This window comes from Monodon monoceros, unplaced genomic scaffold, assembly GCF_005190385.1.
Source record: "Monodon monoceros isolate NGI ecotype Baffin Bay Population unplaced genomic scaffold, NGI_Narwhal_1 Super_Scaffold_3, whole genome shotgun sequence".
Taxonomy (NCBI): domain Eukaryota; kingdom Metazoa; phylum Chordata; class Mammalia; order Artiodactyla; family Monodontidae; genus Monodon; species Monodon monoceros.
The window spans coordinates 40,653,120-40,783,319 of NW_021703780.1; the positions used below are offsets into that span (position 1 = coordinate 40,653,120).

The following is a 130,200-nucleotide window of genomic DNA, read 5'->3' on the forward strand; positions in this document are numbered from 1 at the left end:
ACACACACACACACACACACACACACACACACACACACACACACACACACCTCTGCTCTTCCTTTGGTATGTGAAGATAAAATAAGAACTTTCAGAGAATAGTCCCATCCATTTTATTTCCTACATAGTTTTCAAATCTACCCACGTCTTTTCATTATGGAACTTTTCATAGTTCCATTCCAAACCACTATGCTCTGTTGCTGGGACCCACCACCGCCGATGCTTTCTAAAGTGTCACTCTGCATTCATTCTCAATGCCCCGCTAACCCAGTGTGACTCTTCCCACTGCAATTTCTTCCAAGTAGGCATGTCTCCTATCTTCCCACCAGACCACAGTACTGGAATTCTTAGTGTAGCAGTTCCTGGAGCCAGATTGCTGGGTTCAAATCCCAGTTCCAGCACTCACTGGCTGTGTTGCGATTTTGGGCAAATTCCTTCACTCTCTGCCTCAGGTCTTCAACTGTTACATGGAGATAATTACCTCAGGGACTTTCCTGGTGGCGCAGTGGTTAAGAATCCGCTTGCCAATGCAGGGGACACGGGTTTGATCCCCGGTCCGGGAAGATCCCACATGCGGTGAAGCAACTAAGCCCGCCCACCTAGAGCTGGTGCTCCGTACAAGAGAAGCCACCGCAATGAGAAGCCGGCCCACCGCAACGAAGAGTAGCCCCCGCTCACTGCAACTAGAGAAAGCCTGTGCGCAGCAACGAAGACCCAATGCAGCCAAAAATAAAAAATAATTAAAAGACTTACCTCAAAGGACCATAATGAGGACCAAATGAGTTTACAGTTTGTTTTTAGTACACTGCTTGGTACACAGTAAGTGCTCAATAGATGAGAGCTATTATTAAAAGTCTTCAGGATGAAAATTCAAATTCTTACTGTGGCCTAAGTGACCTCCTTGATCTAGCTTTTCCCAACTTTCTGGCTTTATCTGGAAGCACGCATCCTTTTCTGTTGCCTCAGCACCACCTGCTCTCAGACAGTTACCATCACTGTTTTTTTTTCTTTTTCAGTCAAATTTTATTAAAAAAAAAAAAGCAGCAGATAAACATTACAATTCAAGAACCTAATCTAGATATGCACTTGACGATGAAGCACATCTGAGTATGGAGTGAAAAATGTTTTTTCCAAAAAACCATCAAACGTATCATCTCCAAATACCCAAATAATAAATCACTTCTGCAGGCCGTCTATTGAGTGGAATCATAAACAAAGAACAGAAGATTTATTGCTGTGAAAACAAATCTGTAGTACAGTAGTATGAATCTTGGGTATTAAACATAATCAGTTGAATCAAGTTAGAAGTTGAAAATCTAATAAGAAATTTGTGTGTGAGAGAAAGTCTATAAGCCAGCTGACCCAAGAGCAACTGAGATATAAAACTTGTTCAGTGAAACCAGACATTATTTTAAATCTCCATTTTTTGAAGGCAATTAAAAATTACAATTCCAACAGCCCACAAACCAAATTTAAAAAACAACTGTAGAAAGCAATTAAAACTACGTTCAAGGAGCCACTTTTTCAGCTCAATTTCAGCACCCCAAGGGAAAAAAAAGCATCCATGACTATCACAGATGAAACAGAATGAAATGTCATTGGAATCAGTTATTTTCCCCCACTGAGGTATAAAATCTATATAGAAATTTGATACTATACTATAACAAATTGTACTTCTCATAGTTCTGTTTTAATTTCCTTTAAACCCTGTTTAATATAGTTTTTTAAATTGTTGTAAAAATGTTTTCATGATTCTGAATCTGGTTCCAGTTCTTTTTCATTTATTTTTATATCAATATTTAATATACTGGCTACCAGTTCTAATCAGAACAAAAAATCTTGGACATCTCTTCATTATAACGGCACATTCAGCAGAAATGACTGATGTGCAAGCAAACCATAAAAGGTGCTGCTCTCTGGAAAGCACATTTCTTAGATTGTTTCAGTCTGAATACTCTTTACAATGATTCTTGATGAAAGACTCTTAATCTTGTAAACATCAGTGTGCACAATCTTGCTACTACGTAGTTTCACGTCCTTGGACAGGAAGGCCGGTTCACAGCTAGTGAAAGAGAGAGCAGTTTAAGTTTTAATGGCTGATAAACCTTACATCCTGCAGGAGGAAAGCACGTTTCCTTTTTTGCTACTTGAGAATGTGGCAGAAATGTATGCTGAGGTAGCCCAGTCAATCCTTATTTTTTTCTTTTTTTGTAAATTTGGTCTCAGAATATTTCTGGAAGGGTTACATTTCAAAGAAGCCACTGCTGGGACCGGCTTCCATTGCAGTCTCTAATGCAGGGCACCTGGCTGTCCTCTTCTGTGGCTTTATCCAGGCACTGATTACTGTTCACATGCTGCAGGGTTAGTTTCACCGGATCATACTCCCAAAGTTGGTTGCCTTTTAGGTGGTGGCATGTGAGCATTGTGACTGGGCCATTAAGTTTGGAGACATCCAAGCAAAGGTCATCTGTTCTAATTTCTTTGTTGGCAGTGTAAGAGAAAACCTGATTACCTCCCATACCGTGACAGCTAAAAATTCCAACTTTTTCATTCTCTTTTCTAGCCATGTTATCTAGACACTGATTTGTTTCCACATTTCGTATCTCTCCCAAAGAGAAATAGTGACGTGGAATCTGAGAATCGGGATAAATATTCTCTAGGTACCAAGAGAAAGGTCTGCTTTGGAGTTTGTGTCTTAGACCAAGTCTTGATGATATATCTCCATAATCTACCTTTGTAACACCTGGAGAAATTATATAGAAGAAATTCTTGAATTCATCCATCCACACTTCTGCAAGTCGTCTGTTATTTTTATTGATAATCTGCCCTGTGCCTCCTGGAAACGTGTAGGGTGTAGCTTTCCGAAACACATGTCCAACATGTGAGCAAGTAACAATCTCCAAAGTTCCTCCACACTGCCAAATCCTAAAGGAAATTTCTAGGTTTTCTCCTCCCCAAATATCCATTCCAGCATCATATGTTCCAATTTCCTGAAAGTAATCTCTGTCTATTGAAAAAAGGCCTCCTGCCATTGTAGGTGTTCTCACAGGAAGAGTTCCATCACCTTTCCTTCTGTCCATTTCTCTTTGGGGAACAGGATACCAGCGAAAGTTGAGCTTCCAGTCGAATCCACCATAGGTCCTGCCATGTACTCAAAAGTATCATCACTGATCACATCAATGATAGGACAGACCACTGTCTTCCTGTCACGTTTGATCCTGGCTAAGAGAGGCTCCAGCCACCCCACTGTACATTCACAGTGAGCATCTAAAAAGGTGATCACTTGGCCTTTAGACACTGCAGCTCCTTTTAACCTAGCTCTGATCAATCCAGAACGTTGCTCCATTCGAATTACGTGAACTGTACTTTTAATTTTTTCACATAACTCTCTAGAGGTCTTTTCAAAAAGTCTCTTTCGGGCTTCCTTGGTGGTGCAGTGGTTGAGAGTCCGCCTGCCGATGCAGGGGAAACGGGTTTGTGCCCCAGTTCGGGAAGATCCCACATGCCGCGGAGCGGCTGGGCCCGTGAGCCATGGCCGCTGAGCCTGCGTGTCCAGAGCCTGTGCTCCACAACGGGAGAGGCCACAACAGTGAGAGGCCCGAGTACCGAAAAAAAAAAAAAAAGTCTCTTTCACTGGCATCATCTACTAGAACAATTTCTTCTAGCATGTGTCTTGGTGAGCGATTAATGACACTATGGACAGTTCGCAGAAGTGTGCTCCAAGCCTCATTATGGAAAACAATCACCACACTTGTGGTAGGAAGATTATCTGCATACACCTTTGTTTTACACCCTTCTAACCTAACATCTGGTAAAGATCTGTTGAGTGCAATCATCTCACCTGGCATTAAATTGAACTGATTGATTTTAAACATCTTTCATCTTTTCTTGATCCTCTTTAGAAACGACGACTGGTTTCCCCATTTCTCCAGGACCTTCATGAGGCTTTTGTACTGGCTCTAGAACATCCCCAGCAGGAAGTCCTCTCTCTTTTTTTTCATCACATTTGTTGCATTCACTGAAGTAAAGCAGCAGGAACATATCCAAGAGTACCCAAATCAAGGAGGTGGCTAGGACGACCTTGCAATATGCAAATTTTCTCATGGCACTTTAAATCAAATGCAAAATTAAAAAATATATATATATAAATATACAAAGATCATGAAAATTATTCCAATCCAGTTTCATCAGAAATCACGTTCATAACCCCAAAGTGGTTTTTCAAATGAATTCATATCCCAAATCCTCATGTCCCACATCTCCTCGGTCCGCGCGCGGCGGCGGGCGCTCCTCGGGGCCGGCCCGGGCGGTCGCGGTGCGGTCCCGCGGGCCGCAGCGCGGGCGCTCCTCTCGGGCCGCCGTCCGCCGCGCCTTTCTTTTTTTTGTCATGCTGCACGGCTTGCAGGATCTCAGTTCCCTGACCAGTTATTGAACCAGGCCACGGCAGTGGAAGGCCGGAATCCTAACCGCTAGACCACCAGGGAACGATCACTTTCTTCTGCTGGCAGTGCTCACTCCCGCCCTCCCTGACGCAAACACTACTCATCCTTCCCAGATATATCTGAACAGTTCTCAGAAATCTCTCAGATCAGAACCCTCCTAAATTCTTTACAGATCTTTGCATATTGCACTGCTAAAACTTATAATTTTTATTAAAAACTGTGATCTGTTGTCTAATGTCACCCCTTTTCCTGCTCCCAGAATGTAAACTATGGGGACAGCAAGACCTGCTTGTGGGATTCTGCAGAGTTTGAACTAGGGTGACGATCCAGGATAGGGGAAAGAAGCAAAGACGGAGATCATGGAATCATCATATATCAGTTCCATCTACCATTCCCAGTCCCCTTCATGGCTCTCTGGGAGTCCTTTTCTCTTTGATCAGCGAGTCCTCCCCTGTGTTATTCTTGGCAAGCCTCAGAGAGTAACTCCAACCAGCTTTGGTTCTTGTCCTGGGAGCCCCTCAGGGAAGCAGGGCTTTTCAGTCAGGATAGTGCTGAGAGAATCCAAGAGCAAGGCTGGCCGGGCTTGGACTGGGGTGCACACATTTGGGTGCAATTAGAAAGAATCATCTGGAAGACTGTCATGCCTTCATCTTAGAGCAAATCAGCCCAGTAACTGCACCACGAGCTAACTGCACTGATAAAGCAAGATTCAAAGACAAGGCAAGGGCCTTGTCTTTATCTTCACTGCCACACCTCCTGACTGAGCAGTTTGACGTCTAGATCAATGGTGTTTATTGAAAAATAAGACAATCAAAGGAACTCTGAATAAATGATTACTATGGAAACATTAAAGGGGAGCAAATGGCAAGAGGTAGCAAAAAAAAAGAGGCAGTGGAACCCATACTTACAAGAGCTGGAAAGAGCATGGGAGGTAATACTGCCCACGGTAGGATTCCATAATTGTTCCTTCTGGTTGTGCTGGGGACTGCGCTTGTTACTTTGGAAGACAATAATTCCAACCAAAATGGGGATCAGACTCCTGAAACTATTACAGTGCCTCAAGGAGAGGATGGGATAGAGCTAAGGTTTTGACCAGTAAATTCGACTAAAGGAAAAAGTAAATCAAAGGGCTAAATGGCAACCTCAAGGGTCAGGAACCAGGGAAAGAACTCTTCACCAACAGACTTACCATCAGGAAATCCATGAACGTTTGTAAGCTGTCTAGTGAGGTGGTAAAGAGGGAGGTGTAAACCAGGTCCAGAGCCACTCTTGCCCAGTCTCAGCCTGCTCTGCAGTCAAGGGAATAAGCCAGGCCACCTACTTTTACAGCACTTAGACTGTTCTGGATTCAGTCTATAGGGAATATTAAATTGCCTCCACAGGTACAATGTCAGAAACTCACCTTTTGAAAGTTGAAGTCTTTATTTTCCCAAACCACAATTTTAAAATACTTAAATGACGTGAACAGAAGGGGATGCAGCCACAGTCTTCCAAGATTGTATGCCTGGTCTCCTCCCCAAACTAATCTCACACCTTAAATGCCCATTTAAATGAGATATAGTGTTAGATTGACACACATCTATTTGAAATCAACATTTATCCCTTTGGACTTAAATCCTATCCCACACCCACAACTCTTAACTACTACTGAACTTTCCAAATCCTTTCCATCACTTTTTTCTAGATGAACAGAGCTCAAAGGGAGTTGAAGAGTTCACTCACTGAGATCTACAATTAAGTGGGCTGAAAAGCCCAATCAGGGGGCTCCTCCCCTTTAAAAAACTAAGGGCCTTGCAAAATGGTAACAAGTGATTCCCAGCCCTGCTTGGGTATTACCATCTCTTTGAGCTTTAGCGTTGCCTGGGCCTCAACTTAAGAATTCAGGGAATTCCCTGATAGTCCAGTGGTTAGGACTCTGCACTTCCACTGCAAGTCTGGGTTCAAGCCCTGGTTGGGAAACTATTATCACACAAGTCGCGGGGTATGGCCAAAAAAGGATTCAGACAGAAACCCGTTACAAGCTTTTAGCAGCTCTGGAGTCCAAGTATGCAACAAGGGTTGAGTCACTGCTAGAGCCCAATTTATTGCTACCTCCAAAATCATCACTACCATCTCCACCATATTCCACTTTCCACCTGTTTCCAGCAACATTACAGCAGAATAAACCATTAGGTTTACATTCCCAGCCTTCCATTTAAAAATTCAGGTTTTCTACTACGGCACATTATTTTAAACCGTCCCCTTTTGTAGGGTGTAAAGCCCCCCAAATTCCAGAAACCAGACATCTCATACTTCTCAACTATAGAGCCCTTCTGTCTATACAGCACGAGAAGGGGTTGGACTTGTGGAAATTTTTTTTTTTTTTTTGCGGTACGCGGGCCTCTCACTGCCGTGGCCTCTCCCGCTGCGGAGCACAAGCTCTGGACGCGCAGGCTCACGGGCCCAGCTGCTCCGCGGCCATGTGTGATCTTCCCGGACCGGGGCACGAACCTGTGTCCCCTGCGTCGGCAGACGGACCCTCAACCACTGCACCACCAGGGAAGCCCTGGAAATGAGTTCTTGTGATTTCATTTTGGTAAGGATCACTGGAATTCTCTGAACTGGCATTGTATTAACCAACTTTGCAAAGCTATGTACATGTGCAACTTGAGGCCAAAGCAGCAAATTATAAAAGTAGGCACAACTGCCTTTTTAAGGCAGATGCCCAATGCAAGAAGTACTTATTGTTGGCTACCTCCCATCCCTTTCACATCTTGCTAAGTGTCCAGGAAACAACCCACATATCCGGCACGAGAGGAAAACTTGAGCCTATTCCAAATCTTGAGTTTGAAACTCTTGGTTAAGATATGAATGAGCCAGAGAATTTTGTTTTCTTCATCTAAAACCAGAGCAAATTGCAAACTTTAAGGTTATTTTGGGGGATTCACTTTACAAAGGGAAGATGCACTTCTATCACTACAGCAACAGCCTACTGGCTTACTTAAAACAGGATGGTCCTTTTTCCTCATCTCAGAGTACTTTCTTCAAAATCTCAATTGTATCACATTCATTTTGAAGCACTAGAAAAAGAAATGTCATTAAAGTAATAAACTCAAAACTTGAATAATATTTTCTTTATTTACAAGTTAGAATCAACAGACAAAGAAAAGACAATCCAGGGGACCAAATGGGGAGATGACTGAAACCCCCAGGAGCCCCAAATGGAGAAGGAAAAGGGAAAACTGAGTAGAAAAAAAAAGTCAACGTAAAAAAAGAACACCTTCCTCCCTCCCCACGGAGGCTGAGGGGACCATGGCCCCACCCTGCCTCGGCCTTACCTAGCTTAAAATAAATTAGAACAAACAACCTCAAAACAGGGCCCTTACAAATGAACAGGGCAGCTACGGCCTCAGGTAACCCTGTATCAGGGCCTTTGCCCATTCCCACCCTTTATACCCCTGCCCCACCACAGTCATTTTGAATAGGGGCTCTATGCCTAAGAGGTCACTCTCCATGGGGCTGGGAACGCAGTTGTATTTTGTCCATTTATGTCCCTCCTTCAGTAATTGTCCCTGCATTCCTCCCCCCTGCAGAGCCAGCTCTCCTACAGTCGGGGGAGGGGGTGAGATGAGGAAGTGTCACAGCAAAGGGAGAGTAGGGGTGGGGCAGGGTGGTCTAGGGGTCCGGTCCTGCGGAGCCTCCTGCCCCATCTGGCCTGGCCCCTTAGCCTGAGTCTGAATCACTGGTGTCTGAAGAAGAGGAAGATGAAGAAGAGGAGCTGGAATCTGAGCTGGAGCTGGAAGCACTGAGGCGGGACACTGCTACCTGCTGTGCCGATGACGTCTCTGTTTTTTCACTCGCTGCAGAACAAAGTTGAAGTTTAAAGATTATTTCAGTCTGATTTCCATTTTTCAAGAGTCAAGAGGGCAGGATGTAGTGAATTCACAGTGGCTTACTGAACACTCACCTTTCTTGGGGGGCTTTTTGGTAGAATTGAGCTGCCCACTAACATCTTGTAACCGCTTTTCTAGTTCCCGCTTCTTCTCCAAGGCCAGCTCCTCCTTTGTCTTTCCCACAGGTTTCTTAATAGCTAGAAAAAGAAATATACCAGGAATAAGATAGCCAGAAGCACCCTAGTTTCTCTGTCCCCTATTGTTGCCAAATTCCTTTCTTGAACATTGGGAAGCAACCAATCCAACCCTTATCATCCCAGGAGCTGATGATCTCAAGTCCATCAAGCGTATGCCTAACTATCCTTCTCTCACTGTCCTCAGAACTTCGCGAGGATTTGCTGAGTTAACTGGTGGGCCTCATTTCATACTCACTATAGGGCTTCCGAGGTTTCTTTCGTAGGCAGGAAAGGACATAGCGTTCAAGCTCTCTAAGTGTGGATGGCTTGAGCGTTTCAAAATCAATCTCAATTTCTTCTGGGTTTGAGTCACGTAAAGAGGGCTCCCTGGCTTGAATTATGTGTACAACTCGACCCAGTTTCTCCCCGGGCAACTTGTTGATGTCCAGGCTCAACTGCCGCTTCTCGTCGTAACTCATGGGCCTGCTTTCTTCCTCTTCCTCTGAATCATAGCCTGCAGGCAGGGCAGGTGGGGCTGTCTTTGTGGCCTTTTTGGGGAGTCTACGGGCAAAAGAAAATTGTCAATTGTGGGACATTCTCACTATTCAACCCAGTGACCTGGATTTCATGCCTGAAAAACTGTTTTCCATTAAGGCAAATGAGTGGGCTACTAGACACTGTATCAGGGGAGCAGAGCTTCTATACATGCCAAACACTTTTATTAATCTCGGACTTTGAGAACTAAATATAAGTACACTGGCACAGGTCCACTTTTTTTTGCTCCCTAAAGCACTAACCCACCCCCGATCACAGAAGAAAACACGAAAAACCACAGATTCACTGGTTTAGAGAAGGGGTAGGCAGACTACACTGTCAGAGTTAAGCAGCTTTGAGAGATTACAGTCTTCAAAAGTCTACTTCATCACCTGGCCACTTGCAGAAAAAATTCGCTGGACCCTGATTTAGAGAAACCTTTGCAAGGAGTGGGAGAAATCATCCTCCCCGGAGAGATTAGAGACATAACTGAGCTGTCTCTGCTTCCATGTTAGATAGTACTCACTTGGTGCTACTTCCTCCAGAAGGTCCAAAGCCAGGAGGGCCTAGGGTAGCAGCGCTGCCAGCCCCACTGCCACTCGCTTTCTTGGACTTCTTGGGCTGAGATGGGCGAGGTGCCCGAGGCCCTTTGTCATCTTCCTCAACCCCAGCTCGGCCTCGATGCTTCTCTGCCTTCCGTTTCTTCTTTTTCTCTTTTTTTTCTCTCTTTCGCTTGGGCTTGGATATCGGGCCTTGGGACAGGGCAGCCAGTTGTTCATGTACTGCTCGAAGCTAAAGAGGAAAAAGAATCATGTGAAATGGAAAAAATAAATAGGTAAAGCGATAAAGACTGAAACAAAATAAATTTAGGGCCAAGACAATGCACAAACCTCACCCAGTAAACTGAACAGTGACAAATTAAAATAATACCTGTTCCTGTAGTTCAGCCAAGCGATGAGCCCTTTCTTCCTCAGAGTCAGAGCTTTCACTCTCTTCTTCCTCCTCTTCGTCCTCCTCATCTTCCTCCTCCTCCTCCTCAGAAGAGCTCTCACTGCTACTTTCCTCGCTGGAGGACTCTGAAGATGATTTGGCCAAGCCAGGGGGCAAGGCAGTAGAGACTGGTAAAGGCCCTGGTTCCAGTGGTTCATCTGGCATCTTGGCATAACGGAACTCAAATACATCCTAGAAAGAGACAACAGACTCAAAACCATGCTAGTGGATATGCCCTGATCATACCCAGCCATATGGCAGCTCCAATTTACAACTGTAGAGACTGGGAGAGCCCCATGTTGAGGCTGTGCACCACAGCAAAATTGCTCTCCCCAGACCCATTTATTCTTCCAACTCCGACCTTGACACTCACCTGTAACTTTCGTGCCATGGCCACAACATCATGGTCTGGGGGATTGTACTTATAGCAGTTGGAGAACATAAGCCGCACGTCAGCAGCAAACTCCTGTGCATCCCGGTAATCACGATTCTCCATCTTCCGCTGCAGAAGGAGGCAGCATCAGAAGCTGCACAGGCAGGAAGACTCACCTTTCCCTGCCAGCTCCAGACACCGCAAGGCTAGCCCTCTCGAGAGTACAGGGGCGGGGCAGGGGTAGTCTTAACGATCTATGCCCTGGGGCTCAAGTTTGAAGTCAAAGGAATTTGGGTGGGTTGAAGAAATATCTATGTCTAGGAAAAAAAATCATTTCTAAGTGAAAAGAGAAGGGTGGGTGGCCTCTGACTAACCAGCCATCCCTTAACTTTCCTATCCTAACCCAACATTCCCAATAGGTAGGACCTAATTGTAGATGAGTAGCGATGCTCTGAACACAAAACCCACCATACTGTCTCAAACTCCAGAAAATATGGACTCCTAACAAGTACCTGACCTTCTGCCCCGTTACTATTTTGTGAAAATAAAATACCGAGACTGCTGTGTGCCCGGAAAAAGTGACTGTTTTATTGATCCCTAGGCTCCAATCACTGCCTGAGTATCCCATCTGCCCCATGCAGTGGGTACCTTGACAGTGCTGAGGTCCATGGGGTGCTTAATGATGTCATGGTAGTCATGCAGGCCAAGAGCAGAAGCGTCCACTGGTTTATAGAAAGGCCAGGCATAGGCAGCGTGCTTCTTAGAGAGTAATTCCTTCAAAATGCCATTGCAGTGTTTTAACTGTTCCGACAGCTTTCCTTTCTTGGAGCTTTGGTGTTGTTGCTGAGAGTCAGGCAAGTCTTTGCGTGGGGGCTTGATAGGACGGCCACTCTCTCTACGCATAGGTGGAAGCCGTGCTGCCTTAGGCTCAAGACCCCCGGGAGGGCTAGCTGGGGAGCCAGGAGCCAGGATAGCTGTAGGTGTAGGGGTGGTAGTATCTGCTTTCCGCTTTACCCCTTTTTTCTGCAGAGAAAAACAAGACAGGAGCCTTTTACCCTGGGTCCACTCCATTCAAGACCTTTCCCTCCTCATTGTCCCAAAGATATCCACAGATGTATACCTTGGCAAGGGGCTGGGCTGGGGGAGCTGCAGAGACAGCAAGGAGCGGGGGTCCAGCGGAGTGCAAGGACTTGAGAAGGGGCGAAGAGATGACCGATGGGTGGGGAATGTTGAGGACAGTGGTAGGTATCTCAGGTGGTGGAGTATACAGGGCTGTGTGAGACACAGAAGAGACAGCAGGCACCTGATGGGCACTGGTGATACTGCCCTGGAGTGCTGGGGTGGGGGGAGAGAAAAAAAGTTTAGTCTGATTATCTTTCCCATCTTTCGGTCTTCATTGGCAAAACTCCTTCTCTTCCTACCTGCCAATTTGGCCCCTTTCTTGTGGCTGTTCTTAGGGATAGTCACCACAAGCTCTTGTTCCTCTTGTGGCATTGATGCCACCTTCTGTAGAAAGATCTTTTCCAGCGTTTGTGCCATCAGGACAATATCATCAGTAGGCTACAGGAAACACAAAGAAAAAGTTCAAATGCCAGCAAAAGACAAGCAAAACCATTTTTCTCTGAGGAATTCCTAGCCCCAGGCATCACCACCACTCCCCTTACACAACTTCACCATCAAGTACTGAAAATCACCTGTATTGGGCCATTAAATTCCCTTTTCTCTTCCAACTCTGCCCCTCAAGATGCAACAAAGAAATAAAGTTCAGAAGAGAATGAGAGCTGATTAAAAAAAAAATAGTTCCTGCTCTACTCAGATCTCTGGAGATTTCTCTGAGAAACAGGGCCACTATCCACAAGAATAAAAAGTGCTCTATTTAAACATCTCTTAACTCTGGATCTCTGAAACCACATCACTGCTTTTAGTGGTACCTTTTGGAACTCAGACTTTCTAGGATCCTGACTATTGAGAACACCTACAGTAAAACACTTATACCTTTCATTGATAAAGTAGTGATAAAAAATGCACTGTCTCTCCCCAACTACTAACAACACAAAAACACTCACCTTGTTGTAAATATAACAGTTGGTGAACATGGTATTAAAATCCTGCATACACTCTGAGGCAGCCCAGTAATAGTTGTTTTCAAGTCTCCTCTTAATAGTACCCATATCCATAGGCTGCTTTATAATTTTGTGATAATCCTAAAAAAAGAAATGGTAGGTCAGAGCTACAAAAAAATGAACGCCTGTTCTCCTAAGCAAACTACCGACCCCAACACACACGCACATACACACCCCCTACGCATCAAGAATACAAAGTCTCCTAAACTGCGGCCCCAGTTAAATCTACGGGATAGGAAAAAAATGGAACAGGATTCTTATCACCCATAGGGAGGCCCCTACTGCCTTTCTCTAACCACCCACCTCCCACCCACTCTGGAAAAGCTTCCCATCCTGTGACATTACCTCTGGGGCTGGCTATCCATGGGCTGCATGAGGGAGAGGAAGAAGCTAAGAATTTTGGCCACCGTGGTCCTCTCCCAACCTGGGGTGGGAATCTGTAAAATGGAGCCAGGGCACAAAAGTTAAGGAAGGACACATGGAGGGCACAATGAGAGATGCTAAGATAGCAAGCGGTTGGATCAAACACAAAGGACCAAGAATCCAGAAATCTGGTGGCTATCTGCCCTACAGGGTAGAAATGGGAACTCCTAGGGGCCGCAGCAGCTACACTAGACAGCCCACCTCCACGCACACACATTCTTGTTCATTTCCATACCTCCCCACTCCAATCTCTCTACTCACCGGCAGACCCAGTTTGACAGCATCCACAGGCTGCCGGAAGGGCCATGCAAACTGATGTTTCCACAGAGCCTTCATCACCACCTTGTGCAGGTATTGCAACTGGTTGGTAACCCGTCCTGGCTTTTTGGGATTGGACACCTCCGGGGGTGGTGGGTTGGCAGGAGTTAGTTGCAAAGCCGGCACTGAAGCCATTGTGGGGCTCTCGAATCCCTCATACAACAGGGAGGGCTTTCGAATCCTTTTCCCAGGCGCTGCTGCCTCTGGGCCCAGCCCCAGTAACCCTGCATTCCCCTCCCCAGGGAGCCTGTGAAGACAAGGAACAAAACCATACGTGATAATCTTGTGGAACTTAAGAGAGTACAATTTACACTAATTTACACTACGTACCCTCAATAAATCCAGGCTTGGAATCTAGTGAAAGGTGGTCAAGATTACGAAAATGAAACCAGTATCCAAACAATCCATGGAGCTTTTGTTCTTGTACTTCCTACCACCTCTTCTGTTCTTAGTCCTACATTCTGAATTCTCAAATCTGATGGACTCTTTCATCTGTTTTTAAAATTTAAAGTGAAAAAGCCCAAGGTAATTTCTCACAGGGCACAGCCATTTGAGAATCACAGCCTTATTGGTATGGGACTTAAGCAAAATGGGTGGAGCCGAGAAACTCAAGCCCCAAGCTTCCTCCTCACTAGGGACTTGGTGGTTGCCATGGTGGTTGAGCCTGAGAGAAGCGGGTGAAAAGGAAACAAAATAGAAAAATTTCATAAAATGCTAATTAAACAGACACTTAAGAATCCACCTGTGCAGAAGGAATCAGCATCCTCCACAAGCTCTGGATAGTTAACTCCAAACAGACCAGACATCTAACGGAAAACCCTATCAACTCAAAAAAAGAAAAAAATCAGACAAGGGAGCATTTGTCACACTTCACAGCCTGGAATACCCCAAGCTACCAGCCTCCAGAAATTATTCACAAATTCGTCTCCTCCCTCTGAAGAACTCAAAAAATAGAGCTGTCCGAACAGTCAAGGTCAGCAAGTTCCCTCAGAAAAGTGATACAGACCTCCCCTGCAACCCCTAACAAAAACTGTGATGCCGTTAACAGTTCCCACTGCAGCATCAACTCTGAAGATCAAACGCCAATAATGCACCAAGTTTACATTCTCTCTGGTGCTCCTCGAGACCAGGTGCTTCCCAAGGCCCAAGACTAAAGCCGTTATACCAAAATCTCATTGTTTACATCCGCAGAGCTGGACTAGAGGATCCTTAGCTCCACCCTCCTACCCTGAATGAAACTCCCAATTGTATCACAAAAACAAAAAAAAACACAGCAAAAAACCCCATCCTCTGCAACAAGACACACAACTCTCAACACAAAACCGCACCAGTCAACGAAAGACTAGCAGGAACTTAATGACCTACCCCAGACATTAGGAAAGAGTGATCCTTCTACCCTACTCAGGAAATCTCCGTTTCCAGTCCTCGAGCTCTATCACCATGGCAACCCTGTAAAGCACAAGATATGGCCACGAACCCACTCCCCCAAAAGGCCTGACAAACCGTCGCTAGACACCAAACCCACTACCCGCAGGACCTGCTCCCCAATCAGCGTCCTTCCCCATTACATTCTGCCGCCACCTCCCTCTGCCCGACTCGGGTAAGATCTAACCACAGAGAAAGAAACAACACATAAACTGACAACCTGTGCTCCCTCCATATTCAGGATCTGGGCCACTGCCTCAGTCCCAAACCGCCGCTCAACCCCCTGCGCGAGCCCGGCGAGCCAACAGTTGCGCCACGGAACAACAACGCGCCCCACTCGGTTCCGCACTTCCTCCGAATCCGACGCCCCACACCCGCGCGCTGCAACTCGCAAACGTCCCCTTCCCACATGCCGTTCGCGGGGACGTACTTGTTGTGGGGAGTCACGTTTTGCAGCATCTTGACCACGGGGAACCGGCGCTGCCCTCAGCCGCGGAAAGTCCGGGTGGCCTCGGTTCCCCTTACCTTCCAGTCCAGCATAACCCGGGAAGTGGTGGGGGGGGGCGGGGGCCGCTGCCCTCGGCCCTCCAGGCAACAACCCCCCCCGCCGGGCCGGCACGAAAGCAGTCTCCTCCGCTGTTTCTCGGAGAACTCCCGGCAGCTTGGCGCGCTCCGCAGGAGGCGGACAGCGAGAAAATGGCGGCGGCCCCAGCTGAGGCGGGCGAGCGAAGGGGGGACGGACTCTTCAAACCCCAGGACAGTCCCCGATCCCAGACACCGTCGTCAATATTGCCCGCTGTTGGTCTGCAAGGATCCCCTCTTCCTGCCAGGACCGTCCGGCGCGGACGAGGTCCCGTTTCGATCTCGGATGGAGGCGGATGAACACGAAAAGTGGTTTAGGGAGCCGCCGCCTCCATCTTTGAAATCCTCTTGAGGGCGGAGTAGAGGGGGTGGACAGACTCCGAGGACTGGGCGGGGCTCGAAAAAGGGGAGCTTCGGGGGCTTCTATGGGGTCTGTACTGTCCGCCGGGACCGGTCATAGGCCGAGACGAAGGCCATTTCCAAGCGGATGGACGTGGATTGTAATGGCGGCCCCGGACGACTCGAAGGCTCTGTATAGGTAGGCAGAATCCTCCAGCTCGTTCTAGAGGCTGCTCCACTCCAGCGCGAAATGGCGCCGCCGAGCCCCGCGCCAGCCCTTTATATATAGGCAGGAGGGCGGAGCTTCGCCGCTCATGCGCGCCACCGCGCTCGCGACTTCCCCCACCCCCTCCGCGCGCGCGCGCTCGCTCACGCGCGTGAAGAAGCGCAGTCGAAGGGGGAGGAACCTCTCTCCGCGGGAGCGTTTTCTATTGGTCGGCGGGTGCGATGACGTCATAAGCCTCATTTCCAACGCGTTAGTCACCAGGCAGAAGAATGCCGCATAGACCCACAGGGAAGCGGCAACCCACCACATCTCCGAGCCAATTGGCTGCGCTGTGGTTCGGCAACTCCAGGGAAAGAGCGAGGTTGGCAGGGGTGCAGCACCCTCTCCCCGCCTCCCCTTCCAACAAAGTCTTCCCAGGCGTCCAAGCCCAGTGCGACTGGTGACTGCCAAGCTCGGGCAGGTCGTGCCGTTTGTAGCTCCTCCATTGGCCAGACTGGCAGGACTGGAGGCGGCCGCGTGGGCGTAGTCAGCCTGGGCCCGCCGGGGTGTGGCCACAGGACGCCCGCGGCTTGTTGTTCTCGGCAGTGAGCAGGCCGCAGCAGTGAAGAATCTGAAATGAGGAAGGAGACGCCATCTTAGAAGCCGCGGCCTGGCACTGGCAAACAGCTAAGGGCTCCCAAACGCAGCGAGGAAGGAACCGAACGTTCCCGTTCTCCGCAATCAAAAATACAGAATTGATAATTAAAATCCTCCCTTTCCTTCCCCAAGCCAAACAATCGAAAGACAAAGGCAAAACTCTCCCCAGAATCTACCATCTGTGAACTCTTAAAGGCTTTTCACCAACAAGGCAACCAAACAGAATACGTTCCAAACACTTGCACCCCAAGCACCTCTCCAATCCCTCCCACTCATACCTTCAGGTACCAATACAAATATCTGCCTGCTCGACAAAACCTCGGCAACCCTTAACTGGGAGCAAAATCTCCAAACGCACCCATATACCCTTTAAAATGAAACCCACCTCCTCCCCAAACTTCATTCCGGTGTCTGGCTCAGAGCGGAAAAAACAAGTCCCGCGAGGGGCGAATCAGGGTGAACGCCCTCCCCCTCCTGGCGAGCTCAGACCTCTCCCCACGCTCCCCGCCCTCCCCCCACCCCCAAGGCAGGCCCACACCCTCTAAGGGTCCTGGCGTCGCGGGGGCGGTAGGGCCCCCCCATCCCCCCCACCAGGGTTCGGAGTCCTCCCCACGGAGCGGCTGGTCCATCGGTCAGCGCCAGGGAGGAGGGCGAGCGGAGGAGGCGGCGGCTGCGGCTCAGACTAGCCCTCCCCCTCCTCTCCCCTCCCCCCTCCCCCCGGGCCGTCCGCCTCCGAGGAGGGGCAGGAGCCATTTTGGGAACTCAATTTCGCCCCCTCCCCCCAACCCACTCAACTTACATCTTTCCCACAATCTAGTACAGTAATCTGAATAGGGTTACAGACTAAGTGTGAATAGAGCCAAAGCACAAGGTCAAGATCTCTAAAGCCACCTCTGGGGCTCCCCCGCCCCCTTACCGGAGAGTGAAAGAATTTCCCCCACCTGGGCTTTAGTGGGGGGCCTTCCCCTCCTCCACGTCCCCTCTTCTACCTACCAAGGAAGAAAACAGACTATGCATATCTGAATAAGGAAATTAATGTAAATTAAGGAATATAAGAGCCCCCTCCCCCCGCAAACCCAGGGCTTCGTGAGGGCCTAGGTCCTTGAACTCCAACTAGGTCACCCTCCCTCCGTAGCGGCCCTGGAACCCTAACCTCGCTTACTGTGTCTAAAATGGCCATCAATTCTCGACCACCCGAGTCCGGCAAACCCTGTGGAGGAGGGGTAGTGCGCACCGGGAAAGCAGTCTCTCTCCTCCCCCCCACCCACCTCCGATCAGACCTCGGCCCCAAAAGTACAAGCGGGCCCGCCCGGGTGGCTGCAGCAAAGAGAGCAATGACACAGCAACTTTGCAAAGGCCTTCTCCCCTCCCCCTAATGGCCCAACCTCCCCAATCTGCCTTTCTCCACCCGGGGCCTTGCAAGTCTGCACACAGGCCCATCAAGGGGCCGGCCAGGGAAGAAAATTTAGGAGGTCGAGAGTATACAGGGCCTTATTAGAAAGGAAAAGGGCAGCCAGACAGTACTCTGGCTTATTTCCCTGCATTCCGGAAAATCACTGCTCTCCGCTCCCTCCCAGTTCTCCCTTCCCCTACATGAGTCACAGGGGAGGCTACTGCTACTCAGTAATTTGGAAAAGTAACTCTTCCCTCCTTTCCGTTCCCTCCCCCGCAATACACAAGGAAAGAACTGTTCAGGAATGGGGGAGGGGATGAAGGAGGCAAAAGACGCCACCCAGGAGAAACCCGAAACCTTGGGAGCTGTGAAATCGTTCCAGGTCCTGAGACTCACTCTCTCCTGTCTCAGGCCACGATTTCCAACCCCTCCCAAGACGCCGGTTGGGCCGGTTTCTGCTCCCAAGAGGACCTCAAGCTTCCAGCCTGCAAGCCCTCCCCAGCCTGGGGTAGACACATGCTCAGCTAAGACCCCCGCCGCGGCAAAGAAGGTTTTGTTCGGAAGGCTCCGCAGGTCATGTCCACGTGAATGCACACAAATTCGATAAGCGACTCGAAGTGTAACCTCCACCGTGCCATGTGGCGACTGCCAGCTTCCTACCGCTGATACAAAGGAAGCACAAAAATGCTCCTTAGTCTCTGCGGAGAAAGGGAGTGGGCGCCTGGGAACAATCTCAGTTTACAACCCGGGTTGCCAACTCTCAGCATTCCCATCTACGAGTAAGAACTACAGTCACCACTCTCACTCCTCAGCCCACTAGGTCACCCCACCCTCCAAACGCCAAAAGGATCCCTTCTCACCTGGCTCCAAGCTCCTGTACCCCCAGGGGACGAATGGAATGGGGGGGGAACCGCCCCCACGCCCCTTTGCCCTCCAATTGGTATTGAGACAGAGGTTGGCCATTCCCCTCCCCCACCCGAGGGGCCCTCTCCTGCTCGCCCCCCTACACACTCCCATTGGCTGTAAACTGTTTGAAGGACAAATCCTCCCACCCTCAGGATTCTTCTCTGCACCCCAAGAATCTCCCTCCCGGACTCCCCACCATTGGTTAGGCACTTAAATGACTGACAACGCCCCCGCCCGCCAAAGGCCCCGTCTCACCTGGATCCTGGAACCTTCCAGGGGGGCTCCAATATTCCCCTTGTCTTGGTGCGGGGGGAGGATGTAATCCGGGGTGTCACCCCCCCGGAAACTGAGGTTGCTTTGGGGGAGGGGGCGTAGCCCCCAGCCCCTCCCTTCCCGACTGAACTGGGGGGTGGGGAGAGCATCGGGGCCGCGCGGCCACGTCAGCAACATCCAGATTGGCTGACCCGGGTCACGTGCCAGCCGCTCCCTCCCCCCGCCACGGGGGCGTTTTCCGTAGGTTCCTAGGGGTCGTTCAAGGGGCCAAGGGGGCCGCATAGCCCAGGCATTTCTCCACAGACCCAGAGCACTCTAATGCCGCTGCTTCTGCATATCCCCGGCTTCCCATCCTGCTATCGTCGACCCTATCCCCCCCACTCGCCTCTCCGTACGGGTTCAGCATGGCTGCAGCAGCCCGGGAACGTGCACAGCGCAGGCGCATGGGTGCGACCAGATTGGGGGAGGGGAAAGGAGAGCGGGAGGCCGCGGGGAGAGCAGTGCGCAGGCGTGAGGGCGGGTTCCGTAACTCCCGCGGCGGGACTCGGAGCGCGCGCAGTGGGTGGGGCGGAAGCGGGCGCGGCGCACCGACCTCCCGCCTGAGCAGGCCTTACCCCACTGCGGGCGGCCTCGCGGGGCAGCCGGGGGACCCCTGCCTCGGTTCCTTTTCCGCAGGTGGAGGGTGCGGCTTGGGACGCCCGAGCCGGAGTGCAGTGGGAACGCGCGCCGCCGTGCTGTTGTCCGTGGAGGAGAATGGGGCCTGGACCTGGAGTTGTGAGGGTTTGCAGGGTGGGGTCTCTTCCCGGCTGTAGTGTGGTTCCACGACGGGAGTGTTGTCACCGCCCTCGTTGTGCTTGCGGCGGGGAGAGGAGGTGCGGGCGGTTGGTGTGGGCGTTTTGTACGGTCTCTTTGTCTTAGGCCGCGTTCTAACCTCTCATTTCCCCTGAGTCTACCTGGAGTTCCTTACTTTATTGAGACCTGCCGGAGCCTGGACTCCTTTGCCTGCTGCAAAACTTGCCGGCCTTTTGATCACTTTTACTTCTTTACTGGGCTCGTCTCGACCATTTAAGTCAAAACACTTAGGCTTTTTCTAAGGCTTTACCCTCTGCTCATGTTGAATAAAACCCATAAAAGTCTAATCTAGGGATGGTTGCCACCTAAAGGCGACCTTTTACTTGTTCATGGGCAGTAATCCCTCCCTTGGCCCTCAGTGTGGTTCAAATATTCACTCTAGTTCATAACTCCCCCCCCCGCACCCGCAGAACGGAACAGAAAGGCCAGCTTGCGCGAGAGTTCTTGGCTTTCCATCTCCCACCTATAAACTGGGCCGTGTCTGTGTTCCTTTACCACCATTGTACTCGAAGTTCTCTCTTCGGATTAAAGAAATGTATTTTCCTTTTGACCTGGTCAATCTTATCTGTTACTCTGAAGCTCTCCTCCATTTTCTACCAATTAGTATTTTTAATCCCTTAATACGGGTTTCCCAGCCTAAAAAGAAGATAAGAAAGACAACCTTATCAATATTGTATTCCCTTGTGGACTCGCTTATCTAACTCTCAGCTCCCCTGCAGTCAAGACCTGAAATTGTCATCTTAATTTTCCTGTTTCTGCCTCATTCCCCACTCTAGCTCATTTCTTCCACTACTGAAACTGTCCTGGCAAATGTCACCAGGAACCTCCTAATTGGCAAAGTCAGGAAGCAGTTTTCAGTTCTCACCTTATTTGACCTCTCTGAAGTATTTGACATTTGATCACGCTTCCTTCCTGAAATTCTCTACACCCTTGATTTCTGTGACTACTTCTCACTTGTTTCTTTTCCTGCTAGTCCAACTGTTCCTCTGGTCTCCTTTGTGGACTCTTCTTCGGCCCTGTTGATGTTTGCCAGGATTTTGCCTCAGTTTGCTTCTAGTTCTGTTCATCGTCTCTAAGTAATCTCAGTGGCTCAGAGCCTCTCAGATCTGTATTTTTAGTTCAGAGGACTCTCCTGAGCGAAACTCACTACTGAATTTTACCACTTGGATAATCCTCAGACACTTCAACATTTTCAAAATTGATACAATCTGTATGTACCCTAGACCTGCTGTGTCTGTATTATCCAGGTTGATGGCAGCTATTCAATCAAAAAGCCTGGAATCTGGGAGCCATTCTTGATTTCTTTTTCTCACAACATTATATCTCCTAGGCTTATCATTGTGCCTCTAATACAGCCATTGACTCACACTCTGTCCTAGTCCTATCACCTGAGCTGTATCAACAGCTTCCTAACTGATTTCCTTATTTCTAAAGCTGCACTGTTCACTATGGTAGCAACAAGTGGCTGTTTAAATTAACATTAAATACTGTTTTAAATTTAGTTCCTCAGATGCCCTAGCCTCATTTTAAGTTCTCATTAGCCATGTGTGGCTAGTGGCCATCATATTGGATAGCACAAATTATAGAACATTTCCATCATTGAAGAAAGTTCTCTCGAACAGTGCTGCTCTAGATTTTTCTCTCTGCCTCTGCCACAATACTGCCAGGAATGAGCTTTCCAAAATACAACTCTAGCCATATGCTACTGTTTAAGCCCCGTATTAATTTCTCATTGCCTGTGTGATAAAGTCCAAATTCCTGTGCTTGCCAGAGAGGTCTGCCCAGCTCTCCAGTGTCATGTCTAGTCACTTCGTCTTGGGCCCTGTATTCCAGCCGTATTGAACTGTTCCCCAGATACATCATGTTGTTTTACACCGCGTTTTACACATACTGCTCTCACTACATGAAATACGCTTTTCTCCAGTCCATCTAAGCCCAAATACCATCATCTGAAAAGCCTATCCTTGCCTTCCAAATTGAGTTGACTGCTCATGCCTTGGTGTCCCTTTCTCTTATGACTGCACCTTTCACAGTGAATGGCATATATGTGATGCCACATGTTTCTCTCTCTTACTAGACTTTGATCTTGAGAACAGGGCCATGTTGTTTTGTTTTGTTTTTATTTTAAATGCCCCCAGCTCCTGGCTCAGGACCTGGCCAATATGAGGTGCTCACAAAGTGAGCAAATGTTGAAGGAAGTTGATGTTTACATAAGTATGTGACTTAGGTAAGATTGTAATGTATGTGTTTGGAGCAGGGGCTCCATGCGTAGTATTGGGGAAATAATCATAGACAAAGTTATTGTTGTCAGATAAACATTTGAGACACTGGGATGGTGTGAGGAAAGACAGAACAGAGCAGGTCATTTTCACAGAGCACTGCAGTCCAATCTGGCCCGAGTAAAATATAAGCTACAAGAAGTAGAGCCGGAGGAGATTGGAAGTTACATTTATTTGAGGCAGTATGATGATTTCCAGTGCTGTTAAGTTTGGACCTAGTGGAGAGCCTCTGAAATTTTTTGAGCAATGGCTTGATTGGAATTATGTCATTAGATAGGAATCCTATCTTCATATCCCCAGTGGCTATCACTATACCTGTTAATAAACACCAAATAAAAATGCCACGTGTTGGAAGGAGGTGAGACTGGTGATAGCTAAAATTCATTGAGTTTTTGAAATGTCTCAGGCCCTGTTATAAATGCTTTACATGTAGGAACTCTTCTAATGTTTATAACCCTATAAAGTAGATACTATTGTTATCACTCCCATTTTTCAAATGAAGCGACTGAAGCAAGAGATATTAAATAATTTACTCACAGTTAAACGCGTTTAATAAGTGTACAGAGTTGGGATCTGAACCCAGGCAGTCTGTCTCTGGGTGGTATGTTATTCTGGTTGTTAGGCACAGCAGGTTTTTTTTTTTTTTTTTTTTAGGTACGCGGGCCTCTCACTGCTGTGGCCTCTCCCGTTGCGGAGCACAGGCTCCGGACGTGCAGGCTCAGCAGCCATGGCTCACGGGCCTAGCCGCTTTGCGGCATGTGGGATCTTCCCGGACCGGGGCACGAACCCGTGTCCCCTGCATCGGCAGGCGGACTCTCAACTGCTGCGCCACCAGGGAAGCCCCACAGCAGGTATTTTAAAATCAAAGATTGAAGTTCGAGGAAAAAAAAGATTAGTAGAGGTAGATTTGGAAGTCACCTTTGAGGTGTAGTTTGGATCAGTCATGCAGGTAAGTAGGTGAGATTTATAAGTGAGGAAGTATGGAACAATTTAGTTGTGGGTTAAAGATCACGCTCTGGGTTGCATCCTCACACAGCAAGAATAGGAAGAGAAACCGGTGTAAGAGCATCAAACAAGGAAAAGCAGAACAACATAATATGAGGAAGCCAGAACAAGAGAGGGCTGCCGTGAGGATTTCATGTTTATTGAATGAATGACTAATCAGGAGTTTTTAAGCTTGTTTGTGCCATGCACTTATTTGGCAGTTTGGTGGAGCCTTTGGACCTTGTCTGACAATAACATTTGTAAATGTGTAAATAAAATACACAGTTATCAAAATATTAAAAGAAATGTATGATGATCTAGTAATAATGTGTTCCCTTATTAATAGAATACTAATACAATAAATAAAATGATTTTTTGCAGGTCTAAACTCATAGTTGTAGAGGTATTTTGAGATGGCTATGATATGAAAATATTCACTGATGGTGATTTCTATTGATGACATTACAGGTACTGCTAGTACCACAAAGACTTGTTTTCTACATTCATAAAATTAAGTTTCAGTTAATTAGATGTTCTTAAAAATAAAGGTGACTCTTTTTGTTCCATCCAAGTTCATGGACCCCTGAATTTTATGGCATGTGGACTGCAGGTTAAGAAACCCTGTTCTTTTTTTTCTTTTTTTTTGCCATGCCATGCGGTTTGCGGGATCTTAGTTTCCTGTCCAGGGATTGAACCCGGGTCCCAGCAGTGAACGCGCGGAGCCCTAACCACTGGACTGCCAGGGAATTCCCAAAAACCCCTGTTCTGATTGAATGAAGAGACAAGATCCTGCAGAGGGTGTGAGAGAATGAAGAAAGGGGAAATCTCACTAGGTTGTTGGTGATCATTACTGATATTGGAGAGCAGTTTTGTAGTCTGGGGATAGAATTCAGAGTATGGGGAACCTGAAAAACCCAGGCCAAGTAATTCAGATTGAATCTCGTAGAAAGGGGGCAGCTGTTTAAGTTTTGAGAGGGGAAGGAAGAGCTACCTTTATAGGAAGTTACTTGGCATCAGTGTGCACCATGGATTGGCTTTGGAGAAACTGGAGGTAGGTCAGGTAGGAATCACAGCACACATTCACCCATGGAATGAAAAGGAATAAAGTCATAGCATTAGAATTAATCACACTTAGAGGAGAATGCAAACCTCGCTGTGGACCACGAGGTCCCACGTGGTCTTGCTTCTTCCTGCCTCTGGCCTCATCTGCTGTCTGTGCTCTCTCATTCACTAATAATATGCCAGCCACACAGGTCTTCACCTCCCTGAAGGAGCCAGCTCCTTGCCTGCCTCAGGGCCTTCCTCTTCTTCCCCCTCTGCCTGGCTAACTCCTACTCACCCTTCAGATCCCATCTCAATATCATTAGGTTCCCCGTTTCACTTAGTGTCTCTTATGGATCTCAGTTCTTTTCCTTCACAGTACCTTTTACAATTTGCTTTTGTAGGATCGTATGATTACTTGTTTAATGCCTCTGTTTTCATTACATTATAAGTTTGGTCATGTAGGTGTCTGGTGCCCAGCATACTACCAGGTACATAGAGGGTAATCAGTAAATATTTGCTAAATAAATAAATGAATGAACCTTGTTGAGCCACAGATTTCTTGTTTATATAATGGCAGTAATAAATTCCAGCCTTGTAGTGTCATTGACAGGATTGCTGTATTCAAATAATACAGCTAAAAGGGAACAATGAATATGGATGTGAAGAGATCACTGAGCTGGGAATGAGGGTAAAGGTGGGAGCTGGATGGGCAGTCTTACTCTCTGAATTAGGCTGTGGCAGGGAGGAGGAAGAAAATGGGAAGATGAGTGGGGTGCACAGGGAAGGCAGTGGGAGTGAAGATGTCTGTAGAGTGGCCCACAGACATGCCTGGTAAGATTTACTGTTGTTTTTCTTTTTGGCTGTGCTGGGTCTTCGTTGCTGCGCGCAGGCTTTCTCTAGTTGCGGTGAGCGGGGGTTACTCTTTGTTGCGGTGCGCGGGCTTCTCATTGCGGTGGTTTCTCTTATTGCAGAGCACGGGCTCTGGGCCCATAGGCTTCAGTAGTTGTGGCACGAGGGTTCAGTAGTTGTGGCTTGTGGGCTCTAGAGCACAGGCTCAGTAGTTGTGGCACATGGGCTTAGTTGTTCTGTGGCAGGCATGTGGGATCTTCCTGGACCGGGGCCCAAACCCGTGTCCCCTGCTTTGGCAGGCAAATTCCTAACCACTGCACCACCAGGGAACCCCAGCTTTACTGTTGAAATATCCATGTTAGAAGGAATGACCTGTCATTCATCTAATGCTTGAAGGCTCTTCTAGGCCCAGCTTCAACACCTTCAGTAACCAACAGCCCATTTATTCATCCAATGAGTAGTCACTTGCTGGTGGGCCTTCTTGGTAGATGCTGAAAATGGAAAAATACCAGGAAGAGATCCTTGAGACCTTGCAGTGGAAGTGAGGTGACTGAAGCAGACATAAACAGAAGAGCATAATACAATACAAATGATGGTAAGGACAGGCCGGTGCTGTGGAAGCATACTGAAGAAGTCACTCATCTCCACTCTGGGTTCCAAGGCTCCCTGAGGGAGGTGAGATTTCGTCTCAAATGATGTATAGAGAGAGGTTAAGTGGATCCAGATCATTAAGGATCATACCAAGGAAAGCAGATTGTAGAGAGCCATTGAAGGCTTTCTTGAAAAAGTATGATGTGATCAAATGTGCCTAATAAAAAGATCCTTGCGGCAGCACTGGAAAATAAGAATAAGATTGGACAAAGAGCAGTTCTAAGAAAATTGCAGTGATCCAGGAAAAAGAAAAGCAAACCAATGAGGGCCTGAACTAGTGGGAATGGAGGACAGACTAAAGAGATATGGAAGAGGTAGAATTGATAGGACTTGGTGAACAGTTGCTTGAGAAGGTTTGAGGAAGATGAAGTTGTCAAGGTTGACTGCCGTATTTGTGACTCATCTGATTGGGTGGACGGTCAACTTACACACTGAGGTCTTGAATACGGGAGCTTAAACATGCTGGGAAGGGAAGGTGGTGAGTTTAGCTTTGTAAATTTTGAGATAGAGCTACATTCAGTGTAGTAATTCCTGAACTTAATTTGCCTAAAAATTCATTATTGAACATTCAACAGAGGTTTATGAGACATCATGTAAAATAGAAAACTCACTAAAGTTTTAAATATGAAGGCACAGTTTGAAAACCACAAGAGTGCTTTTCATTTAAAACTTACCCTTAGACATTTTTGAGATAGTAGGGGAAAAATGAACACAGATTGGGTTAAAGGAAGTTAAGCAATCATTTTTAATTTTGTTGCTTGTGGTGATAGGATGGTAGTTACATTAAGGAAAAAGTCATTATAGATACCTGTAGAAATGTTTCCTGGTGAAATATAATGATAGAATTTGTTTAGATACTCCAGAAAAAAAAAGTGTGTGGAACAGGAGAATAGATGAAACAAAAATGGAAGACTTTTAGAATGTTGAAAATTGTTGAAACTTAAACAAGAGTACATGGAGGCTTAATAGATTCTTTTGTGTATGTTTGAAATTTTCCATAGTAAAAAAAAAAAATTAAACTTAGTCATAGATCCAAAGGAAATCAGTTAGTGGAATACAAATATTATAATTATATAATTAATCAACACTGAGGTCATAAGTATATTTTGAATTTGTGGCAAGACTTGTGACAGACCAGAGGTCAAATAGATGACATATATCACTCGGGCAGTTAATTGGGAGATGCTTTCTGAGTGTTAATGCACAGACTTAACCTCACGTTTATGCCTCAGATGATCTAATACAGTTGTCTGGGTTGCCGTATGTTTAAGATAATTATACTGAGGTGGTTGGTTCGTGGTAATTCTCGCTTCTCTGGGAATAGCTCTAAGACACAGAGGTGATATTGTGCCTGGCCATCACTAATTGATCCCGAGGTCCACACCTGATATAAGCTGAGCCCGTCTGATTGTCCCTCTCAGCAACGTGAAATTTGAAAGATAGAGGCTAGAGGACTTTGAAGGTGCGGCATATTAATGGCAGCTCAACCCTTGCTGCTAAGGACCCTGTGGCTCCTCTTCCTGAGCCTAGCTGATTCCACCCATCTTTTGATTTTCTGAGCTAGCTCTGTATCCGTCCAATAAATCGCCCCTTTAAAAGTTAAGTTAGCTTGAGTTGGTTTCTGTTGCTTACAACCAAAAATGACCTTATTAAATATAATAAATTATTACATAAAAATTACTGTGTAAACATGTTTGGTGTTTTATTACATCTGTGTTGAAATAAATTTAAAAATGAAAAATTGCTACTATCGAATTTACATTTTAAACAATTTCTTGAGGGACCCTATTTTGTGGAGAGTACAGTTTGAGAACTGCTGTACAGCAGCATCCAAGTGGAGATACCTAAAGGCAGTTGGGTGTATGGATGGTGTGGAATCAGAGCCAGATCTGAGCTGAAGGGGGAAATTTGGAAAACGTCGGCAAATAGATGGTAATGGAAGACAAGTGGGAGTAGATGCCATTGAGAGCAGGGGTATAGTATAAGAAGAAAAGAGGATGAGGACAAAACTCCAGGGATACCAACACTTAAGGGGTAGCTGGAAAAAAGGAGTCCATGAAGGTGACAAGACACCAGAGAAATGGGAGGAAAAACTAGGAGAGAGTGCTGTCAGGGATGCCAAAAAAAAATAGACCGTTTTAGGAAGGAGGGCATGGCCAACAGTGTCAAATGTTGCCAAGACTGCAAAGAGTCCATTTGATTTAGCAACACAAAGATGTTGAACCACTTCATTGTTGAGTGTTAAGGATTAAATGGAAAGTATGAAAGTAGAGAGATGGTTGCCCATGGCTTTTTCAGGAAACTTGGCTCTGTCAATAGAAAGAAGATGGGGCAGGACTAGGAAGGGATGGAGAGCTGAGTGTTAGAAAGCTGTGACCTACTGGGTTTACAGGTGTGATGCCTTTATTTTCAGAGGCATTCATGTCTCATGACCAAAGACACTGAGTTACTGGCATGCAGAACTGGTGCTTTGCCCTTCTCTTGACCACAATTCCCACTTTCCCAAACTGATGAGAGACTGTTTTTGAGATATGTATTAATGGAGGTTGTTGCAGGGTCCTGACAGGAAGAGGATTACATAGAGGGAAGCGTAGTTATAAATGTTTGAACTGGTTCCCATTTGTTCTGGGAGAGAAAGGAGTTAACCACAACCTTGCCTTCATCTTGATGATGGGTAGTTATATTTCTCCGCATGCTGGACTTGTCTACACTGTACTCTCGGTGGAGAACGTGGACCCCCTTTGCCTCATTCCTTCCACCCAGGGTGGTTGCAGGGTCTGCTCTAACTGTTCCTAGCCCTCCCACCAGTCCTCTTCCTCCTGTGCCCCCTCCTCCCCCAGACACCCTTCCAAACAGTGTTGTATCTGGGACATGATACATTCATTAACCAATTGCCACCCCCAAAAATGAATGGGGCTCTTTGGAGGGTGCGTTTATTTTGGGTCCCCCATCCCATTTCTGACCACACATAGAACAACGTTCAGCAAACAGTGGTTTCTGAGCAAGAGTCAGCCCATATATTTTTATATGGCCCAAGAACTTGGAGGGTTTTTACATTTGTAAATGGTTGGAAAAAAAAAAAAAAGCAAAAGAATTCTATTTTGTGACTCATGAAAATTATAGGAACTTTAAGTTTCAGTGTTCCTTAGTAAAAAGGTTAAGAACAAAACTCCAAGGAACAAAGATTTGCTATCGGGTCTTTTACAGAAAATATTTGCTCACCACTGGTTTAGAACTCCAGGTGGCTGTGTGTCATCTATCTCCACCAGCTGGTGATGTCAATAGACCTCCTTTCTATCAATACTTTCCTAAGGGCTGAATCTTCCCCACCGCAGGAGCTACTGACGGATTAATCCACAAAGGATGAGACATTAGGAAAATGTTCTACTTTTTTTTTCTTGGAGTGTAACACAATGACTTCCAAGCCCAGCCTAACCCTGGCACTCTGCCCACCCCCACCACACATGCACACACTCACACACACGTATGTACCCTTTTCAGAATATGCAGGAGGTCATGGGGGTGTTTATGTTTAGGGCTGTTATGGCTGCTGTTACTTGTTTCTCAAAAGGGAGTATGGATTTTGAAAGGACCATATTCACATAGATTGATTTCTAAGATTACTTAATTGCCACATTAGATCTTTCTCACTGCCTCTTCCCCCACCCCTTCTGTCTTTCTTTTTCTTCTCTATCAAACTTGCAGCATATACACTGACAGTTTCTTCCTCACCTCCCACTTACTTCTCAGCCCACCACAATCTGGAGTCCACTCCCACTCCAACGCTGAAACTGCTCTCAACACATTTGTCACCCATCTCATAATTACCAAATCTAAGGACACTTTCCCGTCCTCCCTTGACTTCTGAGTAGCATTTGATAATGCTGACCTTGCCCTTCTTCATGGAACACTTCTATTTCTCTACATCTGCTTCTTCTTTATTCTTCTCTTAGCTCTCTGGATGCTCCTAGTGCCACCAGATTCTTACAAATTAGTGTATTTCAGTGACCTGCTTATTATCTAGCATCAGTGCCAAGCCCAGCCTCCTATACTGTGTTCTGGACTGCTTGGCCATGTATTTTCCAGCCTTCCTGGACGGTCGGCTTCCTGTTAGATTCTCTCAGTAGGAGGTTTGGGTGGGAGATCAGATGGCAGGAGAAACCAAGAAGCTTCCTGCTTTAGTTTCTAAGAGAGTGGCAGCTCCTGGTACCAGCAGCAAGAATGGGTGATTCTGGACTCCAGCTTCCTGGGCAGAGGAAATACCTTCTCAGTGATCCAGCTTTGATGGAGATGGCGCCTTTTTGGTAGATCCAGAAGTGACTGTGATGGTGTCTCCTCCAGGACAACAGCAGGTGTAGACATGAATTCCAGCTCAGGGGTGAGAGCTGCTTCTGATTTCCAGGTTTTCCTCTGTCGTATTTGCACCTCCAGCCTCTCTCTTTTTCCCTCTTGCATGTCTTGCCTTTTTAAAAATACCTTTGTAACAAATCTCTATATTAAATCCCCTCAGTCTGAAATACCTAAAATGATCATACCTTCCTGACTGGATCCTGGATGATACTGAATAACTGGTATGAGTTTGGGGTTTGAACCCAATCTGACCTGTGTCCTTGTGTCACTTCCCCCTCCCTCTGCACAGTCTACGTGGGTGATCTTGTCCACTGCCTCTGCTTCAGCATTTGTGCAGATGACTCCCAAATTAAGTTTCTTCAGCCCACACCTGAGATCCATACCCATCTACTTCATGCCTCCTGGTTACCCTGGCACCTCAAATTCAACACAAAACTGAACTTAATTCTCTGCTTCTATGACTTTCTTTTCTATTTCAACTCAGTCCATCATTGATCAGCCACCTAGGCTGGAGACCTTGGTGTTACCTCTCCTTGACCCCTCCACATCTAATTATCAGCCAAGCGCTTTAGATTCAACTTCCTAATTACATCAATATTTGATTCCCTCCATCTCCTCTGTACAAGACTTAATTCAGGCTCTTACCATGTCTCGCCTAAAGTATTGCTATGCTGCTACCAGAGGGCAGTGTGTGTGTATGTGTGTGCAACTTTTAATTTTGTTGTCATATACATCACAAAGTCTATGTGTGGACTCTTGACCAGCAGTTTGGCCTCAGTTCTTTTCAAGCTCCAGACCATTATTGGAAGCATCAGAACGATTTTTCTAAAATGTTAAAAATGATTGTGTCACCCTTCGGTTTAAGGTCTCTATCATCTGTAAAATAAAAAATACCCTCCTTGGGACTTCCTTGGCGGTCCAGTGGTTAAGACTCTGCACTTTCACTGCAGGGGGCACGGGTTCCATCCCTGGTCAGGAAACTAAGATCTCGCATGCCACCCGGCTTGGCAAAAAACCCCTCAAAAAACAAAAACACCCCCCTTGTGGCATAACAGAGCCTATGTGATCTGGCTCTTGCCTAAATTTCTAGCTCATCTTAAATCAGCTATACCCCAATCAAAATTTAAAAAATAAATAAAAAGTGAGTAATTCCTGAAAAAAAATTTTTTTTCTAGCTCATCTTGACACCCCACCCCCACCCCCTGCCCGTTACCAAACAGGGAAACATGAGCAGCCTCCAAACATTCATGCCCAACTATACAGAGGTCTCCAAAGAAAGGAGCTCTGAAGGCCTTTGGCCGTCACCCATTTGCCTACCCCTTGCCCTGGAAGGCTTTTCTCTTCTCTCCCATTCTGCTGGTCTGTTTTTTCTTCAAGACTCTTAGTAGCCTTCCTAATTACATCCCACCTATTTCTCCATCCTCATGAAATAAATACTTCCAAAACACACTTGGCATGGTCTTATTTGAATATGTTACATTGTATGTAATTATTTATTCAGTGACCACCCCCACTCCCTCCAACTTAGACTCTAAACTCTTTGAAAGCAGGAATATGCCTTATTCATCTTGGTATTTCTAGCCCTGGACCTAATGCTTGTTACATTTTCAGTCTATTTCTGCAGAAGGAAGAGAGCTAAAGCCTGAAGGAGAATAAATTTTGTGAGAAAGAGGAGGGGGCTTGGGAGGTAGAAGACAGGGTCTGAAGAGCCCTGGGGGGTTACCATGGGAAGATGAACTTACCCAGTTTATTATTCGGCCACAGGGCAGTGCTGCTCAGAAGAGTCCCTTGGTGGGGTAACAGGCTGAGGCTGACTGCCAGATACTAAAGAGGGATCCTCACCAGGAGGCAGACATTCCTCCACTGCCTCCCCAACCCAACTACAGCGTCTAGGCTGGCCTGGTAAAAGAGCCTAGTCCTAAGAAGGGTGCTCGCTCCTGGTCTCTCCCCAGCGACCGATGACGTCAAACCCTACACTTTCTGTGATTGGCTTAGCCAGAATGACAAGAGAAGTTATGGGAAGTGAGCTGGAGAAACATGATCTGGGAAGGAATCTGGGGACCTGGGTCAGCCGTCTGGTAGCTCCAAGCCCACTGGGAGGTGTGAAGATATGGATCATGAGCTGAGCCAGGGAGCTGCGCTGCTACGCCTGCTACCCCTTCTGTGGCTGCTGCCCCAGTCCTGGACTGCCCCTGAAGGTATGGCAGTACCTCCCGTTTACTTCCATCCTGACTGGGGTAGAACCTAGGGAGCTGGGGCATTTGAAAGCGGTGAAAGTGCTTTGTAAGTGGTGAAAGTATTATGAGAGAGTGGAAACGATAGCAGAATTGGGAAAGAGAGCTATACTATGGATGGATGGCAAACAATGCCAGAGGTGCTTTGTAGGTTTCATTGAAGACAGTCTCTTGAAGCAGAGATTATTATCTCCACTTTCCAGATGAAGGAAATGAGACTCAGAGTTTAAGTAACTTGTGGAAGTTCACCCCGTTGGAAAGTGGTAGAGCAGGGATTTGAGCAAAACAAATGTTATTTCCACTGTTCCTACTTGGGAGTCTACTCTGCACTCTGTCATCAGTTCACCTTATGATTCTTGAAAAGTCTCTTAACTTTATTGTTCCTTAGTTCCTTCTTTGAAAAGAATGGGGCAGAATGGAAGAAGAACCTGGAAGACCCCTCTTACTCTATCATTCTGGGTATTGGGTTTTGAGTCGAAGATTTCCTCCTGGCTGGGGAGATTCCTGCCAGGAGCTTCAAAGAATTAGAGATTATTTCCTGCAGCTGTGGTGCCATTCCCCCAGTCCTGTCTTTGCAAGGTCTGCAGGGTTGAGGGAGGGGAAGTTATTTTCAGAGAGGCCTGGTGCCAACGAAGCGGCTGAAAAGAAGCCTGGAGAGTGGTTTTTCAGTCTGCCATGTGTGTCTGGGGATGGGATGGGATGGGATGGGGCAGTGCCATCTATGGCTTAGGGAGGCCACCGCCATTCCTTCACATATCCACGTGAAGACTGGGAGCCCATCCAGGCCCTTCACAAGTCAATAGGATGGCCTCCCGGGGATCAGGCAAAGGTGGAGACCTTTGGGAGGATGTAACCCTATGCCAGGATGCATGGTTTGGTGAGCAGAATGCAGGTTTGATTTTAGCTGCCACTTACCTCTTTGGCTTGGGTGCCTTTAGGCACAAAGATACAACCAACATTGTGATTCTGAATTACTTGTTACAACTTTAAACAGTTGGCCTTTTTATGGGCTGGGTAAGTTTGGCGAGATCCCGTAATTTCTTTTCTGCTCCCACTGGGAGGCAACCCACCTCTCCCCCCTCTACCTGAAGCAGGCCTTGCTGTTTTCTAAGCTAAAGAGGAGGTGGCTCCCACCTCCTTGGACACCACTCTGTCTCTTTTGCAGCTCCTACTCCAGGGTGGAAGGATGAGCTGCAAAACCACACGTTCCTGCACACAATGTACTGCCAGATCTGGAATCCCAACGTGGGGCTCTCCGAATCCTACAACAAGGACCAGCTTTTCTCCTTCGACTTTTCCCAGAATATCCGAGTGCCTCGCTTGCCTGAATTTGCTGACTGGGCTCACAAGTCTCGAGATACTTCCAACATTTTCTTTGACAAAGCATTCTGCCGGGCGATCGTCGAGGAAATTGGCCCAGAGCTTGAAGGGCAAATCCCAGTGTCTAGAGGTCAGGGGATATTTTTGGGGGGTGGGCTGCCCTCTTAACCTCATGATACACTGAGTTACTCCCCTTCTCACCAGCTCCCCATCTCTCCTGCTTTCTGGTTCTCTCCTTGGATATTGATTTTTCTACCACTCATGATCTGTACTCTGTTTTTGTTTTGGGGCAGAAGAAAAGTCCCTGGGATGTAGTAGGCATTCAAAACTACGGAACTTAATGAATTCAACAGAGGCCAACAGACGCCTACTGAGTATTAGGGCTTGTGCTGCGATGCTCAGCAAGAGGGAGGGGAGAATAGAAGCATCTGGTGATGTGCCTACCTTTTATTTTATTTTATTATTTTTTTTCCAAAGAATTTGAGTTTGTTAGGAAATGCTGATGGATCATAGTAGATGAAAGCCCCAGCTGAGGTAGGGAAATGGTACTAAGTGCCTTGGTAAACTAGGCTTAACTACATAGGTTAATCAAGCTCTGTTAATGATTGTTTATTTTATTATCCTACCATATTTGTTTGAGCATCATCATGTGTTTTTTTATTGAAGTATAGTTGACACACCATTGCTGTGCCAGTCTCTGCAGCACAGCAAAGTGACCCAGCCGTACACATACATACGTTCCTTTATCCCAGGAAATTGGATGTAGTTCCCCGTGCCACACAGCAGGACCTTATTGTCCATCCATTCTAAACGTAATAGTTTGCAATCATAATGTGTTTTTAATGTGCATTTGCCAAGATTTAAACTACAATACCATATCAAAACTGAGTTGACATTAATTGGATGATGAGGTAAATTAAAAAAAAGTATGGATGTGATCAGGATATCTTTCAAATATATCCAAACATATAGATCCTCGAAACTACCCTTAAAATTCGTATTTTCAATTTTTTTTACTGATTGGTTCTTTTTTTTTTTTTTTGGTGGTGGTGGTGATCTTTATTTTCTTAAATTTAATTTTTATTTTATATTAGAATATAGTTGATTTACAATGTTGTGTTAGTTTCAGGGGCACAACAAAGTGATTCAGTTATACATATACATATGTCCATTCTTTCTGAGATTCTTCTCCCATATAGGGTATCACAGAGTATCAAGTAGGTGTCCCTGTGCTATACAGTAGGTCCCTGTTGATTATCGGTCTTATATATAGTAGTGCGTATCTGTTCATCCCAAAGTCCTAATTAAAATGTGCTGCATTTTAATGAGAAGACAGAGTGTGATCAGTTGCTGATGTGAGGTCCAGACAGGAAGTGCTGCAGGAAGTCAGGGTGGAGGGTCCAGAGTGGCCTGGCTCTGGTCCAGGTCTGGTTCTTGCCTAGACAAAGACCTCCCTCAGAGGCCTATCTCCCCCTCTCTCATGTCCCCTCCGTATGCCACATCCCCTCCACACACAGGGGTTCCATCTGAGTTAGTCGCTTCTTTCCCTCACCTCAGTACCCCCACAGGCCTCCCCATCGCTGAGGTGTTCACTCTGAAGCCCCTGGAGTTCGGCAAGCCCAACACGCTGGTCTGTTTCGTCAGCAACCTCTTCCCACCCACACTGACTGTGAACTGGCAGCATGATTCGGCCCCTGTGGAAGGAGCAAGGCCCACTTTTGTCTCAGCCGTCGATGGACTCACCTTCCAGGCCTTTTCTTACTTAAACTTCACACCAGCACCCTCTGATCTTTTCTCCTGCATCGTGACTCATGAGATTGACAGCTACACAGCAATCGCCTTTTGGGGTGAGACACTTCTCCATGGAAGCCTAGCTCCTTTGGGGGGCAGAAGGGGGTAGACCCACAGGAGGACTTCTTTCTCCACTGGGCCCTTGTTTAGTCAGTTCTCACTCTGAACTGACCTCAGTCTTCCATGCCGCAGTTTCTCCCTTGCCATTCCAGACACCCGTGTCATTCCCCTGGGGCTCCCCAGCCAGGTCTCTGGGCTGACTGGCTCCCCTTTTGCTCTAGTGCCCCAGAATGTGCTGCCCTCCGATCTTCTGGAGAACGTGCTGTGCGGTGTAGCCTTTGGCCTGGGTGTGCTGGGCATCGTTGTTGGCTCAGTCCTCATCATCTACTTCCGAAAACCTTGCTCAGGTGGTATGTCAGGGCATCTGGAGAGGGCATGTGTGGGTGTGCCGGGACCGACCTGTGGCCTGGGGAGCGCATACAGTGGTCCTCAGGCCCTTGGTGGGGAGGCCTGTGTTGGGCACCGTGGGACATCCTCCTGGTTGAGGTCCCAAATACACACACCCAGTTCTAGGTCATGAGAATGGCTTTGCGTGGGAGAGGAGTGATGTGGGGGGCTGGAGGAAGGGTGCTTGGAGATGATTTGGAGAACAGGAGAGATCAACTTCTATAGGGTGTGTTGCAGGCCAGAAAGGGCCTTTGGGGACGATGAGGATCCCCCTGATGGCTTTCCTCCATCCTTCTCTCTCCTCAGACTGACTCTTCCTGACCAGAGTCTGAGGCCAACAGCTGCAGCCATCCAAGCAAGAGGTGTTCAAGTTTCTCACATCCTACCCAGGATCTCTCCTTCTCAGAGCAGGAGGCCCTGGGCCTTCCGCCGGTGTGTGTGTGTGTGTGTGTGTGTGTGGTGTGTCTGTGTGTGTACAGGTTTCTCAGCTGGGGGCTCTGCTGTCCCTGGGCTTTTGCATCCAGGGGAACCCAGAGTGGCTTTCCTATCACGACCACATCACTACCATGTCAAAGCAATAAATCTCATTTCTTAATATCAGTGTGGCTTCTTTTTTCACTCATGATATTTATTTCTGGATATTTTAACTTGAGTAAGTTGTCATGTCAAATTCAACAAGCCTTAACCTGACACGTCTGCCCTCCTTAGGGAGAGAAATGGGAAAACCCCTAATTCCTCAGCTGATTCCCGTTCCCTGGTCTCAGTACAGCACGATGGCTTTTACTCCTATCAGTTTGTGCAAAATATGTGAGCAATGAAGGCAGAGCCACTTTCTGATAATCTGCTCACAGAATGGTGGAGGAAGCTGCTTGCAGGTTTTCTTGGATCTTTTTTGCAATTTACTGTTTGTGGAAATGTTTATGCCTAGTATAGGCTGCCTTGAGGAATATATAACTGCCTTCAACCTACATCATAGCTGAGAAAACAAGAGCTCATAATGGAAAAATAAGCCTTCAGATGCTATTCTAACTCAGTCATTCCGGTTTTGTGAAAAGAGTAAAATCCAAAGTTCTTGAAATGAAGCGTGAACAGCCTGGAAGGGCCCAGAATTCATGTGTCCTTTCAGACGATCTGTTCGTTGGCCTGAGTGGACCGTCCAAGGAGAACTGTGATGATGCTGTCTTGGGTGGATGGTGGGGGCAGGGGGCACATGTCTACTAGTGGTAATTTCCTTTGCATGTGCTTTGTTTCTTGCTTTTCTTGGTGTTTGGGAGTTGCTTTGGAGGAGGGGGTGGCATTAAGGTGAAGAGTGAAATTATTTTGGTATTGGTGCAAGAGTCTCTGTTCTTTGCATCGTATCAGAATCTAATCTAAGGGAAAATATCCACTTCTTCCCAGGAATTGGCATCTCCTCTGAACCAGCTCATTTCTAAGAGCAGCATATGTACTGGCTAAGAGTGCAGAGTCCAGGGCTTCCCTGGTGGCGCAGTGGTTGAGAATCCGCCTGCCAATGCAGGGGACACAGGTTCAATCCCTGGTCTGGGAAGATCCCGCATGCTGCGGAGCAACTAAGCCCGTGCACCACAATTACTGAGCCTGTGCTCTAGAGCCAGCGAGCCACAACTACTGAGTCAGTGAGCCACAACTACTGAGCCCACATGACACAACTACTGAAGCCCACATGCCTAGAGCCCGTGCTCTGCAACAAGAGAAGCCACAACAATGAGAAGCCCACTCACCGCAACGAAGACCCAATGCAGCCAAAAATAAATAAATAAAATAAATAAATTTATAGAAAAAAAGAGTGTGGAGTCCAGAACCAAACCGTTGGGAATTCAATCGTGACTGTCAAATTTTAGCTGTGTGCCCTTGGGCGAGTTACTTAACCTTTCTGTGTCTTGGTACCATTTTCTGTAAAAGGATGATGATAACAATGGTGCCCACTTTAATAAGGTTGTTGTGAGGCTTAAATAAATTAACATCTTGTAGAATGCTTAGAACAGCGTTTGGCATGTAGAAAAGGTGCTCATAACTTAGCAAGGATTTTCACTGGGGAATTTAGGAGCATCATTAACTTCTTTTCTGGAAACTACTTTGAATCTACCTTCAAGTATTGTATGTTCTCCCTTTGAGATGTTTTTCTTTGCTTTTCATTTTACCATTCTACATCTGTCCCACTGCTTTCTAGTTCTTCCTGATTTCTCTCTCTCCATTTTCCAACTTATCCAGAAACTTCCTGCCAGTCAAGCCTTAAAATTGCTTTAATTTATTTATTCGTTGCCCTGCACAGCTTGTGGGATCTTATTTCCCCAACAAGGGATTAAACCCAGGCATTCAGCAGTGAAAGCATGGAGTCCTAACCACTGGACCACCAGGGAAGTCTCAAAACTGCTTTAATTATGCTGTGTGACCTTAGACAAGTCACACCCCGTCTCTGGGCCTCAAACTCCTCATCTGTAAAATGATGGGCTTAGGTTAGATGCCCTCTATCAAGCATTCTATAATACTGTCACTTATAATACTCAACAAGCCTTCCAGACCCTCTCTCGTCTGGTGACCCCTTTAAAAATAAAAAAAAAAATAGTGCCTCCTCTCCCATGAATCTGTTCCTAATACTCCAGCCCTGACTGACCTTGACTGAACTCGGAATTCCAAGACTTGGCACACTCAACCCAGACCTTGCTCTCAGCGCTATGCTGCCTTGGTTTATGTGTTAGTTATTTTTTTCATACAACTATTTTGTAATTTCAATGATTCAGGGATCATAAACAGTTTACACTCCCACCAGCAGAGCAAGGTAGTTCTCACTTTCCTTTATTGTCACTAACACTTGAAATTATTTGACTTTCAAATGTTGGCGATACAGTGGGTGTCAAGTGGTCTCAAGTTGTTGTGTTTTCTTTAATTTAAAAAAAAATTTTAAATTTTGATTTTTTAAGCAGATATTAATTTTAAATTATTTATTTATTTATTTATGGCTGTGTTGGGTCTTCGTTTCTGTGTGAGGGCTTTCTCCAGTTGCGGCAAGCGGGGGCCACTCTTCATCGCGGTGCGCGGGCCTCTCACTATCGTGGCCTCTCTTGTTGCAAGCACAGGCTCCAGACGCTCAGGCTCAGTAGTTGTGGCTCACGGGCCCAGTTGCTCCGCGACACGTGGGATCTTCCCAGACCAGGGCTCGAACCCGTGTCCCCTGCATCGGCAGGCAGATTCCCAACCACTGTGCCACCAGGGAAGCCCCCAAATTTTTATTTTTTAACATCTTTATTGGAGTATAATTGCTTTACAATGGTGTGTTAGTTTCTGCTTTATAACAAAGTGAATCAGCTATACATATACATATATCCCCATATCTCCTCCCTCTTGTGTCTCCCTCCCACCCTCCTTATCCCACCCCTCTAGGTGGTCACAAAGCACGGAGCTGATCTCCCTGTGCTATGCAGCTGCTTCCCACTAGCTATCTATTTTACATTTGGTAGCATATATAAATCCATGCCACTCTCTCACTTCATCCCAGCTTACCCTTCCCCCTCCCCGTAGGGGCAGGACAGGAATAAAGATGCAGACGTTGAGAATGGACTTAACTTGCCTTTCTCTCCTCGCTAGTGAGGCTGGACATCGTCTTATAGGTTTATCTCTCTGTGAATTGCTGATTCATATCTTTTATCTATCTTAAATATGGCTTTTTCTTGTGAATGTACGGGGGTTTCTGAAATATTTTATATAGCAATCCTATGTCAGTATAAAAACTGCAAGTGCCTTCTTCCACTTTGCTGCTCAACAGTTAAATTTGTATACGGTTCTTTCCCCAAATAGAATGATTTCATTTTGACAGTCAAAACCCATATGGTTTGTGTTTTCATAACCTTAAGAAATCCTTTCGAACCCCAAGGCAGTAACGTTACAATTTTTGCTGGAACATAAAGTGATAAGGGGAGTCTCCATTTTCTCAATGAGAATATTTTAAAAGATTTTTGACCAAGTTCAAAATTTAAAGTTTTAGGTGTATAGAAGTTATAGGAAAACAGTCAAATGTTTGCTAACTGCCTTTATTTAGTTACTAACTCACAAATTTAAAATCACATATTTTATAACATAATATTTTAATGTAGGCATATTGCTGTTTCCACTTCTCGCATTTCATAAAACAATTTTTATTCTAATTCTCGTGTGTTTATTTGTGATTATGCTAATGGCTTATAAATTCTTTGATTTATTTAAAAAATAAACCCATTAATTTAAACTAAAAAACCCACCAAAACCAGTTTGTTCATTTCTCCTACCTGCCCACCCCTCCCTGGCAGTCTCTGGCAACCACGAAACTGTTCTGTTCTCTGTTTCTATAAGCTTGGTTGTTTTTTCGTTTGCGTTTGCTTGTTTGTTTGTTTATAAATTTATTTATTTAATTTTGACTGCAATGGGTCTTCATTGCTGCACGTGGGCTTTCTCTAGTTGCGGCGAGTGGGGGCTACTCTTCGTTGAGGTGCGTGGGCTTCTCACAGTGGTGGCTTCTCTCGTTGTGGAGCACAGGCTCTAGGCGCGCAGGCTTCAGTAGTTGTGGCATACGGGCTCAGTAGTTGTGGCTCGCGGGCTCTAGAGCACAGGCTCAGTAGTTGTGGCGCACAGGCTTAGTTGCTCCGCGGCATGTGGGATCTTCCCGGACCAGGACTTAGACCAGTGTCCCCTGCGTTGGCAGGCAGATTCTTAACCACCGTGCCACCAGGGGAAGTCCCCGTTTGTTTGTTTGTTTTAGATTCCACATATAAGAGGGATTATACAGTATTTTTCTTTCTCTGACTTATTTCACTTCCCATAATGCCCTCGAGGTCCATCCATGTTTTTGCAAATGGCAAGATTTCATTCTTTTTTTATGGCTGAATAATATTCCATTGTACGTATACACCACAATTTCTTTATGCATTGATGGATAATTAGATTGTTTCCATATTTATAGAGATATTATTATACTATAGAAATATAGCAAATAATGCTTCAGTGAAAATGGGGTGCATGTATCTTTTTGAGTTAGTGTTTTTGTTTTCTTTGGATAAATACCCAGAAGTGGAATTGCTAGATCACATAATAGTTCTATTTTTAATTTTTTGAAGAGCCTCCATACTGTTGGTGAATCCTTATGCAACGTTGGTAGGAATGTAAATTGGTGCAGCCACTGTGGAAAACGGTATGGAGGTTTCTCATGTATTTATTAACTGAAATCATTTTAGGATAATGTATCTTCTCCAAACAGCTTTGAGAGAGTGGCCATAACTTGGAAAGGAAAAAACTTAAGGGCTTATATAGAAGGTAATTCTCTCTTTTCTGATGAATAATTTTAGGTAAAAAAGCTTTGCCTTATATCTGGCCATATATGATATTTCACTGTGCTTTCTTCTATTAGAGTTATTGTTCTCCTTTCACAGTTAGATCTTTATTGATCTGGAGTTTTTCCATATGGTATGAGTATGGTTACAACTTTCTTTTTCTCCAAACACTAAATTGATTTTAATGCCATGTATCAAATATTTGATTTATTCCCAGGAATTTTATGCCAAATTCCCCCATATTCATTGATTTGTCTCTGGATTATTCAGTTCAGTTGGCTTGTCGGTTCTTGTGTCCACTTAATCATGTTTAAATTATTAGGGCTTTTTTTGTGTTTTAATATTTGGTAGGGCTCGTTTCCATTTCTTTGCCACCTCACCTCCCAGAAAACCACATTTTGCTCTTCTTTATCAAAATTGTCTAAGATTCTTATGGACTTTATTATCATGTACATTATAGAATCAGCTTGTCAAGTTCTCGCCAAATTCTGCTATGATGTTGGTTAGAGCTATGGGGGAAAACTGACTTCTTCATTATGTGAGAATGCCTCAGCCATGCATATGGTATGTCTCTTCACTTCTTAAGGTCTTCATTTATGTGCTTTAATATAAAGTTTCCTTTTTTTTCCTAGAAAGTTTTTATACTTTTGTATGTTAATTTCTAAATATATTTGGTTTAAAATTCCTATTATAAATGGTTGGCCATTTTCAATTAGTTTCTAATTGATTATTAAGATATTATTATACTACAGAATTTAGAATCAAGTCATGGCGCTATTACTTAGTATCTGGGTAAAGCTGGGCAGTCACTAACCGCCCTCTGCCTCCATTTTCTCATAGTTAAAATGCGGAGGTAATAACATGATTCAAGAGTTATGGTGGCAAATCAGGTAAAATATCTGTTAGTAGTTCAAGTAATCTGGCTGCAGGATGGAAGGAGGTTGAACTAGTTACAGCAACTGTAGCTCAAAGGTCAGGGTCTAGAGCAGTGAATCCTAACAGAGAAGGAGAGTGAGGAGAGGAGAGGTGGGAGGTGGGTGGGCGTGAAGCTGGACAGACTGGGAAGTCATGTAATCCTGATAGGATGCAGAAGTGTGAAAAGACATTGAAGAAAGTCATGAATGTGGTCTCAGGCTCTTGGTTTTCAATTACAAGTGATGGACAAGTTGAACAATTTTTGAGTTTATAAAATGCAGGCTTGAGTTAAAACCATCTGTCTAGGACTTCCCTGCTGGTGTAGTGGTTAAGAATCCGCCTGCCAACGCAGGGGACACGGGTTCGAGCCCTGGTCCGGGAAGATCCCACATGCCTCGGAGCAACTAAGCCTGTGCGCCGCAGCTTCTGAGCCTGCACTCTAGAGCCCATGAGCCACAACTACTGAGCTCACGTGCTGCAACTACTGGAGCCCGTGTGCTGCAACTACTGAAGCCCGCGTGCCTAGAGCCCGTGCTCCACAAAAAGGAGAAGCCCCCGCAATAAGAAGCCCGCGCACCGCAACAAAGAGTAGGCCCCACTTGTCGCAACTAGAGAAAGCCCATGCGCAGCAATGAAGACCCAACGCAGACCCAACGCAGCCAAAAATAAATAAATTTATATATTTAAAAAACCACACTATCTGTCCAGAAGAGGAACCTGTGAACGTACAGGGAGGGATGTTAGGAAGGACCTAGAAGAGATTTTTTATTATGGCCATACTCTCGAAAAAGCATAATACCACATTTCTGACTTCTTTCAAGGTGCCAATGATGTCATTGCAGTTCGTTTTTGTTTTTGTCAGTCCAGGTAGCTGCTAGACCCCCATCAGCACCTCATAACATTGCCCAGCTTGTGTGGTTATATGCCAAGACCGGGATGCCAACTGCCTTCCTCTTCTCCGACACGAATCCAGCCCACTTCCAGGCCCCCGCAATGGAGAGGACTTCCTGTCCACCAAACACACACAATGTCTTCTCTTTTCTCTTTTAAGTCCACTGGCCTGATTGCTGACTTGCATTAACATAAACTCTTCTCTCTCTAGATGTTTCTTCTCACTCCCCAACCGAGCTGTAAGCGAATGACGTGGGAACGGAGCCCACATCTCTTAGCTCTTGGGAGTCCCTGTAATGCTTTGCAGGTAAACACCATGGTCAGTCCACTTCTGGCCTATGGTGGCCAGCTTAGCAGAAGAGGCAGCAGGCAAGGAGAGGATTCACTCTTTGGGCCCTTGTGTAGTGGCCGTAAAAGAGGGACAGCATATGGGAAGCTGCCTGGGGTTCCCCAACTTCAGTCCTGGGTGTTACATAAATAGTTATCCAATCACCAACAATGCACAGGACAGTTGAAACATTCTTTGGGGTTGACTAGAGGTGGGGGACAGAGCTATGTCTGTAACAACAACAGCAACAAAAAAAGTAGGGTTAGGAGGAAGACGGGAAGGAAGAAACGACTTCGCTGAGCACAGGTCTCTGGGTTTTTCTGTCCAGCTTGATTCTGAAAAGCACCCTCAGTCTTCTCATTAGTAGAGAAGTGAAATCGTCTACATTTCCTGCAGCTGCCTATGGAAGGTTTCACATCTCCTTTGGCTGCCCAAGCAGAGAGCCAGACATGAGAGGGAGCTTGCCGAACCTCAGGGAGCTGGAGGAGGGCCACACAGGCCCTCCTGTGTGGAAAGCATTCCTGTGCCAGGCGGGCTTTGGGGACCTTGAGAAGACCTGGTTCCTGAGGTTAGGTTCACTGCCTACCTGGAGGGAGGAGGAGAGACGTAACGGGGGGAAGTGAGCGTGTGTGTAGGAGAATTCACAGTTTTGAGACTGTCGAAAGAAAAATTGGAAGAGACACAAGTTCTAAGAGCAGGAGGAACTCTGAGCATCGGAAAGATAAGACTCAGAAGGATTGGGGTGGCTTTTCCCTTTTTCCTTTTCTCAGCGGAGGCCTCCACGAGTTACCTTTACTTGGGTCATCTCAGTCCCAGGATGTAGCGAGTGTGTGGGCACACTCAAGTGTGTGTGTGTTTGTGTGTGTACCTCGAGACCTTGGGTGTGAATCTTTGGACCTGTTTTCCAAACTGTAAAATGAGGACCATTAACAGGTCTTTTTTTTTGCAGTACGCGGGCCTGTCACTGTTGGGACCTCTCCCGTTGCGGAGCACAGGCTCCGGACACGCAGGCTCAGCGGCCATGGCTCACGGGCCTAGCCGCTCCGCGGCATGTGGGACCCTCCCAGACCGGGGCACGAACCCGTGTCCCCTGCATCGGCAGGCGGACTCTCAACCACTGCGCCAGCAGGGAAGCCCAACAGGTCTTTTAAAATTAAATGAGATAGCATGTAAAGGATTGACTTAGCATAGTATCTGTCACAAAGTAGAAGCTTAACAAATTTTGCACTCCCCCTCCTCAATTTTCTGCCCAGTCAACACCCTTAATGGTTCATTAGAGAAGTTCAAGTGTAGCGGTATAACCCAGGTGGGGCTGAGTGTATGGGTGGTGGTGGGGGGACGTGGGCAGAGCTTCAGTGAAGCTCAACTAGTTACACAAAACAACTCTTTTGTTCCTGATATTCATGTATGTTTTCATCTTGGGGGTAATCTTCCCCCTCTTCCTTTTTTCTTCATAAATATCAGATCCTCTGGGGGTCAGGGACTTGGAAGGAGGACAGGTAAATGTGGTGTCAAGGGCTTCCCTCCTAATCCTCTTTTATTTAGCTCACTATCAAGTCAAATTCAAGAGCTTTCAGAAAGCAAGGTGAAACTTGCTTGGACTTCCCTGGTGGTGCAGCAGTTAAGACTCCATGCCCCCAGTGCAGGGGGCCCGGGTTCGATCCCTGATCAGGGAAATATATCCTGAATGCCGCAACTAAAAAGGTCCCGCATGTGGCAACGAAGATCCCATGTGCTGCAACTAAGACCTGGTGCAGCTAAAAAAATAAACAAATATTTTTAAAAAAGAAAGCAAGGTGAGGAGAGGCAGCCATGAAGCCTAGTGGGGAGCACAGAGAAACCAATTTAGGGTTTTACATTTGTAATGGGAAAATCTATCAATCGTATAGTTCACAATGAGAATGAATTGCTATTTAAAATTTGTCTTTTCCTAGGGAAGAAAAGTAGGGATGTTTTATCTCATTTTTCTAGTGGCTTCATAATGTGGGGACCTGCTCCAGGACAGATGGGACCTGTGGGGGAAACACATAGGGGAGTTTTGAGTTTGGGGGAGACAAGTGAGCTTTGGGCATTGGTCCATCACCAGCTAATTATCAAGGGGGTTAAGTGGTATTGCCCTGCGGTCTGCTCTGAGATGGTTCAGAGGGTAGGGGGTTCGGGTTTCTGGCTTAGGAAAGCAGAAAGGAGAAAATGAAGCTCATCTGGGCTAGGACAGATGAAGCAATGGAAGCCCAGGGAGGGATTTTTCAGGGCTGTGGCCCTGATCTCTTAGGAACTGCTTCTCTTATGCAGTCTTGCTTTGAGGCCAGCTAACTGCACTCTCCCTACATCTCCTTCCTTAGCAGCCCTGCCTCTACCACATGCCCCAGAAGGGCCCCTTGTCCGCCTGTTTCCTGGGTGACAGGACAGACCAAGGAATATGTAATCAAGGGATAAATTCCCAAGTAACTTCCCTTAAAGGAGAAAGAGAGGTTACCTAGTCCCCAGTCTTTGAGGAGGACCTTGAGCGGAAACAGTTAAACCAGTGGGCAGTCCAGGCTGCATACATCTTGGGAATATTGGGTTTATTCTCTCCACTGAGCTAGGGAAATCCACCTACAGACTGTTCCTTAGGAGAGTTTAGAGACCAGTTGTTAAAAGCCCAGGGCAGGGTGAGATTCACCTAGTAACTGATGATGCTGAGCGGAGGCGCTCAGCGATTTGTCTCTACACTTGTCCCCGCCTACCTAGCCAATCTGACAGTTCTCAGTTTGGGACACTGAGTTGGATGATCAGGTAAGGAACAGGTATAGTATCTAGGGGCTTGGTAGCTCCAAATCGCTCATTTAGAGAGCATCGAGGGGGCTCCGGCAATAACCATATTCCCACTCAGTGTTTGGAGATCATCTACCCAGGCTGGGACTTCTCGGGCAGGCAAGGACCCAGGGCCCCTGGAAGAGCTGGTCCAGGGGACAGGATTCCCCGTGTCTCCCCCGAGGAGAGCATGACTGCCCTCCTGCCGCTGCTGCTGGGCCTCAGCCTGGGCTGCACCGGAGCAGGTAAGGACCCTCCCTTCCTCTGCTCCCTTTGGGTAGGGTGTTCAGTTTTGTTATTGGATTCGGATACCCCAAACTAGTCTGTCTCCCTATTACATACTCCCATAGCGCTTTGTACTGTACCTTTGTAGCAATTTTTTAAATTTATTTCTTTATTGAAGTTTAGTTGATTTACAGTGTTGTGTTAATCTCTGCTGTACAGCAAAGTGACTCAGTTATACACATGTACACGTTCTTTTTTAATATTCTTTTCCATTATGGTTTATCCCAGGCTATTGACTATAGTTCCCTGTGCTACACAGTAGGACCTTGTTGTTTTCCTGTGTAGCAATTTTAATGTAATTAAGCTGCGTAATTATTCGTGTAACAGACATTTCCTGTTGGAAGGTAGGCAGAGACGGCATCTGCCCTGCTGAATGCTGCATCCCCAGCTCCTAGCACGGTGCCCAGCGCACAGCGAGTGCTTCAGACTCACATGTGGCACGAGTATTTAATAATGTGTCCAGCACAGAACAAGGCTGACTCTTTCCTTTGACCCCTTTTCTCACTCGATCACTGGCCTTACTGAAGGTCTTATCCTGGGTAAATTGTTGTGTTTAAACATGCAGATAATTTTGGGCTACTTGTGTCCCCATGCTTAGTCTCACATAAAGAGGAAACGGGATCTAGAAACTTCTCTGCTAGGACCATCTATGCCCTTAATCGGGACTCTCAGAGACTCTGGTCCATGAGCTTGGTCAGCAGATGCTGCCTCAGTCGGGAAACCTGTGCCCCACTCGCCAGGTGTAACTGAGGCTTGGGCTCCTGCAGAGGACTCTGACCTATCCCCCTTCTCTGGCTCCTGCAGGAGGCTTTGTGGCCCACGTGGAAAGCACCTGTCTGCTGGATGACAATGGGACTCCAAAAGGGTTCACATATTGTATCTCCTTCAACAAGGATTTGCTGACCTGCTGGGATCCCCTGCAGGCCAGTATGGTCCCTTGTGAATTGGGGGTACTGAACAGCTTGGCCAAATACCTCTCAGATTACCTCAACCATAAGGAAAACCTGATCCAACGCTTATCCAACGGGCTGCAGGACTGTGCCACACACACCCAGCCCTTCTGGAGATCTCTGACCCACAGGACACGTAAGGCGAGAAGGGAGCAGAGGGATGGTTAGGAAGCACAGTTAGGAGAGGGGAGGCCAAGAAGGGTCCCTCACCGGCAAGGGGTTTGAGCTGTGGGCAGGAAAGAAGCAGAAAATCGGAGGACCTGGGATGTAAAAAGAGGGAGGGTTGACCCTTACGAGGACACAAGGTGGTTGACAGGGGTAGGGCAGGAATGAAAAAGGGGAGGTGATGTTTGAGCCAGTGAGGAGCTATCGTGGGGAGAGTAAGCTAGTTTTCCTTCAATTTAGAGCATCTCAGGAGGCAGATCCAAGTTCAACCAGGGGTTGAACTGTCAGAATTACCAGAATGGCTTTTCCCAAAATGCTCACGCCACTGTAGCCCAGGTTCTGGTGTCCCGGGTCTGAGACAGGCCCAGGCATGGGAATATTTGGAAAACCTCCCAGGGAATTCTGATGCAAACTCTCTCACCCTTAATCACTTGCATTGAGAATGACCTGAGATTTTTAAAAGAAAACTTGAAGTTGTTCTCTATCGTACAGAGTACTGTGTCTTAAGATGTGATTTCTCAGAATCGCCTGGGGAAGGTGCTTGTTAAAAACACAAGCCCTTGAGAAGCACTACCAGATCTGTTGGATGAAAATATCCAGGGATGCAGGCTCGGGAATCTGCAACTTCACACAATATCTTGGATTTTTATTGAATATTTTGTTTGAAAAACACCCAAGCAAGCGGAAGGGTCACCTAGAAAAGTAAACTATTAAAAGATGGCAACATGAATGATCTCATGAATTAGATTCCCTCGTCCAAATTTAGGAGAGTTAGTCCTGAGTTAGTCTTGTTTCCTTAAACTATTCAAGGAAAAAAAAAAAAGGCTTTCTTTATCAAGTCAATGTGTTCAATGAGATTTGAGGACAAGGGTGTTTTCCTACTTTTGCAAACCCCCCACTATAACTCTGGATGACAATTCACTTATGCACTTGAACTTAATACAGTGACTTCTGAAACAGCCTGCAGTTCAGCCCTGGCTTCTACTTATTGTAAACAAATATAATTTTGGAGGAAAAAGGAAGGAGCAGTGATGAAATGGGAGCCAAGAAAGAGTGAAGCAGGAGTACATTCTAACTCCTCATTTTCAAAGGGATGTGTATGGGAATGAGGTGGGGGTTGGGAAGGTCGGTGGGCAAAATCCAGGAAGAATTCAAGTAGGAAAGAAACCAGGTTGGAGGAAAAGCCAGAATGTTGCCCTCCTTCGTGACTCTTTTTTCCTCCTCTGCAGGACCGCCATCTGTGCAGGTAGTTAAAACCACTCCTTTTAACACGAGGGAGACTGTGATGCTGGCCTGCTACGTGTGGGGCTTCTATCCAGCTGATGTGACCATCATGTGGAGGAAGAACGGGCAGCTGGTCCTCCCTCACGGCAGCGCCCATAAGACCGTCCAGCCCAACGGAGACTGGACATACCAGACCGTCTCCCATTTGGCCATAACCCCCTCTTTTGGGGACACCTACACCTGTGTGGTAGAGCACATTGGCACTCTTGAACCCATCCTTCAGGACTGGAGTAAGTGTGGGGCAGGTGGGAGGAATTAGCGTTAAAGCAGAGAGCTACTGTCATTCCCTAGCGGCCAAGTTAGGACTCTGCGCTTCCGCTGCGGGGGACACGGGTTCCATCCCTGGTTGGGAAACTGAGATCCCACATGCTGTGCAGCGTGGCCAAAAAAAAAAAAAGAGAGAGCTACTTCAGGTGGGTGGTTGTAAAAAGAACACCAATATTTTGGCAGAGGGAATGGGATGTAGAGAGGTCCTCCACGGTACAGGGGAGAGAGGGAGATGCTCAGAAAGAGTGAGTCTGGAGGAACTTACGGAGGGTTCACGACCAGAGATGGGGCCAGGGGATACAGACACGGAAAGAGTTAGTTATTGTTGGACTTCCCTGGCGGTCCAGTGGTTAAGACTCCGAGCTTGCAGTGCAGGAGTCACGGGGTTCGATCCCTGGTCGGGGAAGATCCTGCATGCATGACAATAGTTACTGTTGCTGTTGCTATGGTACTGTGGTTGGTGTTATGTGCTTGTCTGATGGTGGGAGGGGAGCCTGACTGTCCTGAAAAGAGGATGTCGATTTGGTAACCATATTTTCAGAAGCCCAAATTGTGATGCGATATTCTAGGGTTCTCGGATTTCCGCTATTCTGTTATCAGGTCAGGAATGGGAGTTGGAGAAATAAAGAAGGTCACGGAAGAAAGGGGACTCTCTCGGTCTGGGGGCCGTACTGAACTGGGGCTGCTCTATCAGGGAGGAAGAAGCCAGGGCTAGCAGACACTTTGGTGTACACGCTTGGAGGCTACTGCATAAAGCCAGTCACCATTGTTTGAACCCCGGGATTGGAAGTAGTTAAAGGAAAGGAATCCGGGTGGGGGACAGGATTCAGACTAGGGCCAGCTCCAGGAAGTGAGGGCTGTGGAGGGGGGTGGAGACAGGTTCTGGAAGGACCCAAATCTGGAAGTGGGCAGGTAGGAGACACATAAGTACTTGGATAACTCATGGAATGAAACCTTGGGAAGTTAGGAAAGGCGGAAAGACAATTTCATAGGAAAATGCTCAGACAGAGTGGTCAAGGGAGCAAGTGTTGTCACCACAGGCAAATGGAGAGAGGGATGGGGAACGCTGTGTTCCTCAGCAAGGGTGCCGTTGGGGTGAAGGAAGAATACAGGATGCCTCGAGAGACCCCACCATCTTAGAGAGGATCTGGAAGCGGGGGTACTAACTCAGGGAGAGCGGCTCCCCAGGGAACCACAGGAGTAGAGACTCACAGGATGGGGGTTTTGAGGAAAGGCCACTTCCTTGGGCCTGGATTGGTGTGAGCTAGACCCTTGGGGTCCGGATACAGCACCTTTGAACCTGAGCTGGAGGTCGCAGTAAATGAAGTTGCTCTGGGAATGAGCAAGAGAAATTGGTTCTAGTAAGTTTCTACTTCCGCAGCTCCTGGGCTGTTGCCAGTGCAGACAGTGAAGGTTTTCGCGTGTGTTGTGACTCTGGGCCTGGGCCTCGTCATCTTCTCTCTTGGTTTGATCAGCTGGCGGAGAGCTGCCTCCTCCGGTGAGTGACCCTCCTGAACTCTCAATCCCAACCTCTGCTCACTTTAAAAAATTAAAAAAAGAAAAATTTATTTGGCTTTGTTGGGTCTTAGTTCTGGCATGGGGGATCTTTAGTTGCAGCATGCGGACTCTTAGTCGCAGCATGCAGTCTCTAGTTCCCTGGCCAGGGATCGAACCCGGGCCCCCTGCATTGGGAGCACAGAGTCTTAACCACTGGACCACCAGGCAAGTCCCTCTGTTCACTTTCTCTTTGTGACTGGTTCTCCCATGGCTACCCCATTGGCTGTGAATAATTCTAGAGACTTTTATCCACCAAGACTGTCCTCCACTCAAATATTTTCTTCTCCTAGGCTACGTTTTCCTCCCAGGGTCCAATTATCCAGAAGGTAACGTGTCTGTTGGTCTGTCTGCCTGCTGGTCCTTTGGAGCGGGTGAAAGTTAGAGGGAGTCACCGTTGGGTTCAGCTAATGGTGCTATTTGGAGCGGGGGTGAGCTTCCACCAGGCTCGGGCTGACAATGTGATTGAAGCTGCCGTTGCTGGGATCAGGAACAGAAGCGGGGAGCACCTACCCCCTTCTCTTCTACCCAACGGAGTGTCTGAAGGTGGCTCCTTAGTGTTTGGTGATCTAGAATTTTCCATATCACTGTATTAAAGGCTCTGGCATGGATGGTTATAGGGACAAACAATGGGGTCAAGTTGGTTTGGAGCTTTATTACCTTGTTTTCATTTCTTCTGCAGGTCAGCACATTTCCTAGAGGCAGAATCCTTCAAGTTCTTCTCCACGTGAGGAGATTCAAACTCTTAAGGATGCTCTTGTGCTCCTCCAGCCCGTCCAAGCTTCCACATTTTCTGGGATCCTATGGTTTCTCTATTTGATTCTATGAATTTCCCAGTCCCTGCTATGGAAACCTTACAACTTGGGGAACTCATTCCTGGGAATATTCTGTAACCAAGGTGTTGTCCATAGGTAGAGCCCAAGGCTACGTATCTGGGCTGAATATAATCTGGGGAGAAACGTCAAAGGCCCTCTTGGGGGCCCCCTGTGCCACAGAGGCATGTGTCGCTGGTGATCGGCTCTGAGGAATAAACTCTGGTGGAAATACAGTTTTTTCCATGCTTTTTCTTGAGGCCCTGAGGAGGGACTATAGGCAGTTAGGGGCTGGGCTTGATTCACTCTCCTACTGCAGTCGAGCAGTCAGTGTTTCCTCCCATTTTCCCATCTAGACATGACAGAAATGGGGACAGTTTCCTGATGGATAATTCATAAGAAGGTAATAAACTGTGGGGGGATGGAGTCACAGAGTCAGGGATAGGAGGGGGTTAACAGTTTTCTGACCTCATAAGGGATCTTAATGAGGATTAAATGAGTTCATACTTGTAAACGGCTGCGAACATTACCTGGCACACAGCCAGCCCACACTCGTGACATATCAGTCACAACTTTCTGGGCCAGGTGCTCTACTAGGTGCTTTACATGCATTGTTTCATCTGATCCTCATCACAACTCTGACACAGACCCTCAGATAGTCAGTATTCAAGGGGCAGAGCTCAATTTCTGATCTGAGTTCTGGGCAGTTATTTCTTCCATAACCTACGTGGGAAAGGGACCGTAACTCGAGTGCTTATCACGACCTAGGCACTGGGCTAAGTGATTTATGTTGTATCTCATTCATTCTCCACAATCACCTGGTAAGGAAGGATGGTCTCCCTCTGAGTCACAGATGAAAGTGAGGTTCAGAGAGGGTAAATAACTTGTCCAAGGTTGAACAGCAAATTCTCTGTAGGATGTCTGTCTACCTGAGTTGGAAGTAACTAGGCTGCTGTATTCTGAGGACCCTCATGCTGTCGAGCACGCCACTCTTCGGAGCCCCCCTTACATTCCCTTCCACCCCAAACCCAAGGGGGATCCTCCGTTGGGGGCTGGGTTTCACACAGCGGAAGAGAGGTGCTCTTCGTTCCCAGTAAAGGGCGACACCTGCTGGACACAGGTGGCATTGTCTTTGGAATGAGAGTTAGATACTAGACTAGGCAACCGAAAGGAACCAGAAATGAAAGTAAGTATTGGAGGAGTTTAGCCTAACAGAGAATTGTGGAGGGAGAACAAGGGGTTAGGGATGCATGTGTGTGGGTGTCTATGTAGGAACACATAAGAGCAGAATCTGATGAGCTGGGGGAAGGGGTCAGAAGACAGACGGTGTGTGGAATCTTCCTGCATTGTTGTCTCCACGGTTGTTTGTGTGGGTGGGTGGGAGGGTGGTCACGGGGGCTGGGACCCTTCCTCCTTGCACAGTTTCTGTGCTGATGGGGGTCTGGAGAAGTGTGGGGATAGCACTGTGCATACAGACTTGATAACCAAGCTGGTGCTCAGGTATAAAAAAGGAGCAAAATAATGCCATTTGCAGCAACATGGATGGACCTAGAGATGATCATACTAAGTGAAGGAAGTCAGGAAGAGAAAGACAAATACCATAAGATATAGCTTATATATGGAATCTAAAATATGACACAGGGACTTCCCTGGTAGTGCAGTGGTTAAGAATCCGCCTGCCAATGCAGGGGACACGGGTTCGAACCCTGGTCCGGGAAGATCCCACATGCCACGGGGCAACTAAGCTCGTGCGCCACAACTACTGAGCCTGTGCTCTAGAGCCCGCGTCCTGCAACTACTGAAGCCCGTGCGCCTAGAGCCCGTGCTCTGCAACAAGAGAAGCCACCGCAATGAGAAGCCTACGCACCACAATGAAGAGTAGCCCCCGCTCGCCGCAACTAGAGAAAGCCTGTGCACAGCAACGAAGACCCAATGCAGCCAAAAATAAATAAATAAAATTATTAAAAATAAAATAAAATATGACACAAATGAACTTATCTATGAAACAGAACCAGACCCATGGACACAGAGAACAGATTTGTGGTTGCCAAGGGGGAGGGATGGGCTGGGAGTTTCGGATTAGCAGATGCAAGCTATTATATATAGAATGGATAAACAATAAGGTCCTACTGTAGAGCACAGGGAACTCTATTCAGTATCCTGTGATAAACCATAATGGAAAATAATACGAAAAACAATGTGTATATATTTGTATAACTGAATCAGTTTGCTGTACAGCAGAAAGTTATACAACACTGTAAGTCAACTATACTTCAATTAAAAAAAAAAACAACAAAGTAGGTGCTCAGGGTTTGTCCAATCAGTGAATTGATTTCCACCATATCCATAGTTTCCCCAGATGGATCCTTGTGATCAGGGCATCTCTTCTGGAAGGAGTTTCATGAAGAAGTCAATGGTAGGGGAAAATGCTCACGAGTTCAAAATAGCTATTCTCTGAGCTGGGCCATATAACGTAGGAAGCAGTGGAGTGCCATGCGCTGTGATCCGTATAGGTAAGCTCAGAAACTAATCTCTACAAATTTTATCAGTTTTATGTTTCATTGAAAAAAAGTTTTTATACAACATTTAATTAATTAGCTTGTATATCATGTAAATAATCTATCACCTCTACCCCACTACCTGCTTTCTTTAAGAACTTGCTGTTTGAAGTCTTGCCATATTGTTTCATTTTCATTTTTCCATTCGCTGTTCTTGTTTTTGTTTGTTTGACAAAGCTAATTCCTTCTGATATTCTAGTCTAGTCTGGGTGGGGCTTTGGGTCTTGTCTATGCCTGGCCATTTGTGAAGGAGACGCTGTACTTCCCAAGGCTCTGGGTGTGGTCTCAGCAGTGAAAATCAAAGCAGCAGGACGCCAGGGGAAGGAGGGAGAGAGTCAGCTAATTAGAGAGCTTCCAGTCCCTCTCTGGAGGCCCCGTGCAAACTTTTCTCTGCCCTAATCGCGTAGGTGTTTGGTTTATAGGGAAGGCTGTCCCCTTCCAGATGGGGAGTGGGAAAAAAGTGTCACATAGATCTCCACAGGCGAGTGAGTGGTGCCTGGAAGGAAGGCAGAAGAGGGATAACGATGCGCCACCTCCTGACTGTTTGAGGAGAGTAAAGGTGTGTGCGCGTGCGCGTGCGTGAGAGAGAGACAGAGAGAGAGAGGGAGAGAGTTGGGCTTCTGTGTTATATCTAATCAAAGTGGCACAACGACTGGTTCTCTCCCTTCAATGTCTTTTTTTCGTTTTTTTTTTGCGGTACGCGGGCCTCTCACTCTTGTGGCCTCTCACTCTTGTGGCCTCTCCCGTTGCGGAGCACAGGCTCCGGACGTGCAGGCTCAGTGGCCATGGCTCACTGGCCCAGCCGCTCCGCGGCATGTGGGATCCTCCCGGACCGGGGCACGAGCCCGTGTCCCCTGCATCGGCAGGCAGACTCTCAACCACTGCGCCACCAGGGAAGCCCTTCTCTTCAATCTCTTGTTTTAAAAACTGAACTTGAAGCTGGAATTGACTTAATATGTCATCTAGGCCAACTCTCCACCCGTAAAGGACACACGTTTGTGACCATGAGGGCAGGCACTTCAACACTTGGGCCAGATACCAATACTTTAGCCAAATGTGTGGACCCCAAGTTTGAGGTTCTTCTTTGGACCATTGAAGACGATGGTAATAAAACCAAATGCACCCCACCAGAAACTAACACGACATTGTAAATCAAGTATACGCCAATAAAAATTTAAAATAAAATAAAATAAAAGGAAAAAAAAAAAAAAAGGAACACCAAGGATTTCCAGCAACCATTGGAAACTAGGAGAGAGGCATGAAGCAGATTCTCTTTTAGAGCCTCCAGAAGGAACCAATCCTCTCAACACCTTGATTTCAGACTTCTGGCCTCCTTAACTGTGAGAGAATACATTTCTGTTGTTCTATTTTATTTTTATTTATTTATTTTTAATTTTTGGCCATGCCACACAGCATGTGGCATCTTAGTTTCCCAGTCAGGGATGGAACCTGTGCCCCTTGCAGTGGAAGCGAGGAGTCCTAACCACTGGACCGCCAGGGAATTCCCTCTGTTGTTTAAGAAAAAAAACCCCAAGCATACTAAATGCATCCCGGGAGGGTGTCTCCTTGGTGTTTTCCTGAAGGAATGCGTGTTCCTGTGTTCCAGGTTCTTTGCTTCCTTACTCAGCACACATTCATGTGAAAGGAACAGACAGGGATTGGTATTTAACCTCACTGTTTATTTAGGGAAATTATTTTTAGATCATCTTCTCAAGTAATTCTGTTTCCAAAGTAAAACCGGGTGAATCAGATGACAGATGAGGGTGAAGTCAAACCCCACCCCCACCTTGGTCGTGGATGGAGTACCCGTCATTCCCAAGAGTCCTCAAACTGCCCTGGAGCAGGACCTGGGGGATTCCTCCTTGGTGCTTCCTGCCACCCCTTGGCCAGACCAGTCCGCAGGGACTGCAGAGAGTGGAAAGGCCCCAAACTCAAAGAGGCTGCTCCCAGACAGGGGCTCACTGGCTCTCCCAACACTGCCTCTCTTTTCCATTGCATATGGGGCTCCCATGAGCCCCCTGGTCAGACTGGACTGGGGTAGGGAATGAAGAAATAAGTGACTTTCATTGTATCAAGGCCTCAATGGAAAACGAATGGCACTTACACCAGGATAGTTCAAGGAGACTCTATTTACAAGGAAGTGGGTGGAGGACAGTACAGTGACCTGGAGCTAGCAGCAGCTGAGCTGTCACTACCCCCCCCCCGGGGACGGGAGGGGTTATCAGAACCCAGAGCAGGGCAAATCCTGTAGAGTCCCTGCCTTGCCAGTAGCAATGCCCTACCCTTCAGTCCAAGGGACACAGCCAGCCTAAGCTGACCTTGCAGGGAGGGAGCCAAGGGAATAAAAACCCTGACCTCACTCTCCTCTTCCCTCTGCTCTCTGGGCAAGGCTAAAAGCAAGAGAAAGCCAGGGAGCAGGGAGCCTGTGATGTCATATAGGTTAGCGCCCCGGGGCAGTGGAGAAGTGCAGAGAGTGGGACCGAAAGGCAGAAGGAGGACAGTCAGCACATTTACAATATGAAGGAAAGAAGCCAAGGTTGGGGGGTGGGTTGGGGGGGAGAAAGATGCAAAACTTGGGGGTTTTTTTTGGCCTTGGACAAGACCTCAGTTGCAAGAGAAGACCAAGTTTGTACTTTCCTGCTGGGGGACCTGGGAGAACACTCTCCCTCTCCACCCCTCCCTGCCCCAAGTTTCTGTAACTCTTTCTGAATCTTTCTTTTTTTCCCCTACAAGGTTTACAGTAAGTTTATAGAGTTCTCAAAATGAAAGTCGAGTTTTGATTGAGGTTATACTGAATATATAGAGCAACGTGGGGATAATTGATTTCTTTTTATGAGCAAGTCATCCCATGCAAAAGCAGAGGGTATGTCCTTATTTATTCAAATGACTTATTTGCTCTTCATTATGTCCCCACTCCCACCACACCGCGAAGCTTGCAGGATCTTAGTTCCCTGACCAGGCATTGAACCTGGGCCATGGCAGTGAAAGCCTGGATTACTAACCATTAGGCCACCAGGGAACTTATGCTTTTTAAAATTCACTTTTTCACAGTAATCTGGGTATGATCGGTTAACTCTTGGACATTTTAGAGCTTTTGTTGCGATTGTGATTGGTATCTTACTGTAATTTTATTTTCAATTCAGTTATTTCTGGTACAGAGAAATGTAACCAATTTTTATATTGTGGTAAAAAACATTTAACATAAAATTGACCATTTTAACCATTTTTAAGTATACATTTTAGTGTTAAGCATGTTCACTTGTTGCATATTTGTTCAACAAATTGCTAAAATTTCTTCATCTTGCAAAACTGAAACTTTGTACATATTAAACAATTCCCCATGTCCCTCTCTCCCCAGCCCCTGGTAACCACTGTGCTTCTTTGTGTTTTACTGAATTTGACTGCTCTAGATACCTCATATAAGTATAATCATACAGTATTTGTGTTTTTGTGACTGGCTTATTTCACTTAGCATAAAGTTCTTAAAGTTCATCCATGTTGTCACATGATAGGATTTCCTTCCTTTTTGAAAGCTGAATAATTCCCCATTGTATGTGTATACAACATACTGTTTATCCTTTCATCCACTGATGGACATTTGTGTTGCTTCCACCTCTTGACTATTGTATAGTGCTGCTATGAACACGGGTGTGCAAATATCTGTTCAAGTCCCTGCTTTTTTTGTGGTTCTTTTAATTGTAGCCATCCTAATGGTGATATTTCATTGTGGTTTTGATTTGCACTTCTCTGATGAGTAGTAAGGTTGAACATCTTTTTGCAGGCTTGTGGGCCATTTGTATTTCATCTTTAGAGACGTGTCTATTCAAGTCCTTTGCCCATTTTTCAATTGTTTTTTGTGCGGTTTTATTTGTTGTTGTTGAGTTGTAGTAATTTTAAAAATAGATTCTGGATATTGCTGAGGCCATGAATGGGGCTGAGCTCCATGAGTCTCGGCCTGGCCCTAACGTGGCTCTGGCTGCTCAGCTGAGCTCCTTTTATTTTCTGATACCTGGACATCCCTGCCCTGTTCGGCCCCACAGCTCCTAGCTAGTCAGTTTCTGTTCCTTGGTGGGACCTCTGACTGTTTGAATAAACCAGACACCCCACATGTGTCACATAAGTTAAAAAAAAAAGATTCTGGATATTAACCCCTTATCAGATATATATGATTTGCAAATATTACTTTAAAAAATATATGAATTCGAATTTTGTTAATTTTATTTATTTAAAAAATTTTTGGCCACACAACGTGGCATGTGGCATCCTAGTTCCCCAACCTGGGATCAAACCTACGTCCCCTGCATTTGAAGCATGGGGTCTTAACCACTGGACCACCAGGGAAGTCTTTGCCTATGTTACTTTCAACCTACCTGTATTCAACCTACCTGTCCAGATTCAACAGTTTTTAACATTTTTCCATATTTGCTTTCTTTTTCTCTATTTCTGCCCCTCTCTCTAATGTTTTTTCCTAATCATCTTAGAGTAAGTTGAAACACATATGCCCCTTTACTGCTAAATATTTCAGTGTATTTCCTAAGAGCAAGGATATTCTTTTATATAAACACAGGAGAATTATAATATTCACGAAATTTAACTTTGTTGTAATACTATTATTTAATCCACAGTACATATTCAAATTTCACTAATTTTCCCAATAAAGATTCTTGTAGTCTCCAATCCCCAACTTTCTGCCCTGCATTCTGGAATCATGCATTTCGGTAAGTTGTCTTATCTCCTTTTTTTAAAAAAATTATTTATTTATTTGGCCACACAGCTTGTGGAGACCTTAGTTCCCCAACCAGGGATTGAACCTATGTCCCCAGCAGTAAAAGCAGAGTCAGGGAATTCCCAAGTTGTCTTATATCTTTAGTCATTTTTAATCTGGAAGAGTTCTTCAGTTTCTTATTTGTTGGGGCCTGAATAACTTGATTGTTCTGCTATTCAAGACCTCTTTTTATTTTTCTCTCTTCCACATTTTGAGAGGGTTTTGTTCAAATCTCCAACTGTAATTTTTAAAAACACACAACTTCTTTTTTTTTTTTTTTGGCCGTGAGCCTTGGCTTGCGGGATCTTAGTTCCCTGACCAGGGATTGAACCCGTGCCTCCAATGCAGTCTTAACCACTGGACCGCCAGGGAGGTACCCCGCAAAAAACACAACTTTTTTTTTTTTGCGGTACGCGGACCTCTCGCTGTTGTGGCCTCTCCCGTTGCGGAACACAGGCTCCGGACGCGCAGGCTCAGCGGCCATGGCTCACGGGCCCAGCCCCTCCGCGGCATGTGGGATCCTCCTGGACCGGGGCACGAACCCGTGTCCCCTGCATCGGCAGGCGGACTCTCAACCACTACGCCACCAGGGGACCCAAAAAACACAACTTCTAACTGTAGTTTTCTTTAGTTGTTGCTTTATAAGTTGTGAGGCTGAAGTTTCAATTTTATATGTATTTCTGATACTCATCTTCTTGCTCCATTGTTTCTTTTTTTAAAAATTAAATTATTATTTGGCTGCTTTGGGTCTTCGTTGCTGCTCGTGGGCTATCTCTAGTTGCGTAGAGCGGGGGCTATTCTTCCTTGCGGTGTGCGGACTCCTCATTGCGGTGGCGTCTCTTGCTGCGGATCATGGGTTCTAGGCATGCGGGCTTCAGTAGTTGTGGCACATGGGCTCAGTAGTTGTGGCTTGCGTGCTCTAGAGCGCAGGCTCAGTAGTTGTGGCGCACAGGCTTAGTTGCTCCATGGCATGTGGGATCTTCCCAGACTAGGGCTCGAACCCATGTCCCCTGCATTGGCAGGCAGATTCTTAACCACTGCGCCACCATGGAAGTCCCTCTACTGTTTCTTTTTAATACAAACACATTTTCTTTTGTCCTTTATGCCCTTTTATTAAAACTTAAATTCTATTTGTTGTGCATTGAGATTATTGCCCAATTTTCTTTTGGGTCATATTTGTCACCTGGTTAATCTTTTTCCTCCTTTTAATTTCAACCTTTATGTGTCTTCTTGCTTTAGGAGTATTTGTTGTGAATAACACATGGTTTGGTCTTTTTATTTCCTCCATTATGAGAGTCTCTGTCTTTTTGACTGGTGACTGTTGACATAGTAAGACTTATTTTGCAACTCATTTCACATTTTGTATTTCTGTACATAGTTTCTTCCCTTTTTCTGCCTTCCATTTGATAAACTGATTTTGTTTTCTGCTGGACTGAAAAATATACATACTGATTCTGTTCTTTGACGGTTGCCTTTAATTTAAGACCTACACTTACATTTACCTATCTTTATTATTTTCTTTTTTTATTCTTAAAATATTTATTACTATATTGGACATACTTCCTCAAAATTATTTTTGATCTTGAAAAATTTATCAAATGGAACATATATGCAAACAAATGTATACATATTTCTTGTTCCTTAACTTAAATGTATCCAGTGCTTTATTTCCTTTGGTTATCATTTTAGCAAAATGCATTCCAGGTCTGTTTGTTTGTAAGGTTTTCTTATTATTTTCTTTTTTAACAATTTGAATTATATTTAGTCATTATGAAAATTAACTTCTTAATACAAAGGTAACTATTTTTAGCATATTGGAATTCTATTTATTTATTTTTATTTTTACCATCTTAACCATTTTTAAGTGTATAGTTCAGTAGTGTTAAGTTTCTTCACATTGTGGCGCAACCACAGTTTTCCTTAAATGGAACTTAACTTATTGTTGAATGTAGTGTTGCTGAAGCAAGATCTTCATGTTTTTTCTACTTTATTGTTCTTTCTCCAGAATATGTATCAATTTGAAGGCACTGGGTTTTCAAATATCCCTCAACTTATAGACAATCGCTCTTCAACAAAACAGGTCATCACTAAGAAATCAGGTGTAGTTCTGCTGAATCCTATTCCTAAGGTAGGTGCATATATACACTTAAAATTTTTTTTTAAGTTAAAAAATTTTTTTTTATTGAAGTATAGTTGATTTACAATATTGTGTTAGTTTCAGGTATGCAGCATAGCAATTCAGTTTCATATATATATATATAATCTATCTATCTAGCTAGCTATATTCTTCTTCAGATTCTCTTCCCTTATAGGTTATTACAAAATATTGAGTATAGTTCCCTGTGCTATATAGTAGGTCTTTGCTGGTTATCTATTTTATATATAGTTGTGTGTATATGTTAATCCCAACCTCCTAATTAATCCCTCCTCCCACACCCCTTTCCCCTTTGGTAACCATAAATTTCCTTTCTATGTCTGTGAGTCTCTTTCTGCTTTGGAAATAAGTTCATTTGTATCTTTTTTTTTTTTAAGATTCCACATATAACTGATACCATGATATTTATCTTTCTCTATCGGCTTACTTTACTTAGTATGATAGTCTCTAGGTCGTCCAAGTTGCTGCAAATGGCATTATTTCATTCTTTTTTTATGGCTGAGTAATATTCCATTGTGTGTTTGTGTGTGTGTATAAAATATTCCATTGTGTGTGTATATAGATATATATAGATATGTATACATATCTCTATCTATTTATCTATCTATATCACATCTTCTTTATCCATTTATCTGTTGATGGACATTTAGGTTGCTTCCATGTCTTGGCTATTGTAAACAGTGCTGCAGTGAACATTGGGGTGCATGTATGATATTTTTTCGAATTAGAGTTTTCTCTGGATATATGCCCAGGAGTGGATTGCAGGATCATATGGTAACTGTACTTTTAGTTTTTTAAGGAACCTCCATACTGTTCTCTATAAAGGTTGTGTCAAATTACATTTCCACCAACAGTGTAGTAGGGTTTCCTTTTCTCTACACCCTCTTCAGCATTTTTTATTTGTAGACTTTTTGTTATGGCCATTCCGACCAGTGTGAGGCGATACCTCATTGTAGGTTTTTTTTTTTTTTTTTTTTGGCAGCTCAACCCGGCGTGTGGGATCTTAGTTCCCTGATCAGGGATCGAACCCGCGCCTCCTATAGTGGAAGCGTGGAGTCTTAACCACTGGACTGCAAGGGAAGTCCCACCTCGTTGTAGTTTTGATTTGCATTTCTCTAATAATTAGCGATGTTGAGCATTTTTTCATGTGCCTGTTGGCCATCTGTATGTCTTCTTTGGAGAAATGTCTATTTAGATCTTCTGCCCATTTTTTGATTGGGTTGTTTGTTTTTTTGATATTGAGCTGTATGAGCTATTTGTATATTTTGGAAATTAATCCCTTGTTGGTTGCATCATTTACAAATGGGAGAAAATATCTGCAAATGATGCAACCGACAAGGGATTAGTTTTCAAAATATACAAACAGTCATTGATTTCTTAAAAATGATTTGAAACAAGTAAGGCAAAATATTAAGATTTAATAAAGCTGGTGTTTGGGCAATGAATGTTCTTTAGTGTTTAAATATTTAACAATTAAAATAAAATAAAAGATCATAAAAAGATTGGCAAACTAATTGATTTTAAGAAATGCTAATCATAGGAACAAAATCAGTTGTTACTTGCTCAAAGAACCAGACATAATTAATAACACCTGATTCTGTTAGAACTAGACAGAATCAATTAAAACTTATTCTATTATCTGTATATGGATTATGAGAATAAGAAGTTTGATCAGAAGAGCGGTATTCTATAATTGGCAGCATGAGGGACCTGAGTACATTTTACATTGTTATAATTAGTATTAAACATTTCTAACACACAGAAAACACAAAGAATCATACTTACACACCTGACTTCAGTTCCACCTTTCTTTTCCCTCCTCAGACGTAATTATTAAAGTTAGTGCATATTATTCTTCATTATGTTTTGAGAATTGTCCTTGTGAGATATTGCAAAATATTTAAATCTGGTTAATAACACAACTGATGTTTTTCTGAGGGAATTCAAAGATACACTAATAATATTCATTGGACTGTCATAACTATTCACAAAACACCTTAAGTTTCTAAAGGCTAAGGATGCTTTCACATTCCACTTGGTAACAAGGGAGGAATCTATCTACAGCAGTATGAATGGACCTCAAGATGATCATACTAAGTGAAGTAAGTCTGACAGAGAAAGACATCTCTTATATGTGGAATCTAAAAAAAAAAAATGATACAGGGACTTCCCTCGTGGTCCAGTGGGTAAGACTCTGAGCTCCCAGTGCTGGGGGCACGGGTTCAATCTCTGGTCGGGCAACTAAGATCCCGCATGCCACACAATGCAGCCAAAATATAAATAAAATATAAATTTAAAAAATGATACAAATGAACTTATTTGCAAAACAGAACTAGACTCACAGGTGTAGAAAACAAACTTATGGTTATCAGAGGGGAAAGTGGGGGGAGAGATAAACTGGGAATTTGGAATTAATGGATACATACTACACATACTACTATATATAAAATAAACAATAAAAACCTACTGTATAAAACAGGGAACGATATTCAATATCTCATAATAACCTATAATGGAAAAGAATATGAACAAGAATATATGTGTGTATGTGTGTGCGTGTGTGTAACTGAATCACTTTGCTCTACACCTGAAACATTGTAAATCAACAATATTTAATGAAAAAAAAATGCTTCAGGTCGAGTAGCCTTGTGTTAAGGGTGACATGTGGCCTAAGAAACGAGGGAGTTTTGGTCTATGTTACAATATTCCAGATTAAGACAGTCCCTCAGTGGACAAGCTGGGACGCTGAAAAATTTTCATCTGATGACTTTGATGCTTCCTTTCTGATCATTATAAAGAATGAATAGCTCCTTAGCATTGGCAAGAAATACTGATGGTGGTGGTGATTTCATTCAAGTGACAAACTCATGCCAAGTTTCCAATCCTTATCTGTTTTAGGGTTAGAATATGTAATTAGTGAAAATCATGGAAAGAAATACTAACTTGCTACAAAGCACTCTGAGTACCAACAAAGACCCCCTCATGTCTCATCTGTACTTCACGTGCTTATTTTGCATGATTTCAAGGCAGTGAAGGCAAAAGTCTCAACATGTATTTCTGACAGATCAATATCACATTTTGGAGTAAAAGAAACACATGTGAGGGGTACTATAATATATGTTTTCTTGAACTTATTCAGACTCGTAGGAGAAATGTTTTCATTAACTTTTACCAGATATTACTGGATTGTATAAATACATTTTCTACTTGGGTTCTGGTCTATGATATACTGTTATTTCTCTACTCATTTATTTTTTATCATATACTGACTAGATTCCGATTAATCTGATAAAAAGATCTTGTGGATTCTGCTGTACATAATGCACATAGCAATCAGTGATAGAATTTCTGTAAATTTACACTTATTGATGATCTAATGCCTTCTCTTCATTTAGCTGTTGATTTTCACTAAGTAGATTAAATGGTGTTCTTAAAAGCAGAAAGCCACTTATGAATAAATATAAAACGAAATGTTCCCAAATGCAATCTTGGATGCAATGTCTTAAACTTAAAAAAATTCAGGTTCATTTATTTTGGATTAATTTCTCCCTGTTGGATGTTGACACACTGTTTTTCATCTGTCAAATGTATAATTATAAAACTAATCATTTTTGACAATGAAGTGAAATGATATACACACATTAAAGTGTCCATCTCTTTGCCATACTTCTATTTTTTTTTAATTTATTTATTTTTTATTTTTGGCTGCATTGTGTCTTCGTTGCTGTGTGCGGGCTTTTCTCTAGTTTCGGTGAGCGGGGACTACTCTTCGTTGCGGTGCGCAGGCTTCTCATTGCGGTGGCTTCTCTTTGTTGCGGAGCACGGGCTCTAGGCACATGGGCTCTAGGTGCACGGGCTTCAGTAGTTGTGGCACGCGGGCTTTAGAGCACAGGCTCAGTAGCAGTGGCGCACAGGCTTGGTTGCTCTGCGGCACGTGGGATCTTCCTGGACCAGGGATCGAACCCGTGTCCCCTGCATTGGCAGGCGGACGCTTAACCACTGCGCCACCAGGGAAGTCCCCCTTTGCCATACTTCTTAAACGCACTTCCAGATGACATTAAAAAAAATGGAAAAAAGGTCTTTATTCAGAACCTACTGAATTTTCATTTTCAATTCTGTGGGTCTGTCTGTTTCTTTCTATCCCCAATTTCATCTAATTTGAGTTTCACAAACAAGAAGCCTCTAAGTGAATGGTTAACATTATTAGTTATTTCATAAGAACTTGTAAAGCCTTTTTGGTATTGAGAAAGTGATAGAACCTAATGTATGTGTAAGAACAGTTTTGCAAATCAAGTAGTTTCTAATGCTTTGCTTCAACAAAACTGAAGAAAAACTCTACATTTGAGACTTCCCTGGTGGTGAGGGGTTAAGAATCCGCCTGCCAATGCAGGGTACACGGGTTCGAACCCAGGCTCGGGAAGATCCCACATGCCGCAGAGAAACTAAGCCAGTGCGCCACAACTACTGAGCCTGCGCTCTAGAGCCTGCGAGTCACAACCACTGAGCCTGCATGCCACAACTACTGAAACCCACGCGCCTAGAGCCTGTGCTCCGCAACAAGAGAAGCCACCACAATGAGAAGCCTGCGCTCCGCAACGAAGAGTAGTCCCCGCTCACGGCAACTAGAGAAAGCCTACGCGCAGCAAGGAAGACACAACGCAGCCAAAAATGAATATAAAATAAATTTAAAAAGAAAACCCAAAAACCTCTACATTTGAGTTGTGAGACTATTAAAAATAATATTTAATAAGAGCTTACTGTGTGAGTTTTTGGCATATAACTGAGAGGAAATTTGTAAAATTTGGTGAAACTGCTACCAGAAAATTCTTTCCACTTCCATACTTTTTCTGTTCCCACACTTACATATGTGAACAAAATCCTTTAGTTATTTTACACTAAACTTTTTTTCTTTTTAAGAAATAGAAATCATATAGAACCTGGCCTCACAATAAATAATTTTCATCAACATGAAATTGGGAAAATAAAGCTCCTATCCGTCTCAGTAAGAGATGCATTTCAGTTAAATTTTACTTCAAAAAAATTTATAATTTCATATTTTATTTACCATAATCTGTATTATTTATATTGTTTTGATCATCTGTGTATCTTTAATAATTGTAATTATTTTAATCCACATGACTTTTTAAGCACTTAGAAGAGAAAATTAAATATTCATTTTTAGAACGTACTTTGCTGCAAAGAAACATAATAGCTGGATCAAGAAAAGATTTCCAAGAACAAAAATATATTACATTAGGATGCAACCAGGGTGGAGAATTCAAAAACAATTCCATAGGGGGCAGTAAAATGAAAATAGGAATTCAAAGGAAAAAGGAGCAAAGTAAAAATTCCAACTGTTAAGGAAGGGGTTGCTTGTGCCTTTTAAAAATTAATGATGGGTGTCAAACATTACGGTACTTGGATTCCACTGGACATGTGATAGAGTGATTAATAGTTTTATGTAAATGTGTTGATATATATATTGAAATTTCTATTCTTTGTAACTATTTGAATCCATGCTGAGAATTTCAGGTCAACTTCAGCCTGTGGGAAGAGGCATATGATGTTTCACAATTCTTTTAGGAGAGATGTGAAGAGAAGAGCACGAATTCTTCCCCCTTCCTTTGTTACCCTGATAGGAACACAGACATATTACCGGGGAAGAGAACCTAGGTGTCAGCAGACACAGGAAGGAGTGGACATTTTTTCAGTTCTATGCCAGGAAGTCCACTCAAACTGAGGCTGGAAACAATAAGACACACTAGCCTTGAAGCCCCTGGTATTCTGGAATCCCTTCCCACACCCCAAATGACAAACCCCCAAAACTTCCTTCCGCTGAGTAGACTATTCTGAAACTCTCAGTAACTCTTCCCCACAGCAAAGAACTAGTTTTTCCTTTCCCTTGTGATTTGAATCCCTCCCCCTTATTTACCAGGTGATGAGGATGCCGCCCTTTTTCATTCCCCATGAAGAGAAAATGACCGTGTGGGGTCAGGGTGAAAGTGGAGGTTGTGAAGTCCTAGAGCAGACCCATTAGTCTTATATTTGAAGCAGTATAAAAATGTAGATGCCAGATGCAAGGTAGCATCTGGAAACAATGGAGGGGAAGACACATATGTGCCAGGCATAGGACGATGGCTCTCCTAGAAGTCTGTCCTGAAGTAGTGGCTTTCCTCCAGTGGACCCTAGATCTGGGGACCATACCAAGGTGCTTTGATTCCAAATTTTCGTCTCACCTATGCTTGGGGTAGAAGTCCCCTTTGACTATTCAACACACCATTTGTAGCACCATTTACATACCCATACAGGCCACCTAGAGGTTTTTGGGTTCATTTTTTGTTTTTAATCAAGGCTGGGACCTGGTTTCCTCCCATGGAATCACTATTTTTTTTTTTTTTTTTGAATCACTATTGACAAGCTTGAGAAGAGAATTCTTGGAGTGGATATCCTGAAGATAAAAGAACCATTGCTCAGGTCCCTGGTACCCTTCAGTCACTCTCCAGGCTCCTGGCTTGGCTTCCCCAGCCTTTTTGAATAAGCAGGGGAGCTCTGAATGCAGACCAGCCAAGTGGAGCTCAGCCCGCAGAGACTGGCCATCCCTGGTGGAAGGCTGCCATTGGGCACTGGGACTCCTGGAAAACCTGTACTGCTGGGTTTGCAGTTCTCCATCTTGGCTGCTTCTCGGACTGACCACGAGGCTGAGTTTTCACCAGCCTCTTGCCTCCCCTCGTTTCTCACAAGCAGACAGGGGAACTCACTTGCACGTGCTGACCCCCTCTGCAGTGGCTACATGGCCACACCCTTCTACCAGGCTGAGACTCGCTTGCCTAAGGTCTGACTCCCTTCTATCCTCTACAGAACACTTGTGAGTCAACACCTCTGGCCCTAGCGTAAGAGTGGTCGGATATTGTGTAACTCAGCTACTTAAGAGTGGAAAACCAAAGTCAAGGTGAAGAGACCTGGTATCCTCACTCAAGTTTTTCATCTATATTATCCAACCTCCACTCTGATAACCAGAGCACCAAGGAAGAGTAGGTCAGCAATTATGTCCATGATGATTTTTTTTTAGGGTTACAGAAAAATGGAAGTTTATTCAACTTTTTCTTATTGGTAAATTTTTACTTCTTTAGTCCTTTTCTATTTCCATTGAAAGACCTATAAAAGGGAGAGCTCAGTAGTTCAGATTGAATATAGAATACATAAGGTATCTTACTTTTATAAGAAGGTTATCCATTTCTGGGATTCACCAAACTCTTGGCTTTTAGTTTACTTAAATTATGAAACCAAATTAAAACTGCTTTTTAGATATTGAAGAGTCCAGAAAAATCGTTTGCTTTCTACAACTAAAATTTTGATTTTATATTTAGAATTTTATTTTTGTTTTAGACTTCCATGATTATACCATTCCAAATTGGAAAAAAAATACTTGTTAGTTAATATATTTACTTCCAGGACTCTGTACAGAATAAATATCTACTATACTATTTCTCTCATAGAGAAATAGAGAGATATTTCTGATCACTGATCATTGGTATTTCAGTTAGAAATATGATATTCAGAAGAAGTTCAACTTAGGATTTTTTTTCCTAATTTCTTTATTATTTTGAATTATGGAGCAACTGTGTCCATGATTATAAGGAGGTAGGGCGATGGCTTTTGAAAAGGGGAAAGGAGATGGCTTATGATTCTCTCTTGGCTGGAACCCTGGTCCTGCCTGCACCTTGGATGGCTCCTGATTGCCTTGGTCTGAGAAGAGATTCCCTTCCCCACACAACCCTCCATACCCCACTTCAGGCTGAGGGGTGCGGATGTGAAGCCCAGAGGTTGGTGTCTAAGAGAGAAGACGGCTGTTGCACAAACTAAGGCCACCTCAGGTTAAACGGAACGAGTTACACATCCAAACAAACGCGGTGAGAACCGAAGGGATAACGTACTACCCGAAGTATTCTCCTGGGACCCTCCCCAAGGACCTGGATTGCTTTAATGATCCCGCCAGGACAGGAGGACTCAGCGTACTCCTCCCATAACTAAAGGGTCTAAAGGTCTGGGCAGACGCCGTCCCTCCCTCGCCAGGGACGAGACCTATTCTCATTGCTCTCCCTCACCTCACTCCAGGGCTCCGTGAAGAGAATGAGAGAGGAATCTAGGGGTCCGGATCCCTTCCTCACTACCCCAGCTGGATGGTACGTGGGGGACACAATCACGGTTCCAAATCTCACCCCACAACAGCGTCTCCTGCGAGTTCTTCAGGTATTTGCAAGCCACCAGATGCATGCCCTCTTCGTCCAGGCAGGCGCTTCGGGACTTTGCAAAATAGGCATCTATTTTGGGGGCTTTGAGCAGCAGCACCCGCTTCTGTCGAGTCTCCAAGCCCGGGTGCAGGCTTTTTTTTGAACATCTTTATTGGAGTATAATTGCTTTACAATGGTGTGTTAGTTTCTGCTCTATAAGAAACAGAATCAGCTGTACGTATACATATATCCCCATATACCCTCCCTCTTGCGTCTCCCTCCCACCCTCCCTATCCCACCCCTCCAGGTGGTCACAAAGCACCGAGTTGATCTCCCTGTGCTATGCGGCTGCTTCCCACTAGCTATCTATTTTACATTTGGTAGTGTATATATGTCCATGCCACTCTCTCACTTCGTCCCAGCTTACCCTTCCCCCTTCCCAGGTCCTCAAGTCCATTCTCTACGTCTGCGTCTTTATTCTTGTCCTGCCCCTAGGTTCATTAGAACCATTTAAAAAAATTTTTTTTAGATTCCATATATGTGTTAGCATACGGTATTTGTTTTTCTCTGTCTGACTTATTCACTCTGTATGACAGACACTAGGTTCATCCACCTCACTACAAATAACTCAATTTCCTTTCTTTTTATGGCTGAGTAATATTCCATTGTATATATGTGCCACATCTTCTTGCAGGCTTTTAACGAGGGCTGCCAGAGGCGCGGAGAAGCGGGACTCTGCCGGTGCCCCGTTGCACCAGAAAGACTGTATCCCGGTATCCGTCTCCGCAAGAGCGCTAGGAGCGCTCAGACCCCACCCACCTGTGGGCCGGAAGCTATGATTGGCTCTCTGGAACGCCAATCAGAGCTCGGCGCTCTGAGTGGGGTTGGGGGCGGGGAACGCAGCCCTGCCCTCCTGCTTGAACCGGGCCTGGGGGGCTGTCTGTGCTCTCCCGGAGGAGCCGTTTCCCTGGAGTCCCTTAGTGCGGCCCCGTGGTGACCTGAGATGTCCGGCCACACCTCAGTTCCCCACGCACCTGCTCACCGCTGCGGCAGGGCCCGTGAAAGGAGCAGGAGGGGGATTTCTAGTAGCGTTAGCGGGTTCCAGATGCCACTGCATGAAACAGCAACCTAGACCCTAAGTCCACTCCAGCTGACTTGGTAAATGTGAATCTTGACTAGCCCTGGAGTCTTCCCCATAGGCAGGTGGAAAAGAGGGACGTCAGCTGCCCCTGTACAGAAAAACTGAAAAGCTTGAAAAGCACGGAGCCCTCTCCCTGAATTGAACTCCTGGTGCCCTTGCTCCCAAAGTAACCAAGAGGCCCTCTCCCTCTGAGCCCTACCCCCACCACCCTTAGACTCAACCTTAAGGAAAGGAGCCCTCAGCCAGAGTGACCTTCCTTCAGGACATAGCAGGTTATGGAAAGGGGCTGTGCTCTTTCTTTCTGAAAATAGCTGCTGTCTGGGCTTCCACATGTTGATCAGCTCATCATTTTTCAGTTACATCGAATCCTTCATTTTAATAATCACCTGCAGAAAACATTGAATTGATCATTGAATATCTTCGCACAAAAGCAGCTCAAACCCTAATTGCTACGTCAGTAAGTTGTACCAAACACTAAAAGAAACAGCAAGTCTGATCCTACAGAAGTTCTTACAGAATATAAAAAGAGGATATATCCCCTACTTATTTTAGGAGGCTTGTAATAACCTTTCTACTAAAAATTTGACAAAGACAGTACAAAAAAGGAAATTTATAAGTCAATCTCACTCATGGGTATGGATACAAAAACCCTAAACACACAGTTCACATGGACTTTCACACAGGTAGAATAAATCTCACACTCAAATAAAAGGAGAAATCATTAACTTCTTGGAAAAACTAGAGATTGTTCTACTGTACTTTCCTTCCAAGGAAAAGAAAGAAAAAAATACATCCATCTAGGAAGAGAAAAAAAATCACACAACTTTCCTATGTTTCCTTTAAAGAAATATTTTGGGGTGGGGGGTTGTGGATCTCCTACTGAGGAAAAGCAACCTATTGGAACCTCTGTGTTCTGCATCGTGTACTTAAACCCAGGCTGGGTTATTCTCAACTCTCTCTATGGAGACACTCTCCATCTCAGCCTCATTTCTCACAAAGAATCACTCACTTAGAATCAGATGAATTTTTAACACAACCAACTTAGAAAAATGAATGATAGAACATGTGCAGGAATTACAGCTGTTCTTCTACTCCAGTGGTTCTCAGAATGTGGTCTTTGGATCAGCAGCTTTTGGAATGTATTTAAAAGGTAAATTCTTAGGTCTGAACCCAAAACTTCTGAATCTGACACTCTGGATGCGGGACCCAGACATCTGCATTTTAACACGCCTTCCAGGGGATTCCGATGCACTCAAGTTTGGGAATGCCTGCTTGGATTCAACTGCTAGTACTCTCACAGATAAGAGTGCACCTGGACCCATACCAGTGACATCTGGCAAAAACCTTTAGACAAAAATCAACAACAAAAGAAAATCCCATAATGTTCTTACTTTCTAATAGCTCTGGATTTTCAGTACAAATAATTCTTTAACAACAAAGTTTTGAGCTAGCTAGGGAAAGATCACAGAGGAAGACAGGCTCCTATTGAGGCCAAAATAGAGATTTGTCTTACTTGATATTTTTAGAACTAAAAACATTTTTTTTTTAATTGTGGGCTTATTTTTCGGCTCAGCATGGAATCACCCTCCTTATGGTTCTACCCTCTGCTTGGTTCACTCATTGAAGAGTCTTTCACTCTTTGTTTAATAAAAAGTCCAGTAGAGTCATTTATTCTGTGTGTGTGAGAAGAGGGAAATGCCAATGATGCTTTTTCTCATTTGACAGAAGAAATTCGCAAGTAATTTTAGCTTCCCGCAGATGGAGATGTTAACAATATTATCACTAGAGCTTACATTATCAAGAAAGATGAGTGGTCAGGATTACAGATGTTTTATAGGTTAAGGGGTATTTTATCCAGTCTTGTCCAAAGTCTTTGATGTATAGGGGTTTGACAACTTGTCTTTGTTAGATGTATCATTTACAAAGACAGCGTTATGTTAAAAAAATGCATTCATCATTCTCCCCAGATTTGCGAGCAGAAAATAACATCTTTTCCTTATTACCTTACAGAGAATTTTGTCACCTGCGTCTTAAGGCTAAGAACTGAAATTCCATCTTTGGCATTGAGTTAAAAAGAGGTAGACCCTTCTAGAGAGTCAAATATTATACTGTGAAATGGAAAATGGCTTAGTGGGGTTACTTAGGCAGAGAATTTGGGACTTTTTAACAACAGCCAAAAGGAAAGAAAGAAAGAAAAAGAAAGGAAGGAAGGAGGAAAGAAAGAAAGAAAGAAAGAGAGAGAGAGAAAGAATGACAGGAAGGAAGAACATAGAAGCATAGGAAAGGAAAAAAACAAGCTTTCGTTATGTATAGGTGATATGATTGTCTACAGAAAAAATACCAAAAAAATCTGAGATATAAGAATTAATAATATTTTAGCAAGGTGGTTGGATAAATACACAAAATAATCAATTGCACTTTTCTATCAAAACAACAAAAAAAATGGGATATGTGATAAAATGGTCTCTTTTAATAGCAAACTTACAGTAATCAGAAATAAATTCTCAGAAAGAAAAGACAAGCAAATTGCCTCGTTTCAAAACACAAGAACAGGGCTTCCTTGGTGGCGCAGTGGTTGAGAGTCCGCCTGCCGATGCAGGAGACACGGGTTCGTGCCCCGGTCCGGGAAGATCCCACATGCCGCGGAGCGGCTGGGCCCGTGAGCCATGGCCGCTGAGCCTGCGCGTCCGGAGCCTGTGCTCCGCAACGGGACAGGCCACAACAGTGAGAGGCCCGTGTACTGCAAAAAAAAACAAACAAAAAAACCCCACAAGAACATAAGGTTTCTAATGTTATCGTTGAATTATTATCTTTAAGATGATTTAATACACAATTCATTGTTAATTTCCTTTTGCTGCCCAACATCTGCTAATTTCCTTTTTGTGCATTCATGTTTTGGTTGTTCATTTGCTAAGCAGGACTTAGAAGAAGGAAAGTGGCCAGATTCTCTGCCTCTTCTGAATGAGATTTTCACAGCGTTTTAAGTGAACAAATACTTATTGCATGCACATTTAAAATATAAATGATCATGATTAAGAATGATATTTGATGACCTTTGTTCCCGTACAAACACGGACGCGTGTATGTGCTTTTCTTTTCCTTAAGTGAAATCTTTTCACAAGACTTTGAATCTGATTTAAGTAGCTCTGAATTTGAATGTGCTCTCAAATATTTACTAAACCATCATTATTAAGCATATACTTTGTGTGCAGTGTAATAAGTCTCTTGGAATGTAAATGTGAATAATATGTAATCCCTGCTCTTAAGGAAACGAAAGTCTAATAGAGGAGGCAAATATGTTGATAAGTGATTATAATAGACTCTAATGCTATACTGTTATACGGTAGTTATGTTATAATGACCCTGGGAGCCTCTTACAAGATTGACTGTAGCTTGGACAATCCTTCACCAAGAAAAACAAAAAGGAAAAAACATGCAAGATTTAAATGGGGAAAACTAAAAACATTGAAAGGGAGTTCTCTGGCGGCCCAGTGCTTAAGAATCTGCCTGCCAACATGTATACAATGGAATATTACTCAGCCATAAGAAGAAACGAAATTGAGTTATTTGTAGTGAGGTGGATGGACCTAGAGTCTGTCATACAGAGTGAAATAAGTCAGAAAGAGACAAATAAATACCGTATGCTAACACATATATATGGAATCTAAAAAAAAAAAAAGGTCTGAGGAGATATATCCAAAATATATAAAGAGCTGTTTGTCAATTTTGTTTATCTTTTCAAAGAACCAGTTCTTAGTCTCATTAATCTTCTCTTTTTTTAAAGTCTCTATTTCATTTATTTCTGCTCTAATCTTTATCTCCTCTCCTCTACTAACTTTGGGTTTTATTTGTCCTTCTTTTTCTAATTCCTTTAGGTGTAAGAGTAGGTTGTTTATTTGAGATTTTTCTTGTTTCTTGGGGTTAGGCCTTTATCGCTATGAACTTCCCCCTTAGGACTGCTTTTTCTGTGTCCCATAGATTTTGGACAGTTGTGTTTCTATTTTCACTTGTCTCAAGGTATTTTTTGACTTCCTTCTTGATTTCTTCATTGACCCATTGGTTGTTTAGTAGCATGTAGTTTAATCTCCATGTGTTTGTGTTTTTTGCAGTTTTTTCCACAGTATTTTAAAATATTTATTTATTTGTTTATTATGGCTGTGACAGGTCTTAGTTGCGGCATGCAGGATCTTTGCTGCGGCGTGAGGTATCTTTAGTTGCGGCATGTATGTGGGATCTAGTTCCCTGACCAGGGATCGAACCTGGGCCCACTGCATTGGGAGCTCAGAGTCTTAGCCATGTACCACCAGGGAAGTTCCTGTAGTTGATTTCTAGTTTTATACTGTTGTCCCAAAAGATGCTTGATATGATTTCAACCATCTTAAATCCATTGAGACTTGTTTTGTGGCCTAATATGCCAGCCTGGAGAATTTTCCACGTGCAATTGAAAAGAATGTGTGTCCTGCTGATTTTGGATGGAATGGGCAAAGCAACTAGGCAGAGACATAAGGGTCAGTGATGCGATGAGTCAAGCATGTTGGAGATTAGGTAACGATGCATCCACAGCCCACTTGTGGATGTTCATCCTTCAGATACATATCCTCCTTTTTTTTTTTTTTTTGCGGTACGCGGGCCTGTCACTGTTGTGGCCTCTCTCATTGCAAAGCACAGGCTCCGGATGCGCAGGCTCAGCGGCCATGGCTCACGGGCCCAGCCGCTCTGCGGCATGTGGGATCTTCCCAGACCGGGGCACGAACCCGTGTCCCCAGCATCGGCAGGCGGGCTCTCAACCACTGGGCCACCAGGGATGCCCACATATCCTCCTTTTATCCAGGGAGACTTAAGGAGAGGAATGTGTACAGATCCAGCGTATATTTCTGCAATTTCACTTCAGCTAAGAAAAAAGAGTGTATATCTTGATTGTCAGTGTGTGTATCTCTTCTCAAGTTTCCATCATTCCTACCATAATGCTTCTCAAGTTTCCATCATTCCTACCATAATGCACCGCAATTGTTCACTTTCAGTAGGAGTACATCTCAGGCCCATTTTCAGAAAATCAGATTACAGGAGAACATAACCAGGAAAGCATTACTCAAAAGAGCAGATACCTATCATCTGGTGTTCATGGAGCAATTAAACCTCAGACTGATCTACTTAATAAATATTTGTAGCTGCAAATGGGCTACAGCCTTTGATTTTCGGCTTAATAAGTATTTCTTTTTGCCCTTCAGGTTCAGACTAATATTGATTGTAATTCTCTACTACCACCTAGTGGAAAATCCATCCATTTAAAAAAAAATGAAAAAAAGGTCCCATTTTTTATTTATTAAAATTCCACAGTAAATACCTGATCTTGTTATAAAATATCTTGTTATAAAATATCTTGTTATAAAAAGTTCCATTCATATAGAAGAGTGTAAAAAGGGTAAAAGGTCTCCTTTTATCACTCCCCTCTCTCCATTTCACTCTGCTTCCCAAAGGTAACTGTGCATTGTAGCCTGTATCCTGCTAGGACATTCCCTGTGCTTTTACATATTCAGGTATACAGCAGGAAAAATTCTAAGACATCAACTAAGGATTGTTTTGTCTTTCTACTATAGAGACAGATAAGGCATTTTACCCTTCATGCCTTGGGTGGCCACAGCAAGACAATGATGATCGAAAGGTTAAGCTCTTGAGCTTCAAATTTACCTTTGAAAACTATGGTAGAAGCAAGATGAATGAAAGGCCTAGATTAGTAAATATCTGGTCAATGCTTATGCCATAAGTGGTAGATTTGGGAAGGACTCCTGATGAAGTTAGGGCCAGTTTTCTTGCCTGGAGTTGATACAGAATCCAGGCTTTGCACCCTGTAATCCTTCTAAACTGTGTCACAGATGTTTTTGTTTTGCTTTAGTTTACATAATTTAAATTTAAAAAAACCTGATCTACTAAATTAGGAGGCAAAAAAGGAAACAGGATATTTGATTGTGCTATGCTTGACCTATGACCTATTTGGTTTTCTATTGCCAAAGCCCACAAACTCCACAACTGAAATTTCTGATCTCATTTTGTGGTTTTTAATAAACTTTTTGGAGGTGTAATTTACATAAAACCAATGGAAACATTTAAAGCAGGGTTCCCCAACCTCTGGGCCACGGACCTGTAGCGGTCCGTGGCCTGTTAGGAACCGGGCCACACAGCAGGAGGTGAGTGGCAGGCAAGCGAGGCAAGCTTCATCTGTATTTACAGCTGCTCCCCATCACTCGAATTACCACCTGAGCTCCGCCTCCTGTCAGATCAGCGGCAGCATTAGATTCTCATAGGAGCGTGAAACCTACTGTGAACTGCGCATGCGAGGGATCGAGGTTGCGCGCTCCTTATGAGAATCTAATGCCTGATGATCTGAGGAGGAGCTGAGGTGGTGATGCTAGCGCTGGGGAGCGGCTGCAAATACAGACTATCATTAGCAGAGACCATAATAAATCAATTGCTTTCAGACTCATATCAAAACCCTACCAGTGAGTGGCAAGTGAAAAGAAGCTCAGGGCTCCCATTGATTCTGCATTACGGTGAGTTGTATAATTATTTCATTATACATTACAATGTAATAATAATAGAAATAAACTGTGCAATAAATGTAAGGCACTTGAATCATCCCAAAACCATCCCCCCCGCTCCCGTCTGTGGAAAAAATTGTCTTCCATGAACCTGGCACCTAGTGCCAAAAGGGTTGGGGACCGCTGATTTAAAGTATTCAGTTTGATGAGTTTTGACAAATGTATACACTGTGTAACCACCACCCCAATTGATACATAGAACATTTTTCGTGTCTCAAAAAGTTCCTTCTTGCCCTTTTGCAGTAACTCCCCACTCTAGACACCTACTAATTTGATTTCTATCACTTTAAATTGATTTGGGGGAAAAAAAAGAAAACGATTTGTTCCCCATCCTCAGATTTTTTTTTTTTTTTTTTTTTTTCGTCACTGCCATGGGGCATGCAGGATCTTAGTTCCCTGACCAGGGATCAAACTCGTGCCCCCTGCAGTGGAAGCACAGAGTCTTAACCACTGGACCATCAGGGAAGCCCCTCATTTTGCTGTCTTAATTTCTGGGAAGAAAACCTAAATGTAAACATATGTATTTAATCTAATTAAAACAGGACATGCTTTTATTCTGTAAACTATTAGCTCTTGTGGTCTTTAGACAACGCTGCAAATCATTGACTTAGTTACTCCACTTACTTTCTCAGTAAAAATTAAAAATTTCACCTCTGAAAAACTTCTAAGGTCAATAGTGGTTATTATGTTCAACTTCGTAGTCTCACCTAAATGATTTTATAAGTTTGGACTAATTTAAATTGAGTTAAGTAAGAAATGACTTTTGATTACCTGCAACATTCTTTAAAAAAATTTTTTTTTGTTTTAATTTATTTATTTACTTTTGGCTGCGTTGAGTCTTTGTTGCTGCACGCAGGCTTTCTCTAGTTGCAGTGAGCTCGGGCTCTAGAGCGCAGGCTCAGTAGTTGTGGAGCACGGGCTTAGTTGCTCCGCGGCATGTGGGATCTTCCTGGACCAGGGCTCAAACCGGTGTCCCCTGAATTGGCAGGCGGATTCTTAACCACTGAGCCACCAGGGAAACCCCACCTACAACATTCTTAAAAGAAATAATAATTCATAGAAACAAAGAAAAAAATACTGAATCACCAAAAAATACTGAATCAGCTTTTATGTATATACTCTTGTCCATATTTACTTTTTGCAAAACTGAAATTAAGATGGTAAACTCAAGTCCATTGACAGATGAATGGATAAAGATGTGGTGTATATATATATATATATATATTTACACAATGGAATATTACTCAGCCATAAAAAAGAATGAAATAATGCCATTTGCAGCAACATGGATGAACCTAGAGATTATCATACTAAATGAAGTAAGTCAGACAGAGAAAGACAAATATCATATGATATCACTTATATGTGGAATCTAAAAAAAATGATACAAATGAACTTGTTTACAAAACAGACTCACAGATATAGAAAACAAACTTTTATGGTTACCAAAGGGGAAAGGTTGGGGGGAAGGATAAATTAGGAATTTGGGTGTAACATATACATACAGTACTATATTTAAAATGGATAACCAACAAGGACCTACTGTGTAGCACAAGGAACTATACTCAATATTTTGTAATAACCTATATGGGAAAAGAAGCTGGAAAGGAATATATATATATATTTACATATATATGTAAAACTGAATCACTTTGCTCTATACCTGAAACTAACACAACATTGTAAATCAACTATACTTCAATAAGAAAAGATGGTAAACTCAATGTGGTATACACATTAGTGTATTGTATTAATAAGATTAATTATATTTTAAAGCTGAAGTTGAAAGCTTTAAATAATATTGTCATCTAACTATACACATATTTGAAACACACACATAATGATGACTTAAAATTAATAAGCAAAAAAAGAGAGGGGCTTCCCTGGTGGCGCAGTGGTTGAGAGTCCGCCTGCCGATGCAGGGGACGCGGGTTCGTGCCCCGGTCTGGGAAGATCCCACATGCCGCGGAGCGGCTGGGCCCGTGAGCCATGGCCGCTGAGCCTGCGTGTCCGGAGCCTGTGCTCCGTAGCGGGAGAGACCACAACACAGAGAGGCCCGCGCACCGCAAAAAAAAAAAGAGAGGACTTGTTCAAATTTGGTCTTGGAATATTCACTGTACTCTTTAAAAGAAATAGAAAAAGTTTTTATTTCCTTGAGTATAATCAGCTCGGCCATTTTCTCTCAGAACACTCTCACTCAGTATCCTGATAAATTTGAGTGCTTTTGCTGATATTTTCATGGCCTTAAATATCTTAAAAACAAATAACAAAAACCCTTTGAATCGTGAGAGACCTACAGGCTTCTATAATTATTATGTTACCTTCTTTATTTTAAAATGTTTTATTATCACTCTGGTTATTGGGATAGCAAAAACTTTAACAATTGACCACTCTTAGGTACCTGTCCACTTATATGAATTAAGTGACCAGTTTCCTCTGACAATTCTTTTTTGTTGTTGTTGCCTTCCTGAAGACTAAACTCTTAATTGAAAATATTAAAACTGTCAAGCTATCTTTTACTGTACTCTAAATAAATACCCTTTTTCCCACTAGATAGCCGCTACCCATTTGACCACTAGGTGGCCCCAAAGCCTTAATCTGTCACAATATGAAACGCAGGAGGCCAGAAGTTAATTAGGTGCATTTTGCATGCTTTATATACTTTAAATTAATTCTATACACTCAAAAGAGCTACCCTGTGTATCAACCCCACAATGCTGAAAAAGCTGACAAAACACAGGAGCTCAACCTTTCCTTTATTAATCTTGTCCAGGTAAAAATATTGCGAATGTGTGTCGTAATGACTGTAGATGTTTCAGGAAGGGTAAAAGCATACTCTTGTTCGTATTCCAAGTCTGGATTGGTGATTTTAATACTTTTTTTTTTTTTTTTTTGCTGTACGCGGGCCTCTCACTGTTGTGGCCTCTCCCGTTGCGGAGCACAGGCTCCGGACGCGCAAGCCCAGCGGCCATGGCTCACGGTGGCTCACGGGCCCAGCAGCTCCGCGGCATGTGGGATCCTCGCGGAGCGGGGCACGAACCCGTGTCCCCTGCATCGGCAGACGGACTCTCAACCACTGCGCCACCAGGGAAGCCCCAATACATTTACTTTAAAGAAGGTTTTGTTTCTGGGTTTAAAATACCCTTGTCAATCAGTAGGAATCCTAGTCTGCACTTTACAGGCTGCATTAGAAGAACACAGAAAGTTGCCAAAGCCCCTCACTGTCTAGAATGTGTACTTACCTTCAGAGTAATGACTCATAAGTCTTTGTGAAATTGTGAGATTTCTAGATTCTACTCCTCTATTCTGATATCGTTGGCTACTGTGATAAATTAAACTACGCCATCTGGCCAAACAGATGTTTTCTGTTTTTCTCTCAAACTTGAAGAAGCCCTCTGCTAGAAGCTATCACCAAAAATTGGGTCTTCTGAGAGAAACAACAGAAAAGGACAATCTCAGGGGCTCAGTGGGAATGATGACCAGGATTTCTTGATTCTTGCTATTGCAGAGAATAGAATTATGAGAACAAATTTACCAGTTTAAGCTGATGTGGTCACCTATTGACACCTGTCAAACTGTATCAGGGGACTTAAAAATTGGAACTTATAGGACTCTTTTAGTACAGAAGCAGAGAAGTCATTAACATAGTCTGCTAGCCCTAGATCAGTGGGACAGGAAATAAGACTGAATGAAACTGTTAACCAATATTTAATTATGGTGATTTATTTCAGAACATTGTTTTAAATGTTCTATTTTCTGATGAGCATGTAAGCAGACCATTTTATTTTCTTCTTATCTATCTGTAATCCTCAGGTTTAACCTATGCTTATGGAAAATAAAACCCAGTGTTCTTTGAATGATGTCTTGTTCCATTGGAACCACAGAATTCAGGAAAAAATATCCTATAGTAAATCTTAATATAGACTGCAAAGTATAACTACTCAGGAAAAATGAAAGATAATGATGACCCTATTCCTAATTGGAATTCTGACAAATGCTTTTACAATTTTCAAGCTTAGAAAAATCCCAGCTATCCTTTGTTAAAGGACAGTGAGTCAAATTTTGCTTTTTATAGCTACCATAGCTCTATAGACAATCAAATATTTTTGTAGACAGCATCACTGGTGGAATATATAATTCTATAGAAAATTTGGTATATAGTTCTTCTCTGCAAGTAGTGTTCAAAGTGCTTTTGTGGGTTGCTTTATGTTTTTATGGCAATGTAGTGATATGCAGTGGTTCACATCTCCAAATTTGGAACGCTGAGCATGCCAGAAATGTCACATAAAAAGGAAAATCTCATTTCATTAATCTCATTAATTTCTCTAATAAGAGAAAGAACTGCAGTTTGTTTGTGGAAACAAGGCCTACAAAATCCTCTGAGCACACTGGTTCCTAGTTTATTGTCCCCACCCGACAGGTGGAAAAGGATGTTAATTTCTGATAAGCCAGAATCACTGATGAACTTTGAGCATCTCAGAGAAAATGGGATTTCATCCTCAGTGAAAGGCCCTACAAATGAAGCTCTGAGATGGTGAGTCGGGGAGGGTTCTTGGGATAAGTAAGCTCTTGCATGGCAATAAAATGATTTCTGGTTATCATAGGAGTAATTAAAACTATGACCTCATGGGCTAAAGCCTTCCAGAAAGTGTGAACTGTTAATATCATTAAGACCTTTGTTTTGTTAACTACATGACAAGGAAGTCTTCACATCTTAATCCTAAAACAGGCCAAATAAAAGGGCCTGTCAAATTAAGGATATTGAATTAGAATATTTCTGGAAAATCTTATTTGGTCAATTCATTACTTTAGGGGTAGGAATTGTGTAGGGCAAATGTTCCAAAATTTGGAATAAGGCAAAAATCTGCTTTCTTGATTAATATATGTGAACGTTTTCTTATAATCCTGCCTGATTATAATCCTGTTTCAGGGATTGTAAATTGACTAAAAAGAACCCAGCTGGCCCTGTACTATGAGACGTTAATCTGTAGAAAGCTGATAAGGTGTGATGCCTTTGCTTTTTATCTGGTAAAGGAGATAACTCCAAGGTTATGATTTTATTGCTTTGTAGTACATTAACCATTTTGAATCTCCAACACAGTGATTTCCCCTGACTATGTGCAACTTTGTTTTGCAAATACTCTTTGAATCTAGTCTCTTGTATTCTTCCTGGTTCCCTCGTTAATGTGTGGTAACACTTTAAAAAATCTAACAAATACATTTCTCCAGCATATGGTAGGCTCATCATAAACAGATAACCATCCCCCCGCCACCAAGCCAGACCAGGTCTCATAAACCACTTTACTGCTGCTTCCAGGTGCTGCTCTTTCATTAGGAATTAGACTTTATTGCAACCACCACTGAAGATACTTCGAAGCCGCTTTGGTGGCTTTTGGTAGCCATTTTTTTTTTACCACTGCTTCCCTCAAAGCCAGTTGCTTTTCCTGTCACCTTTGCCTCGAACTGAATGCAGGGTAGATGCCCATTTCCTCCTGTCACTCAGTTGTGAATTGAAGTCTGAGGTGCATGAATTTGATTTTTTTAAAGGTGGGACTTAGGTCTTATATTGGTGCCCTGGCTTCCAAGAGGACTGGGAGAAGTGGGTTTTCTGAATTGTTCTATGGGGAGGCAGGACCCATAAAGTCGGGGAAATTTTTACAGTATTCTAAAGGTGTTCAAATCTGATGGGACAGGTAACCAATGTCCTTACATGAAATGTCAGGGATTGTATGGATTGGCTGCCGTGATAAGTGCTTTGGTTCACGGGCTACATCAGTGGTTCTTCAAGTTCAGTTAACCCCCAGAATAACAAGAAACCATAAAATGATTGTTTTTGTTTTCAGCCACAAAGTTTAAGGGCAGTTTGCTCCACAGCAATAGATAACCGAAACCTATATTGTTTTTTTTCTCTTTCTCTAATTTTATTGAAGTATAGCTGATTTGCAATGTTGTGTTAATTTCTGCTGTACAGCAAAGTGACTCAGTTATACACATATTTTTTTCATATTCTTTTCCATTATGGTTTATCTCAGGATATTGAATATAGTTCCCTGTGCTATACAGTAGGACCTGGTTGTTTCAAAACATATATTGTGTAGTTTTGTGTGCATCTGGCTTCTTTACTCAATATTATTTCTATGAGATTTATCCATCTTGTTGCATTATCAGTAGTTATTAATATGCATTGCTTATGCAGTATTCTATTGTATTAATAAGCTACATTTTATTTATCCATTTACTATTGAGGATCTATGTTGTTAAGTCATTTGAGAAAATTTGTGGATATATGACATTTTACCCTAAAATAGTTTGGAATGTGTATTTTAAGAATAAGGATGTTTCTCCTACAAAACCAGAATAACATCATCACCTCTAAGATACTTACCATGGATATAATATTATCAAATACACAGTCCGTATTTAAACTTCCCCTGTTGTCCCAATAATGCCCAATTGTAAATGGTTGTTATTTTAAGCTGCTAAATTTTGGTGTCATTTGTTACACAGCAATAGGTAGCTAATGCAGTGAGTATGAGACAACAATAGAAAATTAATTTCCTCCCTTATTTCTTTAGGTTTGCTCAATTGTTCTTTTTCCAACATTTTAGGAGAATTTTTAAGTCATTTATTTTAAACTTTTTTTGTTCTAAGAAATGTATTTGAAGCTATAAAATTCTAAGTATTCCTTTGTGTCCCACAGAATCTGATAGGTAACGTTTTTGCCACCTGGTTCTAAATGAGTAAATTTCTTTTATGAGTACCTTTTAAATCTGTTATTTATCAATATTTTTTAAATTTGAAAACCATCAGAATTTCAGGTATCCTTTTGTTATCAAGTTCTAATTTAATACAATATGGATGCTGAATGTAGTTTCAAAGATACTGATACTTTGGAATTTATTGGCGTTTTCTTTATGGCATGATGCATATTCTATTGCAGTTAATGTTCTGTGTGATTTGAAAAACTATATATATATATCTATTATATATATATATATATTTTGTTGTTGTTTTTGGATGATTTGCTTTTTAAATGAATCTTTCAAATCTTGTACCTGATTTCATTTCCTTTTTTGCTTTCACTACCCTGTAGCTCAGAGCCAGTTGTTTTTCACCCATGGATAGCTGGCTGATCAACATGTGGCCTGTTAAACTGGATTTCTGGGGAAAAAACCAAAAAAGTTCTGATGCGTAGCATTGCTGGTTTCTGTAGTATAAATGCTTTCACCACGGTCAATGTCAAGCTACCAATGGTTAACAGTTACCTCTCAAAATTCCTGAATGTTTTACAATCTGCTCTTGTTAGGCTGTTCAAGACAGCTCCAGCACATCTCTTTTCTTTTCTTTTTTTTTTTTTTTTTTTGCGGTACACGGGCCTCTCACTGTTGTGGCCTCTCTCGTTGCGGAGCACAGGCTCCAGACGCGCAGGCTCAGCGGCCATGGCTCACGGGCCCAGCCGCTCCGCAGCATGTGGGATCCTCCCGGACCGCGGCACGAACCCGCGTCCCCTGCATCGGCAGGCGGACTCTCAACCACTGCGCCACCAGGGAAGCCCTCACTTTTCTTTTTTAAAAGGAGATATTCATGTTGTATATTGTTTTTACCTCTTGGCTTCATTTATTTCTTAATTTTGTCTTTGCTCTAATTATTTTCTTCCTCTACTCCCCCTTCTCCCCCTCGCCCTCTTCCCCTGCCCCTCCCTCTTCTCCCCCTCCTTCTCCTCCTCCTTCTTTTAAAATTGTAAGCCATTATTTTTGAATGAGGGGCATAAGGATGCAATATTTTGGCCAATAAAGAAAAAGACCACCATCTAATTTTAAAAGGTTTACATCTTAATTCAGTCCTCAGAGTCTTTGCTGTTTTGTGCTGGTTGTGTCATATGTGCAGCTCAGGAGTAACCCGGCTGTCATGAGGATTCACACCTAGAATTAGGGAGCCCCGTCCCCAGCTCTCTCACCTGGGAGATTCCCCTACACTCTCCTGCCCACAGGGGCCTCTTTTCTCCAGCCAGAACGGCAGTGGAGATTCAGTTCAGAAGTGTAGCTCTGTAGCTGCTGCCTGACTTCAGGGCAGAGCCATGAGAGGAAAGAGAAAAAACATTGAACCCTCTTTTTCCCCCCAGAGCGTTGCCTCCCCAAGTTTTGACTCCGCAATTCCCCTGCTTTTGTTTATTTTTCAGAGTGGTTTAGTACTTGCTTTTGTCTACTCTCCAGAGTTCGAGGTGGGGAGTTGTGATCAGCAGGAGAGATAGGCTCTTAAACTATTATGTTAAATTGCAAAATAAGTTAAATCTCGTGGCTAGAAAGAACTCAAGGCTCTAGTAATTTAATTTTTTATTTTTCAGTTTCAACGGTTGATCTAATTTTTATTTGCAATGTACAATTTATTTATTTAACATCTTTATTGGAGTATAATTGCTTTACAATGTTGTATTAGTTTCTGCTGTATAAGAAAGTGAATCAGCTATATGCATAGATACATCCCTATATCCCCTCCCTCTTGAGTCTCCCTCCCACCCTCCCTATCTAGAGGGCTAGATGGTCACAAAGCACCGAGCTGAGGCTGCTTCCCACTAGCTATTTTACATTTGGTAGTGTGTATATGTCAATGCTACTCTCTTTGTCTCAGCTTACCCTTCCCCCTCCTCTAGGCTCTAGTAATTTTAGATTATTTTTCTCCAAACCAAATACACACTACCAAGGACACAGAAGTGTCTTAGGGTACTTTGAATTTGTATGTTGAGCCTGAGATCCAGAAAGAAAAGCAGACAGAAGCTTCCTGGGTAGCCTACTAGGATTTCTGTTAAATACACCTCTTAACTGCTCACTTATGAGCAAAATGGCATTGAATGTCAAAACTATAAACCATCTTAGAAGTCACTCAACACCTTCATTTGACAGAAGAGAAAATGAGGGCTCAAAGAAGGGGAGTAATTTGTCCTCTCACTCAGAAAGTGCCTGGCAACGACAGGACCAGAACTCAGCCTGTTTCGTACAGTTACTCAAATATCTAGTGACGACTTCGAAAGTGTCAAATCATGGGCTGGGCTAATTACTGCAGATTTCAAGGAGGAGATGCTATATGAAGCTTGCGGGAATAGAAGGTTTCATGTTGTGGTAGAGGAAAGGCATATGGTAAACTAAATCCCACATCTCAGCTTTTGAACTTGCCATGGCTTACTCTTCCTAAGTTCCCATCTATCCGTACACAGAAGTAGTTGTCCTACCTACATAAGATTTTTTGGTTTGGGTTCTAAGAAATGAAGTTTATAAGCATGTAGCTAATGCTTGGTTCGATACATGTAGCTTTTTTGGTTCTTGTTATTATTCTTTGAAATTCACAAGTACCCCCCCACCAAATATTTAAGTACTTATCAGTTTTTCGTCTCTAACGTGAATGAATGCATTATGAAAGGAATTCTCTTCCATGTGAGTTTGCTGGTGCTCTTAGCTAATTCTCCTGTGTGTAGCTGTCTTAGCTACCTACGACCTGTCCTGTGTAGAGCTCTTCCTGGTTCTAGTATACACCCTGCCTCCCTGCCCACCTCTCTCTCCTGTGGGAAAGATGTTTTAGACCTGGGGACAAAAGAATAAAAAAGATATGCTAACATCTGGGTGGGAAGAAGCCCCCTTCCCAAGCTTCATCTCCCTGAGTGACCATGGCCATACCAGCTTCCAGTCCCAGAAAGTTTATTGTAAAATAAAGAAGGGAAGTCTGAGAAAGATTCACTCGTCATAGAATTTCGGCAGCTCATTGCCCAAGATGACTCGATGGTCCACACCAGCGGCTGTGATCGTGACCAGGTAGATGACGCCCCCACTGGAACCATCCCGGTTCATGGCCAGAGCAATAGCTGCAGAGGGTTTCAAGTTGCAGAGAGGAAGAGAGAATGGCTTAGCTTCAAATATTGTTTCCCTTCCCTCCTGTCCATATGCCTATGACCACTTTCAGACTTCAGAACCCATCTCCTAGAGATGCATATTTAGTGATGGTCAACCAACTTTAAAAAAAAAAAGTCTTCACATGATGTCCATGGTCTCAATACTCCCGCCATGATTGATTTCAAATTATAAATAGATAAATAAGCAGCTCCCCAACCTTGAATATTTAACAATCAACTCTTATGAGCGGGCCCAAGCTAGCTCACCGCTGGTTTTCGTGGTCACCCTAGATCTTAATTCGGTGTGCTCATAACAATCCTGGTTTACGCCTTTTACCCTGAAAGCCCATCTAGTTTAGCCTTTGTCCTGCCGTCTCTCACTCTCAAAAGTGTCCCAGTTTGGACGTTTTCTGTTTTTTTTTTTTTTTTTTTTTTTGGCCATGCTGCATGGCTTGCGGGATCTTAGTTCCCCCACCAGGGATCCAACCCGGGCCCCGAGAAGTGAAAGCGAGGAGTCCCAACAACTGGACCGCCAGGGAATTCCCATTGGACACTTAATTAAATGGTCACCCACGTATTCCTATTCCTCATACTCTACCTCCTTCCCACATTTAACAACACCTGCCCCAGGTACCCTTCCACTTGCTTAGTTACCATTCGTGGTGAAGCGCCTGCACTCCTCCGGGGACATGCCTGGTTTATACGCCGCGTCCACGTAACCGTAGATATAGGTGCTGCCAGAGCCACCGATGGCAAAGGGCTGTCGAATCAGCATCCCTCCCATGGTCCCATATACCTGGGGGAGGCACCCTCAGGTCAGACTCCAGAAGCCTCCCTCCTCTGCTCACCACTGAGACAAGCAGGTGGTGTCCACACCCTGTAGTGAAGCCCCAGCATCTCATGCCCTTCTCCTTTGAGACTATCCTACATTTTCGAGGCAGTGTCTTTGGAACTCTTAGTGAGAATGCCATATGACCTCCATCTCCCTCTCTGCGGGAGAGGGGAACCCCGAGGGAGGGAGGACATTGGGAGAGACTCACTTGGCCTCCTTCGCGTCGGTCCCAGCCTGCTACCATGAGATGTGCAGACAGGTCCTCCCGATACTTATAGGTGATATTCCTCACCACATTTGCAGCAGCCAGAACGAGTGGGAGTTCCTCCATTTCCATTCTAAAGGAAGGGTTAGGAATAGGCAGCAATAATGACTTTCCTGAAGTTCCACCCTCCTGGACCATTACCATCATCGCTGCCGGGGGAACACCCGAAACCTATAGCTGCAAGGATTCAAACTCTAGCTCCCCTCCCACAAGTGCAGGGGACCAAGAGTCTCACATCACCCACTGGGAAGAAGGTTTCAATTGCTAATTGTTCTCCCTCCTTTACTCTGTCCCACCCCCAGCCCCCAATGACATAATTCTCCTGACTGCCAGAGCCCTGCCCATGTGGGTCAAAGCAGGTAAACTTTACTTCTGCCCTAATGACCTTGGTTTCCCCTACGGTCACCACCTACTATTATGGTGGCCCACGTCCTAATCTTCGTCCCCACTATTTATATTAGGGGAGTGATTTGCCGTTTTTGAACTACTTTCACTCTTATGTTTTGATTCTGGAAATAACCATCTGGTGAGGTAGGGTAGGTACTATTAGTTATCTCTACTCTACAGGTGCAGAAACCAGCTTCGAGAGATTCAAATGCCAGTTCAACACTAATGAAAGCCGGAGGCAAAGCAAGAATTTTTCATTTTCCACAGCACTGCTCCTGGAACAGGACTCTGTATAGGGGTTCACTGGTTGGGGGAACTCTAGGTGGTGTGGACTGGGGACCCCAGAACTTCATACCCATGGAGCTCCAGCTGGTAGGCAGCCATGTCCGCTATGGCCTGAGCATCAGCAGCTGAGCCAGAGAGAGCACAGTAGATGCGCTGGTGCAGGGGGGACAGCTTGTCAAACACTCGGTTCACCACTGCCTCTCTGTCAGGAAGGAGTCAAAAGTCATCAACGTTAGAGATGCCAATTTTTTACGAAATTTTATTGAAATATAGTTGATGTACAATGTCGTGTTAGTTTCTGCTGTACAGCAAAGTGATTCAGTTATACATACACATATTCTTTTTCATATTCTTTTTCATTATGGTTTATCACAGGATATTGAATATAGTTCCCTGTGCTATACAGTAGGACCTTGTTGTTTATCCACCCTATATATACTAGTTTGCATCTGCTAACCCCAAACTCTCAATCCATCCCTTCCCCACCCCTCTCCCCCTTGGCAACCATAAGTCTGTTCTCTATGTCTGTGAGTCTGTTTGGTAGATACGTTCATTTGTGTCATACTTTAGATTCCACAGATAAGTGATATCTTTTGGTATTTATCTTTCTCTTTCTGACTATGCTTAATCTCTAGGTCCATCCACGTTGCTGCAAATAGCATTATTTCATTCTTTTTTATGGCTGAATAACAGTCCATTATATATATACACCACATTTTCTTTTTTTAAAAATTTTTATTGGTGTATAGTTGATTTACAATGTTGTGTTAGTTTCAGGTGTACAGCAAAGTGAATCAGTTACATATATACATATATTCACTCTTTTTTTTTTTTTTTTTTGTATAAAGACAACCCTCAGAATGGGAGAACATATTTGCAAACGAAGCAACTGACAAGGGATTAATCTCCAAAATATAACGGCTCATGCAGCTCAATATCAAAAAACCAAATAACCCAATCAAAAAATGGGCAGAAGATCTAAACAGACATTTCTCCAAATAAGACATACAGATGGCCAAAAAGCACATGAAAAGATGCTCAACATCACTAATTATTAGAGAAATGCAAATCAAAACTACAATGAGGTATCACCTCACACTGGTCAGAATGGCCATCAACAAAAAATCTACAAACAATAAATGCTGGAGAGGGTGTGGAGAAAAGGGAACCCTCTTACATTGTTGGTGGGAATCTAAATTGGTACAGCCACTATGGAGAACAGTATGTAGGTTCCTTAAAAAACTAAAGATAGAACTACCATATGACCCAGCAATCCCACTCCTGGGCATATACCTGGAGGAAAACATAATTCAAAAAGACAGATGCACCCCGATTTTCATGGTGTACCACGTCCTCCTTACCCGTTCCTCTGTCTATGGACATTTAGGTTGCTTCCATGTCTTGGCTATTGTAAATAGTGCTGCTATGAACATAGGGCTGCACATATCTTTTCGAATTATAGTTTTGTCTGGATATATGCCCAGGAGTGGGACTGCAGGATCATATAGAGAGTTGCCAAAATTTCTGATGTTCATCTTTCGGTGTTTCTCAAATTTATTTCACAAGAGAATGGCTTCAGAGTACATGAAATTTAATGCTTGGATTAAAGCAGGAAGCAAAGAATTGTCTCAAACAAACGAAACACTGCAAGTAATGATCAAAATTAGATTTATTTTCAGGCTTAGATTTTTTTTTTTTTTTTTTTTTTGCGGTACGCGGGCCTCTCACTGCTGCGGTCTCTCCCGCTGCGGAGCAACAGGCTCCGGACGCGCAGGCTCAGCCGCCATGGCTCACGGGCCCAGCCGCTCCGCGGCACGTGGGATCCTCCTGGACCGGGGCACGAACCCGCGTCCCCTGCATCGGCAGGGACCACTGCGCCACCAGGGAAGCCCCTCAGGCTTAGATTTTTATAGTAAAACAAAAAATACTAAATTAAGCTAAGAATAATCTTCGCCTTATTAATTTTTCTTTGTTATTAACCATATTGAGGAAGTTATGTGTTCTATGGAACATAAAGTAAGTAATATTGATCTAATCCTGTATACTTATCTTGTATGTGAGGAAACTGGCCAGAAGGGAGAAAGACAAACTTAGTTCAACATGTGATGGATCAGAAACCAGAATATCTGCTTGGCAGGACCATCTTTTCTATCTCTAAACATAGATGGAAGGTGGGCCCCTGAAATCTCTATCTCCTAAACCCTTTTCAGACCCAATTCTGTGACTCCCTGGGACGGGCCACATTAGCATCCAGGCCCCAGATTCTTCTCCATGAATTCAGAGACCCAAATACCCACTCAATACCTTATCATAGTGGCCTTTCTGAAAGGTTCACTCAGTTTCTCCAATGCTTCAGTTTGCCAGTCTCTTTATGAATGGTTAAGAAAAATGTGCACTCGGGGCCATTAGCTTCCTTCCAAAAGGACACACCGGCACTGCTACTCACCCTGCAGACACCCGGGAATCAGATCCCACCACGACGCCCCCATCAAACTCTACCGCCATGATGGTTGTCTGCAGAGACACAGAGGATGGAACGTCAGAGCAGCAAGAGCCTTGATCCCTTCATGTTACAGATGAGGAAACATTCTCAGAATGGGGAGGCGACTGGCTCAAGGTTATACAGTAATTTAGGCCAGAGCTGACTCCCAGAATGGGATTTTTTTCTTCATCTTTCCATTTTCTCTCTTGTCTCTCCCAGCAGCAAGGGAATGTCAGAGCCTGGCAGTGGTATCACACAGAAAGAATGGCATCCCTAGAATCCTTCCACTGTAAAGAGAGAGAGGTGGGATGAGGCTCCTAGGGGCATAAGTGCTCCCTTTGAGTGAAGGGCTCAGGGCGGGCACTTCCAAGTCCCGGTGACGCAGTTCCACAGATGAATTACCTCCGCATGCGTTTGTTGTGTGTACAGATGTGCTACAGGCCTCCCCATGCAGCGAGTGACCGTGACCTTGGGAAACAAGCTCAAGCCCTTTTTTTGGGCCCACAATCATCCCCCCCCCCCCCCCCCGCCTTAATCAGAAGTGAGCTCTTTCAGTTTACTGAACAACAGAAAACATCTCAGGGGTCAGTGGTTAGCATGGCCACGTGTCAAGGAAGGAGGAAAGCAGCAAGAAACACATGGGACAGTTTAAAATAGAGGTCTCATTTAAGGATTTCTTATCAAGAGGTAAACAGCCAGGGGGAAAGAGATCTGCACCAAAAGAGGATTTGATTAGGGAGTTTGAGGTGACTTTTTCAGGTCAAGAAAAGAAATTAAACAAAAGAATTAAGGAAGAGTGAAGGAGGATAAAGCTACATTTTAAAACTCCTGTTGAACTGGAAAAAGCCTTAAAGATCCTACAAATGAAGAAACTGAGTCATAGAGAACGCAAATGACTTGTCGAAGGTCACACAGGACTAAAACCCATGTCTAGCTCCCATGCTTTGTTTTAACTTCTACTTCTTATTTTTCACTGCTCATCTGGCAGTGAGGAGAGATTTTCTAATTTATAAATGGTTTTACGGCTATACTTCTCAATCAAAGGTCTGTGTGATGCGTCCCTTCTCAATCAGTGCCCATGCTCCCCTCTCTCAAGTGCTGTCCTACTTAACCCAGGGCACCGTCTCCTTTTCTCTGTGCACCTTCTCCAACCCCCTCTCTTGATTTAACCAGCCGCTCTCTCCAGCCCGGAGTGAAAGCGAAAGCGCTTTAGGGCAGCTTCTCCTTAACGCTTCCAGCTCAGAGCCAAAGCACACCTTCTCTGCCTGCCTCCCGTGCCCAGTCCCTTCGCGGACCCCTAGACGACCCCTTCAGAATACTGACGCCCGTGTTCATTTCGGGATGTGAGCACTGGCTGCTACAAGCTATCTCCCTACTCTCGTTAGTCTCCAAATTCACTCTTTGGCGCTTCCAGGGTCCCCCTATCGCTCCACTTCCTCCACCCCTCCGCTAACCCTCAAGCCCAGACTCATTACCCCGGTGTGGACTTCTCTGGCCCGGGGTAAGTCTCCGGTGGGTGCTCCCGCTCGCAGCATCCCTGCGCCGCGCTCCTCGCCGCCTGGTGCGCGGGTTTGCGACCTGGGACAGCGCGCCACTCGCTGCCTACAGCTCCGCCCCTTCTCCACGCCCGCCAGGGGGCGCCCGGGTCCATGCCGTGAGGCTTCGCATCCGGGCGCTAACTTGCGCGGGGCAGAACCGCCCGGAGACAGATGACGTAGGTACCCCACCCAGAGGCTGGAGTGAGAAAGTCGCGGCAAGTGGGTCCCGCAAGTGGAGGCGAGGACAGCAGGGTAGGGTGTTGGGAATGGAGAAGGTGGAGCACCAGGGCTGCTCCCCTAAATCTCGGATCTGATGTCGACGCCCTCCCCCCACAAAGTCCGGGCGGGCAGCCTTCGGAGTGGGTGGGTCTGGGGAGCCGGAGACGCTTTCGTTTTCCCTTTACTGTAAACTGCTCACTTCAGGCCAGCGCCGGCGGGCTCGGCGGGTTCCCGGGACTTTCCGAAGCCCCGACCCGGCTCGCCCTGCTCCCTCCCCGGCGCGGTCCGGGGGCCCGCCCTGCTACGACTCCAACAGCGTCCAGAGACTCCGTCCCGGCGAGGACGGCGAGAATCTCAGGACCTGGGCCGTCCTCGAACCGCGCGCGCCCATGGCCTGCTCGGAGTCCCCCGTTCCCTGCGGGTGTCTCCGCCTCTCCCGAGCCTCCCTCGCGTGCCTGGGGACAGCGCTGCTGCTCCTCGCCGACTGGATGCTGCTCCGGCTGGCGCTGCCTCGAATAGCCTCCCTGCTGGTACCCCCTGCGCTGCCGCTGCTCAGTGTCTGGGTGGCGGGCCTGAGCCGCTGGGCGGTACTGTGGCTGGGAGCCCGAGGCGTCCTCGGGGCAGCGCTGGGCTTCGGGAGAGAAAGCGCAGGAGTCCGGGGATGGCTGGCTGCTTTGGAGCCGCTGGCGGCGGCGCTGGGCTTGGCCCTGCCGGGACTTGCCTCGTTCCGAGAGCTGGGCTCGTGGGGAGCCCCCGGGGACGTTCACTGCACCCAGCCACTGCACTGGGGGAGTCGCCTGGACGCCTTTGCGCTCAGCTACACGGCGGCACTGCCCGCGGCCGCCCTGTGGCATAAGATCAGGAGCCTTTGGGTGCAAGGAGCTCACGGCGCTTCTGGAGTGGCGGTGAGCCGGCTTCTAGGCTTCCTGGGCCCAGAGATACAACGCCTGCGGCTCTTTCTGGCCCTGGTGGTACTCTCCTGTCTTGGTAAGGGGGATGCAGGGGTAGAGGGACGAGGCTAGAGGACTGGGAAGGAATCGAGAGTAATGGTCAGTGAGATAGATTGGTATGAGTTCTCAGAAATGTGGATGAGGGGAAGGGGACCCAGCTCAGGTCTTGAGAAGAGCCCCCACTCCCCACCCCAGTGGAGAGGGAAGAGCCCTGTACTGGGTAGGAGTCAGGAGTCCTGGACTCCAGGGCTGCCCCGGGCGTTGCTTCACTGGCCACCTTGGACAAGGCCTTTCCTCTGGGGCCGACCATCCTATGATCCCTAGCCTTCCTCATTCAACCTCTAAAGGTCTTGTGGGGCCACAGGGTTTTGAGTTCCCAGGTGGCCCATTTAGGTGTAGATTGTGTCTTTCTGCCACTGCCCTCCAGGATTATGGGCAAAGGTGAAAGGAGGGTGGGCCGGGGGTCGTCTGGTTAGAGCTGACCTGCTTAGACTTGATATTTCTCTCCCTCCCCAGGGGAGATGGCTGTTCCATTCTTCACGGGCCGTTTCACGGACTGGATTCTACAAGACAGGACAGGCGGTGCCTTCGTGCGAAACATAACTCTCATGTCTGTCCTCACCATAGCCAGGTCTGGGGGCTGAAGTCGGAAGGCTGGGGTTGGGGGAACCCTGAAAAAGAGGGAGTTGAAAGTTGGGGCTACCGTCCAGAGTGCATTTCTGGTGGGCCCCCTGACCGTGCCTGGCCCTCCTTCTCTGTCTCCTTCTAGCGCAGTGCTGGAGCTCACGGCTGATGGAATCTACAACAGCACCATGGGCCGCGTGCACTGCCACCTGCAGGGAGAGGTGTTTCGGGCTGTCCTGTGCCAGGAAACAGAGTTTTTTCAAAAGAACCAAACAGGTTTCTCATGAAACTCTTTTCACTATCCATCCACTTACTGTTTATATCCCCATACATATTTTTACTTATAACCTTGATCCTCCTCTCACACGTAAACGTCGTCATGTCTTATTCTTGACGTACCTCAAGAGCAAAATACATATACTCCTTATCTGCAGAAAAACCTAGTGTTTCCATCCAAGATTTTCCCACAAATATATCCCTCTGTGTGTATTTAGATAGAAATGACAGGAATTTCAAACCTGGAAATTTTGAGATCACAGAGTCCAACCACCTCGTTTTACAGAGACGGGAACTGAGGCCCAGACCCTAAATGCCAACACTTGCATAGACACGTATGGATAGAGATGAACTTGGGAATAGAAGCCATCTCTTGATTCCCAATCCAGGACTTGCTACAATTTCCTGGACTGCTTTCTAGCAGCACCTTCGTTTTTCTCCAGCTCTGTTATGTGATCAGTTTAAGTTTTTCCTGCCTGTGTGCAGGGGATATACAAGTTCTTTAGAGAACAGAAATCTGTCAGAGAATTAGAAATTCACAAGGGCATCAATTTCTTTAGAGTTAAAAGGAAGGTCTTTGACCAGGCTTTTCCTCTGGAACCCATTCTCCTTGAGTTGAAATTCCAAGGCTCCCTAAACCACTGACCTTGTTTTCCAGACTTGCTTAGAACCCCTCCCCCTGGCACCCTGGCTCATTGCCAGTCCCTCCCATCACTCTGAGTTTCTCACTCACTCACTTTCTTCTCCTCAACCCTTGGCAGGTGCCGTCACATCTCGGGTCACAGAGGACACGTCCACCATGAGTGAGTCTCTGAGTTTGGAGCTGAGCCTCTTGCTGTGGTACCTCGGGCGTGGACTGTGTCTCTTGGGGCTCATGCTCTGGGGGTCCCCGTCCCTCACCATGGTCACCCTGCTCGCCCTGCCACTACTTTTCCTTCTGCCTGAGAAGCTGGGAAAATGGCACGAGGTATGTCCAGGGAGTTGCCTCAACCTATACTGACCCTCATCGCCCAGACTTGGTGGGCTCTCCTCACAGATTTCTTTCCTGGCACCTTCGCTGATTCTTCATCTTTTTGAAACTCCTTGTCCATGTTCCTGGATTGCTCAGTGTCGATCTTCACCTTCTCTGTGTCTTCTAATGTCTGCCTACCATCTGTCTTTAAGCATATGATCACCGAGGTTGGGATTAACATATACACACTACTATATATAAGATAGATAAGTAACAAGGACCTACTGTATAGCACAAGGAACTCTACCTAATACTCTGTAATAGCACATATACGAAAGAACTCTGGAAGAGAATAGATACGTATGTATGTATAACTAAATCACTTCGCGGTATACCTGAAACTAATATAATATTGTAAATCAACTGTACTCCAATATAAAATGAAAACTAAAAAAAGGAATATGATCACCAGTCTCAAGAATATGATCCTCTATGACCCTTCTGAGTCACTTTCCTCTTCTCTGTATCTCTTTAGTATCCGTGGGGGATATAGCTGTGTCCCTTTCTCTTCTGTCTCTCTGCCCTTTCTCACCTTTAATCTACAATTGGATAACTCAGGTCCTAGCGTCCCTTATGGTTTGCCAACCACGTGTGACATCTCTTGTCCGTGTCTCCACAGGTGCTGGCAGCACAGGTGCAGGAATCTCTGGCAAAATCCAGCCAGGTGGCCATTGAGGTGCTGTCAGCCATGCCTACAGTCCGGAGCTTTGCCAACGAAGAGGGTGAGGCCCAGAAGTTCAGGCAAAAGCTGCATGAAATGAAGACACTCAACCAGAAGGAGGCCCTGGCCTATGCGATCAACCTCTGGACCACCCTTGTGAGCACCTGGGGATGAATGCCTATTCCCTGGTCCCCGAGATGCTTCAGTGCCATTCCCTGTCCCATGACCCTGCTCCACACTCTTCCTCCGCTGGGCAATGGTGGGTTCAGTGTCTGTATCCCAGCAACCAGAGGCTCCATGACCCCACTCAGTGTTCCTAACCCCCTCCCTCTTTTTAGGCATGCTAGATGGCTTCCTGTCCGTAGGGTACACAAAATCTCCCCAACCCCCTTGGTAGGAAAGTGCCAAGTCTTCCAGTCCCAGGGCCTTCCTTTGCCTCAAGGGGGGTGCTCAGGGAGCTATACATTCCTGCACCTGGGCCTGCTTCATGCCTGAACTATGCGGATGTACTCCTGAGAGCCATGGGAACAGCGGAAGCCAAGGATGCGGGGCATCTTGTGATATAATTGACAGAGAACTAGATCAGCGATCAGAAGTTCCTGCCTTGATGCTGCCATTTACTAGCTCTGGGACCACGGGCTAGTAACTTACTTTCTCTGAGACTTTTTTCTCATTTTAAAAAATGGGAGTAATATAACCTAGTTTATAGGGCTCTTGATATGAATATTAGATGACATTACATTCATAAAAGCCTTTTGTGAAGAGCAAGATGCTCCCCAAACAAGGCACTACTGGTGATGGTGATGGTGATAATTGACTTCTATCATGGGTAACTGAGTGAGACTCCATGGCATGCTCTGTTTCATTCTTTAATATCTATTGAACCCCCCGAGTTACTTGGGGAAATGGGACACTAGCTCTCCTTACTGTTAATGATTCTGGTTCTTTGCACCAGAATTTTAGGTTTTCCTCCCACAGTCCCTTTTCTCTGTGGTCTCCACAGATCTCAGGATTGCTGCTGAAGGTGGGAATCCTGTATTTTGGTGGGCAGCTGGTGACAAGTGGGTCTGTAAGCAGTGGGGACCTGGTCACCTTTGTTCTTTACCAGAAGCAGTTCACCACAGCTGTTGAGGTGAGGTCCTTCCGTTCTCACTCCCCAGTGCTTTTCCTTCCCCTGTGCCGTCACCATCTGAATCACTTTCCTTCCCTCCTTTGCCCTTCTCACATCACATAACCCTGGTAACAGATTGGGTCCCTCCCATCCCCCACCTCACTATTCATACCTCCCCTCCAGGCACTGCTGTCCACCTATCCCAGGCTACAGAAGGCTGTGGGCTCTTCAGAGAAAATATCTGAATACCTGGACCAGATCCCTTGCTGCCCAGCCAGTGGTGTGTTCACTCCCTTAAAGTTGCAGGGCCTCGTCCAGTTCCAGGGTGTCTCCTTCGCCTACCCAAACCATCTAGATGTCCCAGTGCTGCAGGTACAACCTACCAATCCCTGTATTCTCCCAACCTCACCCTCAACTCGACCACCTTAAATTTTCTCCCTGCCTTCAACCTGCTTAGCACCAGGTTTAGATAGAGCCTCCCTCACCCTTCAGAGGCAAAGAAAAGATCACGCGTTCCATAAAACTGCCCCCGAGCTCAAGGACCAGGCTGGATTTCCAAGAAGAATGGAAGAGGAGGCTCTCGGGGAGAAGGCTCTCCTATCCTAAGGCGTCATGGAAGCAAAAGCTGTGTCTCCAGTCTTCCTTTTTCTTTCCATCTGTGGTTTGGAATGTGATTGTTTTCTTTTTTCTCATGCTCTCTGAGATTGCGTGTGTGGCACAGTGGTCTTAGTGTTTGCCTTTGTCTTTGTTTCATCTTCCGTCTCTACGCCATGGGGAGGTGTCTGTGCATGTGGAAGGGGAGTAGTTGCTGTACTTCACCATTTTCCTCCTCTCTTCTCTGGGGGAAGACATTGACAAGACAACGTAACAAGACAATGACTGACACGTCTCAAGCTTAGGGGCCTCCGGCTGCCTCTTAGTGTGTGTGATTCTCTGGCTTCCAGGGGCTGACGTTCACCCTTCGTCCTGGTGAGGTGACGGCGCTGGTGGGGCCCAATGGGTCTGGGAAGAGCACAGTGGCTGCCCTGCTGCAGAATCTGTACCAGCCCACCGAGGGGCAGGTGCTCCTGGACGGGGAGCCCCTTTCCAAATATGAGCACTGCTACCTGCACAGACAGGTGAGCTAGAAGATGGCATGGGGGAGGGCAGGGAGCCTCAAGTCAGAAGAGCATTCTTACCGAGCACTCTGAACAGAGCATTAGGAGACCTTAGGTGGAGGTGAGCGCGTGGTCAGGAGAGGGGCTGTGTAATTTTGTGACATGCTTCCAGTAGAGATTCTCAGTCTTCAGTCTCTAGAGAACCACACCCCTGTGTTCCTTGTCCTATGACTCTGCATCGTATTTTGTCCCAGGTGGCTGCTGTGGGACAAGAGCCACAGCTATTTGGAAGAAGCTTTAAAGAAAATATTGCCTATGGCCTGGTCCAGAAGCCAACCATGGAGGATATCACAGCTGCTGCAGTGGAGTCCAGAGCCCACGGGTTCATCTCTGTACTCCCTCAAGGCTACGACACAGGTGCTGTCTCCACTCACATCACCACCCAGACATCTTTACCTTCCTTGTAACCCCAGTAGTCTTGCCTTGATTCCTTAGCTCCCCCCACCCCACTGACATCAATTTGAAGTTGTAAGATCTTGTTCCTATGGCTCTTTTATCCTCATGTCCTCAGAACTCCTTTACCTTCCCAGAACCTTCTCTATGGTGCTGCATCCATCAGTCCTTGGTGTGCGTGTACGTGTGTGTGTGCGTGCGTGTGCTTATTCAGCTCTCACCTTGGCCCTTGTCTCTGCAGAAGTAGGTGAGGCTGGGGGCCAGCTGTCAGGGGGTCAGCGACAGAGAGTGGCCTTGGCTCGAGCCTTGATCCGGAAACCGTGTGTACTCATCCTGGATGATGCTACCAGTGCCCTGGATGTAAACAGCCAGTCCTGTGTAAGAGAGCCATCTTCTTTTTTTTTTTTTTTTTGCGGTACGCGGGCCTCTCACTGTTGTGGCCTCTCCCGTTGCGGAGCACAGGCTCCGGACGCGCAGGCTCAGCGGCCATGGCTCACGGGCCCAGCCGCTCCGCGGCATGTGGGATCTTCCCGGACCGGGGCACGAACCCACGTCCCCTGCATCGGCAGGCGGACTCTCAACCACTGCGCCACCAGGGAAGCCCGAGAGTCATCTTCTTAATGCCTATTTCCCATCCAGTCCTCCTTCCTTCACTCATCCTTTGTTATTATATTAACATCATAATTCTCCAAACTGGTCCTTGCAATTCTCAGTTCCCGTTAGCTTCTCCCCAAGATGCCTAAAACCAGTTAAAAGAGATGATCTATAGACCCTGAATCTGTGAAGCCAAACATAAGCAAAAGACCGCCCTCATAATGCTAATATGAATTGAACTTTTACTATGTGCTGGACGTGCTGGATGTCGTCTCTTGCTCGCTCATTCATCATGAATGCTTGTGAGCTGGGTGTTGTTACCCTCATCCAACAGATGATAAAACAGAGGCTAAGAGAGGTTGAATAACATGCTCACTGTCATTCAGCCATTGAATAGCAGAGCCTGGACCCCAATTCATGTCTGCCTGACTTGAATGCTCATGCTCTTTACTAGTAAGTTATATTTCCTTAAAAGAGAATTTAAAAATTAGAGAGGAGAGACTATTCAATACCTTTCACTCTTATGGGTTTCACCCTAGGGCTCTTTCTTTCATTACTTAAAAAACATTTTTTTTGTTGGAGTATAGGCGATTTACAATGTTGTATTTGTTTCACGTGTACAACAAAGTGATTTTTTTTTTTTTTAGATTTTTTTTCCCATATAGACCATTACAGGGTACTGAGTAGAGTTCGCTGTGCTATATAGTAGGTTCTTATTAGTTATCTATTTTATATACAGTAGTGTGTGTATGTGAATCCCAATCTCCCAGTTTAGGCCTCTTTCTTTTATTCCACCGTTGCCACCTCATGTAAACAGCCCTTCACAAATCAAAGGTTTGATAGAGAAGCACCCAGAAGGAGAATCTTCAGTTTCCTTTGGGTTATTGGCAGAGGTGGCAATGATCCTGGCGAGGTCTGTCCCAGCTCTGGAAACACAGATGCCTCTCTGAGCTGGAAGTGGTCCCCTGGTCTGACAGAGTGTATGTTTTTTCTCAGGTGGAGCAGCTCCTGTATAAAAGCCCTGAGCGGTGCTCTCGGTCTGTGCTTCTCATCACCCAGCGCCTCAGCTTGGTGGAGCAGGCTCACCACATCCTCTTTCTGGAAGGGGGCACCATCGTTGAGGCGGGAACCCACCAACAGCTCATGGCGAATAAGGGACGCTATTGCACCATGGTTCAGGCTCCTGGTGGGTCAGGTGCTCCAGAATGAAAGACTCCTCAGATCTGCACACTCCGTCTCCTTCCCTTTTTCCCTCCTCTCTATAGTGGAGAGTTTGAGAACAAAGGTCTTACCAGAGTTGCAGAGTGGGCAGCTGCTACCGGGAGGGGTGACATTCTAAAACGTAACCCCTGAGGTGATGCCTGAAATTTTGCCATGAGTGTTAGCTGCTCTCCAGGCTCCTCTTGGTTATACAGATTTCCTGGAAGAAAACAGGCTTCAGAACTCCTTAGTGTAACTGGGTTTGGAGCCAGGGTTGGTGTGGCTAGCATGAGAAATATTTAGAATACACAGAAATGGAAGGTCAGCTCCTTTTCACCCTGACCCGAGGCATATGCTGGCCCATAAATACCCTGTGGTTTCTTGATAGTTATAATAAAATTGGTGTCTTGTACTGTGGTTTCTCGTGTTTTCAGTGGACCAAATGGCCCACCGACCATTGCAGCGCCATTTTCAGGATCTGGGTCCCTCCCTCCTTCAACATCCTCAGTGTTTCCCAGCCCTACGTGTGCCATCTTTTCCCTTAAGTTTTCTATTTCCTATGGTTGCCCCCTTCACTTCTCCATCCCCCTGTGCCCACCCCCAAGGATGAGCCAAACGGGGATACGGTGTCCTCCAGCAGGCACCAGCAGCTGCAGTGCCTCAGAGCCCGGAGATGGAGGATGCAGGATGAGCACGTCTAGAGGAAGTTCACCACCTCGTTCGCTTGCCCACCCCGGTCCGTTACAGCAGGGCTCGCCGGGTTCTGCAGTGGCACCTGCCCCGGTAACTCAGCGTAGTGGGCGGGGTGGTCTAGTAGATCTCTTCCATTCAGGGAGGGCCGTGGTCATGTGACGTCAACAGTTGCCGGGCAGATTAGGCCAACTCAGGTTGCAAGGAGAGGCTGGTTTTAGAGACACTGAACACGACAGTGCTCAGTCAAGCAAGAATTACGCAAGTAGGTGCGGTCAGAAAGGGCAGTTCTTGTGGGTGGCTACAGGTCAGGGAGACCGTTGAACTGGGAGAGGCCCTAGGAGGGACTAGGTGGAAGGATTCAGAGGCTGCACCCTCTCCTTGGTGCTCCCTTCCCCCAAACGCTGCAGGTGTATTCTATTGCCTGTCTCCCCAAGACCTGTCTGTCCTCAAGACTCAGTGCCCCCACGTACTCCTATCCCTCCCCTACTTCTATAAAGCGATGCTCCTAGGCACACCCCTCCCCCATTCCCGGTTTGAAACTGCTCCCAGGTTCTCACTGACTTCCAGATTTCTGGTTAAGGCTACGCTTTTGATGCTATGACCCCTGCCCACCCCATAACTGTCCCCGGAGGATGCCCCAGCCTGTCGGTGTCTCTTACAGTAACCTCATTGCCCAGGGAGCTTTCGAGCTGCTCGCTCTCTTTCTTCCTTTCTTCTGGCAGTCTATCACCCCCGTTTCCCTAATTTCCATGAAGGCGGATCAGAGAAGCCTGTCCCCAGCATAATACTCCTGGTCCCCATACGCCCACTGGACACTTCTCGAGAAGGGCAGGGGGATGTGGAAAAAATTCTGGTTCCCTCCCCTTAAGGCTTCGGGCTTTCGCTTTCACTTCCTCCTCCGAGAGCCGCCAGATCTCCGGGTGCTGGGCGGTCATGGCGCTGCTGGACGTGTGCGGAGCCCCGCGCGGGCAGCGGGAGGACTGGGCTTTCCCTCACGCGGGAAGCAGGCAGCGTTCGGACCCCGGTCACTACAGTTTCTCTCTGCGATCTCCGGAGCTCGCCCTCCCCCTGGGAATGCAGGTCAGGGCTGTAAGAAAATCCCGTGGGAGGCGGGCAGGAGGGAGCAGAGTAATGGAGGGTCTGCCTTGAGACTGTCCGGAGGCGGGGAAATGCGGAGGGGGCCATCCTTTAGTCTAGCAGAGCCACGTCCAGGGTCTAGGGCCGGAGCCAGGGAAGAGGCCACGTGGGACTTGGGGGCTGGCCGCCTGAGGGTTAGGAGGTGCAGATTAGGACAAAGAAGGAGAGGTGAGCGGGAAGGGGGCTCCCATCGGGAGACCAGAGAGCTTTCCTGCCCGTTCTCCATCACAAACAAATCACGAAGCTTTTCTCATGGGCCTATCCTATGATACAGGGGCTGTGTAGTGTCTTGCAAAACCTATGAACTTGAGCGTTTAGCCTGGGCTCAGCCACTCACAGTTCTGTGCCTTGGATCAAGTCCCTTAGTCTAGGTCTTGGGTCTCTCTTCTGTAAAATGGGGATAATATTCATAAAACGTTTTTCCTGAGGGTTAAATGACCTATGAATGGAAAACCATTACAGTCACCCTTAAAATGTTTAGTTATGGTAGCACTTTTTTTTTTTTTATGTATCAGAGATGTCAATTTATTGTAAAACACAATTAATACTTTCCAGAAACATGGTTTTATCATCAAGTAAGAGTCACAATCCCAGCTACGAATGAAGGCTTTATCAAATCATCTTTATTTTAAACTGAATTCAGAATACCTCTACCTGTGTACCAGGTGTGTTCTTTTTCCAGTTTTCTAGGAAGTAAGGTACACAGAATTTGTGTTCAAAGTTGGGAGAGTCAGTTTAGCTTATAAACAGATGGACTAACCAAAAATCTATGCTAAATCTTCGCCGTTCATTCATTCATTCAACAGATATTTATTGAGTACTTACTATATGCCAAACTCCACTCCTTGTGCTAGGGATAGACACATGTTAAAACAAGACAGACAAGATCTCTGTTTACATTTTGCAAGGAAGCCAACAAAAAACAAATGAAAATAAGACAATTTCAGGAAATTAAAGTGTTTTAATGAAAACCTTTAAAAACAATGAGATAAAAAATCGGGGGAGTTATTTTGGGAGACACTCATAGACGGTCTCTCTAAAGGAGCAACAGAGTGGAAACCTTAATAAAGAGAAGAAACCATCCAGGCAAAGCTTCAAAGTATTGCAGGCCAACAGCAAAGACCCTGAGGCTAAAATGAGCTTGGCTCATCCTGAGATTTAACGTTTGTAGTTAATACAACTGATTGTATATTTTATTTTAATTGATTAATAGTTCAAATATATTAAAAATTAAACTTGAAACAAACTTGAATTATTTCCACTGAATGCTGCTGTCTTACAAGACACAGTCTGCCCTAAATAAATGCATCTATATCTCGGCTACACATTAACATCAATTATAGGGCAATTAAAAAAAATACCAGTGTCCAGGTCCCACCCAAGACCAACTGAATCAGAATCTCAGGATGTTTTAAAATTGCCCAGATAATTCTAATACAAAATGAGAGTTGAAAGCCATTGTTCTAAGTTAATCTAGAGTAGCACTTAGTCTATTGTGCTGGCATATGGAAAAGGTTGGTGTCATGGCCTCTTCTTTCCCTTCTCCCAAACCATTTCCTTGTAGAGCTAGGTTATTAACTGTTTCATTTATTGGTGGTTGGAGAATTTCTGGGTATCTCCTTCCTCTAAATTCTTTTCCTGGAGTGTCCAGCTTCAGAAGTTTTCAGTGGCCCTTTCTCTGCCTTTTCTATCTCCTTAGCCCACTGAATTCTTCCGGTCCCTGGGTGGAAATGGAGAAAGGAACATTCAGATCGAGATGGCTCATGGCACGACCACGCTGGCCTTCAAGTTCCAGCATGGGCTGATTGTGGCTGTGGATTCTCGGGCCTCGGCCGGGAATTACATTGGTGAGTGTGTGTTCTCCAGCTGGCAGAATCTGGGGAGCTGGGCCCTCCTCTCAGCAGGAGCCCAGCATCTACACCAAAGTGGGACCAGATATTGTTTTAGGACACACAGGGAGAGCTGTGGGGTCATTCCTCCTCTCCCCAAACTCCATCTTCTTCCAGGCACATTAACGGTGAACAAGGTGATTGAGATGAACCCTTACCTGCTTGGCACCATGTCTGGCTGTGCAGCTGACTGTCAGTACTGGGAGCGTCTGCTGGCGAAGGAGTGCAGGTAGGCCTAGCCCCTTACCTCCCTTCTAAGCCTGGATTCTTCATCTTCCAGATCACTGCTCCTAACTGCCCCCAGCATCTTAGTGCTAATGTCATATTTCACAAAACAGCCTTTTGGTGGTTAAAAACCTTCTCCCAAATCTCAGCCTGTGCTCCTGCCAAGAAGCCAGATCATTTGTCAATTTTCAATATTTAGCACCAATAGCATCGACCCTGGTGGGATCCTATCGTTTACTGGGATTTCTTTTTTAAAATTTATTTATTTATTTATTTTGGCTGCATTGGGTCTTCGTTGCAGTGCGTGGGCTTCTCTCATTGCGGTGGCTTCTCTGGTTGCAGAGCACGGGCTCTAGGTGAGCGGACTTCTGTAGTTGTGGCACGCAGGCTCAGTAGTTGTGGCTCACGGGCTCTAGAGCGCAGGCTCAGTAGTTGTGGCACACGGGCTTAGTTGCTCCGCTGCATGTGGGATCTTACTGGACCAGGGCTTGAACCTGTGTCCCCTGCATTGGCAGGCAGATTCTTAACCACTGCGCCACCAGGGAAGTCCCTACTGGGATTTCTTTATGTGTTTTTTTGTTTTCTTTTTTCCGGTACGCGGGCCTCTCACTGTTGTGGCCTCTCCCGTTGCGGGGGTCCGGACGTGCAGGCTCAGCGGCCATGGCTCACGGGCCCAGCCGCCGCGGCATAAGGGATCTTCCCGGACCGGGGCACGAACCCGTGTCCCCTGCATCGGCAGGCAGACTCGCAACCACTGCGCCACCAGGGAAGCCCTCTTTATGTGGTTTTGACGGCTTCCCTGGTGGTCCAGTGGTTAAGACTCCGCCTTCCAATGCAGAGGGCGCAGGTTCCATCCCTGGTAGGGAACTATGCTTCACATGCCACATAGCCAAAAAATAAAGAAAAGTTAATTCTATATACATTCCAAATCTTTCCCCATCCTTAGATCCTACAAAACCACTCCTTTCAAATGCTTATCTCTTCAGTCATTTTCTGCCCATCAAGTGGGCTGCTAGGAGGGCTAGCCTTCTCCTGTCACCTCTAAGTCCTCTCCTGGAACCTTCCTGTTCTCACCCAGGCTGTACTATTTGCGGAATGGTGAGCGTATCTCTGTGTCTGCAGCCTCCAAACTGCTCTCCAACATGATGTGCCAGTACCGGGGCATGGGCCTCTCCATGGGCAGCATGATCTGTGGCTGGGACAAGAAAGTGAGTCCCCTCCCTTCTCCATATTCCCACATGTGGATGAGAGGTCAGTTGCCCCACCTTACACTCCCATTCCCTCCCCTACAGGATACGTGGCACAGAGAACACTCGGTTATAGAACTGTTACCCACTGGCAATTTCTGGGTCTGGGTGTGGACCATTGTTTCATAAGCTTGTCCCTTTGGATCAAATAGCTGATTCCAAGTTTGTTTTTCCTCCCTTAAGTTCTATGATTGTTCCCACAGTGTTCTCCTAGTTCAGATGTTCCTGGGGTCAGCCTAAGTCTTTGGTCCACTTCTCATGGCTCACACTTGAATCTGGATGTTACCAACAACTTCCTTTCCACTTCCAACCTAGACCCTTCTTGCATCCTATAGGGGCCTGGACTCTACTACGTGGATGCAGTTGGGACTCGGCTCTCGGGAAATATGTTCTCCACCGGTAGTGGGTGCTCCCATGCCTATGGGGTCATGGATACTGGCTATAGACCTGACCTTAGCATTGAAGAGGCCTGTGACCTGGGCCGAAGGGCAATTGTTCATGCCACCCACCGAGACAGCTATTCTGGAGGCGTTGTCAATAGTAAGAGACCAATGCCCTCCTCCCCTGCCATGCCCCTGGGGAGTGAGGAAGAAGGAGGGGGGTTGAGATTGGGAGACATGGGGGAGGCTGAGTGGCAGGGAGCGGGTTTTCAGAGCCTGAAGGGGGCATTGCAATCCCCGTAATAAGGGCTTTGAGAGTGTGTGTTGCTGTTGTCGCCTTCAACATAACATCATTAGCAGGATCTTGCTGAAGGGAAGGTGACTCTGTTCTTTTTTTTTTTTTTTTTGTGGTACCTCACGGGCCCAGCCGCTCCGTGGCATGTGGGATCTTCCCAGACCGGGGCACGAACCCGTGTCCCCTGCATCGGCAGGCGGACTCTCAACCACTGCGCCACCAGGGAAGCCCGACTCTGTTCTTTCTCCTTTGCCTGCAGTGTACCACGTGAAGGAGGACGGTTGGTTGAAAGTGGAAAGTACAGACGTCAGTGACCTGATGTACCAGTACCGTGAGGCCAGTCAGTAATGGTGGCAGTGGTGGACTTGGGGACCTGGGCCAGGTTACACCCCAGGAGAAAGGGGGGCCTGACCTGACCCAGAGATAGAGAACCAGGGGCCACTGGGAGTCAGCGTGTAGTTTATCCTTTTGTGTGTTCTCTGTCTCCATGAGTATCACCCCCAGCCCAACCTTCTGGGTGTCCCACCAAGCACAATAAAGGAAAACGGTTATAAAAGCCTCTGTGTTGTGGCCTTGTGAGGGCTCTGGGCTGGGCTTGTTGGGAGGAGGGATCAGGAAATAAAGACAGACTTTTCCTGAGAAAAGAGACTCAAACCCCTACCTAAGAAATGGGGTCTCATCAAATATTTCTCTGGGCTTTCCTTCCACTTTCATCTCTCCAGGACCTCGGGAAGGTTCAACATTGTCTGTGGACACTTAGGTGCAATTTAATTCAGGTTAGGCACACAACCTGGAGGCTCCTGTGTAGTCAGTTGTTAATGGTTTGGGTATCTGGGTGTAGTGCGCTTAGAACAACTGTTTTTGACTTGGTAAAGTAGGATGAACAAGCTTCCTCCTCACATGTGTGCGGTAATTGTAAACACGGTCCCATTTATCTCAAATAACCCCGTGGAGAGATTGGATATTACATGGAAAGATGGACATTAGGGGTTCCATTTCATGATGGGTCACACTCCATTGCAAGATGACAAGACTGTGATTGAAGTGGAAGAGGAGATAAGGAGGACTCGCTGAAGTTGGAAATATGAGGAAAAGGTAACCAGGTTAGAAAGATGAGACAGAATGAGATTTTCTGAATCACGCTGGGATTTCAGGAAGGAGCAGGACACTGCCACCTCTCCAAGGAGAGTTCGTCAAAGGAAGAGCTTGTAAGTAGGAAGCAGCTGAACATGGAGCTTTTTCATTAGAGAGAGATCCTTAAAATCCCAGAATGGACGGGGTTGGAGAAGTTTTAGTAATCCTCTAACTTCAAATCTAAATTTGAAGTGACTCATGGAAGTCGTGCCAATAACATTTCAAGAGGGTGCATTGGAATCCACGTGGCCCTCCCTTGGGGGAATATGTTGAGTCTGGGAGGTGGTTTCAACCAGAAGAGTTATTTCTGGAATAAACCAATCTACCTGCCCCATAGATGGGCTCTGGGTCTGGCAGGACCTATAGAAACCTGACTAGTGCTAATCAGTGTTAAACTAAGAAACAAAGTCTACTTCCCTCATATGAGGAAGGTGGTTCCACCATGATCTGAAGCATAAATCTAGAGGCGTCTGAACACTTTCTCTGCTCAGGAGCTGTGTTGAGAAAGACAGAGAAGATGTGCAGTGGTGGGGGGCCTTCTCAGCTCAGAATCTGTAAGTGGAAACTCACTTAGGTCCTGGTGAGAGTAGCTGGGCCTTCTGTATAGAAGTCCTGTGTGTTTCTCGCTTGGACTCTGGCTCTGTTTCGTGTGTGTGTGTGTGTGTGTGTGTGTGTGTGTGTGTGTGTTTGTGTGTGTTTTGTTTGTTTGTTTGTTGTTGTTGTTTTAAACCCCAAGATCCTACATCTGGAACTTGGATTGGGAAAGAGGGCAGTTCTCAAAATAGGTTCAGAGCTGAGGTATGAAAATCCAGCGGTTCTCCAATTACAAAGCATCCCAATCCTCGAAACAGCTCTATTTTACTTAGTGTCAATTTAAAAAACTGCAGCCGTTTCCTATGACAGAGTAACTGTTGCTGAGGGTGGAGACTAACCGGGGCCTGGCACGTGGAGCAGGACTCAGGGGTCTGTTCCGCGGGCTGCAGGTGTCGCGCGCCGCCTGCTGGCCGCCGGGCCCAGCACCGGGCACCGGCTGCGGAAGCGAAAGCGAAAGCCGAGGGAGCCCGGCCGCTCTGGCTCGGGGATCCTCGCCCGCCGACAGAGGGGAAACGAAGCGGAGGCGGTGCGAGGGCACTTCAGAGCTCGGCCCCCGACACGTAAAGGAAAGACCTCCGAGCTGCAGCCCAGAAGTCCCCTCCGGTGAGTTGGTGCCCGTGGGAACCTGGAGCTCTAACTGGGACGCAGCCCACCCACCAGCCACTCCGCGTCCCAGGCTTCCCAGCCCTTCTGGACCCCGGGAGCAAGGGAGCGGGGCGGGACCGCCTGGCCCTTTGGAACTCGGCGGGGGCGGCTGGCGGGGGCGGGGTGGGGGGAGGGGGTTACGGGTCTTTTTTTTAGAGGATGAGGCTGCAGGTGGTCAGGCTTCCCAGCTCCCTCTGTCAGGCTGAATGCCTGGGATCCTAGGAGGGAGATACTGATGAGGACCAAGCACTTTTCAGGCATCTTTCAGGGTAGCACTGGGTAAATAAAATGGGAAGCCCGTGGACGCGTTCGGCGGAGTGCGAGTGGGGAGGAGTGGGGACAAGGATTGGGACTCACCTCTGTCGTTTCTCACCTTCTACCCCTAGATCTCGCCATGCGGCTCCCTGACCTGAGACCCTGGGCCTTCCTGCTGCTGGCCGACTGGGCGTTACTCTGGCTGCTGCAGGGGACCCTGGGGGCTCTGCTTCCCCGCGGGCTTCCAGGCCTGTGGCTAGAGGGCACCTTGCGACTGGGAGGGCTTTGGTGGCTTTTGAGGCTGGGAGGGCTGCTGAGGTTTGTGGGAGCACTGCTGCCCCCCCCTCTGCCTGGTGACCCCTCTGTTTCTCTCCCTGAGGGCCCTGGTCCCGGGGACCTTGAGTGCTCCCCCAGCCAGGGCGGCTTCAGCCCCTTGGAGCTGGCTGCTGCTGGGTTACGGAGCGGCAGGGCTGAGCTGGGGCGTGTGGGCTGTGCTGAGCCCTCCAGGAGCCCGGGAGAGGGAGCAGGGCCAGGAGAACAACAGAGCCTTGATGTGGAGGTTGCTGAAGCTCTCAAGGCCAGACCTGCCTTTCCTGGGTGTGGCCTTCTTCTTCCTCGCTGTTGCCGTGTTGGGTGAGTCGGGAGAGGGCGCTGTGACTTGGAGGTGGGAAAAGGCCCTGGGCAGCAGCACATTCACTGTTGTCCTCACGCAGGTGAGACATTAATCGCTTACTATTCTGGTCTTGTGATTGACATCCTGGGAGGTGATTTTGATCCTGATGCCTTTGCCAGCGCCATCTTTTTCATGTGTCTCTTCTCTTTTGGGAGGTAGGTGATGGTGATTTGCTAGCCCCCAGTTTTTACAGGGGCCCTCACTTTCCTAACTGTTTTCAGACCCTCTTGTGCCCAAAGCACAAAATACTTAAACTAAAAAATCTGTATTTGTTCATTCACCATTCTGTGTCATGCATCCACTCATTTACTCCTCCGTTCACCACGTGGCTCCAACATCTTCAAAGTTTATATTACTTATTATAGTTACAGATAGGACTGAATGTAGTACAAAAGGTGTTTATGTGTTGAATGGAATGTCTCTCAGTTACCTCTCAACATTTTTATCTCCATGAAGTTCCATTTCTCTTTTCTGTCTCCAACCTCCCACCCTGTGTTTGTTTCCACAGTTATCCAGTTGTCAGGGTGGGCATGTTTCTTCCTCCTGACTCTTCATCCTTAAGTCATCTTGTCTATCCTGGAAGATCTTACTCTGAGGCTTGTCACCTTTCTTTCCAGCATCTTTACTCTTTTCCACTTCATTTACTTTTCCTTCTGTTTTAAGACGTAGCCAGGAGTCCGCTGTCTACAAACTAAGTAACTAATTAACTAACAGCTTGATAGGGCTGGGTCTAGGATGAGGTGAGTGAGGCACCTAGGCTGCAAAATTTAAGGAGGTGCTCATTCTCAGGGTCGTGTGAGTACCTCACTAGCCTTCCCCAAATACCAGCCGGCTGCTTGATCCTGCTCCTTTGATATGGTCATACTTCATTTAGAATCCCTCAAAAACCAGTTCTTCATTATTTCATACTTACTACTCTTTGCTGAAACTACTTAAAAGTGAACTTCTTAATGATCAAGCTGCTGCTTTAAAAAAAAAAAATCAGCCCTCAGTTCTCTATGTGTCTGTAGCATCTGGCATCAGAACAATCTCTCTTTTTTAAAAAAATTATTTACTTATGTATCTTATTTATTTGTCTGTGCTGGGTCTTAGTTGCGGCATATGGTCTCTCAGCTGCAGCATGCGGGATCTAGTTTCCTGACCAGGGATCGAACCTGGGCCCCCTGCATTGGGAGCTTGGAGTCTTAACCACTGGACCACCAGGGAAGTCCCAGAACAATCTCTTATGATTGATCTTGTTCTTCAGGTAGCTTTTATGAACTCCCTTTCTACTTTCCAGTCCACTCTCCCTCTTCTGGAGAACCGTCCTCCTCTGGATCCTTAATTATGGACTTTTCTCAGGACTCAGTTCTTTGATCTTTAAGAACATTTTTCCTGTTGAGCTAATGCAGCTCACGTCTGCAGGACATTCCCACATCCACATTCCCACATCCAGCCCCAGTCTTGTAATCCAGAGGCCTCCTTGACGTTCCCATTGGATGACGCCCTGTCACCTCAGACTCCATGCACCCAGAACTCCAAGTGCATCCCACTCCCTCCTGGTCTCCTTGAAAATGCCTCCCTCTTCTTATTCCCATTCATGAAACCATCAGTATCCTCAGCTCCAAGCACCAGCATCGTCGCTGCCTTTCTCATGTTCTTGCATTTGCCACACTCAAAACGTGCTCCTATGGCTCCTTTCTCTCCGTTTTCACTGTGATCACCAAAGTCCAAACCCTCACCATTTGATGTCTGAGTATGCCAACAGCCCTCTCAACATGGTCATTAGATTTGTATTAGAAACCCTTATTTCGTACAGTTCCTGCCTTTGCGCTTTTACAGTTTTCCTTTGAGTTTGACTGTAAAAATTCACTTGGTCTAAGAGGAATTTTCCAATCCCAAGGACAGTGGAGAGGGAGAACAGCAGGATCCCAGGGCTTTGGAGATGGGAGGGCATTGCTACAGTTCCCACAAGAAAGTATCAATATCTGGAAGTAGGAGGAAGGACGTTGGGGGTGGAGGAAGGAGACCAAGACCAAGGGGAAAGCTGCAGGGATGGCCCTGAGAGAGACCAGGTCAGAAGCAAGCCATAGGCTCTTTCCCTTCACAGCATCTTTCCATTTCTATTGTACTGTTCCCTCCTGTCTAGAACAGAATGAACTAGTGATGCTGGTGAATCTGTCTGTGTTATGATGTGGTTCCCACAGCTGGCTCACTGTGTCCTCTTTTCTCTTCGTCTGTTGATTCCTGCCCCTTGTGTCTCCCTCGCTCTTATTTATTTCTCTTCTGCTCTCATGATATACGGCCCCCAACTTTGTATTTATTTTCTTTGCATGCTTTCTCCTCTGCTTCTCTCTCTCCCTCCGTCCTTCTCTGCATCTCTCCTCTTCATCCTCCGCCGTCCTCCTTCCCCGCAGTTCACTGTCTGCAGGCTGCCGAGGAAGCACCTTCACCTTCATCATGTCCAGAATCAACCTGCGGGTCCGGGAGCTGCTTTTCTCCTCCCTCCTGTGCCAGGACCTTGCTTTCTTCCAGGAGACTAAGACAGGTAGGGCCTGGAGTCCAGGTCTGGGGTCCCCCAGGACTTCCTTTCCCCTCCACTGCCCTCCCCCTGCATCCCTGGTGCCAAGGCCTGGAGCTGTTTTTCTCTCTTTGGGGACCATGTAGAGAGGCAGTCTCCAGGGAGGGAGGGCTGTGTGAGATTGGGAGCTCGGGAGGGAGTTCCTGGGGGTTCTGCATTACAACACGTGGTTTCCTCACCTGCTTTGTCCTGCCCAGGGGAGCTGAATTCCCGGCTGAGCTCGGATACCAAACTGATGAGTAACTGGCTTCCTCTTAATGCCAACGTGCTGTCTCGAAGCCTGGTGAAAGTGCTGGGACTTTACAGCTTCATGCTCAACCTGTCACCTCGACTCACCCTCCTTTCTCTGCTTGAGGTGCCTCTAATGACAGCGGCTGAAAAGATGTACAGTGCTCGCCATCAGGTACGTGTGGATGCTAGGGAATCCCCAGCGAAGAAGAAAGTTCTCCTAGAGGCCTTCTCCAGGCCCTTAGAGGCTTCAGAAGGTCCATGACCCTCTGGGACTTTGTGTGTGTGTGTGTGACAGAGAGGGGGGGGGGGAAGAGAGGTGGCGGGGAAGAGAGAGAGAGAGAGAGAGAGAGAGAGAGAGAGAGAGAGAGATTTTCAGGTTATTTTCCATTGTAGGTTATTAAAAGATGTTGAATGTAGTTCCCTGTGCTATACAGTAAATCCTTGTTGCTTATCTATTTTGTGTTAGTAGTTTGTATCTGTTCGTCTCAAACTCTTAATTTATCCACTCCCCCCTTCCCCCAATTTTGGTAACCATAAGTTTGTTTTCTACGTCTGTGAGTCTGTTTCTGTTTGTATGCAGATTCATTTGTATTTTTTTTTACATTCCACATGTAAATGATATCATATAATATTTGTCTTTCTCTGTCTGACTTACTTCACTTAGCGTGAAGAGAGCGTTCCAAGGGCTGGAATGAGATGTGGGGGTCGGCTGTCTTCTGCCGAATCAGCCCCTCCTATCCCCTGCCCCACTTTTCCAGGCAGTCCTTCAGGAGATCCAGGATGCTGTGGCGAAAGCAGGACAGGTGGTACGTGAGGCAGTTGGAGGGCTGCAGACTGTGCGCAGTTTTGGGGCGGAGGAGCAAGAGGTCCGTCGCTATAAGGAGGCTCTTGACCGATGCCGGCAGCTGTGGTGGCGACGAGATCTGGAAAGGGCCCTCTACTGCCTCTTAAGGAGGGTGAGGAGACTGAGTGGCTGGAGGAAGGGCCCAGGGAGGGGGCAGGGAAAGTGATGGTCCTCTTCCTACAGCTGGTCTGGGGGTCGCTCAGTGTCATAGGGGCAGGGAGGCCAAAGAATGGAAGATTCTCAGGCTCCCTTTCCTTCTCCCTCCAGATGCTGCACTTGGCAATGAAGGTTATATTGCTGAGATGTGGGCTGCAGCAGATCCTGGCTGGGGACCTCACCCGGGGTGGGCTGGTCTCCTTTCTGCTCTACCAGGAGGACGTGGGCTGCCACGTGGAAGTGAGTCAGGAGCTGTGCACGCTCTCTTTTCCCGCTTTGTCTTCTATTTGTTCCCCTTAAAAAAAAAAACAAACTGAAATAACCCCAACTCATTGTGATGGAGAATTTCAAACATGGGCAATAAAAGAGAAAAAAACTATAATATGAACCCCCATGTACCCAACATCTGTGTTTTTTTTTAACTTTTTTTTTCTTTATTTTATTTAAAATTTTTGTTTTATATTGGGGTATAGTTGATTTACAGTGTTGTGTTAGTTTCAGGTGTACAGCAAAGTGAATCAGTTATACATATATCCACTCTTTTTTAGATTCTTTTCCCATGTAGGTCTTTACAGAGTATTGAGTAGAGCTCCCTGTGCTACACAGTAGGTCCTTATTAGTTATCTATTTTATATATAGTAGTCTTCCTGTTTTGCAGACCCTGGTGTACATGTTTGGGGACATGCTGAGCAATGTGGGGGCTGCAGAGAAGGTGTTCTGCTACCTGGACCGAAAGCCAAATCTGCCTCCAACTGGGACACTGGCCCCGCCCACTCTGCAGGGCCTGATGGAATTCCAGAACGTCTCCTTTGTGTATCCCAATCGCCCTGACCAGCCTGTGCTCAAGGTGCCCAACGGAGACCCCAGGGAGGGAATCTGGGCCCTTCACGCCCTGAGTGATGAGAAGCTTATCCTTCTCTGATAGAAAGAAGAGGAGATGGAGGGCAAACAGGCAGTCCCCTAACTCTTGCCTGGCTTTTCTAGGGTCTGACATTCACCCTGCCTCCTGGGAAGATGACCGCACTGGTGGGGCCCAGTGGATCTGGAAAGAGCACAGTAGCTGCTCTGCTGCAGAATCTGTACCAGCCCACTGAGGGGCAGGTGCTGCTGGATGGGGAGCCCATCTCCCAGTATGAGCGCCGCTACCTACACCAACAGGTGGGTGGGGAGGAAGGAGAGGGATTGCAGATTGGATGGAGAATTATGTGCAGAGAGCAGGGGGTGGAGATGGTGGAAGAAACACAAGGGGTCCATTGTGAGGTAGGTAGGCGAGGAGGAAAGGAGGGTCCCTGCCATGGGGGTTTCCACATGGTCCTCTGCTCCTGTCGCCTCTGCCCAGGTGGTTTTGGTCGGGCAGGAGCCTGTGCTGTTCTCGGGTTCGGTGAGGGACAACATCACTTATGGGCTGAAGGGCTGCAGCGATGAGAAGGTGCTGGCTGCTGCACGGGCGGCCAGAGTGGAGGAGTTCATAAAGGAAATGAAGCACGGACTTGATACAGGTACCTTTTTTTTTTTTTTTTTTAACATCTTTATTGGAGTATAATTGCTTTACAATGGTGTGTTGGTTTCTGCTTTATAACAAAGTGAATCAGCTATAAGTATACATATATCCCCATATCCCCTCCCTCTTGCGTCTCCCTCCCACCCTCCCTATCCCACCCCTCTACGTGGACACAAAGCACCGAGCTGATCTCCCTGTGCTATGCAGCTGCTTCCCACTAGCTATCTGTTTACATTTGGTAGTGTTTATATGTCCATGCCGCTCTCTCACTTTGTCCCAGTTTACCCTTACCCCTCCCCGTGTCCTCAAGTCCGTTCTCTACATCTGTGTCTTTATTCCTGTCCTGCCCCTAGGTTCTTCAGAACCTTTGTTTTAGATTCCATATATATGTGTTAGCATACGGTATTTGTTTTTCTCTTTCTGACTTACTTCACTCTGTATGACAGACTCTAGGTCCATCCACCTCACTACAAATAAATCAGTTTCATTTCTTTTTATGGCTGAGTGATATTCCATTGTATAGATGTGCCACACCATCTTTACCCATTCATCTGTCGAAGAACACTTAGGTTGCTTCCATGTCCTGGCTATTGTAAATAGAGCTGCAGTGAACATTGTGGTACATGACTGTTCTTGAATTATGGTTTTCTCAGGGTATATGCCCAGTAGTGGGATTGCTGGGTCATATGGTAGTTCTATTTTTAGTTTTTTAAGGAACCTGCATCCTGTTCTCCATAGTGGCTGTATCAATTTACATTCCCACCAACAGTGCAAGAGGGTTCCCTTTTCTCCACACCCTCTCCAGCATTTATTGTTTGTAGATTTTTTGATGATGGCCATTCTGACTGGTGTGAGGTGATACCTCATTGTAGTTTTGATTTGCATTTCTCTAATGATTAGTGATGTTGAGCATCCTTTCATGTGTTTGTTGGCCATCTGTATATCTTCAAAGAAATGTCTATTTAGGTCTTCTGCCCATTTTTGGATTGGGTTGTTTGTTTTTTTGATAATGAGCTGCCTGAGCTGCTTATAAATTTGGGAGATTAATCCTTTGTCATTTCATTTGCTTCATTTGCATATATTTTCTCCCATTCTGAGGGCTGTCTTTTGGTCTTGTTTATGGTTTCCTTTGGTGTGCAAAAGTTTTTAAGTTTCATTAGGTCCCATTTGTTTATTTTTGTTTTTATTTCCCTTTCTCTGGGAGGTGGGTCAAAAAGGATCTTGTTGTGATCTATGTCATAGAGTGTTCTGCCTATGTTTTCCTCTAAGAGTTTTATAGTGTCTGGCCTTACATTTAGGTCTTTAATCCATTTTGAGTTTATTTTTGTGTATGGTGTTAGGGAGTGTTCTAATTTCATTCTTTTACATGTAGCTATCCAGTTTTCCCAGCACCACTTAGTGAAGAGGCTGTCTTTTCTCCATTGTATATTCTTGATTCCTTTATCAAAGTTAAGGTGACCATAGGTGCGTGGGTTTATCTCTGGGCTTTCTATCCTGTTCCACTGATCTATATTTCTGTTTTTGTGCCAGTACCGTACTGTCCTGATTACTGTAGCTTTGTAGTATAGTCTGAAGTCAAGGAGCCCGATTCCTTCAGCTCCGTTTTTCTTTCTCAAGATTGCTTTGGCTATTCGGGGTCTTTTGTGTTTCCATACAAATTGTGCAATTTTTTTTTTTGTTCTGTGAAAAATGCCATTGGTAGTTTGATAGGGATTGCATTGAATCTGTAGATTGCTTTGGGTGATATAGTCATTTTCACAATGTTGATTCTTCCAATCCAAGAACATGGTATATCTCTCCATCTGTCTTTATCATCTTTAATTTCTTTCGTCAGTGTCTTATAGTTTTCTGCATACAGGTCTTTTGTCTCTTTAGGTAGGTTTATTCCTAGGTATTTTATTCTTTTTGTTGCAGTGGTAAATGGGAGTGTTTCCTTAATTTCTCTTTCAGATTTTTCATCATTAGTGTATAGGAGTGCAAGAGATTTCTGTGCATTAATTTTGTATCCAGCTACATTACCAGATTCATTGATTAGCTCTAGTAGTTTTCTGGTAGCATCATTAGGATTCTCTATGCATAGTATCATGTCATCTGCAAACAGTGACAGTTTTACTTCTTCTTTTCCGATTTATATTCCCTTTATTTCTTTTTCTTCTCTGACTGCTGTCACTAAAACTTCCAAAAGTATGTTGAATAATGGTGGTGAGAATGGGCAACCTTGTCTTGTTCCTGATCTTAGTGGAAATGGTTTCAGTTTTTCACCATTGAGAACGATGTTGGCTGTGGGTTTGTCATATATGGCCTTTATTATGTTGAGGTAAGTTCCCTCTGTGCCTACTCTCTGGAGGGTTTTTATCATAAATGGGTGCTGAATTTTGTCGAAAGCTTTTTCTGCATCTATTGAGATGATCGTATGCTTTTTCTCCTTCAATTTGTTAATATGGTATATCACGTTGATTGATTTGCATATATTGAAGAATCCTTGCATCCCTTGGATAAACCCCACTTGATCATGGTGTATGATCCTTTTAATGTGCTGTTGGATTCTGTTTGCTAGTATTTTGTTGAGGATTTTTGCATCTATGTTTCATCAGTGATATTGGCCTGTAGTTTTCTTTCTTTTCTGTCATATCAACAAAGATGTGACATCTTTGGTTTTGGTATCAGGGTGATGGTGGCCTCATAGAATGAGTTTGGGAGTGTTCCTCCCTCTGCTATATTTTGGAAGGGTTTGAGAAAGATAGGTGTTAGCTCTTCTCTAAATATTTGATAGAATTTGCCTGTGAAGCCATCTGGACCTAGGCTTTTGTTTGTTGGAAGATTTTTAATCACAGTTTCAATTTCAGTGCTTGTGATTGGTCTGTTTATATTTTCTATTTCTTCCTGGTTCAGTCTTGAAAGGTTGTGCTTTTCTGAGAATTTGTCCATTTCTTCCAGTTTGTCCATTTTATTGGCATAAAGTTGCTTGTAGTAATCTCTCATGATCCTTTGTATTTCTGCAGTGTCAGTTGTTACTTCTCCTTTTCCATTTCTAATTCTATCGATATGCGTCCTCTTCCTTTTTTTCTTGATGATTCTTGCTGATGGTTTATCAATTTTGTTTATCTTCTCAAAGAACCAGCTTTTAGTTTTATTGATCTTCGCTATCGCTTTCTTCATTTCTTTTTCATTTATTTCTGATCTGAACTTTATGATTTCTTTCCTTCTGCTAACTTTGGGGTTTTTTGTTCTTCTTTCTCTAATTGCTTTAGGGATACAGGTACCTTCAGCCAAACCCACTCACCTCCCTCCCCAGCATCATGAGTTCTGTAGCTGCCTGTCCAGCTCAGGAGCCTTTGTTCCTGGAGAGCAGGGCAGGGTGATGATGCTCTATCTACACGGGCAGCCCTAGAGGTCCCTCCCCTACTCCGGGCCCTCATCCGCCTAGTTGTTGGCTGTGGAAATACCAGCTGTGCTTGTGAGGAGGATGTTGTCGTGGTCACCTGTGTGTGAGGAGAGGGATTTCTCTATTTCCTCAGAGGTGGGGGAGAAAGGGAACCAGTTGGCTGTGGGACAGAAGCAGCGTCTGGCCGTCGCCCGGGCCCTTGTGAGGGACCCCCGGGTCCTCATCCTGGATGAAGCCACCAGTGCCCTGGACGTGGAGTGTGAGCAGGCTGTGAGTACTGGGCTCGGAGGGGCAGGGGCGGTGGGACCTTTCTTAGGGCTGGGTGGGAATGGAGGCTATGTGGGGGTGGTGTGGGGACATCCCTGATGCCGCCATGTCTCCCGTCCCATCCTCCAGCTGCCACAGCCCCTCTGAGAGAGGAGGGCAGCGCAGACCTTTCCCTCCTGCTCTGTCTTATCTTCTCGTGTTTCATGCCTTCTCTACCCTAAGTCACTAGAGATGGTGCCCAGTGGGGCCGTGGAGTCCATCTCATTCTTATCTTTCTGAGGTGTTACGATCCTCCCCCTTCAGCTGCAGGACTGGAAAGCTCGCGGGGACCGAACGGTGCTGGTGATCGCCCACAGGCTGCACACGGTTCTGAGCGCCGACCAGATCCTGGTGCTGAGGCAGGGAGAGCTGCAGGAGCACGTGCAGCTCATGGAGGGGCAGGACCCCTACTGCTGCCTGGTGCAGCAGAACAGGAGGACTGAGACCCCAGAGATGCTGGAGCCTTCTCAGGGCCATCTCAGTGACCCAGAGTAGCTCCTGCTTTGGCTTTCCCTGGGGGTGTTCTCCTGGGTGGTTGTTTTTGGAGCTGGAGGCACGATGATGGAGATTTAGACCATGTGTACTTTTGTTGGGGCCATGGGAGGGCAGGGGGTTGCTTTCTGTATCCAGGGACCTTATTTCCTTGATGAGCAGAGCTTTGCCTGGTGCTGAGTACTGTACTGTGGCATCATAAGTACATTTCAAAATATTTTCTCCTTATATAAACAGCGCACATTCGTATAGGAAATGTAGACAATAGAGACAGGCAGGAAGGAGAAAAGTAAAACTACACACTGTTTCACATCCCAGAGATAATCACAGGGACTATTTTGCTGGCTGTCTTAGCCTTTGAATTGTTCTTTGAGTTACATATTAACCAGTATGACATCAATATTCATGAGTTTGCCTTTCTGTATCCTTCCCCATTCCCACCAGGACCTGATATTTTGTTGGGGAGCTAGGGTATGGTGGGACAGAGGACTGTTCCCTAATTAACAGTATGAATAAAATATTGATGAGCTACTGTGTACTGTGTACTGTGTACTGTGTACAGAGTAGGAACTATGCTAAGCCTTTTTCATGTATTATCATTTTTAATCCTTATCCTCAGCCCTTTGAGATTGTTAGTTATTATCCCCATTTTATGGATGAGAATACTGAGTCTCAAAGAGATTAAAGGACTTTCCCAAAGGTTGCACAGTGGTGGAATTGGACTTGGAATCCAGGCCTGACCCCAGAGTCCACGCTCTCAACTAATACATTATATTGCATCTTGTGTCATAATCTACTTTATAATCAGATCAAGTAAAGCTCTTTCACTTCTAGCTCCTAAAAGCTCTGAATCCCTTATCTTCTCTCTGATCTCGTTCTTGTAACTTTCATTCATTGTGTGAGATGATCTCATATTCAGAGAGGTTCCCCTACCGTTGGTGCACCTCTTCCAGCCATTGTTCACAAAGTCATTCTTCTTTCTAAAAGACGCATAAGACGATGTCACTCCTGTAAAATCCTCCCTGTGTCTTCACCCCTTTTTCTGCTCACATCTTCCTCAGAGACAGTTTTTCTAGCCCGTTTGTCTCACCCTTTCTTGTTGGATTAAGTTCTATCCACAACAAACTTCCTGCCCTCCTGATGCCTTTGTGCCTCTGAATATGTTGTTTCCTGCCGTTCGGTGAATGATGCTCCTGGATTTGCCCCAGTTCTTTAAGATTCAACTCAGGATTCAAGTCTCCCAAGAAGCCTTGCTTTATCTTCTCAGTCTGGAGAAAGTGCCCTGTCTACGTGCTCTTGTTGCTGTGCTGCTGGGGCTTACCTCTGTCACAGTCCCTATTAAACTCTCCACCGCCCACTGTAGACCTCTGTCTTTCCACGAGACCATGAGCCCTTGTGGGGGAGGCCGTCTATCTTATTAAGCTTTATATCTACTACCTGGCACAGGGCTCCATTCATAGTGGACAATAAATAAATGTTTGTTGGGTAAATGAATAAATCTCCTTCCTCTACTGTCTTCCATCTTAATCCTCCCTACACATACAAATCGTGGAAAGTCCAAAGCTGTGCATGTCACTGGTTATTGGAAGGGTCTTGAAGTGGACGGTTCCTATTCTAGGAAGTTGAAACTTTCACTTTCCCAGAAATAGCAGGTACTTTCCCGGCTAGCAATGAACTCACCAGAAATTTTTGTTTTTGTTTTTGTTTTGTTTTTCTGCCTGGCAACTGTTGGGAGCAAGGTGAGGCCAGAGCAAGGAACTTCTTATGCAGATAAACCTTTGCTTCATCCTGCTGCTGTCCTACTGCTCCACACCTGTTTATCTCTCAAATTTCACCAAGGGTGAAATAAGCATTGGGAGAGAGAGAAGGCTGGCCTGATTCCTTCCCCTCCCCACCAAATGTCCTTCTTCTATTTATAAAGTAGGAATGATAATTTCTGTATCTCCTTACCTTATGGAAACTATAGTCCTCACAGAAGAAGATCTATTAATCTTTGATGTCCTCAGTACAAATTATACCCATTGACTCAAAATACTTTAAACTTGGAAGACATCTTAAAAATAGTATAGCTGTCAAATCTTACTTTACAGATAGGGAAAGTGGCCTGAAATCACACAGCTAATCAGTGACAGAGCTGGGAGGAAAACTCAGGCAGCCTGATGGGCAGTACGGGAAGATACAGCAGAACTTAGGATCATAAGCGGTCATGAAAACTTGTCATCTCAGGGAAACTTCCAGGTACGCCTTATTTCAGGGACACAGAACAATGTTCCCCGACAGAGTGTTCAACAAATCCTTACAAGTGTGGTCTGCCTGGTAACCACAGACATTAGTAATTCTGATTTGTCCAGAGTTCTTTTCATTTCCCCCTCCTACTACCCATCACCATTTGACTTCCGCCCCTTAATTTCCCCTTCTTCTTGTCACTTACCTTCAGTGCCTTTCCTGCTCAGCCATGTACTACTCTTTCCAAAGCGAGATATGAATGGAGAGGAGGAACCTTAGGAAACTCTCAGATTACTTTGGAGCCCCAAACAACCTCCCGCCCCGTCTGCTCTGCCCAGTGCGGGAATAACGTTGAACTTAAAGTACTTTACACCCCAGCCGAGTGGGGCAGCCACTTGTAGTCTGCACGGCAGTCGTGGTTCAGGAGAAGGAAGTGTGGAGTCAGAATTTGGGGGGGAAAGGACAAGGGAATAAGGAAAACAAAAATCTGTTTTGGGCGCTGAGTGAAAGGAGCATCCATTCACTTGGGTCCGATGCCACCTGCTGGCCCTAGGAAAGACTGAGTCTTTAACCTAGAGTTTCAAGGGCCTTTTATGAATTGTAATAATTCAGTATCAATGACAATCATTCACGGAGTGCCCTCTGTGTGCTTCTGCTGTGCTAAGTGCCTGCCATATACCGTCTTACTTTATCTTTAAGATAATCCCATGTGGCAGGTGTTACTATCCCAATTCTAAGAATGAGAGTGGAGATTTAGAAACATTTACTCACTTGCCTGGGACACAGAGCTAGGAAAAGGTGGACTTTGCTTAACTTTACAACAGAACTCCTCAAAAGTTTGCTATACTGCCTGTATCCACTTACCCTCTTACTATTCTCTTTTTTAAAGATACAATTCATGTGAATGAGCAGTACATTAATTAATGTGGTTTACAATTCAAAAAGCACAACATGGTCTACGGAGGAAAGCTTCACTCCCATCCTTCCCCACAGTTTGCCAGTACCCCTTGCTTTGGCGATCCATAGTTCAAGCTTTATCCTTCCAGAGAAACAATGTACTGTATATTTAAGCATATATATGTATATATTCTCGCTCCCTATTATTACAAATAGCAGCCCTCTAAATTCCCAGTTCTGAAATTTACTTTTTTAAATAAATGTATTTATTTTATCTATTTTTGACTGCTTTGGGTCTTCGTTGCAGCATGCGGGCTTTCTCTAGTTGCAGCGAGCGGGGGCTACTCTTCGTTGCGGTGCGCGGGCTTCTCATTGCGGTAGCTTCTTTTGTTGCGGATCGTGGGCTCTAGGCACGCGGGCTTCAGTAGTTGTGGCATGTGGGCTCAGTGGTTGTGGCACATGGGCTTAGTTGCTCCTTGGCATGTGGGATTTTCCCTGACCAGGGTTCGAACCCGTGTCTCCTGCATTGGCAGGTGGATTCTTAACCACTGCACCACCAGGGAAGTCCTGAAATTTACTTTTTAAACTTTAGAAATATATGGCTCTAATGTATGCTATTTTATGGAAGTACCATATTTCATTTAGCCTGTCTCCTTTTATTGATGAGTAGTTAGGCTATCAGAAGTCTTTTGCTATTATAAGCAATGTCTTGTATAGACATTGTTATACACATGTGCGAGAATAGGACTAGGATAAAATCCTAAAGAGGATGTTGCCAAGTCTAAATGTTTATGTATTATTAATATTGATAGATATTGGAAAATTACCGTCATGGAGATTGTATGAATGCAGAATTCCATCAGCAGTATATGAGTTTATCTCCTTCCCCACATTCTCATCAACACAGAGTGTTGTAAAATTTTTAGATTTTGTGACTCTTATAGATAAAAAGTGGCATCGTACTGAGGTCGTCATTTGGTTTATTTTTGTTACCACTTAAGGAAGAAGGATACTGAACCCAGAAAGAAAAATTGGGATGCAATAAGCAAAGATGAGTAAACACACACACGTGCGTACACACCACCACAACCATCATTAACTGAAACCTGTCTAAAATATTGGTAAATCAGACTGAGGAATGAAAAATGACTATAACTACAAAAATCACTGGCAATGATGACAATTAAATTTAAGAACATGATGCAATAATCAGAAATAACATGAGAGTGAGGCAGATAAAGTAAAAGAATTCTAAAGTCTTGGTCGTATTTCGCACGAGGGCAGAGATATTGATTAACTTCGGATGTTGCTAAATTAGGCAGTCATGTTAAAAATGTAGGGGTAAATCTTAATTAATAAAAATTAAAACTCCTAAGCCAGTAGGGGGAAATTAGAGATTACTTAGAATATTTAATTAGTTTAATGTAAGTGATGAAAGGACAGACAGTAAAGGAAGCAAAGAACATAGCACGATATGTGATAATAGAAACAAATCCAGACAGCTTCGTAGTCACAGAAATGTAAATAACTTAAATTTAGAGTTAAAAGAAAGAAGTTCTCAGATTGGATTAATACTATCACAAAATCTAGTTATAAGCCCTTCACATGAGTCACAAAGAAAACTTAAATACTTGAAAAGGTTAAAATCAAAAGGTGTAATACGATGTGTAAAGCTAACACTAATAGAAGATAGTTCATGTACATTGACATCTAAAAATACGCATAATGGGATTTCCCTGGTGGTCCAGTGGGTAAGACTGTGCTCTCCCAGCGCAGGGGGCCCAGGTGTGATTCCTGGTCGGGGAACTAGATCCCGCATGCTTGTTGCAACTAAGAGTTTGCACACCACAACTAAGACCTGGCACAGCCAAAATAAATAAATAAGTAAATATTACAAAATAAATAAATTAAAATATGCATAATGATAGCAAGAAGTCACCAGGACATTATACTAAAACTGAATGAGTCTGCACCTAGTAATAAAGTCAGATATAGGTAAGAAAATATAGACCACAGGAATCCCCTGGTGGTCCAGTGGTTAGGACTCCCCGGTTTTCACTTCTGAGGGCTGGGGTTAAATCCCTGGTAGGGGAACTAAGATCCCACAAGCCGAGCAGCGTGGGCAAAAAAATATCTATATCTAGATCTGTATGCCAAATTATAGAAGAAATTGACAAATAGAAACACATTTCTTAATAATTACAGATTAAGTGGAAAAATGAGTAAGGACATAGAATAAGCTTGCTGATGGCCTAGTCTTTAATATCTGAGAGTCAAAAGATAGCCCTAAGACTGATAAATCAAGTAGTTGTATTTAGAACATACGTAAGAGTACAAAGTTATACACAAAGACAATGGAAGAGAAAGGGAGAGAATATAAGCTTGTTTTCTGATGTTTATAGTAGAAAACTAATAGGAACTATCTAAAGAAGAGAGGAGCTAACTGAAGTATATAAAAATAAAATTATCAAGACAATCCCAACATATACACTTTCCTAAATATCTGAAAAACTGCAATTTAGAAAACCACAAAAAGACGTAGTGAAAGATTTTAAAAATGAAATAGTCGGGGCTTCCCTGGTAGTGCAGTGGTTGAGAATCCACCTGCCAATTCAGGGGACACAGGTTCAAGCCCTGGTCCAGGAAGATCCCACATGCCGCGGAGCAACTAAGCCCGTGCGCCACAACTACTGAGCCTGCACTTTAGAGCCCGTGAGCCACAAATACTGAAGCCTGTGCACCTAGAGCCCGTGAAGCACCTAGAGCCAACAAGAGAAGCCACCATGATGAGAAGCCTGCGCACCGCAACGAAGAGTAGCCCCCACCTGCCTCAACTAGAGAAAAGCCCGCATGCAGCAATGAAGACCCAACGCAGCCAAAAAAATAAAAAAAAAGAAATAAAAAAATACTCATATAAACATCACACTTAACAGAAAATAATAATCTCCATATTACACTGAACTATTTGCCATATTAATAATTGTAAATGAACTTAACTCATTAAAATATTAAAATTAAAAATATTTTCAGATTAGATTAAAAGAAAAACTCTGCTGCTTGCAATATACAAAAGATATGCCTAAAAATAAAGTGACTCAAATAGATTTGTTCATTTATTCAATAAATAAAATGATGGACAAAGGCATAAAAAGAGAATGCAAACATAAAGAAAGCAGAGGTCACAATCTTATTAAACAAGGTGAAATTCAGACCAATCTCCCCAGATTGGTTGAAATAAGAAGACACTCTATAATGTAAAGTGTAAAACTCAAAATGCATATCTAAGAAATATATAAGTTCTAAATAGCATATAAGTAACCCTCACAAAGCAGAAATGAAGGTAGATACCAGGAAAATATTCAGAAATGTAGTAATAGGTGATTTTAATTCACTTTTCTTAGGACTAAACAAATCAAGCAGACAAAAGATAAATATGAACACAGAAAATATTACTAACATAGTCAAAAATTAGATCTGATGGCTCTATATTGAAATTTCTTCATTGAAAATTGAGAAAATAATTTTTCAAGTTTCAGCAAAATATTAATGAAAATAGACCACACATTCTGGCACTCAATCATTTCCCCAAAATAGGAATGGTACAGATACTATTCTCTGACTATAATGGAGCAAGCTTGATAATAATCAGGTCAGAAAAGGTAAATGCCCTTCCACATAGGAACTTAAAGAAATGGTCTTTCTCTTGGGCCAGAGAGTGAGAAAACAAACAAACAAACAACTGAAGATTTTCTAGAAAAATGACAATTAAAAATTGTTACCAAGTCACTCTGCTTGCCGCACAACAGGCCAATAAATCGGGAGACGAGCTGTTGAGGCAAGGAATAGTGACTTTATTCAGAAAGCCGGCAGAGAAGATGGGGGACTAGGGTCCCCCCAGAACCATCTTATCAGGGTCTGGATGGAAGTTTCTTTTGTAGAACAGAGAGGGGGAGGAGGTGAGGAAGTAAAGTAAAAAGGCCATTAGTTTTGCCTGGCTTGGCCAGCATCGGGAAGGGGATGTGTTAATTTCTTCTTTTCTGCAGCCATTCACAGGTGGGCAGAGTCCGATTGCCTCCCTGGGAGCTGAACAAAGGCACTTTATTATAACATTCAGGCAGATGGGCAGGGTTCCCTGAGGCAGGCCGTTATATATGATTATAATAACAAAAGCAACGAAAAACAAAGTTTAAAATCAAAGAAACAGATCCAACATGGAGTCCGACTTTGCTCTTCCCTGTTACAATTAAATCACATGTCAAACTTTTGGGATATAGTTCCTCAGTGTTCAGAGGAGAATTCATGACCTCAGTTACTTACATCCATGAAAGGAAAGAATGAAATGAAGTGAATTAAGTGAAAGGAAAACAAAATCAAACAAATGGAAACAACTTAAGTGTCTATGGATAGATGAATGGATAAAGATGTGGTACGTATGTACAATGGAATATTATCCAGCCATAAAAAAGAAATAAAATTGTGACATAACAACAACATGGATGGACCTAGTGGGTATCATGCTAATTGAAATGTCAGAGAAAGACAAACACCGTATGGTTACAGTTACATGTGGAATCTGAAAAACAAAACAAGTGAACAAACAATTACAAAGCAGAAAGACTCATAGATACAGAGTGGTTGCCAAAGGAGAGGAGGCTGGGGAGAGTAAGTGAAATAGGTGAGGGAGATCCAGAGGTATAAACCTCCAGTTACAAAATAAATGAGTTACAGGAATGAAATGTACAGGGTGGGGAATACAGTCAATAATATTGTAATAACTTTGTATGGTAACTAGACTTATCATGGTGATTACTTTGTAATGTATAGAAATATCAAAACACTATGTTGTATATCTGGAACTAACAGAGTGTTGTAGGTTAATTATATCTCAATAAAAATAAAGTCACCAAGATAGCAGTGGAAGATACATATATTTTTTTTTTTCTTTTTTTTTTTTTTTTTGCGGTGCGCGGGCCTCTCACTGTTGTGGCCTCTCCCGTTGCGGAGCACAGGCTCCGGACGTGCAGGCTCAGCGGCCATGGCTCACGGGCCCAGCCGCTCCGGGGCACATGAGATCTTCCCTGACCGGGGCACGAACCCGTGTCCCCTGCATCGGCAGGCGGACTCTCAACCACTGCGCCACCAGGGAAGCCCCCCTGGAAGATATATTTTTGTCAGGTAATAAGGAGAATGATTTTTTACCACCTCAATGAATAACCACATCTACCACACCCAACTTCTCTCACTCCCTAGGGAATAGGGAGGGAATGAGAAAGAGGGATGCAAACTATGAGTTTTGGGGAAAAATCACAGAAAAGCCCATGTCTCTATTAGGTAGGGCTCTTGGCTGAAGTCAGACGGGAAGACATAGATGAAAATGCCCCACTTTATTTTTCAAACTCATACAAGTAGAACACAAAAACAAAAATGTGGGAGAAAGCAACCAGGGCATGACCTTTCCCTTTATTAGTTGTCTCCCCAGAAATGTCTATTTTCTCTGATGAGCCTCTGAAGCTCAGATCCTTCCACTGTAGACATTGGCAAGAAGCACAGAAAATGACTCAACAAAGTTTCCAACTGGACCAATCAGAGGCTTCGATTTATTCAAGATGTATCAGAGGCCATTGACAAGGGAGATTCCCAGGTTGGTATTGCTTCCTCTTCTTGGTTGACATTGCTACCTCTTCCTACAGATGGTCTCCGTGTCATTCCTTGCTTGTGATATACGAAACCACTGACTTCTTTTGAAGAGATGGTACCAAAGTTATAATACAATTCTTCAGTTATTTTGACCTTTTGTGCATCTTATCATTACAGGGATGTTAAAGGTGTAGAAATAAAGTTTCCAGGGTTCTCAAGTAAGAAATGTAGTGCAATGGAAATAGCACAGCCTATGGATTTACTACTTGTGACCTTTGGTTCATTCTTTCATTACTTCACCTGTAAAAGGGAGGTCATAATGGTATCTACAGTGAAGCGTTGTTCTGATGATTCTGTCTCTCTTCCTCTCTTTCTCTCTCTCTCCCTCCTCCTGCCCCACACAGTCATATAGTGCTTAGAAAATTGACTCATAACAAGCAATCAAAAAGTATTAGCTCTTACTGTTATGACGTAGTCAAGTCAGATTTCAGAGCTTATGGGCTTTAGGCACATTCACACCGGAAGAAGTAAAAGGGAGCCCTCCTAAATTTCTGGTTCAGCATCCGTATCTTCCCATCTTCCCTCACCACCACTTGCCAACTAATAACTCCCCTTCCCTCTAAATCCAAGCACAAGCCCCAATTTAATCTGTGTTCTCTGGGCCCCAGAGTTCTCTTCTCCTCATGGGCTCTCGTTCATCTCCGAGAGAATCTGCAGAAGCCCAGCTGGGGTACTGCCTGCAGAGGAGCGCAGACAGGCTTAGGCATAAGCAGCCTTGTCATCTCCTGCTTTTACTGCTTCAGATCACCCCCATATCATGTCCTCATTCACTTAGCCTCAAGTAAAACATTTTTCTCTATTTCCAGATGAGATACACAGGAAAGACTGAGGTAAGTGTTTGTATGAAGAAAGAAGGAAATTAAAATTCAGTGGCTTGCGTTCCTTCTGATCGCCACCTTTCTATTCAGCGTCACACACCCTTCCAACTGGGAGCAACACAACCGTCCACTTCTAGAAAAAGCACTCACAACCATGGCTCATACATCTGTACACAGAGTTGAATTTCTGGCCTGTGGTCAGGCTTCTAATTCATGAATATTCTAATCTACCTGAGGGATATGGGGAGGGGGGTACATTCTGGTTCCTGTCCTATTAGGTTAAGTGAGGCTGTAGTAACAACCACCACCAGTGCCTTTTTTTTTTTGGCCTCATCGCGTGGCTTGCAGGATCTCAGTTCCCTGAACAGGGATCGAACCTGGAACCCCTGCAGTGGAAGCACGGAGCCCTAACCATTGGACTGCCACGAAATTCCCACTACCAATTATTAATTAACTTGCTTAATTAAGCAAGTTATTTCTAATTTATGCAGTGTTTCTTGTAGGTTCAGGTGATTCTCTAGTGCACCTTCTTTCCCTGATGACTCATCTAATTAGACTGCTTTTATATTCTGGTTTCAACATTTTATATAACACAAGGCTGTCTTAGTTGACTTGGTAGTGTTGCCGAAATTCGACCTCTGTACACCGGTGCTGGATTAAATCTCGGGGACAGAGTTTTGGATGAAGTAGAAAGAAATAGCTTTATTTCTTTGCCAGGCAAATGGGGAGACAGCGGGCTAGTGCCCTCAAGCCTGCGTGTCCTGCCTTGGAGGGGGTGGTGAGGAGTCTTACAGTGTTCAAGGAGCAGGGCGTGGTCAGCTCGTGGACATTCTTCTGACTGATTGGTGGTGAGGTAATTGGAAGTCAGCATCATCAACCTGCTGGTTCCAACTGGTCTGGGGTCTACATGCTTCTGGGCAATGTACAGTTAACTTCTTCCACCAGGTGGGGATTTCAGTATCTGCAAAACAGCTCAAAGGACATGGCTTAGACTATTATTTATAGCCCTTGAGGAAGAACTAAAGGTCCTTCACTTCGTTTAATGGCTAAAGTATTATTGTTTTGTCTTGCTTGACTATCTTCCTTTTTTCCCTGCATTTTCTCACTTCTCTGATTAAATTTATTCTTTGACTAAAGTTTTTCTAAGACCAAAGGCAGGCAGAGGACAGTATTCTGAGTACAGGTCTCTTGCCTCCTTAGGTAGGTTTATCCCT

The 130,200-nt window shown here is 45.1% G+C and overlaps 8 protein-coding genes across 17 annotated transcripts in view; 5 read left to right on the top strand and 3 right to left on the bottom strand.

The window, feature by feature from the left end:
• Positions 1 to 2,010: 2,010 nt before the first annotated feature.
• On the bottom strand, positions 2,011 to 4,104 carry LOC114907719 (polypeptide N-acetylgalactosaminyltransferase 1-like). Its single transcript, XM_029243524.1, is given in 5 exon segments — positions 2,011 to 3,139; positions 3,142 to 3,363; positions 3,366 to 3,397; positions 3,589 to 3,876; positions 3,878 to 4,104. Coding segments are annotated over 5 exon segments (1,659 nt in total). The 3' UTR covers positions 2,011 to 2,249.
• Positions 4,105 to 7,540: 3,436 nt separating this feature from the next.
• On the bottom strand, positions 7,541 to 19,457 carry BRD2 (bromodomain containing 2). 5 transcript variants are annotated; one of them, XM_029241750.1, is made up of 14 exons: positions 16,845 to 17,157; positions 15,107 to 16,433; positions 13,195 to 13,498; positions 12,856 to 12,947; positions 12,454 to 12,591; positions 11,809 to 11,947; positions 11,508 to 11,722; positions 11,036 to 11,410; positions 10,388 to 10,516; positions 9,955 to 10,206; positions 9,551 to 9,816; positions 8,747 to 9,051; positions 8,389 to 8,511; positions 7,541 to 8,281 (listed from the first exon to the last, which is right to left on the bottom strand). In XM_029241750.1, the coding sequence occupies exons 5-14, from the start codon at positions 12,562 to 12,564 to the stop codon at positions 8,145 to 8,147; spliced, it is 2,052 nt and encodes a 683-aa protein (XP_029097583.1). In that variant the 5' UTR covers positions 12,565 to 12,591; positions 12,856 to 12,947; positions 13,195 to 13,498; positions 15,107 to 16,433; positions 16,845 to 17,157; the 3' UTR covers positions 7,541 to 8,144. The 5 variants fall into 5 exon arrangements, with proteins under 5 accessions (XP_029097583.1, XP_029097579.1, XP_029097581.1 ...); XM_029241746.1 differs by lacking the exons at positions 12,856 to 12,947; positions 16,845 to 17,157 and adding an exon at positions 19,014 to 19,457; XM_029241748.1 differs by lacking the exons at positions 12,856 to 12,947; positions 16,845 to 17,157 and adding an exon at positions 18,713 to 18,742.
• A 3,498-nt stretch (positions 19,458 to 22,955) lies between these two features.
• Positions 22,956 to 36,427, top strand: LOC114906859 (HLA class II histocompatibility antigen, DM alpha chain). Of its 3 annotated transcripts, XM_029241752.1 has the most exons (6): positions 22,956 to 23,013; positions 31,993 to 32,238; positions 33,440 to 33,724; positions 35,163 to 35,441; positions 35,667 to 35,795; positions 36,139 to 36,427. In XM_029241752.1, the coding sequence occupies exons 2-6, from the start codon at positions 32,151 to 32,153 to the stop codon at positions 36,141 to 36,143; spliced, it is 786 nt and encodes a 261-aa protein (XP_029097585.1). In that variant the 5' UTR covers positions 22,956 to 23,013; positions 31,993 to 32,150; the 3' UTR covers positions 36,144 to 36,427. The 3 variants fall into 3 exon arrangements, with proteins under 3 accessions (XP_029097585.1, XP_029097584.1, XP_029097587.1); XM_029241751.1 differs by lacking the exon at positions 22,956 to 23,013 and having other exon boundaries at positions 31,917 to 32,238; XM_029241754.1 differs by lacking the exon at positions 22,956 to 23,013 and having other exon boundaries at positions 31,917 to 32,238; positions 35,667 to 35,792; positions 36,139 to 36,420.
• An 8,094-nt stretch (positions 36,428 to 44,521) lies between these two features.
• Positions 44,522 to 51,630, top strand: LOC114907750 (HLA class II histocompatibility antigen, DM beta chain). Of its 3 annotated transcripts, XM_029243629.1 has the most exons (6): positions 44,937 to 46,322; positions 47,167 to 47,448; positions 48,707 to 48,991; positions 50,410 to 50,526; positions 50,876 to 50,911; positions 51,265 to 51,630. In XM_029243629.1, exons 1-6 carry the CDS (start codon positions 46,268 to 46,270, stop codon positions 51,279 to 51,281), a joined length of 792 nt encoding a protein of 263 aa, XP_029099462.1. In that variant the 5' UTR covers positions 44,937 to 46,267; the 3' UTR covers positions 51,282 to 51,630. The 3 variants fall into 3 exon arrangements, with proteins under 3 accessions (XP_029099461.1, XP_029099463.1, XP_029099462.1); XM_029243628.1 differs by having other exon boundaries at positions 44,522 to 46,322; positions 50,876 to 51,630; XM_029243630.1 differs by lacking the exon at positions 50,876 to 50,911 and having other exon boundaries at positions 44,925 to 46,322.
• A 34,882-nt stretch (positions 51,631 to 86,512) lies between these two features.
• Positions 86,513 to 92,749, bottom strand: PSMB9 (proteasome subunit beta 9). The gene is made up of 6 exons (XM_029243041.1): positions 92,447 to 92,749; positions 90,936 to 91,003; positions 88,560 to 88,691; positions 87,761 to 87,890; positions 87,375 to 87,516; positions 86,513 to 86,693 (listed from the first exon to the last, which is right to left on the bottom strand). Exons 1-6 carry the CDS (start codon positions 92,504 to 92,506, stop codon positions 86,566 to 86,568), a joined length of 660 nt encoding a protein of 219 aa, XP_029098874.1. The 5' UTR covers positions 92,507 to 92,749; the 3' UTR covers positions 86,513 to 86,565.
• Positions 92,750 to 92,903: 154 nt separating this feature from the next.
• TAP1 (transporter 1, ATP binding cassette subfamily B member) lies at positions 92,904 to 101,118 on the top strand. 2 transcript variants are annotated; one of them, XM_029243038.1, is made up of 11 exons: positions 92,904 to 93,715; positions 94,195 to 94,309; positions 94,448 to 94,578; positions 95,340 to 95,545; positions 96,210 to 96,407; positions 97,255 to 97,383; positions 97,546 to 97,734; positions 98,307 to 98,480; positions 98,714 to 98,876; positions 99,154 to 99,290; positions 100,503 to 101,118. In XM_029243038.1, the coding sequence occupies exons 1-11, from the start codon at positions 93,118 to 93,120 to the stop codon at positions 100,713 to 100,715; spliced, it is 2,253 nt and encodes a 750-aa protein (XP_029098871.1). In that variant the 5' UTR covers positions 92,904 to 93,117; the 3' UTR covers positions 100,716 to 101,118. The 2 variants fall into 2 exon arrangements, with proteins under 2 accessions (XP_029098871.1, XP_029098872.1); XM_029243039.1 differs by having other exon boundaries at positions 93,484 to 93,633.
• A 1,194-nt stretch (positions 101,119 to 102,312) lies between these two features.
• On the top strand, positions 102,313 to 107,125 carry PSMB8 (proteasome subunit beta 8). The gene is made up of 6 exons (XM_029241575.1): positions 102,313 to 102,479; positions 104,236 to 104,383; positions 104,543 to 104,654; positions 105,729 to 105,858; positions 106,233 to 106,437; positions 106,832 to 107,125. Exons 1-6 carry the CDS (start codon positions 102,333 to 102,335, stop codon positions 106,918 to 106,920), a joined length of 831 nt encoding a protein of 276 aa, XP_029097408.1. The 5' UTR covers positions 102,313 to 102,332; the 3' UTR covers positions 106,921 to 107,125.
• A 1,991-nt stretch (positions 107,126 to 109,116) lies between these two features.
• Positions 109,117 to 130,200, top strand: part of TAP2 (transporter 2, ATP binding cassette subfamily B member) — a 31,332-nt gene continuing 10,248 nt past the window's right edge. Inside the window, 11 exon segments of the mRNA XM_029241831.1 lie at positions 109,117 to 109,224; positions 109,332 to 109,537; positions 109,539 to 109,833; positions 109,914 to 110,028; positions 112,270 to 112,400; positions 112,631 to 112,836; positions 113,423 to 113,620; positions 113,776 to 113,904; positions 114,323 to 114,511; positions 114,649 to 114,822; positions 115,004 to 115,163. Of these exon segments, the coding sequence (XP_029097664.1) occupies positions 109,340 to 109,537; positions 109,539 to 109,833; positions 109,914 to 110,028; positions 112,270 to 112,400; positions 112,631 to 112,836; positions 113,423 to 113,620; positions 113,776 to 113,904; positions 114,323 to 114,511; positions 114,649 to 114,822; positions 115,004 to 115,163 (1,795 nt within the window). The 5' untranslated portion in view covers positions 109,117 to 109,224; positions 109,332 to 109,339.

What these genes read in the sequence shown, in the direction of transcription:
- BRD2 (XM_029241746.1), bottom strand. Translation starts at nt 15,135, where the DNA reads ATGCTGCAAAACGTGACTCCCCACAACAA. An exon ending in CCATGGCACGAAAGTTACAG is followed by an intron (nt 10,207 to 10,387) that starts GTGAGTGTCAAG and finishes GTCTCTTTCTAG; the next exon opens with GATGTATTTGAGTTCCGTTA. An exon ending in TCTGGAGGAAGTAGCACCAA is followed by an intron (nt 9,052 to 9,550) that starts GTGAGTACTATC and finishes TTTTGCCCGTAG; the next exon opens with ACTCCCCAAAAAGGCCACAA.
- LOC114906859 (XM_029241752.1), top strand. Translation starts at nt 32,151, where the DNA reads ATGGATCATGAGCTGAGCCAGGGAGCTGCGCTGCTACGCCTGCTACCC. An exon ending in GCAAATCCCAGTGTCTAGAG is followed by an intron (nt 33,725 to 35,162) that starts GTCAGGGGATAT and finishes GTACCCCCACAG; the next exon opens with GCCTCCCCATCGCTGAGGTG. An exon ending in CACAGCAATCGCCTTTTGGG is followed by an intron (nt 35,442 to 35,666) that starts GTGAGACACTTC and finishes CTTTTGCTCTAG; the next exon opens with TGCCCCAGAATGTGCTGCCC.
- LOC114907750 (XM_029243628.1), top strand. Translation starts at nt 46,268, where the DNA reads ATGACTGCCCTCCTGCCGCTGCTGCTGGGCCTCAGCCTGGGCTGCACC. An exon ending in ACCCATCCTTCAGGACTGGA is followed by an intron (nt 48,992 to 50,409) that starts GTAAGTGTGGGG and finishes CTACTTCCGCAG; the next exon opens with CTCCTGGGCTGTTGCCAGTG. An exon ending in GCGGAGAGCTGCCTCCTCCG is followed by an intron (nt 50,527 to 50,875) that starts GTGAGTGACCCT and finishes TTCTTCTCCTAG; the next exon opens with GCTACGTTTTCCTCCCAGGG.
- PSMB9 (XM_029243041.1), bottom strand. Translation starts at nt 92,506, where the DNA reads ATGCTGCGAGCGGGAGCACCCACCGGAGACTTACCCCGGGCCAGAGAA. An exon ending in CCAGAGAAGTCCACACCGGG is followed by an intron (nt 91,004 to 92,446) that starts GTAATGAGTCTG and finishes GTGTCTCTGCAG; the next exon opens with ACAACCATCATGGCGGTAGA. An exon ending in TACCAGCTGGAGCTCCATGG is followed by an intron (nt 87,891 to 88,559) that starts GTATGAAGTTCT and finishes CCCTTCCTTTAG; the next exon opens with AATGGAAATGGAGGAACTCC.
- TAP1 (XM_029243038.1), top strand. Translation starts at nt 93,118, where the DNA reads ATGGCCTGCTCGGAGTCCCCCGTTCCCTGCGGGTGTCTCCGCCTCTCC. An exon ending in TAGATGTCCCAGTGCTGCAG is followed by an intron (nt 97,735 to 98,306) that starts GTACAACCTACC and finishes TCTGGCTTCCAG; the next exon opens with GGGCTGACGTTCACCCTTCG. An exon ending in ATGTAAACAGCCAGTCCTGT is followed by an intron (nt 99,291 to 100,502) that starts GTAAGAGAGCCA and finishes GTTTTTTCTCAG; the next exon opens with GTGGAGCAGCTCCTGTATAA.
- PSMB8 (XM_029241575.1), top strand. Translation starts at nt 102,333, where the DNA reads ATGGCGCTGCTGGACGTGTGCGGAGCCCCGCGCGGGCAGCGGGAGGAC. An exon ending in CTGCTGGCGAAGGAGTGCAG is followed by an intron (nt 104,655 to 105,728) that starts GTAGGCCTAGCC and finishes GTTCTCACCCAG; the next exon opens with GCTGTACTATTTGCGGAATG. An exon ending in TTCTGGAGGCGTTGTCAATA is followed by an intron (nt 106,438 to 106,831) that starts GTAAGAGACCAA and finishes CTTTGCCTGCAG; the next exon opens with TGTACCACGTGAAGGAGGAC.